The 144,179-nt window shown below is 36.9% G+C and overlaps 6 protein-coding genes, 1 long non-coding RNA gene and 1 pseudogene across 12 annotated transcripts; 3 read left to right on the top strand and 5 right to left on the bottom strand.

The window, feature by feature from the left end:
- Nucleotides 1–20,356: 20,356 nt before the first annotated feature.
- Nucleotides 20,357–42,967, bottom strand: trpv4 (transient receptor potential cation channel, subfamily V, member 4). 3 transcript variants are annotated; one of them, XM_084413608.1, is made up of 17 exons: nt 42,777–42,967; nt 38,787–38,892; nt 36,651–37,090; nt 35,210–35,385; nt 32,940–33,092; nt 31,065–31,205; nt 27,131–27,429; nt 26,852–27,031; nt 26,470–26,628; nt 25,360–25,452; nt 25,049–25,122; nt 24,387–24,552; nt 23,188–23,254; nt 22,792–23,096; nt 22,171–22,298; nt 21,961–22,073; nt 20,357–21,764 (listed from the first exon to the last, which is right to left on the bottom strand). In XM_084413608.1, exons 2-17 carry the CDS (start codon nt 38,793–38,795, stop codon nt 21,652–21,654), a joined length of 2,616 nt encoding a protein of 871 aa, XP_084269734.1. In that variant the 5' UTR covers nt 38,796–38,892; nt 42,777–42,967; the 3' UTR covers nt 20,357–21,651. The 3 variants fall into 3 exon arrangements, with proteins under 3 accessions (XP_084269734.1, XP_084269735.1, XP_084269736.1); XM_084413609.1 differs by lacking the exon at nt 42,777–42,967 and having other exon boundaries at nt 38,787–38,905; XM_084413610.1 differs by lacking the exons at nt 24,387–24,552; nt 25,049–25,122; nt 25,360–25,452 and having other exon boundaries at nt 20,364–21,764; nt 42,777–42,916.
- Nucleotides 42,968–49,328: 6,361 nt separating this feature from the next.
- Nucleotides 49,329–55,833, bottom strand: gltpa (glycolipid transfer protein a). Its single transcript, XM_084413614.1, has 5 exons — nt 55,545–55,833; nt 51,961–52,019; nt 51,733–51,866; nt 50,825–50,975; nt 49,329–50,640 (listed from the first exon to the last, which is right to left on the bottom strand). Exons 1-5 carry the CDS (start codon nt 55,645–55,647, stop codon nt 50,458–50,460), a joined length of 630 nt encoding a protein of 209 aa, XP_084269740.1. The 5' UTR covers nt 55,648–55,833; the 3' UTR covers nt 49,329–50,457.
- Nucleotides 55,834–57,922: 2,089 nt separating this feature from the next.
- Nucleotides 57,923–67,897, top strand: tchp (trichoplein, keratin filament binding). Its single transcript, XM_084413613.1, has 12 exons — nt 57,923–58,352; nt 60,123–60,333; nt 60,425–60,481; nt 61,355–61,423; nt 61,593–61,766; nt 62,860–62,972; nt 65,466–65,532; nt 65,633–65,805; nt 65,898–65,979; nt 67,049–67,234; nt 67,311–67,454; nt 67,543–67,897. The coding sequence occupies exons 1-12, from the start codon at nt 58,162–58,164 to the stop codon at nt 67,573–67,575; spliced, it is 1,500 nt and encodes a 499-aa protein (XP_084269739.1). The 5' UTR covers nt 57,923–58,161; the 3' UTR covers nt 67,576–67,897.
- Nucleotides 67,898–69,358: 1,461 nt separating this feature from the next.
- Nucleotides 69,359–93,193, bottom strand: git2a (G protein-coupled receptor kinase interacting ArfGAP 2a). 2 transcript variants are annotated; one of them, XM_084413615.1, is made up of 20 exons: nt 92,793–93,193; nt 89,394–89,527; nt 87,700–87,812; nt 86,833–86,938; nt 86,553–86,639; nt 86,337–86,467; nt 85,303–85,397; nt 84,990–85,035; nt 84,566–84,617; nt 83,709–83,781; nt 83,509–83,606; nt 81,969–82,080; nt 81,737–81,879; nt 81,140–81,289; nt 78,787–79,059; nt 73,830–73,912; nt 73,417–73,608; nt 71,903–72,058; nt 71,051–71,114; nt 69,359–69,716 (listed from the first exon to the last, which is right to left on the bottom strand). In XM_084413615.1, exons 1-20 carry the CDS (start codon nt 92,872–92,874, stop codon nt 69,504–69,506), a joined length of 2,403 nt encoding a protein of 800 aa, XP_084269741.1. In that variant the 5' UTR covers nt 92,875–93,193; the 3' UTR covers nt 69,359–69,503. The 2 variants fall into 2 exon arrangements, with proteins under 2 accessions (XP_084269741.1, XP_084269742.1); XM_084413616.1 differs by lacking the exon at nt 71,903–72,058.
- A 368-nt stretch (nt 93,194–93,561) lies between these two features.
- Nucleotides 93,562–107,783, top strand: ankrd13a (ankyrin repeat domain 13A). Of its 2 annotated transcripts, none has more exons than XM_084413038.1 (15): nt 93,562–94,287; nt 95,595–95,730; nt 96,069–96,193; nt 99,014–99,059; nt 99,174–99,317; nt 99,526–99,715; nt 100,318–100,384; nt 100,576–100,657; nt 101,316–101,377; nt 102,113–102,243; nt 103,113–103,270; nt 103,673–103,813; nt 104,291–104,478; nt 104,565–104,626; nt 105,845–107,783. In XM_084413038.1, exons 1-15 carry the CDS (start codon nt 94,180–94,182, stop codon nt 106,044–106,046), a joined length of 1,842 nt encoding a protein of 613 aa, XP_084269164.1. In that variant the 5' UTR covers nt 93,562–94,179; the 3' UTR covers nt 106,047–107,783. The 2 variants fall into 2 exon arrangements, with proteins under 2 accessions (XP_084269164.1, XP_084269165.1); XM_084413039.1 differs by having other exon boundaries at nt 93,908–94,287; nt 104,303–104,478.
- Nucleotides 107,784–112,753: 4,970 nt separating this feature from the next.
- On the top strand, nt 112,754–116,865 carry LOC311293765 (calcium-responsive transcription factor-like; annotated as a pseudogene). The gene is made up of 8 exons (XR_014630290.1): nt 112,754–112,831; nt 113,072–113,244; nt 114,755–115,153; nt 115,220–115,376; nt 115,482–115,545; nt 115,730–115,842; nt 116,473–116,626; nt 116,828–116,865. The product of XR_014630290.1 is annotated as a calcium-responsive transcription factor-like (transcript).
- A 6,675-nt stretch (nt 116,866–123,540) lies between these two features.
- On the bottom strand, nt 123,541–124,521 carry LOC311294484. The gene is made up of 2 exons (XR_014628062.1): nt 124,338–124,521; nt 123,541–124,106 (listed from the first exon to the last, which is right to left on the bottom strand). It is a non-coding gene; the product is annotated as an uncharacterized lncRNA (long non-coding RNA).
- Nucleotides 124,522–126,865: 2,344 nt separating this feature from the next.
- Nucleotides 126,866–137,944, bottom strand: slc6a4b (solute carrier family 6 member 4b). Its single transcript, XM_084413568.1, has 13 exons — nt 137,537–137,944; nt 136,294–136,428; nt 135,914–136,133; nt 134,562–134,700; nt 134,348–134,482; nt 133,499–133,602; nt 132,047–132,174; nt 131,793–131,905; nt 130,783–130,914; nt 130,402–130,501; nt 129,692–129,792; nt 127,960–128,127; nt 126,866–127,841 (listed from the first exon to the last, which is right to left on the bottom strand). Exons 1-13 carry the CDS (start codon nt 137,754–137,756, stop codon nt 127,761–127,763), a joined length of 1,776 nt encoding a protein of 591 aa, XP_084269694.1. The 5' UTR covers nt 137,757–137,944; the 3' UTR covers nt 126,866–127,760.
- Nucleotides 137,945–144,179: the final 6,235 nt, after the last annotated feature.

The raw sequence follows: 144,179 nt of genomic DNA, 5'->3' as shown, positions 1-144,179 counted from the left end.
GTCCCCTGACAATATTTTTTTTTAGCTTTGGGGCGACCCGAGTTCAAGTCCCGGGTCTTCGAACTTTCTTGATACTATACTTTCCTATCATAATAAAAGGCAAAAAATATATTCTTTAAACTGTTGCAAGTTAAGCTCCATCCACACACAAAATAGAATCAGCATTTTTTAAGTCATTACATCAACACCTCTCATAATGGGAGTGGGGGAACGGATTCCGACAGCTGTTTTTTTGCCGTCGGATTCCGTTCCCCCTATGTTTCTTACACAATAAGGTTCTTATATTTATTAAATTGTACCATTTAGCTAGCCTCAATAGCCTAGTGGTCAGTCCCCTGACAATATTTTTTTTTAGCTTTGGGGCGACCCGAGTTCAAGTCCCGGGTCATCGAACTTTCTTGATACTATACTTTCCTATCATAATAAAAGGCAAAAAATATATTCTTTAAACTGTTGCAAGTTAAGCTCCATCCACACACAAAATAGAATCAGCATTTTTTAAGTCATTACATCAACACCTCTCATAATGGGAGTGGGGGAACGGATTCCGACAGCTGTTATTTTGCCGTCGGATTCCGTTCCCCCTATGTTTCTTACACAATAAGGTTCTAATATTTATTAAATTGTAACATTTAGCTAGCCTCAATAGCCTAGTGGTCAGTCCCCTGACAATATTTTTTTTTAGCTTTGGGGCGACCCGAGTTCAAGTCCCGGGTCATCGAACTTTCTTGATACTATACTTTCCTATCATAATAAAAGGCAAAAAATATATTCTTTAAACTGTTGCAAGTTAAGCTCCATCCACACACAAAATAGAATCAGCATTTTTTAAGTCATTCCATCAACACCTCTCATAATGGGAGTGGGGGAACGGATTCCGACAGCTGTTTTTTTGCCGTCGGATTCCGTTCCCCCTATGTTTCTTACACAATAAGGTTCTAATATTTATTAAATTGTAACATTTAGCTAGCCTCAATAGCCTAGTGGTCAGTCCCCTGATAATATTTTTTTTTAGCTTTGGGGCGACCCGAGTTCAAGTCCCGGGTCATCGAACTTTCTTGATACTATACTTTCCTATCATAATAAAAGGCAAAAAATATATTCTTTAAACTGTTGCAAGTTAAGCTCCATCCACACACAAAATAGAATCAGCATTTTTTAAGTCATTCTATCAACACCTCTCATAATGGGAGTGGGGGAACGGATTCCGACAGCTGTTTTTTTGCCGTCGGATTCCGTTCCCCCTATGTTTCTTACACAATAAGGTTCTAATATTTATTAAATTGTAACATTTAGCTAGCCTCAATAGCCTAGTGGTCAGTCCCCTGACAATATTTTTTTTTAGCTTTGGGGCGACCCGAGTTCAAGTCCCGGGTCATCGAACTTTCTTGATACTATACTTTCCTATCATAATAAAAGGCAAAAAATATATTCTTTAAACTGTTGCAAGTTAAGCTCCATCCACACACAAAATAGAATCAGCATTTTTTAAGTCATTACATCAACACCTCTCATAATGGGAGTGGGGGAACGGATTCCGACAGCTGTTTTTTTGCCGTCGGATTCCGTTCCCCCTATGTTTCTTACACAATAAGGTTCTAATATTTATTAAATTGTAGCATTTAGCTAGCCTCAATAGCCTAGTGGTCAGTCCCCTGACAATATTTTTTTTTAGCTTTGGGGCGACCCGAGTTCAAGTCCCGGGTCTTCGAACTTTCTTGATACTATACTTTCCTATCATAATAAAAGGCAAAAAATATATTCTTTAAACTGTTGCAAGTTAAGCTCCATCCACACACAAAATAGAATCAGCATTTTTTAAGTCATTACATCAACACCTCTCATAATGGGAGTGGGGGAACGGATTCCGACAGCTGTTTTTTTGCCGTCGGATTCCGTTCCCCCTATGTTTCTTACACAATAGGGTTCTTATATTTATTAAATTGTACCATTTAGCTAGCCTCAATAGCCTAGTGGTCAGTCCCCTGACAATATTTTTTTTTAGCTTTGGGGCGACCCGAGTTCAAGTCCCGGGTCATCGAACTTTCTTGATACTATACTTTCCTATCATAATAAAAGGCAAAAAATATATTCTTTAAACTGTTGCAAGTTAAGCTCCATCCACACACAAAATAGAATCAGCATTTTTTAAGTCATTCCATCAACACCTCTCATAATGGGAGTGGGGGAACGGATTCCGACAGCTGTTTTTTTGCCGTCGGATTCCGTTCCCCCTATGTTTCTTACACAATAAGGTTCTTATATTTATTAAATTGTACCATTAAGCTAGCCTCAATAGCCTAGTGGTCAGTCCCCTGCCAATATTTTTTTTTAGCTTTGGGGCGACCCGAGTTCAAGTCCCGGGTCATCATCGAACTTTCTTGATACTATACTTTCCTATCATAATAAAAGGCAAAAAATATATTCTTTAAACTGTTGCAAGTTAAGCTCCATTCACACACAAAATAGAATCAGCATTTTTTAAGTCATTACATCAACACCTCTCATAATGGGAGTGGGGGAACGGATTCCGACAGCTGTTATTTTGCCGTCGGATTCCGTTCCCCCTATGTTTCTTACACAATAAGGTTCTAATATTTATTAAATTGTAACATTTAGCTAGCCTCAATAGCCTAGTGGTCAGTCCCCTGACAATATTTTTTTTTAGCTTTGGGGCGACCCGAGTTCAAGTCCCGGGTCATCGAACTTTCTTGATACTATACTTTCCTATCATAATAAAAGGCAAAAAATATATTCTTTAAACTGTTGCAAGTTAAGCTCCATCCACACATAAAATAGAATCAGCATTTTTTAAGTCATTCCATCAACACCTCTCATAATGGGAGTGGGGGAACGGATTCCGACAGCTGTTTTTTTGCCGTCGGATTCCGTTCCCCCTATGTTTCTTACACAATAGGGTTCTTATATTTATTAAATTGTACCATTTAGCTAGCCTCAATAGCCTAGTGGTCAGTCCCCTGATAATATTTTTTTTTAGCTTTGGGGCGACCCGAGTTCAAGTCCCGGGTCATCGAACTTTCTTGATACTATACTTTCCTATCATAATAAAAGGCAAAAAATATATTCTTTAAACTGTTGCAAGTTAAGCTCCATCCACACACAAAATAGAATCAGCATTTTTTAAGTCATTCCATCAACACCTCTCATAATGGGAGTGGGGGAACGGATTCCGACAGCTGTTTTTTTGCCGTCGGATTCCGTTCCCCCTATGTTTCTTACACAATAAGGTTCTTATATTTATTAAATTGTACCATTAAGCTAGCCTCAATAGCCTAGTGGTCAGTCCCCTGCCAATATTTTTTTTTAGCTTTGGGGCGACCCGAGTTCAAGTCCCGGGTCATCATCGAACTTTCTTGATACTATACTTTCCTATCATAATAAAAGGCAAAAAATATATTCTTTAAACTGTTGCAAGTTAAGCTCCATTCACACACAAAATAGAATCAGCATTTTTTAAGTCATTACATCAACACCTCTCATAATGGGAGTGGGGGAACGGATTCCGACAGCTGTTATTTTGCCGTCGGATTCCGTTCCCCCTATGTTTCTTACACAATAAGGTTCTAATATTTATTAAATTGTAACATTTAGCTAGCCTCAATAGCCTAGTGGTCAGTCCCCTGACAATATTTTTTTTTAGCTTTGGGGCGACCCGAGTTCAAGTCCCGGGTCATCGAACTTTCTTGATACTATACTTTCCTATCATAATAAAAGGCAAAAAATATATTCTTTAAACTGTTGCAAGTTAAGCTCCATCCACACATAAAATAGAATCAGCATTTTTTAAGTCATTCCATCAACACCTCTCATAATGGGAGTGGGGGAACGGATTCCGACAGCTGTTTTTTTGCCGTCGGATTCCGTTCCCCCTATGTTTCTTACACAATAAGGTTCTTATATTTATTAAATTGTACAATTTAGCTAGCCTCAATAGCCTAGTGGTCAGTCCCCTGAAAATATTTTTTTTTAGCTTTGGGGCGACCCGAGTTCAAGTCCCGGGTCATCGAACTTTCTTGATACTATACTTTCCTATCATAATAAAAGGCAAAAAATATATTCTTTAAACTGTTGCAAGTTAAGCTCCATTCACACACAAAATAGAATCAGCATTTTTTAAGTCATTCCATCAACACCTCTCATAATGGGAGTGGGGGAACGGATTCCGACAGCTGTTTTTTTGCCGTCGGATTCCGTTCCCCCTATGTTTCTTACACAATAAGGTTCTAATATTTATTAAATTATAGCATTTAGCTAGCCTCAATAGCCTAGTGGTCAGTCCCCTGACAATATTTTTTTTTAGCTTTGGGGCGACCACAGTTCAAGTCCTGGGTCATCGAACTTTCTTGATACTTTCCTATCATAATAAAAGGCAAAAAATATATTCTTTAAACTGTTGCAAGTTAAGCTCCATCCACACACAAAATAGAATCAGCATTTTTTAAGTCATTCCATCAACACCTCTCATAATGGGAGTGGGGGAACGGATTCCGACAGCTGTTTTTTTGCCGTCGGATTCCGTTCCCCCTATGTTTCTTACACAATAAGGTTCTTATATTTATTAAATTGTACCATTTAGCTAGCCTCAATAGCCTAGTGGTCAGTCCCCTGACAATATTTTTTTTTAGCTTTGGGGCGACCCGAGTTCAAGTCCCGGGTCATCGAACTTTCTTGATACTATACTTTCCTATCATAATAAAAGGCAAAAAATATATTCTTTAAACTGTTGCAAGTTAAGCTCCATCCACACACAAAATAGAATCAGCATTTTTTAAGCCATTACATCAACACCTCTCATAATGGCAGTGGGGGAACGGATTCTGACAACTGTTTTTCTTTTTGCCATCGGATTCTGTTCCCCCCATATTTCTGACACACTGAGGTTCTTATATTTATCAAATTGATGCTGTTTAAGCTCCATACACTCACAAAAATAGAATCAGCATTTTTTAAGCCATTACATCAATACCTCTCATAATGGGAGTGGGGGAACGGATTCCGACAGCTGGTTTTTTGCCGTCGGATTCCGTTCCCCCTATGTTTCTTACACAATAAGGTTCTAATATTTATTAAATTGTAACATTTAGCTAGCCTCAATAGCCTAGTGGTCAGTCCCCTGACAATATTTTTTTTTAGCTTTGGGGCGACCACAGTTCAAGTCCCGGGTCATCGAACTTTCTTGATACTTTCCTATCATAATAAAAGGCAAAAAAAATATTCTTTAAACTGTTGCAAGTTAAGCTCCATCCACACACAAAATAGAATCAGCATTTTTTAAGTCATTACATCAACACCTCTCATAATGGGAGTGGGGGAACGGATTCCGACAGCTGTTTTTTGCCGTCGGATTCCGTTCCCCCTATGTTTCTTACACAATAAGGTTCTTATATTTATTAAATTGTACCATTTAGCTAGCCTCAATAGCCTAGTGGTCAGTCCCCTGACAATATTTTTTTTTAGCTTTGGGGCGACCCGAGTTCAAGTCCCGGGTCATCGAACTTTCTTGATACTATACTTTCCTATCATAATAAAAGGCAAAAAATATATTCTTTAAACTGTTGCAAGTTAAGCTCCATCCACACACAAAATAGAATCAGCATTTTTTAAGTCATTCCATCAACACCTCTCATAATGGGAGTGGGGGAACGGATTCCGACAGCTGTTTTTTTGCCGTCGGATTCCGTTCCCCCTATGTTTCTTACACAATAAGGTTCTAATATTTATTAAATTATAACATTTAGCTAGCCTCAATAGCCTAGTGGTCAGTCCCCTGACAATATTTTTTTTTAGCTTTGGGGCGACCACAGTTCAAGTCCCGGGTCATCGAACTTTCTTGATACTTTCCTATCATAATAAAAGGCAAAAAATATATTCTTTAAACTGTTGCAAGTTAAGCTCCATCCACACACAAAATAGAATCAGCATTTTTTAAGTCATTACATCAACACCTCTCATAATGGGAGTGGGGGAACGGATTCCGACAGCTGTTTTTTGCCGTCGGATTCCGTTCCCCCTATGTTTCTTACACAATAAGGTTCTTATATTTATTAAATTGTACCATTTAGCTAGCCTCAATAGCCTAGTGGTCAGTCCCCTGACAATATTTTTTTTTAGCTTTGGGGCGACCCGAGTTCAAGTCCCGGGTCATCGAACTTTCTTGATACTATACTTTCCTATCATAATAAAAGGCAAAAAATATATTCTTTAAACTGTTGCAAGTTAAGCTCCATCCACACACAAAATAGAATCAGCATTTTTTAAGTCATTCTATCAACACCTCTCATAATGGGAGTGGGGGAACGGATTCCGACAGCTGTTTTTTTGCCGTCGGATTCCGTTCCCCCTATATTTCTTACACAATAAGGTTCTAATATTTATTAAATTGTAACATTTAGCTAGCCTCAATAGCCTAGTGGTCAGTCCCCTGACAATATTTTTTTTTAGCTTTGGGGCGACCACAGTTCAAGTCCCGGGTCATCGAACTTTCTTGATACTTTCCTATCATAATAAAAGGCAAAAAAAATATTCTTTAAACTGTTGCAAGTTAAGCTCCATCCACACACAAAATAGAATCAGCATTTTTTAAGTCATTACATCAACACCTCTCATAATGGGAGTGGGGGAACGGATTCCGACAGCTGTTTTTTGCCGTCGGATTCCGTTCCCCCTATGTTTCTTACACAATAAGGTTCTTATATTTATTAAATTGTACCATTTAGCTAGCCTCAATAGCCTAGTGGTCAGTCCCCTGACAATATTTTTTTTTAGCTTTGGGGCGACCCGAGTTCAAGTCCCGGGTCATCGAACTTTCTTGATACTATACTTTCCTATCATAATAAAAGGCAAAAAATATATTCTTTAAACTGTTGCAAGTTAAGCTCCATCCACACACAAAATAGAATCAGCATTTTTTAAGTCATTCTATCAACACCTCTCATAATGGGAGTGGGGGAACGGATTCCGACAGCTGTTTTTTTGCCGTCGGATTCCGTTCCCCCTATGTTTCTTACACAATAAGGTTCTAATATTTATTAAATTGTAACATTTAGCTAGCCTCAATAGCCTAGTGGTCAGTCCCCTGACAATATTTTTTTTTAGCTTTGGGGCGACCCGAGTTCAAGTCCCGGGTCATCGAACTTTCTTGATACTATACTTTCCTATCATAATAAAAGGCAAAAAATATATTCTTTAAACTGTTGCAAGTTAAGCTCCATCCACACACAAAATAGAATCAGCATTTTTTAAGTCATTACATCAACACCTCTCATAATGGGAGTGGGGGAACGGATTCCGACAGCTGTTTTTTTGCCGTCGGATTCCGTTCCCCCTATGTTTCTTACACAATAAGGTTCTTATATTTATTAAATTGTACCATTAAGCTAGCCTCAATAGCCTAGTGGTCAGTCCCCTGCCAATATTTTTTTTTAGCTTTGGGGCGACCCGAGTTCAAGTCCCGGGTCATCATCGAACTTTCTTGATACTATACTTTCCTATCATAATAAAAGGCAAAAAATATATTCTTTAAACTGTTGCAAGTTAAGCTCCATTCACACACAAAATAGAATCAGCATTTTTTAAGTCATTACATCAACACCTCTCATAATGGGAGTGGGGGAACGGATTCCGACAGCTGTTATTTTGCCGTCGGATTCCGTTCCCCCTATGTTTCTTACACAATAAGGTTCTAATATTTATTAAATTGTAACATTTAGCTAGCCTCAATAGCCTAGTGGTCAGTCCCCTGACAATATTTTTTTTTAGCTTTGGGGCGACCCGAGTTCAAGTCCCGGGTCATCGAACTTTCTTGATACTATACTTTCCTATCATAATAAAAGGCAAAAAATATATTCTTTAAACTGTTGCAAGTTAAGCTCCATCCACACATAAAATAGAATCAGCATTTTTTAAGTCATTCCATCAACACCTCTCATAATGGGAGTGGGGGAACGGATTCCGACAGCTGTTTTTTTGCCGTCGGATTCCGTTCCCCCTATGTTTCTTACACAATAAGGTTCTTATATTTATTAAATTGTACAATTTAGCTAGCCTCAATAGCCTAGTGGTCAGTCCCCTGAAAATATTTTTTTTTAGCTTTGGGGCGACCCGAGTTCAAGTCCCGGGTCATCGAACTTTCTTGATACTATACTTTCCTATCATAATAAAAGGCAAAAAATATATTCTTTAAACTGTTGCAAGTTAAGCTCCATTCACACACAAAATAGAATCAGCATTTTTTAAGTCATTCCATCAACACCTCTCATAATGGGAGTGGGGGAACGGATTCCGACAGCTGTTTTTTTGCCGTCGGATTCCGTTCCCCCTATGTTTCTTACACAATAAGGTTCTAATATTTATTAAATTATAGCATTTAGCTAGCCTCAATAGCCTAGTGGTCAGTCCCCTGACAATATTTTTTTTTAGCTTTGGGGCGACCACAGTTCAAGTCCTGGGTCATCGAACTTTCTTGATACTTTCCTATCATAATAAAAGGCAAAAAATATATTCTTTAAACTGTTGCAAGTTAAGCTCCATCCACACACAAAATAGAATCAGCATTTTTTAAGTCATTCCATCAACACCTCTCATAATGGGAGTGGGGGAACGGATTCCGACAGCTGTTTTTTTGCCGTCGGATTCCGTTCCCCCTATGTTTCTTACACAATAAGGTTCTTATATTTATTAAATTGTACCATTTAGCTAGCCTCAATAGCCTAGTGGTCAGTCCCCTGACAATATTTTTTTTTAGCTTTGGGGCGACCCGAGTTCAAGTCCCGGGTCATCGAACTTTCTTGATACTATACTTTCCTATCATAATAAAAGGCAAAAAATATATTCTTTAAACTGTTGCAAGTTAAGCTCCATCCACACACAAAATAGAATCAGCATTTTTTAAGTCATTCCATCAACACCTCTCATAATGGGAGTGGGGGAACGGATTCCGACAGCTGTTTTTTTGCCGTCGGATTCCGTTCCCCCTATGTTTCTTACACAATAAGGTTCTAATATTTATTAAATTGTAACATTTAGCTAGCCTCAATAGCCTAGTGGTCAGTCCCCTGATAATATTTTTTTTTAGCTTTGGGGCGACCCGAGTTCAAGTCCCGGGTCATCGAACTTTCTTGATACTATACTTTCCTATCATAATAAAAGGCAAAAAATATATTCTTTAAACTGTTGCAAGTTAAGCTCCATCCACACACAAAATAGAATCAGCATTTTTTAAGCCATTACATCAACACCTCTCATAATGGCAGTGGGGGAACGGATTCTGACAACTGTTTTTCTTTTTGCCATCGGATTCTGTTCCCCCCATATTTCTGACACACTGAGGTTCTTATATTTATCAAATTGATGCTGTTTAAGCTCCATACACTCACAAAAATAGAATCAGCATTTTTTAAGCCATTACATCAATACCTCTCATAATGGGAGTGGGGGAACGGATTCCGACAGCTGGTTTTTTGCCGTCGGATTCCGTTCCCCCTATGTTTCTTACACAATAAGGTTCTAATATTTATTCAATTGTAGCGTTTAGCTAGCCTTAATAGCCTAGTGGTCAGTCCCCAGACAATATTTTTTTTTAGCTTTGGGGCGACCCGAGTTCAAGTCCCGGGTCATCGAACTTTCTTGATACTATACTTTCCTATCATAATAAAAGGCAAAAAATATATTCTTTAAACTGTTGCAAGTTAAGCTCCATCCACACACAAAATAGAATCAGCATTTTTTAAGTCTTTACATCAACACCTCTCATAATGGGAGTGGGGGAACGGATTCTGACAACTGTTTTTCTTTTTGCCGTCGGATTCTGTTCCCCCCATATTTCTGACATATTGAGGTTCTTATATTTATCAAATTGATGCTGTTTAAGCTCCATACACTCACAAAAATAGAATCAGCATTTTTTAAGTCATTACATCAACACCTCTTATAATGGGAGTGGGGGAACGGATTCCGACAGCTGTTTTTTTGCCGTCGGATTCCGTTCCCCCTATGTTTCTTACACAGTAAGGTTCTAATATTTATTAAATTGTAGTGTTTAGCTAGCCTCAATAGCCTAGTGGTCAGTCCCCTGACAATATTTTTTTTTAGCTTTGGGGCGACCCGAGTTCAAGTCCAGGGTCATCGAACTTTCTTGATACTATACTTTCCTATCATAATAAAAGGCAAAAAATATATTCTTTAAACTGTTGCAAGTTAAGCTCCATCCACACACAAAATAGAATCAGCATTTTTTATGCCATTACATCAACACCTCTCATAATGGGAGTGGGGGAACGGATTCTGACAACTGTTTTTCTTTTTGCCGTCGGATTCTGTTCCCCCCATATTTCTGACACACTGAGGTTCTTATATTTATCAAATTGATGCTGTTTAAGCTCCATACACTCACAAAAATAGAATCAGCATTTTTTAAGCCATTACATCAACACCTCTCATAATGGGAGTGGGGGAACGGATTTCGACAGCTGAACTATTTGCCGTCGGATTCTGTTCCCCCTATGTTTCTTACACAATAAGGTTCTAATATTTATCAAATTGAAGGAAGTTACTAGTCTCAATTGCCTAGTTGTCAGTACCCTGACAATATTTTTTTTAGCTTTGGGCAACCCGAGTTCAAGTCCAGGGTCGTCGAACTTTCTTGATACTATACTTTCCTATCATAATAAAAGGCAAAAAATATATTCTTTAAACTGTTGCAAGTTAAGCTCCATCCACACACAAAATAGAATCAGCATTTTTTAAGCCATTACATCAACACCTCTCATAATGGCAGTGGGGGAACGGAATCTGACAACTGTTTTTCTTTTTGCCGTCGGATTCTGTTCCCCCCATATTTCTGACACACTGAGGTTCTTATATTTATCAAATTGATGCTGTTTAAGCTCCATACACTCACAAAAATAGAATCAGCATTTTTTAAGCCATTACATCAACACCTCTTATAATGGGAGTGGGGGAACAGATTTCGACAGCTGAACTATTTGCCGTCGGATTCTGTTCCCCCTATGTTTCTTACACAATAAGGTTCTAATATTTATCAAATTGAAGGAAGTTACTAGTCTCAATAGCCTAGTTGTCAGTACCCTGACAATATTTTTTTTTAGCTTTGGGCAACCCGAGTTCAAGTCCAGGGTCGTCGAACTTTCTTGATACTATACTTTCCTATCATAATAAAAGGCAAAAAATATGTTCTTTAAACTGATGCAAGTTAAGCTCCATCCACACACAAAATAGAATCAGCATTTTTTAAGTCATTCCATCAACACCTCTCATAATGGGAGTGGGGGAACGGATTCCGACAGCTGTTTTTTTGCCGTCGGATTCCGTTCCCCCTGTGTTTCTTACACAATAAGGTTCTTATATTTATTAAATTGTACCATTTAGCTAGCCTCAATAGCCTAGTGGTCAGTCCCCTGAAAATATTTTTTTTTAGCTTTGGGGCGACCCGAGTTCAAGTCCCGGGTCATCGAACTTTCTTGATACTATACTTTCCTATCATGATAAAAGGCAAAAAATATATTCTTTAAACTGTTGCAAGTTAAGCTCCATTCACACACAAAATAGAATCAGCATTTTTTAAGTCATTCCATCAACACCTCTCATAATGGGAGTGGGGGAACGGATTCCGACAGCTGTTTTTTTGCCGTCGGATTCCGTTCCCCCTATGTTTCTTACACAATAAGGTTCTAATATTTATTAAATTATAACATTTAGCTAGCCTCAATAGCCTAGTGGTCAGTCCCCTGACAATATTTTTTTTTAGCTTTGGGGCGACCCGAGTTCAAGTCCCGGGTCATCATCGAACTTTCTTGATACTTTCCTATCATAATAAAAGGCAAAAAATATATTCTTTAAACTGTTGCAAGTTAAGCTCCATCCACACACAAAATAGAATCAGCATTTTTTAAGTCATTACATCAACACCTCTCATAATGGGAGTGGGGGAACGGATTCCGACAGCTGTTATTTTGCCGTCGGATTCCGTTCCCCCTATGTTTCTTACACAATAAGGTTCTAATATTTATTAAATTGTAACATTTAGCTAGCCTCAATAGCCTAGTGGTCAGTCCCCTGACAATATTTTTTTTTAGCTTTGGGGCGACCCGAGTTCAAGTCCCGGGTCATCGAACTTTCTTGATACTATACTTTCCTATCATAATAAAAGGCAAAAAATATATTCTTTAAACTGTTGCAAGTTAAGCTCCATCCACACACAAAATAGAATCAGCATTTTTTAAGTCATTCCATCAACACCTCTCATAATGGGAGTGGGGGAACGGATTCCGACAGCTGTTTTTTTGCCGTCGGATTCCGTTCCCCCTATGTTTCTTACACAATAAGGTTCTAATATTTATTAAATTGTAACATTTAGCTAGCCTCAATAGCCTAGTGGTCAGTCCCCTGATAATATTTTTTTTTAGCTTTGGGGCGACCCGAGTTCAAGTCCCGGGTCATCGAACTTTCTTGATACTATACTTTCCTATCATAATAAAAGGCAAAAAATATATTCTTTAAACTGTTGCAAGTTAAGCTCCATCCACACACAAAATAGAATCAGCATTTTTTAAGTCATTCTATCAACACCTCTCATAATGGGAGTGGGGGAACGGATTCCGACAGCTGTTTTTTTGCCGTCGGATTCCGTTCCCCCTATGTTTCTTACACAATAAGGTTCTAATATTTATTAAATTGTAGCATTTAGCTAGCCTCAATAGCCTAGTGGTCAGTCCCCTGACAATATTTTTTTTTAGCTTTGGGGCGACCCGAGTTCAAGTCCCGGGTCTTCGAACTTTCTTGATACTATACTTTCCTATCATAATAAAAGGCAAAAAATATATTCTTTAAACTGTTGCAAGTTAAGCTCCATCCACACACAAAATAGAATCAGCATTTTTTAAGTCATTACATCAACACCTCTCATAATGGGAGTGGGGGAACGGATTCCGACAGCTGTTTTTTTGCCGTCGGATTCCGTTCCCCCTATGTTTCTTACACAATAGGGTTCTTATATTTATTAAATTGTACCATTTAGCTAGCCTCAATAGCCTAGTGGTCAGTCCCCTGACAATATTTTTTTTTAGCTTTGGGGCGACCCGAGTTCAAGTCCCGGGTCATCGAACTTTCTTGATACTATACTTTCCTATCATAATAAAAGGCAAAAAATATATTCTTTAAACTGTTGCAAGTTAAGCTCCATCCACACACAAAATAGAATCAGCATTTTTTAAGTCATTCCATCAACACCTCTCATAATGGGAGTGGGGGAACGGATTCCGACAGCTGTTTTTTTGCCGTCGGATTCCGTTCCCCCTATGTTTCTTACACAATAAGGTTCTTATATTTATTAAATTGTACCATTAAGCTAGCCTCAATAGCCTAGTGGTCAGTCCCCTGCCAATATTTTTTTTTAGCTTTGGGGCGACCCGAGTTCAAGTCCCGGGTCATCATCGAACTTTCTTGATACTATACTTTCCTATCATAATAAAAGGCAAAAAATATATTCTTTAAACTGTTGCAAGTTAAGCTCCATTCACACACAAAATAGAATCAGCATTTTTTAAGTCATTACATCAACACCTCTCATAATGGGAGTGGGGGAACGGATTCCGACAGCTGTTATTTTGCCGTCGGATTCCGTTCCCCCTATGTTTCTTACACAATAAGGTTCTAATATTTATTAAATTGTAACATTTAGCTAGCCTCAATAGCCTAGTGGTCAGTCCCCTGACAATATTTTTTTTTAGCTTTGGGGCGACCCGAGTTCAAGTCCCGGGTCATCGAACTTTCTTGATACTATACTTTCCTATCATAATAAAAGGCAAAAAATATATTCTTTAAACTGTTGCAAGTTAAGCTCCATCCACACATAAAATAGAATCAGCATTTTTTAAGTCATTCCATCAACACCTCTCATAATGGGAGTGGGGGAACGGATTCCGACAGCTGTTTTTTTGCCGTCGGATTCCGTTCCCCCTATGTTTCTTACACAATAAGGTTCTTATATTTATTAAATTGTACAATTTAGCTAGCCTCAATAGCCTAGTGGTCAGTCCCCTGAAAATATTTTTTTTTAGCTTTGGGGCGACCCGAGTTCAAGTCCCGGGTCATCGAACTTTCTTGATACTATACTTTCCTATCATAATAAAAGGCAAAAAATATATTCTTTAAACTGTTGCAAGTTAAGCTCCATTCACACACAAAATAGAATCAGCATTTTTTAAGTCATTCCATCAACACCTCTCATAATGGGAGTGGGGGAACGGATTCCGACAGCTGTTTTTTTGCCGTCGGATTCCGTTCCCCCTATGTTTCTTACACAATAAGGTTCTAATATTTATTAAATTATAGCATTTAGCTAGCCTCAATAGCCTAGTGGTCAGTCCCCTGACAATATTTTTTTTTAGCTTTGGGGCGACCACAGTTCAAGTCCTGGGTCATCGAACTTTCTTGATACTTTCCTATCATAATAAAAGGCAAAAAATATATTCTTTAAACTGTTGCAAGTTAAGCTCCATCCACACACAAAATAGAATCAGCATTTTTTAAGTCATTCCATCAACACCTCTCATAATGGGAGTGGGGGAACGGATTCCGACAGCTGTTTTTTTGCCGTCGGATTCCGTTCCCCCTATGTTTCTTACACAATAAGGTTCTTATATTTATTAAATTGTACCATTTAGCTAGCCTCAATAGCCTAGTGGTCAGTCCCCTGACAATATTTTTTTTTAGCTTTGGGGCGACCCGAGTTCAAGTCCCGGGTCATCGAACTTTCTTGATACTATACTTTCCTATCATAATAAAAGGCAAAAAATATATTCTTTAAACTGTTGCAAGTTAAGCTCCATCCACACACAAAATAGAATCAGCATTTTTTAAGTCATTCCATCAACACCTCTCATAATGGGAGTGGGGGAACGGATTCCGACAGCTGTTTTTTTGCCGTCGGATTCCGTTCCCCCTATGTTTCTTACACAATAAGGTTCTAATATTTATTAAATTGTAACATTTAGCTAGCCTCAATAGCCTAGTGGTCAGTCCCCTGATAATATTTTTTTTTAGCTTTGGGGCGACCCGAGTTCAAGTCCCGGGTCATCGAACTTTCTTGATACTATACTTTCCTATCATAATAAAAGGCAAAAAATATATTCTTTAAACTGTTGCAAGTTAAGCTCCATCCACACACAAAATAGAATCAGCATTTTTTAAGCCATTACATCAACACCTCTCATAATGGCAGTGGGGGAACGGATTCTGACAACTGTTTTTCTTTTTGCCATCGGATTCTGTTCCCCCCATATTTCTGACACACTGAGGTTCTTATATTTATCAAATTGATGCTGTTTAAGCTCCATACACTCACAAAAATAGAATCAGCATTTTTTAAGCCATTACATCAATACCTCTCATAATGGGAGTGGGGGAACGGATTCCGACAGCTGGTTTTTTGCCGTCGGATTCCGTTCCCCCTATGTTTCTTACACAATAAGGTTCTAATATTTATTCAATTGTAGCGTTTAGCTAGCCTTAATAGCCTAGTGGTCAGTCCCCAGACAATATTTTTTTTTAGCTTTGGGGCGACCCGAGTTCAAGTCCCGGGTCATCGAACTTTCTTGATACTATACTTTCCTATCATAATAAAAGGCAAAAAATATATTCTTTAAACTGTTGCAAGTTAAGCTCCATCCACACACAAAATAGAATCAGCATTTTTTAAGTCTTTACATCAACACCTCTCATAATGGGAGTGGGGGAACGGATTCTGACAACTGTTTTTCTTTTTGCCGTCGGATTCTGTTCCCCCCATATTTCTGACATATTGAGGTTCTTATATTTATCAAATTGATGCTGTTTAAGCTCCATACACTCACAAAAATAGAATCAGCATTTTTTAAGTCATTACATCAACACCTCTTATAATGGGAGTGGGGGAACGGATTCCGACAGCTGTTTTTTTGCCGTCGGATTCCGTTCCCCCTATGTTTCTTACACAGTAAGGTTCTAATATTTATTAAATTGTAGTGTTTAGCTAGCCTCAATAGCCTAGTGGTCAGTCCCCTGACAATATTTTTTTTTAGCTTTGGGGCGACCCGAGTTCAAGTCCAGGGTCATCGAACTTTCTTGATACTATACTTTCCTATCATAATAAAAGGCAAAAAATATATTCTTTAAACTGTTGCAAGTTAAGCTCCATCCACACACAAAATAGAATCAGCATTTTTTATGCCATTACATCAACACCTCTCATAATGGGAGTGGGGGAACGGATTCTGACAACTGTTTTTCTTTTTGCCGTCGGATTCTGTTCCCCCCATATTTCTGACACACTGAGGTTCTTATATTTATCAAATTGATGCTGTTTAAGCTCCATACACTCACAAAAATAGAATCAGCATTTTTTAAGCCATTACATCAACACCTCTCATAATGGGAGTGGGGGAACGGATTTCGACAGCTGAACTATTTGCCGTCGGATTCTGTTCCCCCTATGTTTCTTACACAATAAGGTTCTAATATTTATCAAATTGAAGGAAGTTACTAGTCTCAATTGCCTAGTTGTCAGTACCCTGACAATATTTTTTTTAGCTTTGGGCAACCCGAGTTCAAGTCCAGGGTCGTCGAACTTTCTTGATACTATACTTTCCTATCATAATAAAAGGCAAAAAATATATTCTTTAAACTGTTGCAAGTTAAGCTCCATCCACACACAAAATAGAATCAGCATTTTTTAAGCCATTACATCAACACCTCTCATAATGGCAGTGGGGGAACGGAATCTGACAACTGTTTTTCTTTTTGCCGTCGGATTCTGTTCCCCCCATATTTCTGACACACTGAGGTTCTTATATTTATCAAATTGATGCTGTTTAAGCTCCATACACTCACAAAAATAGAATCAGCATTTTTTAAGCCATTACATCAACACCTCTTATAATGGGAGTGGGGGAACAGATTTCGACAGCTGAACTATTTGCCGTCGGATTCTGTTCCCCCTATGTTTCTTACACAATAAGGTTCTAATATTTATCAAATTGAAGGAAGTTACTAGTCTCAATAGCCTAGTTGTCAGTACCCTGACAATATTTTTTTTTAGCTTTGGGCAACCCGAGTTCAAGTCCAGGGTCGTCGAACTTTCTTGATACTATACTTTCCTATCATAATAAAAGGCAAAAAATATGTTCTTTAAACTGATGCAAGTTAAGCTCCATCCACACATAAAATAGAATCAGCATTTTTTAAGTCATTACATCAACACCTCTCATAATGGGAGTGGGGGAACGGATTCCGACAGCTGTTTTTTTGCCGTCGGATTCCGTTCCCCCTATGTTTCTTACACAATAAGGTTCTAATATTTATTAAATTGTAGCATTTAGCTAGGCTCAATAGCCTAGTGGTCAGTCCCCTGACAATATTTTTTTTTAGCTTTGGGGCGACCCGAGTTCAAGTCCCGGGTCATCGAACTTTCTTGATACAATACTTTCCTATCATAATAAAAGGCAAAAAATATATTCTTTAAACTGTTGCAAGTTAAGCTCCATCCACACACAAAATAGAATCAGCATTTTTTAAGCCATTACATCAACACCTCTCATAATGGGAGTGGGGGAACGGATTCTGACAACTGTTTTTCTTTTTGCCGTCGGATTCTGTTCCCCCCATATTTCTGACACACTGAGGTTCTTATATTTATCAAATTGATGCTGTTTAAGCTCCATACACTCACAAAAATAGAATCAGCATTTTTTAAGCCATTACATCAACACCTCTCATAATGGGAGTGGGGGAACGGATTCCGACAGCTGTTTTTTTGCCGTCGGATTCCGTTCCCCCTATGTTTCTTACACAATAAGGTTCTAATATTTATTCAATTGTAGCGTTTAGCTAGCCTCAATAGCCTAGTGGTCAGTCCCCAGACAATATTTTTTTTTAGCTTTGGGGTGACCCGAGTTCAAGTCCCGGGTCATCGAACTTTCTTGATACTATACTTTCCTATCATAATAAAAGGCAAAAAATATATTCTTTAAACTGATGCAAGTTAAGCTCCATCCACACACAAAATAGAATCAGCATTTTTTAAGTCATTACATCAACACCTCTCATAATGGGAGTGGGGGAACGGATTCCGACAGCTGTTTTTTTGCCGTCGGATTCCGTTCCCCCTATGTTTCTTACACAATAAGGTTCTAATATTTATTAAATTGTAGCATTTAGCTAGCCTCAATAGCCTAGTGGTCAGTCCCCTGACAATATTTTTTTTTAGCTTTGGGGCGACCCGAGTTCAAGTCCCGGGTCATCGAACTTTCTTGATACTATACTTTCCTATCATAATAAAAGGCAAAAAATATATTCTTTAAACTGTTGCAAGTTAAGCTCCATCCACACACAGAATAGAACAAGCATATTTTAAGCCGATACATCAACATCTCTCATCATTTGGGTGGGGGAACGGATTTCGACAGCTGAACTATTTGCCGTCGGATTCTGTTCCCCCTATGTTTATTACACAATAAGGTTCTAAGATTCATCACATTGCAGCAAATTGCTTACCTCAATAGCCTAGTGGTCAAAACCCAGCAATTTTTTTTTTTTTTTTGCTTTGGGCGACCCGAGTTCAAGTCCCGGTTCGTCAAACTTTCTTGATACTATGTTCTATCATGATAAAAGGCAAAAAAAAGATATTCTTTAAACTGATGCAAGTTAAGCTCCATCCACACACAAAATAGAATCAGCATTTTTTTAAGTCATTACATCAACACCTCTCATAATGGGAGTGGGGGAACGGATTCCGACAGGTTTTTTTTTTTTTTTTGCCGTCGGATTCTGTTCCCCCCATATTTCTGACACACTGAGGTTCTAATATTTATCAAAGTGATGCTGTTTAAGCTCCATCCACACACAGAATAGAACAAGCATATTTTAAGCCGATACATCAACATCTCTCATCATTTGGGTGGGGGAACGGATTTCGACAGCTGAACTATTTGCCGTCGGATTCTGTTCCCCCTATGTTTATTACACAATAAGGTTCTAAGACTTATCACATTGCAGCAAATTACTTGCCTCAATAGCCTAGTGGTCAGAGCCCAATCATTTTCTTATTTTTTTAGCTTTGGGCGACCCGAGTTCAAGTCCTGGTTCGTCAAACTTTCTTGATACTATGTTCTATCATCATAAAAGTCAAAAAAAGATATTCTTTAAACTGATGCAAGTTAAGCTCCATCCACACACAAAATAGAATCAGCATTTTTTAAGTCATTACATCAACACCTCTCATAATGGGAGTGGGGGAACGGATTCCGACAGTTGTTTTCTTTTTTGCCGTCGGATTCTGTTCCCCCCCATATTTCTGACACACTGAGGTTCTAATATTTATCAAAGTGATGCTGTTTAAGCTCCATCCACACACAGAATAGAACAAGCATATTTTAAGCCGATACATCAACATCTCTCATCATTTGGGTGGGGGAACGGATTTCGACAGCTGAACTATTTGCCGTCGGATTCTGTTCCCCCTATGTTTATTACACAATAAGGTTCTAAGACTTATCACATTGCAGCAAATTACTTGCCTCAATAGCCTAGTGGTCAGAGCCCAATCATTTTCTTATTTTTTTAGCTTTGGGCGACCCGAGTTCAAGTCCTGGTTCGTCAAACTTTCTTGATACTATGTTCTATCATAATAAAAGTCAAAAAAAGATATTCTTTAAACTGATAAGGTTCTAAGATTCATCACATTGCAGTAAATTGCTTACCTCAATAGCCTAGTGGTCAAAACCCAGCAATTATTATTTTTTTTTTAGCTTTGGGCGACCCGAGTTCAAGTCCTGGTTCGTCAAACTTTCTTGATACTATGTTCTATCATCATAAAAGTCAAAAAAAGATATTCTTTAAACTGATGCAAGTTAAGCTCCATCCACACACAAAATAGAACAAGCATATTTTAAGCCGATACATCAACATCTCTCATCATTTGGGTGGGGGAACGGATTTCGACAGCTGAACTATTTGCTGTCGGATTCTGTTCCCCCTATGTTTATTACACAATAAGGTTCTAAGACTTATCACATTGCAGCAAACTCCTTGCCTCAATAGCCTAGTGGTCAGAGCCCAATCTTTTTTTTTTTTTTTTTTTGCTTTGGGCAAGCAGAGTTCAAGTCCCTGTTCGTCTTCTTGATACTATACTGTCCTATCATAATAAAAGGCAAAAATATATATTCTTTAAACAGAGAAAATTTTTTTATTAAGGAAACCAATTAAATGATTTAAATATACAATAAGTAGCCTAGAAATTAAAATAATATTCTAAAAGAGCAGCGTTGTCTTATTTGCAGAGAGTAAGAGTCGGCGAATCAAAATCTCTTTATTGCTGATGAACAAAATTGAAATTATTAGCACATCCAATTTAGGACATAAAATAATGTGTTTATGAACAGCAGCATCAAACATCTAACATACTCACAAGATAATACCAGCTATCAAGAATATATTAGCATGTATTTCTGTACATTCTTCTGATACCTAATCTATACTTAGTGTCTGTACAAATAAAGGATATTTAAAATGACCAGAGTGTGGAAATCAGGCCTTTAAACAAAAACAATTCCAGTTCATGGACTTCAGAAATAATGCAAAAAGACCAAAAAGCATTGAAATGGTCAGTTTCTTAAAAAAAAAATGAAAAAAAAAATGAAATGAAATATTATTTATCAATCATGTGCAATAAAATACAGCATATAGACAATGCCTTTTGTTCTCTGTAAAAAACAGTATATGCAATATATTAAAAATACATGCCAACAGAAAAATGAAGTTACCCTACAAATTTTGTCTCTTGGCATGGGTTTACCAGCGAAATAAGAAACTGAACCAGTCATTACCAGTATCACACCAATGAAGTCACACTATTGCCAGCATACTGAGGTGAAAATAGCATACTGCTGCTGTCTGGCATTGTGCACACTCCTGGTGTGGGTGCCACATCTGTTTTCTGCATGACCTTTATTACAAAACAAAGCCAAAGGCCAAAACAGAGCAGCATTTTTTGTCTTTCCATTATGGTTGGGCAATATAACAAAAGAATACCAATAAGATTTTTCATTAAAAAGACCATACTTTATCACAAGGCACATTTAACACTGTTGTAATCTTATTGATTAAAATATAACCTTTTCCATGTAATCCACACAAAACAAAAACAAAAAATATGTCAGCAAAAATCAACAGAGACATCCAAGACCCTGTGGAGTGTTTTCGTTTTTTCTGGATCAATATATAAACTTTTTGTTTGTAAAATAAAAATGATAAAATCTGTTCAGAGAATCTATTGCACACACCATGAAAAACACTATAATGTTAATAACTATATTTTCTAACATATCTCTCTAGCAACAATATGGATTGACCTACAAATCAAAAGTGTTCCTGAGTGTCTCATGGGTCCACATATACATACCATCATCATCCAAAAAAAGAGAGAGGATATTTTCATACCTCATAATATATAGAGCTGTTCTCCCAATAGTGATTAAATACTATAGAACTATTGTCAGCTATAAATAAAATACATAATTGTCTGGCCGGTAAAAAACGTTTCAATGGATTGTCGCCCTTTGAAGTCCTTAGCGTTCAGCTTTAGCTTTCAGACTTATGTCTGTGTCTGCCAGTGAGAGGCTCCATCTCTACGGTGTGATCTCTGGAGCTCCTGTTCAGGTCAACCACTCTTGGGACGACCGTGGACCAGCGATCTGTTGGTGCAGTGGAGAGAAATTGTGTTTGTTAGTTGATTCTTGAAACAATTTTCTCTGTATTTATTTTTTTTTCTCTAACAAATTGTGCCCAGAAGTCATAAAATACAATTCTAAAGAAGCATAACGTTTTGCTAAGGGTTTATGTGTTGATGTGACCGTGGATGTGAAAAATCCTGCCAGCTCATTTACCGACCTCTTCGAAGGCCCCGTCCACCCTGCGTTTGATCGTAATAGTCTTTCTGGCCCGGATCCTCATTTATAATCCCTAGATTTTGATTCCAATGGGACCACTTAACCTCGTCCACCCTATAGCATGAAAAGTGAAGGCCCATAACTCTGGTAAATGACTTGAAGTGTTATGCTGTAATTTAATGAATGAGTAGTGGATATCTTGTAGTTGTACCTGAAGCACCAGCGTTTGTCCGGCGTTCCATCCAAGCCCTTGCCGACAGTAACCATCTCTCCAACCCGGAAAGACCTCCGCAGACACACTGGGAAGGACCGCTCAATATCTAGGATAGTAGTGGCCCACTGACGCAAAGAGAAGGAAAATTACATGTTGGAGATGAAAGGCATTTATACCCACTGAATGCTGAGGTAAAAGTCCTTAGACTGAAGATAACAAAAAATGTAAGTGACTTCCTGTCTGATGGGCATCAAAATAAACCATGGCAACAACAACTTGAAGGAATAGTTCACCAAAAAACTATCATTATTTACACTATCTCCCATGTCATTCTTCTTCCAAGAAAAAAACAAAAGGAGATTTGTAATGAAAGTGTATGATGACTCGCATTGACAAAAAGGATATAAAATACAGAAGTCGTTTGGAGCTTTTATGATACTTTTATGTGCTTTGCCATTTAAAATCTCAGACATTTTGTCTTACATTTCTTGTGTTCCAAAGAGGCATTAAAATAACATGGGATTGGAATGACGTGAAGGTGAGTAATTGATTTCCATTTTGGGTCAAATGACCACAATGCAACAGCCTGCCGCATTCGACCTTTTGTGTACCTCTCACCTGCAGTTTCCAGATCTTCTTGCTCTCTTTGGACACCTGTCCCACTGTCTCCCCCATCAAAGCGATTAACATGTTGAGTAACAGGACGAAGGTGAGAATAATGTAGGTGACCAGGAGAATGAGGAAGACAACGGGATACTGTGCGCCTTTCAACATGTTGTCCAGCTCTCCAATGCCTATGGTCAGCTTAAACAGGTCCAATAGGAATTCGCTGAAGGTGTTTGTATCTCGGCATTCTGGGTATTTGGGGCAGTTATCACTGCATGTCTCCTCATCAGGGCAGATGGTCAGAAGTGAGACTAATGCTGGTGCGGAATACAAAAAGAAAATGTCAGTCACTAATTACAGCGAATATACCATAAAATACCAATAATTGAAGTGTTATTACTAGAATACCTGATGCATAGCCAATCATGAAAAGCACATAGACCAGCAGGAACCGGAACAAATCTTTGATGAGAATCTGAACAAAATATCAAAATTGAAGACATGATGAGTAAGCATAATTACACTAAAAATATGAGAGGACAGTAGACCGGCAAGCATGCTAATTATTCCAAGGGTTGTATGTGGTTCCCAGCAGTGATGTAGTCATTACTGGAAACAACAACTTATATGCTTAACTATGGAGACTTGCTGCTGAACTTAACAAGCAGGCCAATGTTGTCTAATTCAAGAGGACAGAATTTACAAATAACATCTTAGCCTAAAAAAAAGTGATTGTTGGGGGATAATATAACATTAACTATATACGTTATACATATAAAAATATATATATATATATAAAAAAATATATATATAAAAAAAAATATATATATATATATATATATCAATGTTGAAATATATATATATATATATATATATATATATAAATAAGAGAGAGAGAGAGAGAGAGAGAGAGAGAGAGAGAGAGAGAGAGAGAGAGAGAGAGAGAGAGAGAGAGAGAGAGAGAGAGAGAGAGAGAGAGAGAGAGAGATTCTTAGTAAGGTCCAATGAAAATGTCAAAATGATACCAAAATGATAAGCTTGGGGACAGATTTAGACTTCATTTCTTTAAGATTTTTTTTTCAGCAAACATGCATAAAATTGATCATTTCCTCATTTTTCATTTTCCATTTCAAATAAATGCTGTTCTTATCATCTTTCTGCTCATTAAAGTATACTGTATAATAGTTTCCTATAAAATATTAAGCAGCACAACTGTTTTCAACATTGATAATAATAATAAATGTTTCTTGAGCTCCCAATCAGAATATTAGAATGATTTCTGAAGGATCATGTGACTGAAGACTGGACAGCTTTGTTATCACAGGATTAATTACATTTTAAGGTATATTAAAATAGAATGTAATAATGTAATAATATTTCACAATGTTACTGTTTTTACTTTATGTTTGATTAAATAAATGCAGCCTTGGTGAGTACAAGAGATTTCTTTCAAAAACGTTTTTTTACTAACTTTTAACAGTAGTATATTTTAAAAAATGACATTTTTGCAACGATATTGGCTTGACAATTCACAAAGATATTTGAAGAGAAACTGATTTCACAATTTACAATCATTGAATTAAATGTATACGGTGCTTAATTCATACCTTCTGAATCATGATACTGTAAGTTCCAGTGAGTTTAAGACCTCTGGTAAAATAGAGGGTGTTCATCCAACCTAGAACTAGAGCAAACACCATCACAGACAAGTAGGCTTCAATCCCTGACAGGTACAGCGCTGCGCTCACCAGCACCAACACGGAGTAGATGAAGCTGACACAAGGAAACACAAAGGATTGGTCAGCAAGGAATGTACAGTACTTGTCATCAACATACTTCAACTAATAAGGTTACCATTTGCTTTGAGTTTACTGGCGACAAATTAGCAGCTCAAAACTGATAACTAAACATGTTGTGGCCTCTGGCTGCTTTCGTATTTTGTTACTTTGAAGGTTACAGACCGTCTTTGAATCCTTATTTGCCTCTGTTGCTGAGTTTCATTATGTAAGATTTGCTTTTCAAATGTAAAATGCCTCACTGGTTTAGCAATGCCACATATTAATTATAATTAACATAAACATATCGTTGAACTGCAGTCATCTTTGCTGAGATTGTGCTGTTTTTATGCAAGGAGATTAACTATTAAAACATGCCAAGAAAGGGGTTTTGGAATTAATTAGACAGCTCAATTAAAAAGAGGGAGAAAATCGCCTTAGGGAAAGACATTGAGAGTAAAGGAAGACACAAAGAACGGGACCGAGTGTCTTACTAGAGAAGTTGAAAGGATCCATCAATAAATAAAGAATTCACCCCCGGGCATTTCTTCAGGAAAAGGTCCTTAATCTAAATCAGGAGAGAAAACCAAGAAATGCTGCTCAAGATATTTAGTGCTAGCTAAAGAGGAAAGATACGGCAACCAAAAGAAAACAGAAAGGACGTTCAGAGTGAATTTGGGTAGCACAACACACTGTAAGAAACATACACACCGCTGTTCTTTCAGCAAGCTGAGATGGATCTTAAAAATGAAAAAAACTGTAGTACAAATAGTAGGACGTAGGTTACTGCGTATGTAAAGCTTACATTTGTTACGAAGAAAAAGACTCCAGATGCCACTGTTATGATCTCCCCTGCCAAACGCACCTTGTCTGTAGTGGTGTTGTAGGTGTAAGGGGGCTGTGGAGGAATAAGATTTAGGAATCAATTACAGACCTGTTCATTCCCAGAATGCATGTCCACCACATGGACTCTCTTTCACACAGCAGGAGGACCCATGTGGTAAAAAAGCAATTCGTCTCTATTCAAACAAAAACATGAACATCCACACGTACACTATCGTTAAAAAAAAAAAAAAAAAAATCTCTGTTTTTGAAAGAAGTCTCTTATGGTCACCAAGGCTGCATTTATTTGATCAAAAAATGGTCCTTGTTACACATTACATGCAATTACTATAGTAATTACTATAAATATAATTTCATGCAACTAACCTTAACCACACCCCAATTCTTACCCTATAATAAGTACATGTAGGTATTAATTATTTCTCAGTACTTAAATATATAATTACACTGTAACACGGACACCTTAAAATAAAGTGAAACCAATAAAAGTGTTACATAAGCCTTACCCTTCAGAAATCATTTTAATATGCTGAATTGGTACTCAAACACATTTATTATTATTATTATTATTGCGCTGCTTAATATTTTTTTGTGGAAACCATGTTTTTTCCCCAGGATTCTTTGATCGATAGAAAGTACTAAATAACAGCATTTATTTGAAATAGAATTATTTTGTAACGTTAGAAATGTCTTTACTGTCGCTTTTGATCAATTTAATGCATCCTTGCTGAATAAAAGTATACTTTTATAAAAAAGAAAATCAAACTAACACCCAACTTTTGAACAATGGTGTGCATCCTGTACAGATAATATATGGAGAAGATGGACTACTCATAGAAAAATGAATGGAAGAAAGATCAATGTAGCCACTGGACAAACTTATATGAATTTACAATCCCATTGTTTTTGTGATTTGACTGGCGAATTGGCATGTTACCAAAATGTAATCTTGGCCAACAGCTTCTCCCCATTCAAGCAAACGGAAGAACTACTAATATGACTGGAGATTGGGGGGCAAAGGCCATGACTGAGTGAACGGACTTGTCTAAAAAGGGACTTAGACTGTACTCACTTTTCCCACTGATGGGCGATAATAGGCCACAAGAGTGAAGATGATCATGGTGACAAGGTAGGAAACCACACTGATGTAGAAGGTCACAGCAGCAAACTTCTGCCACTTGGCCCTCAGCAGCTCATTTATCGGTTCCACCGCCAACATCTCATGGCGATTCTGAGGGTCCAAAGAATAAAGCATGTCAGAAAGATAAACACAGAAATAGCCACCAACATCATGAGGAGGAGGACAGTTTCTTGATGATTGTAATTTGTCTGTATTTTTATACAATTTCCATAAATGCACTTCTATACATTTATTATGACTTGCACAAGTTTATGTCTCATCATCCAACTTCCACAGTCTATCTTCCACATCTTTTGTCTACCCACATATTCACCTCAATCTTGCTGTTATAGACGAGTATCTCCAGAACAGAGACTTCCTCTCCGCAGGTATCCAAGGAAGACAGATCATACAGGTTGGAGTAAACGGGTCCATAAGCCCAGTCCTTAAATTTCCGGGAGAAATGCCGAGCCTCCTCATCTTTTATCTCTCTCCGGATGATGTGCTGGAACACCTGTGGAGAAAACACTTTTGGTTTGCTTTGCCATTTCCTACCATGCTTTCCCAATGCAAGTCCCTAAAGCTGAATTGCTGGTATAAAGCAGTCTCCTACCCCAATTTTGCCCAGCTTGGCGGCCATCATGAGAGGCGACATGCCGTCATTGTTGAGCACATTCTCCAGGTTGCAGTCTGGGTAGAGTTTGGCACAATTAATGAGCAAAAGGTCGTACATCTTTGTGACAAACCGTGTGTTGTCCCGAGTGTTGTCAGCAATATGGACCAGGGCGTGCAGAACTGTGTTTCCCCTCGAGTCCTGTCTCCGCATATCTGCCTTCTTGTGGCTATTCTCGGTCAGGTAACGCACCATGTCTGGTTGGTTGGTACAAGCTGCGAGTGAGAGAGGCAGCTCACCTGTACAATGAGAAAGAGACAACAAATACTTTCAGTTGTCAATTTTTCTATATCGTAATACATTTTTACATATACTACCTTTCAAAAATTGGGGTCAGTAAGATTATAATACTGTCTTTCAGCAAGGACACATTACATTTATCAACAGTGAAAGTAAAGACATTTATAATGTTATATTTTAAATAAATGCTGTTTTATAATCATAATTCATTTTCTTCAACAAGGACACATTAAATTGATTAAAGGACTTTTACTGTATATTTTAAATAAATTCTGTTCCTTTGAACTTTCTATTCATCAAAGAATCCTGAAAAAAGGCTTCAAGATTTCCAGAATAATATTAACAGCATAACTGCTTTCAACATTGATAATAAGAAGAAATGTTTTTTTTTGAGCACCAAATCAGCACATTAGAGTGATTTCTGAAGGATCATGTGACACTGAACATTAATTAATTCAGCTTTGCCATCACAGAATAAATTACATTTTAAAATATATTCAAATAGAAAACAGTTATCTTTAATTGTAATAATATTTCACAATATTACTTTTTTTTAAACGTTTTTTTTATTTTTAAATGCTACTGCAGGCTATAGTAGACACTTATTGAATGCATCATTTTAGTATTTTCCCTGAAAAACTAAAAAAGATCAGTTTAGACTAGAATTATGGGATATCCTGGTCGTTGACCGTTATGATCTGATAAATCTGGTTGCAAAAGGAAGTCTTGCTGGTTAAGCAAGTTAAAAGCCTGATGGGGACCAGAATACCAGCATCCCCAACACCAAAAACACTGTCGACCAAGGTCCTATGGAGCCAGGGATATTTCCCGCCTGCCCAGCTATTAGACTACAACTTCCAGATGTTCCATTTATCATTTCCCTTTATTAAACACCCCGATGAAGAAACACAATTAGCCTCTAAAGTCAATCAGCCCTTTGCAGGGCTCACATAACAAATGTGCTTTGATCTAAATGTCACCATTGGTATCCAGTGCTCAATTAGTGCTCGTCTCATGAGAACCCATCTCAAATAGGAAAACCAAACCGAGAGACTTGAGAGTGAGCTGTTGCCAGGGGTGACAGATTATTTTCATGTCACTTCTTATAGAAACGCTTCCCTCTCATTGATTTGCACGCGCTCAGAGAGCGGTTAGTGTGACTGCTAAATCACATTAGCTGTCAGTGCTCTCAGGTTGGCGCTCACGTCACCGGGAAGCTCCGCGGCGAATGACTCCCTTCGTGCTCAGATCAGGGGGGATTAAACACTGACAGCCGTGTCTAATACAAATGAAAATAATTTACAGGTGAATAAAAGAGAGATGGAGACTCCTGGCAGGGCACCAGAAAAGATAATCCTATTCTGTCATCCTTGGATTATTTTAAAATAGTTTTGCACCTTTCAATCAGCTCCAAAGCAGACGTCTTGTTTTGTGGTTTGAAAATTGCGAGATGTAAATGAGGTTCATGAAAAGGGAATTCAAGTTCTCAGCCTGATTTTATTACAAAATCCCAGTTTTGTAACCACTGACGTCCTGGGAGGATAAACTAGAATAGTTTAGATTAGAATATTTATCATGACAAAAGAAACGGCGGGACATCGGATTTTATACCTCAGGAAGTCATTACAAAGTTTACAAAGACAAGCAGAATAAGATCAGGAACATGAATTAAAGTAAATAGGGTCAATTTTGACAGACCTGTAGTAACACACTCTGGTCAACAGGAGGCAGAATGTGTTCAGGCTATTTTTTTATATAGCCTACTTCAGAACATCATCAGGCCTCCTAAATATAAGACCTTTTTACTGTATTTTCCATTGCAAACACAGAGGCTCCTTTCACTCTCTTACATCCTTAGTACATCCAGCACTTGTTTTATTTGTGACATAATGTCTTGTTGGTTTTCTTCTAAGCTCCAGAAACCGTCTTACTCACAGCAAAACATTTAAATCAAAGTTCAAATCAAATCAAAGTGTATTTATAAAGCACCTTAAAAAACACAGTGTGTACCAAAGTGCTGTACAATTTCAAACAGATTAGATAAAACACTGTAAAATACAAGGAAAGAAATAACACAATATAAAAATGACAAAATAATACTAATAATACTAATATAAACATCAAATCAAAGCCTAACGGTCCTTACAAAGTAGCAAAGGCCTCATCAAACAAATATGTCTTAAGATATAATAATGAATGCATAAACTGTGTAATACTCCTCACATTTGCCAAACACAGCACAAAAGGGAGGATTTTAGGAAAAAGGAAAGAAAATCACCTGATCTTCCTATAGGAACCACTGGGTTTATAAATGTATTGTTTATTTATCGGCAAAGTCATGAAGGCTAGGCTGCTGATGCTAACTGTCTCATAGAGAAGAATTACAGGTCAAGACCTCTAGGAAATCGCTTTAATCTCCCTTCAATTTCTTTAAAAATGTGGACATACTGTACCTTTTATTCAACAAAGCTGAATTTATTTAATCAAAAATATAGTAAAAACAGTAATATTGTGAAATATTATTACAACAATTACTATTACTATTTTAATATAAATTCTACATTTGAGTAAGTATAAGTTCTTTTGAACAGTAGTGTAACTAGTGAGCGAGTGGCTGATCAAACAGGAAATGGAGCTTCCCACACATAACGTTGGGAGTAAACGCTCCAGCATGTTGTAATGAGGTCAGTAGTTTATCACTGGACCAAATGTTTCAGAACAAAGCATTAAAAGCATGTAATATACAGTACTCTGAAAATACACTCAGATTGCAAATATATTTAACAATATTAAACTATATTCCTTACCTCTCACTTTTAAAAGTTTAGTTCACCCAAAAATGAAAATTCTGTGATTAATTACTCACCCTCGTGTTGTTCCAAACCCATAAGACTTTCGTTCATCTTCAGAATACAAATGAAGATCTTTTTGATGAAATCTGAGAGCTTCCTGTCCCTCCGTTGACATCTACGCAACTTCACTTTGACGCTTCGAGAAGTTCATAAAGAGGTCGTAAAACTAAGCCACATGAATTGAGCGGTTTAGTCCAAATTTTCTGAAGAGACACAATCGCTTTTTACGATGAACAGATTGACTTTAGGCTTTAATTCACATATAAACATTCATCAACTCACACATCAGTTGTGGTAAAAAGAAGCTCAAGCATGTTCGCTTGACGTGCGAGAACCAATGAGGTTCATTCTCGTGTGTTACCGCAGCACGTTTGAGCTTCCGCAAGAACCAATGAGGTTTGTTCTCGCACGTCAAGCAGGTTCGGTTGAGCTTCTGTTTAGGTAAAAGCCTAAATTAAATCTGTTCATCATATAAAGCGATTGTGTCTCTTCAGAAAATTTGGACTAAACCGCTCGATTCATATTAGTTTTATGATCTCTTTATTAACTTTTTGAAGCATCAAATTGGTAGATGCGCAGCTGTAGATGTCAACGGAGGGACAGAAAGCTCTCAGATTTCATCAAAAAGATCTTCATTTGTGTTCTGAAGATGAACAAAAGTCTTACAGGTTTGGAACGACATGAGGGTGAGTAATTAATAACAGAATTTTCATCTTTTTGGGTGAACTAACCCTTAAAGACGGTTTAAAGCTACAGAACAAAACCAGAATCAACAAACTCACCAAAGTAGAAGTATCCACCCTCCTCTCTGGGCTGGAAGAATCGGCCCCTGGCCTGGGCATGAACATCAGCCCCCTTCTCCACCAGAAGCTCCACATACTGTTTGCATCGTCGCTCTATGGCGATATGCAGCGCCATCTGACCTACAGACACGCCACATTTTTATTGTAAATAATCAGAAGTTCATCATATGATAATGAATTGGCCATAAATTCAAAACCAAAGCACTCTGTGACATTATAGGAAAACTGATATCTATGATACATCTTATCAGACAGAGCACCGGGAAGCAGCATGATATTATTAGATACTGTCAACTTATTTTACACAAGAGGAAGTACTGTAATATGAAAATAAGATAATACAGCCTGTTATGTGCAGAGCCTGTAGTTTTGCATTGAGTGTTTGTGTGAGAGCTCTAAATAACATGAGAAAAACTGTTTCCAATGGAGACTAGAGTTAACTATATTTATTTTTCATAGTCCTCAGATTTAATCAACTAATAAAGATTTCCTGACTTAAAGTCTAAGTTTAAGGAAGTATTTTATCATACACTTGGCTAAACTAAGAAAGGAATAACCTTAAATAACTTGATTTTAGTAGTGCATCTCTATGGGTTTTGGCAGTGGGTCTACAAAAGAAAATCTGTTGACATACAGAATTAGGCTATCTGACACTGCCTCGAAGACTGGAATTAACTCTGGCAAACAAACTGACCCAATGTGTGAGTGATTGTTTCCTGAGGAAATGAGAGGCAGACTAAACAATGTCTGCTTTAAGCACATTATTGTGTATTTTCAGAAGTGCAACTTCCCGGTATTAATAATGCCGCCATCACAAACCTGCCATTTACAGCATTTGAAGGATTACAATTAAATAAGAATGAAAATTAGGTTTAAATAGAAGTCTACAGCCAGAACATATAAATAAAAATGAAATGATTTTAATATGTACAGTATTTATAATACACTAGCATTCAAAAGGTTGAAAATGTTTTATGTTTTAAAAGAAGTCTCTTCTGCTCACAGAATACACTAAAACCAGTAATATTGTGAAATAGTATTACAAATAGTATTTTCTATTTGATATTATTTTCAAATGTAATTTATTCCTGTGATGACAAAGGTGAATTTGTAGCATCATTACATTTTCAGTGTCACATGATCCTTCAGAAATCATTCTAATATGCAAATTTGCTGCTAAAGAAAAATGTATTATTATCAATGTTGAAAACAATTGTGCACCTTTTTTGTGGAAACCATGATACATTTTTTAAGGATTCATTGATGAGCAGAAAGTTTAAATGTATAATATATAAATATTTTAAATATTATGGCCTTTTGTCGCTTTAATTGATATAGAAGGGAAAAAAATGACGTGAACTGGACGGTCACCCGCATGAACACAAGTTCAATGCATCTCAGCTGCTATACCACAGTGCTGGAAATGTAAACATTAATCTTTTTTGTATCAGAGGGAAAGGAAAGTTTATGTACTGTATCGGGTGTGGCACTGGCAAATTCAAATGCCCTAAACCTAGAGAGGTAACAGAGGAACAACGTTAAATTCAGCAGTGTTTGTGAGGACTCTTTGTACTGAACAGGGTGGAGGCTGCAGGAAACCCATCGTCAACTCTGGGGTAACTTCTCTAACATTGAGCTCAGTCAGAAGTGCATGTGAAACTCCACCGTTGTGCTCTTGTTTCATTAACCTGCTCAGGGTGGTGCTGGAAGCTGCTCAGAGTAAATGTTAGCTTATGCCACACTAAAGATTTTGGAAACTTTTAAGACAAATTATGCTTGAAACTGGTCCTAACGGCTGATTTTTATTTGAATGAGTGTTGAATCTGGTCAGTCTTTAGTGGTTGGAGGACTCACCCCTATAATACACATCTCTAAAGGGTGTGTTGATGAACTCTCGGAGGCTTCCTGTCTGTTCAGCAATGTCCAACAACACAGGGATTGTGTCATTGTGACCACTGTGCAGGTTCAGTAGTGCTTTTGGTAGACACGTCTTCCCTGTAGAAGGTTCTAGAGAAAGTAGAGGGAAGAACACCAGAGTTTTACATTTTATTTAGAAAATCTGAGTTTGCACCAAGTCTGTATGATATTCTGGCTCAGTGTCCCTAAGGTATCATCCAGAAAGTGCAAATTTTAGGACTGGTCCCTTAGAAAAGTACGTAGTAGGGGACTATTTGCACGTCAGGGTTTAATAATTAACATTAGGGGTTTGTTCTAATTGCTAATCCAAGACATGAAAGTAATGTCAATGTTTTCCTTTCTTTCATCAAGGCATCAAATTTTCCTCTAGTTTCCAAAACCTGATTTGCTTCACTCATGGGTCATTTTAAATTTAGCCAGAGTTGTCTTTTTGATCCCCTCAAACAGAATCCTTCATTCCATTTGTGACAGTTTGCTGTGATTTCTCACTACTCTCTGTTGAGTTTGCTTGCCACTTTGAGGCAGGAAGTAAACAGAGGACCCCACCTTGCAGGGTTCACCTCAGCTTATATAATAGAATTTCCTTTACTACATTAAAAAGGTCCAAGACCAAAAGCCTAACAATTGAACCATGAGGGAAAAGGGTTGCGACAACATTCGATATCTAGAGACACAACCCTGTTGATTTTTCATCAGGGCTTTGTCTTTTTAATAAAAAAGCAAGTCCTAATAATAGATTATTACTCACATAAAACAGTCAAGAACAGTGTACAAGTGTTTAATAATTTTTCAGTTTGTATTCTAGACAGCAAACCTAAACATACACCCATTGCTCTTCACTCATAAGCCCCTTTCACACAGAGATTTCGGAAAATAAACTGATAATGTGACCCGGGATGGTGTGATTTTGGTTCATTCACACTGCCAGTGTGAATCAGGATATGACATGTTTGCAGAAATTTTTTTGTCCTTCCTTTGTTCCTTGATGAACGCAAACTTTCATCTTTGTTAATGTGCAACGGGAACATTGATCTGCATTTAAAAACCCCGGTCAAATAGTCGCACGATAACTACGTCATTGCGACGACACACTTCTATGACACAACCCTTATGGCATTGGTCCTGCCTTTTGTTCACACGGGGTAAGTTCCAGGACTGATCCCAGCAATGTTACTAGGTCCTCATAATAAATATATATAATTTGCGCACACACAATAGCTTCACAAATCCAATGATGGGGGCACAGAGATTCTTTGAAGCCTTACTATCTCCCATAGGTGTATTAGATGTAATGGAGGAAGTAGAAGTAACAAGGTATGAACTACTTAATTTCATGAATTCAACAAGCCAAACTTTTGAAGGAATCAAGGAAGAACATTGAGGACTTAGGTTGACTACTTTGCAGAATAAACTTGCATTGGACCAACTGACTGCAGTGCAGGGAGGAGTCTGTACAATAGTTGGAACCAACTGCACCTACAATATCATGAGAATAATGAAGAGATTAGAAAGTAAGGAAGTAGGTGAAGAAGGCTGGTGGGAAGGGATGACCGGAATGTTTGCGAAGGTAGAACATTACGTGATCATTGTAATACTGATTGTTTTGTTTGCATTAATTTTGCTTTGCCTTTGGCCATGTGTCATGTCAGCAGTCCAACAGGCTGTGAAGACCACCGCTGGAGCAACAAGACGATACACAGCAGTAAATTAGAATGAAATGTTTGACATTAAATTTGCTTGCATTATATGTCCAGGTCCTACACCTGTAAAAAAGAACCTTAGCATTAAAATGCAAACGTGATGCAAACACCTGGTAAGTCATAAATGACTTAAAGTGGCCATTGTTAAAAGAAGTGTTTGCACTTATTGTACTCTGTGTTTTTCCATTGTGCATGAGTGCATCGCATGATATATCAAATATGGAGTCTTTTCTGTATAATTGTTTTTGTCACACTTCATCTATATCAAGGTTGTGGTTCATTTACACCTTTTCTCGTATGCACATACATAGTATATAAGCTGAAGGCTTTCAGTAAAGATTTGTCTTGAGTGAACTACACTTCTGTGTCTGCGTCATTCTTGGTCCCTGATCAGTGTCACTCTCTGTGTCTTTGATTCAATAAAGAAGATCCATAATTATTTATTTAACACAATTCTGACAATTTTCTGTGAAAGGGGCTATAGACTAATCCATTCCCAGAACGCACCTTTGAACTCCTCATCTGTCAGCCTCTTTTCACTTGACTGAAGATATTGCAGGAGACCATCCAGAGCTCTTGGATCTGCTCGAGATACAGCTTCAAACAACAGCCAGCGGTTGAAGACTTTAAAAACAGGGGGCTCTGGGGATCCCTCGTCACATGACATCTCAATCTCGGCCTTCCTGCGGGGGGAAATATGCGCTTTTAAAATTATGACTCCAGTTACACGTGCTCCAGTCAAAAGTATGTTAAGTCTCTTATTTGTATCCTAAACCGTCAATCTGACATTTATTGAATTGCAAGACATGGCTGGTCATGATGTAATATGGCTTCCTTAATGAGGGGGTGACTTGTTTTTTTAGGCAACTGACTAGTCTTCATCTGTGAAGAGAGTGTGTGATCATTTTACACATCTGTAAAAAGCATTATTACGCTTTTTTAGCAGAAACATTACTTGGTGCACTTTTAAACATGCAATGTATATTACAAATATAAAATTGCACATGGGCATTCACAAAAACTTGTAGTACCACCCTACCTGGCTTGAACTTCACACTACTTCTTAAGTCACAGTGGACTAAGAAAAAACTTCCATAAATAAGTCTCTGTACTCAGGAAAAACTGACTGCCTAACTGACCTCAACATAAACATTACTCCATAAGCATTAATGGAAACACCAACAGACATTCAGTTGTCCCACTGTGCATGATCAAGAGTGTAAAATCATGAGTAGACTGTCCAAAAGTGACACTACACAATCCGTAAACCATTCAGATCTGATCATAGTCTCACCTCAATTACAAAGCAAGAAGATGATTCCTCTATGGCTTTTCTTAATTGAAGATTTAACACATTGCAAAGAGTTGTTATTTCATATTAAGCACTACTCAATCCTCAGTCTGCACTCTGTCACCCAGTAAACAATGTGTCCAGTCTGTTTATGGCAGTGGCATTCCTGCTCACTTGCACATGTACAAGGAACATGTACAAAGAATAAACACTTTACTTCACAGTTTAGTTATTTATATAAATGTAAAATGTTATTGTATTATTATATTATATTATATATTATATAGTAATTTGGTTTTAATTTGTTTTTTAAAACACTAAACTGAACTCACCATGCATTTATTGTAAGGGAAACAGCCACTTTTAATGAGTAGAATGCAAATGATCTGAACAGACAACTGAAGTTTACACATGTGAATGACTGATTTAAAATGTAAAAAGATAAAAATCTGAAAGGGCAAGAGATTGTATATTATCCAAGAAGCATTTTCGCTGTGGTTCGGTTAGTGTATGTGCTTGGATAATAAGAGATTGATTCCAACATCTTTCTCATCTCTTTTCCCCTATCTTCCAATAATTTCCTGTACCCTTTGCATTATTGTATCAATAAAAGTGGCAAAAATAAAACAAAATTAGGTAAAAGCTACTGTCTCTCACCCCCGTGGAAGCTTCTTCCTGCGTTTTTTGTGGTTGTTGATCTCCCTACATGTGCCGTAGTCAAACAGGGAGTCCATAGGTGCTTTCTTAGGCCCCTTTTCCCCTGGATATTCAGACATGGTGGACTCAAGAAGGTCCATGGGGTTAGGAACTCCCTTTTTAAAGGCCCCTGGGAACCTAATCCGTGTGTTCTGCTTGTTGTCAGTCTGTTGTCCAGGTCGAGTTGAATCCTGGGGTGAGTCTTGGGTTGGCTGTGATCCATCATCATTGTCCAGTAGGTCTGCCAGTGAAGACATAGGGAAGTTGGGATCACCGTCCTCCAAAATGTCCTTACCCTCTGACGAGTCCTGAGCAGCAGTCCCGGACGGTGAGGAAACAGAGTTTGACTCGGTCATGGCCAGACGATAGCGCTTTAGTAGAGTGGAAGCGGAGAAACCCTGCTGTAAAGTCAGAAATGGAGTGAGTGGACTTTAAACACAAGACAAAGCAATTACTCTGGAATGTGTGCTAGTGCATGTTCTCTACATCAGAACCTCTGTAAGTTGATCATTTAAATGGAAAATAATTAAAATAGCTGTTAGGCAACTATCTCAATCAGTATGCCATAATTTAATAATTCAGCTTTGGAAACAATCTAAAATTATACTATTACTTATAGTGGTCAAAGTTCATTTCACCAACTGCAGGTCAATTAGTATAGCCTACTTGAAACTTGATCAATTGTTGTCCTGATTTAATCATATAAATTGTATTATTCAGCATGTATGGTAGGAAAAGGCATGGCTGCTTCCATTAAATGTTGGTTATAACCAGTGTTAGAGAACTCTGAACGTAAGGAGATAGGATACAGCTTAGGTCTCTCAGTTCACCTTAGGCAAATCCACTTCAGCACGAACAAAACCCAATACTGAAAACATTGCAGAAGAGATGCATTGAAGAAAGAAAGAAAAACATTCCTGGAATAAATGTCTGCACTGTACTGTGAAATCAAGGAAATATTTTATTCCTGAATGCACAAGAAATATGAACATGCATTCCAGAAATAAGGCTCCTGGAATCATTTTACCCTGTTGGTACTACCAGAACACCTTATGAGCCTTTACCTTCCTCTCTCCCTCTCTCCTAACAGTGTGGGATGTTAGCAGAGAAAGTAATTATTTAATTAGTTCAACAAGGTGTGCTTCTTTTGTTTCTGAAGAGATCTCTCCCAGGTAGGTTCACCTCTCGAGCTGAGTCATGGCTGCTCACTTTTCCACTTTGTGTGCCCTTCAAAAGGATGAGGACTCCGTCTCAGGCACAAACTGAGATGGAATAAATGACCCCATCGTTACTGTTCGTATCACTCTGTGTTCAAGTGGTGAGGAAGCCTCCGCAGCTTAAATTCAGATATGGTTTTGTTTCAGGCATGCTGTAAGTGGTAGACCAATCCCAAATGAATGGGCCATCTGACCAATCAGAGCAGAGTAGGCTTGTAGAAAGGAGGGGTTTAGAGAGACTGAATCTTCAAATGAACCTTTGAGAAATGAGTGATATGAAATGTATTATGAGAAAATTAAAGTACTTTTTGACCTTGGATGCATGTAAACCTATTGTAGGAGAGCTCCAAAACTAATTTATGAACCTTTAGAATAGCATAATAGGGGCACTTTAATATATTTTTTTTGTATATGACGCCCCTTTAAATTGGAGCGAAGAACTAGCTGGATGTATCAGCTCAAGGATGTTTTCATGACATTGATTGCAAACAGTCCAAATAGCTTTTTCTTTTTCTTCTTTCTTACGGTTTTTGTACGCAAGAGTTGGCATCTGTGTTGAGATCTCTTACCAAACTTCTGCTGTAACTTTGGGCTGTTAATCAAAAGCATTTCTTATGAAAGCCTTAAATAATTTAGCAAGAAACTTTTGCAGAGTAAAGATGGTTTAAATAAAGCTTTAAGTCAGACTTGTTTTATAAACCATTTATTTATACATTCTATTCTTTGTTTCTTTAACAATGACATATCAATCATACCATTCTTTTGAGAAGAAAAACAACATGATATACTACAGAATACCTCACTGGTACTGGAAGTGTCCAGTAGCTTCAATACTATGAATCTATAGACATAAATACATAAAAATACATATGCTACTTACTTCAGTCATTGCTTGTATACTATGTGTACTTCCCAAATGTCAATGTCCCTCGTACTCCTCGGGGGAGCTGGAAAGTGTCAGGGGGTCTGCAGGGGCCCAAACAAAACTGAAAAAAAAAAAAATGTCAGAACACGACAGTCAAACTGAAGCTCGACAAAAAACATGCTGCTGTCTACTGTCCCACATCCTTACAATATTCCCAAGGCTTCTGAAACCACTCAATCATTTACACCTGGCTCATATTTCCTGTTTATGTAAATACTCAGCTAGCACATATACACATTATGAAATCACTACTGTGGTTTTGTCCATCTTGGTTTTCTGCCCCACCCTCTTGTAGTTTTGGATTTTGCTTTAGATTTGTTGCATTTGTTCTGAAGTGCCTTTGGCCCCTGGGATTTTGATCGTCTGGTCCTATTGGTTTGAACTTACATTGTACTTTGAATTGTGTTTGTTTTTATTCTCTATCCTACTTCAGTACCTGAATCAACATACGTGATGCAATTCGATATCATATGATGAAAATTTGTATCATACTGATGCATGCCAATGCCAGCTATTATATATAGATATAGATATATTCAGAGAGATAGAGATAGAGAGAGGGATCACAAATAGAGAAAAATATTGTGGGATATTATTACAATTTAAAATAATAAAATATATTTTAAAATGTAATATATTCCTTTGGTGGCAAAAATGAATTAATATTTTAAATAAATAATATGACGTTGATTTGGTGCTCACAAAACATTTCTTATTATTATCAATATTGAAAACTATTGTGCTGAAAAGCAACAGCATTTATTTAAAATAGAATTTGCTGTAAAAGTCTTTATTGTCATGACAAATTGAATGTACCCTTGATGAATAAAAGTACTAACTTCTTTAAAAAACGAATCTGACTGACTTGCTTTTGAAGGGTAGTTAACATTTCATATTAACATTTAGGCACAAATGTGATATATTTTGGTGCCGATGCCATGTAATGTTTTGATCCAAGACACTTTCTCACAGCTGGGGGAAATGATGCCCCTATTCATCCCTTATATCCCTTCCGTACACACCTATACACACACTCCACTCCCACTCCAAAACCTTTGTCCGCATGTCACAATCTATTGTGGGATTCTCTCATTTCCCAGAACAGGCATGACTCACACTCCCTCTGTCCTATTCTCTTCCCAGTTCAAGAGGGAAGAGTCTACTATTGCATCAAATTAAGGCCGATCTCCTGAGGCAATGAACGATGACTTCATCAAAGAACCACCGTTGCTGACGTTGCATTTAATTCCAGTGCTGTTTAAAAGAACAGTTCATCCAAAAGTCGTTTTCTTAGTCATAGTTTTTCAAAACTGAGTTTCTTGCTTTCTTGGAATACAATTTAAGAAGAAATTTTTCAGAACATTCAAACTGCTCTTTCCCATTCAACTAAAGGGGCTGTCATGCACCAACATTTGTTGTGGACCATGACAAAAAGACAACCGTCGTGGTTAAACCAAGAAAAAAAAAAAACCTGGTGGTGTTGCAATACTGATAGATAAAGGTAATCACTCAAAAATATTTTTTAATTATTAAAATCAATCAATTTTTTACTCATGAAGACACACTGTTCCAGGTTTAATCGCCATGACTAAACGCCGTGACCAAGTGTGATGGCAAAGTTTAAACATGCAGAAGAATGAATAAGATTTAAGAGCTATGGCAGAGACGACGATTTTTAATTTATAATATTTTATACACAAGCCCACAGCTCATATTTTGGCAATCTGAGACAGTGTCAGCTTCCAGATTTCTGTTCAGGTTTCCAGGATTGTCTGTGAGCTCATCACCACAAGAACAACCACTGGTCCTGTTCAGGCATGTCTGAGACGCTCCACAACTGCTCTGAGAGGGCAGTCTGAGGACGTTTAAGAGTACTTACAAAAGTCTACATGTAACAATTACTTTGAGCAGTCAGAGTCACATATTTTGAGCAGTCAGAGTGTATGATGGACACTTTTTTAAGCTTAATTTTATAATTACACCCAGTGGGAGGATATCAAACATGTATAATATTTCGAGGCGATTTAAGAACACGCAAGCTGCATTCGAAAACGCAGGCAGTGACTTGTTGCCTCGCTGCCCTATCAGGCAACGACTTTGCAGGAAGCGTCTGCGCACGAAGGTTCCTCACGAAACTGATTTCGGACGGACTTCTGAGGCAGCGTAACGGTTAAACGATTTACAGCAAAATAGAGCGAGCTTTGGTGAAAACTAAGTGAATATTTAATGACTACAATAGTAACTTCTCGCTAGAAATGACATCATAAGTGAAAAACATTGATCAAAAATTTACATTTACACACAAACTGACTACCTGCTGCAACTTTCAGACGCCATCTTTATTTTTCTAGCTCAACTGTCACAGAATGGAAAGCACAGGATTGTGGGATATCAAAGGCAGCAAAGGATACATCTATGCTGCCTTCAAAAATCGATCAGATGAAGGTATCTCAGGAGAAGGAAGTGAAACTAACATTGCATTCGGACGTGCCTTGATGCCTTCCAACCTTGAAATGCGTCCTCCGAAGGCAGCATTTATCAATTTTCGGATGCAGCCATTGACTGTCTGAAACTTCCCTACTATATTGAAGACGAAAAACAGTATGTGACAAAATAAGTATGTCTAAATTCACAGTACTCATAAAAGAGTAGGCATAAAGTACCCTGATGACCTACTACTTCTGGAGACATTCTGAAGTGTGCATACAATGGACACTTTACTATCCCATGAGGCCACGGAAGAGGATTTGTGAATTGCAACACACCTTCCACTGTTAGGTCACATGACAATATGGCTAATGTAGTACGTCCAGATAACATTCATACTACACACATTCATACTATATAAAACATACTTTTTTAACGTTTGCGAAGTAATTACTTATTTAAAATAAGTACCTACTCAAGAGAGTATGCGATTTCGGACACAGCCATGGTTTTCATTTGTCATGAGTCTCTTCGCAACAAGCTGCATGTTTCTGAGTGATATTGTTGCGTTTGGAATTAATTTAAAGTCTGATAGAGTGTGATCCTCAGTCGCCAAGTGTTTTACAATCTGTTCAGATTTTAAAAGTCGTGTAGTGTAGTACACCACCGAGCTGTTCCCCAAGCTAAGTTTTCATCTGCCCCTCATGTTTGCTTAAGCGGATGATGGAAAATCTAACACAAACCCCCACAGTTACTGCCTCTGGTCTGGCAAGCGCTATCCAAATACTGTCTACAGCAGTACATCTACTCTGACCCGAGTCCAATACAGTCCATTATCACCACAAAGAGTGAAAGCAGAACAGTGGAAAGGTTTTGATAAGCTCTGATAACATGGGAGCATGATGGCCTAAGTCATTTTACTGTGTTTTGGGAATTGAAGGAAGCGCTGGTGGTGCATCAAACCACATAACTGGGAGACCTAATAAGAAATGCAACAGATGGAGAAAAAGTCAAGCCTATCAACATAACATTAGATAACAGCTGGAAATGACAGAATCCATCTCCATGGCCTCAGAGGAAGACTTCCTTTTCCGTGTCACAAGGTCTCCAAAGAGCCAAACAGCTGTGATCTAACTAGAGATGTGGTTGTGGGAAAAATTAATTTGATTCAAAGAGCATCCAGTGCTGGTTTTGCTGCTGACAGTCCAACCATAGTTGAGCGCATGAAATGACTGTAAAACTTTTAACTTATAAAAGCAAAATAATAACCTTGATCAACAGATGTGCATGTCAAACACACAGTAGCCTATGCATCTATGTGGATATAAACAACACTGTGATTTGGAAATAATCAGGCAGTGGGGAGGAAGTTCTGGACATTTTTAAGTGTTACTTTTTCATCTGAATGGTTATAAATTGCTTTAACTTGTTCTAAATTGATCTGAAATCTCTCACCCCTTCGTACAACACTTTTAGAACACTGGACCAGAAGTCATAGAAGAAGAAAAAGTTGCTCACCCGAACAGACAAAAGTAGCCTACTGCTAGACGTTTCTTCTTACACGTACAATCAATAGTTATTCCGTTTATGAGGTCAGATTCATACATTCATTCCTTAGGTGGAATCCGTATCCCTTTGTCGGAAACTTTAGAATTCCGCACAAGTGTTTCAAACGGACTGGAGAAGTAGTGTTTTGATTCCCCACCGCCCACTGAATAGAAACCTGTAATGAGCGTCAGGGGTGTGGACGAACCCTCATTCAGACGTAGAAACTGGGATCATTTTTTACTAAGTTCTGAAGCTAAAACAAAACATTAACCGTCTAACTTATGAACTCGAGCTATTTTCTCGTAGGTAGAGGAAATATTAACAGTCTAACTTCAAGAAGTTATTTCTGGCGTCTAAAACCTTAAACAGATAGCCTATATTCACAAATTTCACATTCTAACCCTCAATATTAGCAGAAAGTTTTTTTATTATTATTTTAAAGGCATGAAAGCATAGCCTACTAAATAGGTCATTCCTCTTATAACAAAAGATTAGTCTAATTTGCATATTTTGCTATTCAGAACGCGCGAATTAAGGTTGTCTAATTGTGTTTTTTATCTGTTTGTGTGCATGATTGTAAAGTGGAGGAATAATTGAAATGTTATGCTCTCATACAGTTTATTACGTTAAAACTATTTACTCCGGCAAACCCGCAAAGAACACATACTGTGAAGAATAAGGTCTTTCATAAACTGGTATGACCGGTTGGTTGGCACCTCTAAGCTTTTTGTTGACGGGCGTCTACATCTAAAATGTTGGGAACGGCGCCCTCTGGTGTTCTCCTAAAGCAACAGCGTACAGGAGACTGTAATATATATTACACTCCTAACCTAAATGGGCCATACCCCAAATGACTAAACACTAAGCTTTTTAATTTTCTTAACCACGAATTATTAGTCAGGAAATTAGCTAAATTTAAGCAAATGTACTAGGCCTACTTAAAAAGCCATGTTGTCAGAAAAACATCAAACACAGAATGAAGTTTTTGGCAGAATATGGGAAGTTATGTGTGGAGTGATGAATCACAATGAAACACGAGCTTGGTGATGCTCTCGAGCGGTGTCTTCCAAAGAAAGCATCTATTTGGTTCCAATGGGTGGAGCTACCATGAATATTCACGAGACCAAATCGTGGCTGGGGGCGACCAATACTACAGGCGAGTGGAACAGAAATTATTAGCGTGAGCGGCTCAGATCGCGTTTTGTTTTATGGATTATTTATTTCAAACAGGTAATAAAGTTGAACGAAGTTAAGCGTAAACTATAGGCTATATTTTATAAATAATTCATCGTTTTCGTAGCATGTGTTTCTCAGTACTCTGTGTTTACCTGAACTAGTACAGACCTGATCCTGTAGGAAGCATTGGAAGACCTACAATAAAGGCATATTTCTCCAAATTTCTCCCGGATTAGTTGTTGTTGACATTCTATGCAATAGAACTGTTCGTTTCTCATGAATGACTGAGATTAAGCTTTTTAATTTTGCATGTTAAAATAAATATTTACAATTATATTGTGTTTTTATTCTGTCTCCCAAAGTTGTCTGCATATTTTTAAAATAGCCTTAAATTAAATTCTGAGCTCAAGACAACAGAAGAACATGGAGTTGCATGTTGCATGCTTTGAATGTTGCTTTACACTCAACTGGAAATCTTTTTGATACCTTCATACTTTATCATTTTTTTTTATATCACAACCGTCATACTTTATCAAAGGTTATCATAAATGTTAAGCTTCAGATGCATTACCAGTTGTTGTTTTCTAGCAATGCTTTAGAACATTGGTCAAATTAAGTGAAAATAATGACTAACCATTAATCATAAAAATTAGGCCTACATCTTAGCAGTTTATTAATGTTATTATTCTTATGCAATTTTTTTTGTAAACAAGTAGGCCTAAACACAAAAACACACTGGTGAAGTAGACATGGGTCTACTAAAAATTAAGGAAAGGTATAGGCCTAGTTATAAATTCTTATTTGAAAAATAATATTATAGTAAATATTTTATTGGTCTTGCTGTAGTAATTTTGTCCTTGATCCCATGTTTTTCTATTGTCTAACATTCTCATTTTTACAGATGATGAATATGAATAATAAAATATTTAATTTTAAGACACTAATTTCGAGTTAATGAATGAATGCTTTAAAAAAAACTCAATACATTTTACACAGAAATATGTTGAGGCAGATGTTTTTGTTTTTCAAATTTAAACAGTCTAGATAGTATTTAGGATAGGTAGATCATTTTATGTATATTATATTATAAACATGGTTTCTATGCTCTTCTTTAAATGATAATACTTTTTAATTATATGTCCATGACCCACCACACCCGAGAAACTTCTTTTCTGACCTGCAATTAACTATTGTACACACCTCTGGCCAATAAATAATTGGTTCATTACATATAGTTTGTGGAGCATTCAACATCCAATTGGCTGTGGTGATGTTTTAAAATAATAACGAGTCTCAACCACAATTCATAAAAATAAACCACTTGTTGAATTTGTCATTTTGGCTGTCAATATAGATAGATAGATATAGTAAATATAAAAAAAAAATGTCCTTCTTAGAAGGGCACAGAACTTCACACTCAAAGGTGAGTTAAGTGACACTTAGTGATTTCTCTGATAGTATCTTCATGATCAAAACATATACTTTTACAGTGAGGTTTTTATTTGCCCTGGGTGCCTTATGGCCTAAAACATAAAAGTGGGCTCTTCTTTGTTTCGATTGCTGTTCAATGCACAAAGCATGCCTTCAAGGAACATCTCTAATTTTCATTTTCAACCACAACGTCCTATATAGCCTATGGGAAAATACGTACAGCTCAGTTTGAATTTAGAGCTACATTCATGGAGCAAATCCTAACCCATTGGGAGCAACACAGGACGGATCGGTTTCTAATCCAATACCAATACGTTTCGCTGCGTTCACCTTCAGCCCTTATCAGTGTGATAGTTGTTTTTTCTTCCAACAAAAATGAAGCGATTAACACCCATGGAAACATACTTTAGAAAACTATCATGATTTATTTTAATTTACTTTTTAAAATTTAAAACATATTATTATGTATTTCGGCATTACACAGCCATGCACAGAAATGAGCACTAGATGGCCCAGAGAGAGAAACATCATGTGGAGTTATTTTGTTTTGAATTAATAAATATAGTTTTGTATTAAGTAATAATGAATCAGGAGGAGTGTATCATTAACTAATAAACTTTTGTCTAATTTCGCCATTTTGAGCTGAAAATAGGTCTATATAACGTGTAATTATGTCATTGTGAGGGGACAAGAAACATTAACAAAGCCGTTTTCATAGGCACAAGATTAATAATGCATGTGTACATGTTGAGAATTAATATAATACAATTTGTTAAAAAAGTTAAGCTTTAGGAGGGGAAGCAGGGCAAGATCAGGAGACAGAGAAAAAGACAGAGTGATGGAAATGAGGAGAGAGCAGGTTTTAAATCTATTTCTTATCCTTTTTTGGCCTTCAAACGTCTTGAAATGCACATATCAGAGAAATAAAAATGTTTAACCCTATAACAACTTCAAATTTATGACCTCTTTGAGTATAAAGCCCTGTCTACGGCCATGTATTAGGCCTAGATCCAGGGGCGTATATAGCAGCCATTCTAAAAGTGGGGGGGACAAAAGCTGTAGGTGACCATAGGATGTGACCCAAAGGTGATGTTCATAACAGGTTTTTTCCTGGTTCAAAATGAGGCGGAGGTGGTAAAATCCTAATAATGAAAATGTGTATTTTTTGTAGATCATCATATACCCTAATGTGTTTCACATATTATTTTGGTGGGTGGAGCTTGTTACCTCTAGGGGGGTCCGGGGGCATGGCCCCCCGGAAGAAAATTTGTACATTTTAAAGATAAATTCATTAATCTGGTGCACTTTGAGTCACCTGAATCCACTGTTAAAAATAAATAATCCACCTGCCAACTGCCCAAAATATGATATTCTTTGATTTAGATATCTGCATCTGATCATCACATTACAATTATTAAAATTCTCAGTGTTAAGCATGATAATATGGTAACATATCACACTGAAGTAGGCTGATTTAAAATGAACATTTATTTAAAATAAAAGTTCTTTTGGCAAAATTACATTTCATACAATAAACAGAGGCTTTACTCCCTTCAAACTTAAATTGTCAGTGTTTCATTACATCACTGTTTGAAAACACTAATTTTTTGTACCTTTATAAAGGGCATTTTCCCCCTAATTTTATACAACAGACATTTTATTAAATAGGCTATATCAATAAAACCTAAATCAATGTATTTACAAAGTTTTAATATTATTTTGGTCACCCGACGTCGCAACCGAAATTTAACCAAATATCAACGTCTTACGTTGCATACCTGATGGGAATAATTTGTTATGTCTCATTTAGCAGATGCTTTTATCCAAAGCGACAAGTAGGAGAGCATTTAACACACACTCGGCACAATCCGGCGCGACGTGACGAGGTCCATACAGGTTCACACGTCTAGACGGTCTTACTGCGTTACAGTTGGTTAAATCAACAAGGAAACTTTACGCGTGATTCATGTCATCGCGACATACATACTTACAGTGCGTGTTTGAAATAAGAATGTAATGTCCTCTGCTTTTTTCTGGGGTTCATTTTACCCCAGACGGCCAAAAAGCAAATTGACTAAACAACGAACGAAAATTCGCAAGAGCAACAAGAGATTTGAAGCTCATGGCAAACACGCCCCAATAGATGATTCGCGCTGTGATTGGCTGAATGTTAGTTCACTCAAGTCTAAGTAACAAATCAGAGATCAATAATGAATGTGTACATATTGTGAATGAATTTAATAAACTTAGTTACCTAGCTTTCCTGGTAGCTTTGTCTGAGAAAATTATTCATAAATCAACCTATCAGTTGACCCTATGTTTACTTTCTTCACTGACAGACAAAAATGAAAAGCCTATATCAGTCAAAGCTCAGCTTTAGGAGGGGAAAAGCAAGAGAAAAACAAAGAGAAAAAGAGTGTGATGCTGATGAGGTGAGAAAAATAAACAGCTGCCCGCACATGGTTTTAAACTAAAGCTATTGTTAACCAATTTTTTTTGGCCTGGCTTCAAACCATCTTAAAATGCACATACGTAGATCAGAGAAATCAAAATTTTCTCGGGGGAGAAAATTTGCTCCCCCGAACCCCCCTAAATACCTCAAATTCGGGACCTCAGTGATTATAAAACCCTGCCATATGCATGTTACTGGATGAATTAATGAAACTATAATGAGCATTAGACCATAAACTAACTTTTTTTTCTTTTTTTTTATCATACCCTCATTGGGGGCTGAGCCCCCCTAAAATGAAAATCCTAGAATCGCCCCTGCTTTATCCGTGTATTTTCCAGAATCTCTGTGTGAAAGGGGTATTGTGTTGGAAGCCTTTTTAGCTGCTGGTATTGATGATGCTTCACTATGAAAAGTCATTTAATGCTTTGGAGTTCTGGAGAATATTGCAGAATTGCTTGCTTCCCACAAATGAAAAGTTGTTATCTAAAGAGGATCAGATGTTATTTTTCAACAAGACAATTAATGCTCTTGCCCAAAATATGATTTTACCAGAGGTGGACAAAGTACACAAATTCCTTACTTGAGCACAAGTACAGATACTACTGGTCAAATATTACTCCATGACAAGCAAAAGTTGTAAAGACCGATTTTTACTTAAGTAAAAGTACAGAATTACTTGTTTTTAAAAGTACTTAAGTATCAAAAGTAAAAGTCAATGCATTAATTGTTTTATTATTGTTGCATTTTTTGTATGTAATACTTACAGTACCTTATGCCTCTGAATCTATGCCTGCCTACCCTCATATCAAAATATAATTTATTTCTAACACAGTTCCAGTAGTGTGGGATTGAATGTGAGACTGAATAAGTGCACTCAATAATGTCCACCTAAATGGCTGTTCCCTCAAATAGTGCCCTATTTAAAGTTTTTTGGCTTTTAGTATGAATTTGTTAGCCTTACTGTTATAAGCTAGTGTGCTCCAAAACAATGACAACATTTGCATTTAGAAGATCAAACCAAATGTTGAAAATGAAAATAGGTTGATGTCAGAATCCAAAGTCAGACTGACGTTAATCTCCAACTTCGGACAGACGTTGTATTGTAGTTGAAAATGAAAATCGGGTTGACGTCAGAAACCAACATCAGTCAGGTTCTGACATCAACCCTACTTTCATTTCCAACCAAAATCCAACATCTGTCCAACGTCGGGTTCTTCCGTCAATCCGACGTCGGGTTCCAACCAAAATGCAACCCCTGCAACCAAAATCATCCCGACTGACATTACTACTTTCTACTCAAGGACCTTGAAAGAATTGTAGTGGAGTTAAAAGTATGATACTTGTCTTTCAAATGTAGTGGAGTTAAAGTAAAAAGATTATACTAGGATAAATAAAATAAAACAAAATATAAAGCAAGGTCCTTTTTTTAGTGCAGCCAAAAGTAAAGTACACCACAAAACAACTTATGCAAGGTCTTGGTTTTAATGAAATTTTAAAGAGACTATACATAACTATGATCAATGTAAGACACTAAGAAAATAAATTACAGTGGAAGAGTAAAACAGCACCAGAATGCATCAATCACATTGGGGTCATCATGATGTACTGCTTCAGTTTTGTCTGTCCTCTATGCCAGTGAGATGTTTATTTCAAAAATGATTTGCTTTAAATAAATGAGCTTTTATTGACGTCAAGTCAGCTGACGACAACAAGAACAGAAAAAGTCCATTGGTTAAAATAACATCAGTTTGCTTGACCAAGCCAAAGTAGAAAGAAAGTCTGTAATGTCAGAAAATAAATCACAAGGCAACTGGCATAAAAAGCAAATCATTTAAATAAATTAGCATTTACATCTAAAAAGCAACCTGATTGAATTTAATTTTTGACAGTTAGGAATGACAAGTTGAAAACTACAAACCAACAATACTTATCCATTATATTGCATAAATAAAACAGCAGACCAATTGAGACTACGAAGATCAGTCATCCATATCATAATAGAATGTCATAATAGAATTTAAGAATCTAAGAAATGAATATAGACGTTTTAAAATTTACTGAATACGTTTAACCGCTCAATAGAGTGGCTTTACAGTCACGTGTGAAGAAGTCGTTTCTTTATATTTTGTCATATTCAAGTATTTTTTTAAGCAAACAGAATCCAAGGTCAAAAAAATCTGAAGAGTCTGAAGACTCTTGTTTTGGTATAATTAAGTATATTTAAAACCCTCATTTGCCATCTATTGTTGTTTGCTTAAAGAAACCATTCCATACTTAAAGTGTATGAAGAAATAATTAGTAAAGTTATAAAACACGTTTTTTTTTAATGCTACTTTTCTAAAGAAAAGCCAAAGCATTTAAACCGTCAACATGAGCAGAACAAACAATAGCAGACATCCTCCCTTCTGAAGCCGCCAGAGTCTTCAGCAGCTTGGACCCTAATTGTCCCTCAAGAGAAAACAAAACAGTACACTGCAGAGATGCGGGATCCGGCAGGAAAGAGGAACGGTCCAATGAGGAGACGTCTAATGGGAGGCAACAGTCAACCACTGGGAGGGAGGAACTTGAGGTCTGAAGCTTGTGAATGAGAGATCACACAGTGTAGTCCAGCTCTGCATTCATCCTTGTGTACATTTCATAGATGGCATCAATAGTAACTGTGAAGTTGACTAGAAACTGCCGCACTTTGTCCAAGCATTCTTCGTCCTTGACCTCTCGCCCTTTAGAAAGAGCTTTGAGAAAATCGGATCGGTATGGAGCAGCATATAGTGCAGCCTGAAAGAATGAAGACGGGAGAACCTCAAAAGGCTTGTCTAAGCATTTACAGGCATCACAACAGAAATGTCTACACTTAACTCTTCAGAAAATGGAAAGCAATTTTTACTATAATATAAATATATTTATTTATTTACATAAATTCAACATCCAAATGTGTCCTTTGTTTATTTCATTAGCTTACTTTGAAGAGCTTCTGGACAAACCAGCCATGATACTTCTTCAGGGCCATCTCATAAGCTTTGGTGATGTTGACTTTGATGAGATTAGGGTTGTTTTCATCCTTATCCCCATCCACTAGACTCTGGAGAAGAACCTGGATAAAGCGTAGCCCCCTTTGTGGAACACAAAAGGACAAGTTTAACTAAATGTTCTGGGTGCTCTTTTTTTAACAGAATGAAACTGAATGGTGACAAACGTTGTCAAGAACCAGAAATGCCATAAATCATAAAAGTAGCTTGGAACAACATTATAGGGCGAGTAAATTATGACAATTTAAAATTTTGGATTTACTATTCCTTTAAAGTCACCGTGAAATAAAATTGACATTTTAGTCTAGGGATGGAGGGGCGTGTAACAGAATTAAATGGTGTGATGTGTGGATGCAGCAAGGTTCAGTTCTCAACCTCCGTGCTTTCACAATACCAAATCCAACTTAAGCTTCTGGGTTGAGAAAGAAGCTAATCATTAAAGTCAGGTGGAAGTAAAGAGAGAGAAACATTAGTTACTTCCTTGGAAGTTTCATTTAATCATTTAATCTTTCAACAAGATGACTTCCTCTCCCTCTTACATCTCCTCTTCTCAGATGACGTGGTTACTGGCACGAGAGCGAGACAACCTGTCACTCACATTAGATAGCAGCAATAGCAAACCACAACCTTCCAAGTCCCACCCTACATTTATTTTTCCTGTTTGAGAAGATCTATCTATAGAAAAGCCCTTTTTCTTCGTTCAACTATCGCAACTTCTGATTCATGCCAACTTTAAAAGAAGAAATAGGAAGTTTAAAAGTCCATGGAGAAATAGGAAAAATGTTTTTCAGATTCACTTCTCTAAAATAAAACGAAAGAAGCGTTTCAGGCCCAGCCTTGCCTTTTCAGCCACATGAGGGCAAGTGTTGCTCCTACTTTTGGCCACTCGGATCCATGCATCTCTTTCTCTGCTTCCAAAATGTGCTGCAGGGTTTTAAACTTGGTGGGGTTGCTGTCATACACAGCCTTGATTTTCTGTGAGAAAAAGCAGAGGGGTGAGAGGAGTTCAGGGTGTGAAAGTCATATTGTTCAGTGCTTATCAACCGTGTGAGTCACGTGATAAACTTACAGTGATATTACCCGCAATATCAGCCTTGATGGGGGAAAAAACAGCAGAGCCAAGGCAATCTAATAGAAGATAAAGAGAACAGACAGTACAAACTTTATTAACACTTAGGCAATTTTCATGTATTTGAAATGTCTCCTGAAAGGGTTGCCGTTCAACCTACATGAACTGTTATATGTATGTGAGAAAGCAACATTCTTTCACAGAGCTGTGAGATTTTTTTTTACATACTACAAGTTTTTACAGGAAAGTGGCAGATGCACAGTAAAAGTATTGCCGCTTCTGATCCCAAGAACTCAGAGTGAACTCTGACATTCCCACCTTAAAAAAAGAGCACTGAATAATTAACCGTGCTTAGAGAGCATGACAGATTTCTGAAAGCACCCATGCGGTTCATTAAAGTTTCAGTACCACCCATTATCACATCGAGACCAAATGCTTTGCGAGACTGGTATTGAAATAAATACCTGTGGAAATGGAAACACACTGAATCACTGATGTTTCCATTACTGAAACCAATGAATACTGTATATGATTAGATCAATTTTGTATTGTTTAAAATAAATGTTTGATTATGATTTCTTGGGTTGTTTGAATGCATGCACTGCTCAATTCTGCAAAACACCCTCACATTTACACCTCTTCAGCTGGGCTACACAAACCAACAAAAGTGTCATGCCTATTCAAAATCAGCAAAGTACATTTTGAATGCAACTTTAGAAAAAAAGCTGTATGCAGTAGTTAGGTCGTACAGTTACTGTATAGTTAGTTTGATAGTTAGGTGAATTGGATTAAAAGCCTGATTACTAGTCTTCAACTAGGGATGCATCGATATTAAAATGTGGCTGATACTGGATGAGCTGATAATTATTTTCATGTAATTCATGTTATGGCTGATAACCAATAAATGGGCTATATATATAGTCCATTAGTCCACTAATATCAGTGTTGTCAAACAGATTAATTGCGATTAATCGCATACAACATAAACGTTTTTGTTTACATAATGTATGTGCATATATATATCATTATATATATATCAATATATATGTGTGTGTGTGTGTGTGTGTGTATATATATATAAATGAATATACATAAACACACAAATATTATAAAAACAAAACCCTCTATGTTAGATGTGATTAATCGCAATTAATTGATTTGACAGTACTAATATATATATATATATATATATATATATATATATATATATATATATATATATTATTTACTATTTTCCCTAAACCAATTAAAATACCTAAAACCCTAAAAAATAAACTAACTAGTTTAAATGCTAAAAATACATTTAGACAGTGCAACATTACAACTTTGAAAACACTACAGCTAAAGATTACACTTAACAGTGTTATTAAATATTTGAATTTTTAAAGATTAACTTTTAGTAAGAATTAAATGACAAAGGTAAACAAAATGTAATAATAGTGGAAATGAGCATGCACAATTAAATATCTAATATCGGTCAATATATATATTACACAATATTGACCGAAAGCGATAAATGAAAAATGGCATCAAGAAAGCCAGGACTGCCACTGGTGCCCCATCACGAAAACGGATGTATGACAGGCCAACGATCGAAGCCCTATACAATCAAAATGCCAGAACTAGAAAAGCCTTAGAAAGTGATATACGGCATGTGTTCCTGAAGTGAGAGCAAGGCCATCGCTAGCGGGGTGAAAAGTGGGGACGATTCTAGGAGCCCCCGGCCTTAGGATGGCCCCGCAATTTCAACAGAGGGGGACCCACCCCATAAGCCTCTTCCTGGCCCCAGAACACGATTTCAACTGAGGATTTCACAGGGGACAAAGCCACGGCAACAACCTGCACCGGGGCCCCGGATACCCCCGCTATGGTCCTGAGTGAGAGTACCATCTGAATAGTATCTCCCAAGATAGTAGTGATATGTTCAACAGTGTAGGGATCAAATCAACATACTTAGCCCATTGGAAAGTCCGGAAACAACATCAGCATTTTGTACTGATAGCAAAAAGAGCATCTCTGGTTACAGAGAACTCAACAAACAAGCTCAAACACTGCTTACACTTCAGCTTTTTTACTGTGAATGACTGCCTTCTATTTACAGAGAAAAAACACAAACACATTCACTCACACGTCTAACAATGCCAGCCCTCCCTCCTGTTCTTTCTATGTTTGCACTCCACACAGGGCTTTTTGTGATAAAGTGTGAACTCTAAACAAGAGCTCGGAAGCTTAATTGTCTTTCTGTGGGAATTAGCGACAATCACAACAACCAGTGTCTCATTATGACATCACATGATCATAAATATGATCCCCAATCACAGCCTGCTATACAAAGTCCATCTACTGAGATTAAGTGTCTTTATCATTCTTTCATTTAGTTCACAGATCAACCTGTGGACTCCACCAGGAGTTTCTTGAAGAACAAACATAAAACATATAAAATACTTCTATTTAGTATTTTCTAATTGAATCAAAATGATCATTATCATTATTATTTGAATGAAAGAGTTTTAAATAAAATATGGCATTTAGCATAAGCAAGTTTATGCACAAAACCTTAACTTTTTTTTCTTCTTTTCTTACATGTTTAATTTTTTTTCTTCAAAATCCTAAAATAGTTTATTTTTTATTTTAAATTCGATTTTAAATTAGACTTTTGGAGTTCTTTGCTGTCACTGGAAATTTTAGTTTATTCTCTTGCCGTCATACCCAGTTCTTTTCAAAACTACATCAAGAAAATGACCCTTTTAGTGATGGCTTAAAAAAAATAGAAGAGTACATTGAGCACTGATGTGAACACTTCAGGCTTGGCGTTTCAAGTGGCAAATTCATTTCAAATGCATTTTTCATATTAATACCAAATGAGGCTTTCAACAAAGATGTTCTGCTGTTCAGTTCCACCAATGAATAGAGCAGGGCAACTCAACACCATTCTAATCAATTTTTTCAACTTCCAAAATCGAGGGCAGCAGATTAAATTATGCATGCAATAGGTTTGTTGCCTTCTATGTGAAAAGAAATTTGAGCCAAAAAAAGATTAGTCCTCAATAGCAAACAATGGCTTCTGCTTGACAGCTAGGCTTTGTCTGACTTTACTAACAACTTCTGAAGAACACATATCTTGATCAGGAGTGGAAAATCTCACCCCTGATCAAGGATCTGGTATATCCACAAAATCAGATGACATCAGACTACTGATTTTGGTAACAACACGTGTATAATTATGTAATAGAATATTTTTTAAATCTCTCATTCTGTAAAGACACTATATAGCAAAATGCAGGCATTTAATTGTTACTTTGTTTCCACTCTGAAGCGATGACTAAGAAAGGGATGAATGTCGAAACAAACATTAGGCATTTTTGTAATAGCAATTTTTTGCGTAATATATTGAAATAGCTACTTTAAAATAACTTTTTGACGAACTGAACAAGTTACATAGAAAACTGAAAACTTTCAAATATTGAAAACTAAAAATATTGTTCTAAATATAATTTTAAAATCCAACTCATCAGGCCGTTTAATGACAGGACAGAGTTCATGCTCAAATCTGAGCTCAAATGAGAGATGACGGAAGAACCTACCGAAGAAAGGAGGAAGGTGAGACACCGCCTCGAGAAACGGCCGGGTTTCCACTTGTTTGTCGGCTGGAAGTTGCCGGAACTGGTGCTCCATAAGAAGAGCCATGATTGCCTAAAGTGGGCGAAAGTGACTTTTTTTTTTGCCTACAACATAAGACGAGGACAACACAGTAGAAATGAAGGCAGAACCCGGAACTACCGCCGGACAGACAGACACAGCGTTTTACTATTCCAGTTCTTCTGCTAGAGCTGCTCTGCACAGCTGGCCGGCCCCCCTGCACCGCCCCTTTATGCAAATATATGTAGACACATCTCGGAAACGTTCAACATGTGGGCGGTGACTCTGCGAAGGAACCAATCATATCACGGGGGCGGGGGCCAAAACTGTCAAAGTGTATTCTCCACAGTGCCCACACTTTACAATGTAGTCATGCAAATTATTTTTTCTGTTACGGAACTATGTAATATTCAATGTTCACCCTTTTCCTTCTATCTGATGTTATTGTGATATATAACACTTTTTATTTTTACTCACACCAGTTAACAGATTCATCAGATAAAATATTAAAAATAATAAGAGTTGTAAAGAGAAGTAAAAAATTGAACACCAAGCTTTTTGTAAATGTTATTGCCCTTATTGAGGCTTAGCTTTAGGCAGATTCCGTTTCAGCTGGCCACTTAATACACAACTGATCAGGCATTAAATCATCTAAAAGTGTTTTTCTCCTCAAAGAAAATGAATAAGTACCTTAATTTCACTATTACCGGTACTTATTTATGGATTATTTAAAGGATATCAAATAATTAAAGAGCAGCTCAGGTTAGAATCTTTGCTGAGAGTTTAGGGGCCTCCTATAGTTAATAATTAAATTGTCCTTTATCCTGTTGCTGACATTAGAGGTTTAAGCAGGGAGTCTTTCTGGCGACAATTAGACACGATTATCTGGTCACCATTAAACATTCAATGCAATGTTTAATTCATGCAATATAGCCTACAATGACCCAGAAAGTCATGTCATTGTCTCTTTATTAATACTGGCATCAAATTTGCAGCTTTATCTCACACCTCAGCTGACTGCTCATTTTTAATCAATATTTAATCTTCTATAGAGTATTAAGACACTGCTGTCACCTTCACTGCAGGTCTTGATCACACTTGAAATATCCCTGGAGATCAAATAAAATAAGACTTCTGAATCGTATTAAAGGGCCTATATAAAGTGCAACAGTCAGGTTCCAAAAGTAAAAAAATCCATTCATTTTCTCCATAGGGAAATTGATTATTAACGATAACGTATAAATCAGTTTAAAGACAGCCTTACTGTGAGCTGCGAAGTTGTTAATCGACAGCATTTGCTGCTGTTGAAGTCGTCAGCCTGCATTATTTCAACTTAGTTTTAAAATAATCGTGTTTAACAGCAGAATTGGTGGTGAAAAACTACATTAACCGTGATGCTGTACAGAGAATCCACCAATCAGAGAGTCGAAACAAACAAAACGCACCAAAAGGTCTCTTTAGCCCCACCCACTCCCATATAGTACTGTGAATGACCTAATCGAGTCCATATACAAAGTTGATATAAACAAATATGATATATGTATATTTCGCAAATAAATTGTGTGTATATATATATATATATATATAGCCTATACAGTATATAAAATCTAGATCTGTTATATTTCTACATCCTTTTTATGCTGTTATGCCGTTAAGTACATAGTCTTGTCCCTTTGTATTTTTGTCCAATCTTTAAATACTTTTTTTGCTTCAAATCAAAGTTTGTAATGTTATGATTCACCTCGTAGCTGGATGACTTGGTTCATGGCTTATAACACGTTAACGAAGACCCTATATGGGAGAAATGAATGGAAAAAATACTTCCAGAACCAACGCCGCTGAAAAAGTGGGCGGGCACTGTTGCACTCAATAAGTATTTTAATAATTTTTTATTCTTTTTGACGCATTTTAAAATGGCCAATGGGTGATTAAATTGTAAGGATACAAACATTTAGTATCATTCAATAGCTATTTTGGATTAAACCAGCCTAGCAGAGATAAAATTGTTTATAAGATTGTAAGTGGGTTTTGGCAACTATATATAGCCTATATTAGCAATTTTACAATTATGTAAATTAATCACACTGACATTCTTTTTCTGAAAAGACCATGTAAAAAGAGTGAACATGCCTGTATTTCCTTTTAAGCTTATTTTTTCAGATTTATCAAGAAAAATATTTAATTTATACTATTTTATGAAAGAGTTACTGTTACTGTAAACTTGATATCATATTCCCATATTTATCTGCTATATATTAAAGTACTATAAAAAATCCACAACAAAATCGTTCGCTCTGTCAACCTGGTTTGTGCCTCGCTACTCGCCGTAGGTAACCAGGAAGTAGCGCAGTAACCATAGAACGCTTCCCCTCTGGTTATTTGTTTACGCGTCCGCTGCATGGTCCGCTGTCGTTAACGGCTTTCCTCTTTACTACATCTTTGTTTTCATATTATTCATTTAAATTAGGAGAGCACCAGAATGATTGTAGGTCAAGGTCTATCATAAAGGTCGGGTTATAAATAAAGCTTGAGAAGGAAACTCGGTTGAGCATCAGATGATCCATGGCTTTACCGACGCTTTCCGCGCACTGGCCGGGTCGAGTGCGGACTCTGGAGAGGCAGCTGGTGCGGCAGCGGGAGCAGGAGGCTCGCTGGAGGCAGCAGTGGGAGATGCACTCGCAGTACTTCAGAGAGCAGGAGGTCCGAAGCAGCAAACAGTCGCAATGGAGCTCACGGCAGTCCTTCCAGCGCAGGTACTGATGGTGAATTACTTTCATTATGCCTTCCTTTAGCTTGTGTGCGTAAAGAAAACACTTCAGCACACATCATGGTTCGTTCTGGGATCGGTCAGTTGTGAGTTCCTCCCCAAAGTTTTCAAAAGCATCAAGACATTAAGGCAAAGATTTACTGAACAGAGGCTTCAATAAGAACAACAAAAGCAAAGGAAACGGTTCCACTTTATATTAAGTATCTTTAACTACTATGTACTAACATTTAAATTAACATTTGATGCAGTGCACTCATTGTGTACATATGTTGTTATAATTTACTTATTATATTTAAGAAATATACATACATTTTTGTAAGTTCACTGTTGCCCCTTCCCTTACACCTTAACCCAGCCTTAAACCTACCCATACCACCAAACCTGTCCGCAACCTTACCCGTATCCCACCTCAATAGCAGCACAAGTGTTTTTCAATACATGAACACAATAAGTAATTCAGATTATACCTAACAATCTTTTTTTTTATGTAAGTACATAGTGGTACACCTAATATAAAGTGTGACTAAGAAGATGTAGCCTAATAGTCATATAAGTACCATACAATAACATTATACATAAATATGCAGTAGATAATAGAACAATGTACAAATGCAAAATACTATACAGTGCCTTTTCGTACCCCTTAATTTTGTTCACATTTTGTTATGTTTGCAGACTTATGCGAATCTGCTTTAACCCTTATGTTGTGTTCGAGTCATTTTGACCTGGAGAGGATTTTCTTTTTCCTGAATTTTTTTTGTCATCGCATTAGACTAAAACTCACACAGGGTATAACTAGTAACTACTTTGCAATTTGGTTACACTTTATTTTGATGGTCCCTTTAACGCATTTTATTGACTATAAGTAACGTTGCACCTACCTACATGTCTACTAACTCTCATAAGAGTGTTAGTAGAGTATTAGTAGGCTAATATTCTAGGGAGAAGCCTTATTCTAGGGTTAGAATGAGATGACATATGTACTTGCAAAGTTACTTCTAGTCAGTGGAATGTCTGTTGAAGGAGCATCACGATAAAGAGTTAGCAGATTATTAAGCAAACAGTCCACTAATACTCTAATGACAGGTGACATGTAGTTGTAAAGTAACTTATAGTCAACAGAATGTTCAAAAGGACCCACCAAAATAAAGTTACCCCAAAAATTTTTTGGGATAGGCTATGTTTTGTGCTTTTTTGGGGGGACTTTTTTCCCTACCTTGTTACACCAATCAAAAATGAGTGGCCAACAAAAAATAGCTTATAAATCTCTTGTCATGCTATGTTATCACCAAATATTGGATTCAATCTTTTTGATAACTTGTTTTCTTTATGTTAGGACAGGTTTTGTATTACTTTTTGGAACCGATTGATCATAGGCCTCACTGATCTGAGCTTATGCACCTCTATTTGTGGATAATTTTGTCAATATTCAATAGAAAATATATATATTTTTGCTCTTCACCCCCCGTAACACCTAATAAGTCATTCATGTAAATATATTGGTCATTCAGGAGACAATATAATTGAATGAGCATGACTTAATTGTGAAACTGCCTTTTAAAACTTTTATAATTACTTTTAATTTGTTATTTTATGATGAACATTTCTCATATTACTGTGTTTGGCTGGTTTCACTTATACAGGGAATGATGGAACAATATGAAAAATTCCATATGTATTAACTGGCTTTTGCATCCACGGTAATGATTTTTTGTTACTATAGCAAAGTTACAAACTTCTTTTCTTGGCCTATTAGTATGTCAGCATTTCAGCGGGATCGCATGAAGGAGGAGAAGCAGCGGAAGCTAGAGGAACGCAGGGAGCGTCTGAGGACGATGCTCCAGCAGGAGGGAGACCAGTTGGAGGCAGAGCTCAGAAATGTTGTGCCAGACAGAGCCACACTGACTAGACAGCTAGTGGAAAAAACAGATGGACTCCGGTCCGCCAGGGAAGAGAGGAGGAAAAATGTATGGACGCTAATTGTTTTGTCACAAAATGATGTTATGTTACACGTTTGAAAAGTGTCTGATCTGATTTGGTGATTTTTATTTTCTTCAGCTCGCACAGGAGCTGCTGAGGGAACACTGGAAGCAAAACAACTCAGATCTGCGGAAGGTCAGTCATGTGTCAGTAAGGTATATGAAGAAAGTTAGTTATGAGTATTACTATGAGGTCATTTGTAAGGAAACACTTTTTTAAAGTAAGAATTTATATACACTACTGTAAGTTTGGGGTCAGTAAAAGAAATTAAACAATTTTAATCCGCAAGGATGCATTAAATTGAAGTGACAGTAAAGACATTTATAATGCTATAGATTTATATTTCTGATAAATGCTGTTCTTTTGAACTTTATATTTATCAAAGGTTACCACAAAATATTAAGCAGCACAACTGTTTTCAACATTGATAATAATAAGAAATGCTTCTTGAGCAGCAAATCAGCATATTAAAATGATTTCTAAAGGATCATGTGACACTGAAGACTGGAGTAATGATGCTGAAAATTCAGCTTTGCCATACAGGAGTAAATTACATTTTGAAATATATTCAAATCTAAAACAGTTATTTTTAATTGTAATGATATTTCAAAGCATTACCATTTGAATGTATTTTTGATCAAATAAATGCAGCTCTGCTGAGCATTAGAGTCTTCTTTCAAAACCATTAAAAAATCTTACAGACCCCAAATTTTCGAAACGTTTTTTCCTGCTTTTAAACGCTCAAAGTACATTATCTGGCTGTTTACATACATTTTTTCTGTGGAATCAAATTTATGCCATCAGTAGAGCCGATGAACATTTCTGCCAGGAATTAAACTCATCAAGAACCAGACATGACTGTAAGTTAATAGGGCATGTGATATGTTTCTTCCATGACTGATCTGTAACTCTGAGCTCGGGATCTGGTTCCGAATCCAAACACACGCAACCACTTTTGGAGCATTATTTAATCAGTCATCTCCGTGTCTCAAATGTTTGTGCGTACAGGTGGAGTCAGGATTGCACAAAGATCACGTTGTGAGCCAGTGGCAGTTTCAACAGCAGGAGAAAAAACAGGTAAGACGTTCACAGGAAGTGTTAAATGCCAGTGCTGCCATGTCGGCTCATGCATGAGTGCTGATCAGTTGAGCATCACGTAACATTAACCATCTTGCGTATGTGTGGTTCTAAGAAAATGACTTTTTTGGTTTAACATTAAAATGTAACTCTGTTCTGTAACACTCAGGCTGATGAGAGAACTCAGGTGGAGAAACAGCGTTTTGAGAACGAGTATGAGAGAACCAGACGGGAGGCTCTGGAAAGAATGAAGGAAGAAGAGGAGAAGAGAAGACGGGAGGAAAAGAAGCGAGCTGAAGACCTCCGCAAACAGATGGAGGAGCTCAAACTACGAGACCAGGAAGTACGGAATTACTGTAGAATAGACTGATACGTGTAATGCATTGTTAAGTCACAACAACAACAACAACCATGTGACATAAAACAAAGGCCATAAAGATCAAGTAAATTCATTATATTCATTTTTTTATTATTATTTGTTTGTTTGTTTACAATAAGGTCCCATTACTAAAAGTTATTTAATACATTAACTAACATTTACTAACAATGAGCAATACATTTGTTACAGAGTTTATTAATCTTTGTTAATGTTAAAAACTGTTCATGTTATCACAAATCCATTAGAAGACAACTTTTGATTTAAAAAATGTATTGCCAAATTTGGAAATGAACATTAACTGAGATTAATAAATGCTTTAAGGCCTGTTCACACCAAGGACGATATCTATAAAGATACAAATATTGTTCTAAAAATAGTTCTAAATATAAAAGGAGTCCACACCACAACTATAACGATAACAGCTCAGAGAAATGATATCATTGGAATCACTTTTTGCATTTTTTTCCAGCTGATGATCGATACCAACATTGACAGCCAATCAGAATCCATCCTGCTTTAAAGAGCTTGAGCATTTAAATTTGGTCAGGCAGACCAAATGCTTAGAATAAACATAACAATATTGTCTGCTGGTGTTAACACTAATATAGTTATCGTGGTTGCACTTTATTTTACAGTATGTGTACTTATAGTGTTCTTACAGTGTACTTACCCAAGAAACTACTGGTAATATAAGGTAACTTACATGGGTTAAAGTTACATTTAGGGGTAGGTTCAGGGTTAGTAGTTATAACCCAGTTATTGTACATAGTATGTACATGTGAAAAGGACTGTAAAATAAAGTTACCATTATCGTTATACTTATCTTTATAGTTATCGTTCTAGCTGTAAACGGGATTTTAGAAGTATTTTTCATTGTTAGTTCATGTTAACAAATGTAGTTAATTAATGTTAAGAAATTTGACTTTTTTTCATTTTCAATAAAAAAACCATTTCCTAAATGAATAAAAGCCGATAGATGCTATGTATTTAGGGTTTAGTTAGTGGCGCTAAAGTGTATTTGAGTTTTTATACATTCCATTTCTTTTATTTGTTCCAGGCTGAGCGTCTTAAGCAGGAACAGGAAGCTCTGATGTCTCAACGCTGGGAGCTTGAGAAGCTAGATGATGAGAGGAAGAGGATGGAGGAAAGCAGGAAGAAAACTGAATTCGGGTAAAATATTTAAACATGTTGAGGGATTTCTTCTGCAACTGCTGTTATTGTAAACTAAATATAAAACTATTAAAACCATTTTTTGTTAAATGAAATGTATATGAAATTAAATAAAATGAATAAATAATTAAATATTAGATGAAAAAGATTAACCAAACAAAAATGAGTAATGTTGCTTTAACAACTAACTGAATAAGCACTAAAATTACTAACTGAAATAAAAAAAAATTATATATATATATACACTCACCTAAAGGATTATTAGGAACACCTGTTCAATTTCTCATTAATGCAATTATCTAATCAACCAATCACATGGCAGTTGCTTCAATGCATTTAGGGGTGTTGTCCTGGTCAAGACAATCTCCTGAACTCCAAACTGAATGTCAGAATGGGAAAGAAAGGTGATTTAAGCAATTTTGAGCGTGGCATTGTAGTTGGTGCCAGACGTGCCGGTCTGAGTATTTCACAATCTGCTCAGTTACTGGGATTTTCACGCACAACCATTTCTAGGGTTTACAAAGAATGGTGTGAAAAGGGAAAAACATCCAGTATGCGGCAGTCCTGTGGGCGAAAATGCCTTGTTGATGCTAGAGGTCAGAGGAGAATGGGCCGACTGATTCAAGCTGATAGAAGAGCAACTTTGACTGAAATAACCACTCGTTACAACCGAGGTATGCAGCAAAGCATTTGTGAAGCCACAACACGCACAACCTTGAGGTGGATGGGCTACAACAGCAGAAGACCCCACCGGGTACCACTCATCTCCACTACAAATAGGAAAAAGAGGCTACAATTTGCACGAGCTCACCAAAATTGGACAGTTGAAGACTGGAAAAATGTTGCCTGGTCTGATGAGTCTCGATTTCTGTTGAGACATTCAGATGGTAGAGTCAGAATTTGGCGTAAACAGAATGAGAACATGGATCCATTATGCCTTGTTACCACTGTGCAGGCTGGTGGTGGTGGTCTAATGGTGTGGGGGATGTTTTCTTGGCACACTTTAGGCCCCTTAGTGCCAATTGGGCATCGTTTAAATGCCACGGCCTACCTGAGCATTGTTTCTGACCATATCCATCCCTTTATGACCACCATGTACCCATCCTCTGATGGCTACTTCCAGCAGGATAATGCACCATGTCACAAAGCTCGAATCATTTCAAATTGGTTTCTTGAACATGACAATGAGTTCACTGTACTAAAATGGCCCCCACAGTCACCAGATCTCAACCCAATAGAGCATCTTTGGGATGTGGTGGAATGGGAGCTTCGTGACCTGGATGTGCATCCCACAAATCTCCATCAACTGCAAGATGCTATCCTATCAATATGGGCCAACATTTCTAAAGAATGCTTTCAGCACCTTGTTGAATCAATGCCACGTAGAATTAAGGCAGTTCTGAAGCCGAAAGGGGGTCAAACACAGTATTAGTATGGTGTTCCTAATAATCCTTTAGGTGAGTGTATATATAAATACAAAAATACAAAGGTAGCTTTTAGCTCAAAACTAAAATTAAAATGAAAAATGAATATATAAAAGCTAATTCAAAATATTGATAAAAACTGTAATAGAATGCAACAGTGGCAACTACCTTTTTAAGCGCCGTTGGTTCTGGAAGTATTTTTTCCAATAATTTTTCCCATTGGGATTTTAAAGTCCACCTGTAGTCATTAATTGTATTCCTGAAAACTCATCTTTTCCTTGGAAAAAAAAAATCTTCATGCTTTAATATAGCTTGAATGTAACGTCACACCCTTGCTTCATTTAATATACGTGGATCAATGAATATGCAAATTAGCCCCGCCTCCACTCACTCACACCAGCTCAGAGATTCACTCGTTGACGTGATTGGTTACAAGGTAGTTTGTGACGTCAGAAACACCAGCGATTTCAAACCTTGTTTTTGAGAAAATACTCAGCAATGGTGTTGACTTATGAATTTATACATGGTTTGTCTTAAAGCATATTAAAAACACCACATAGACATACATACAACATTAAAAGCTTGATTTACACCACAGGGGGACTTAAATCAAGCCAATCAGCTATGAGGTAAATCACAACATTACATAATTTAAAGTTAATTACAAAAACATGCATGTACATACAAACATTTAAGTATTTTGAGAGCGTAGAGGGATCGACTCGATTACGTCATATGCAGTGCTTCATAGGAGTGGGCGGAGCTAAAGAGCTATTATGGCATGTGTTGCTTTTTTCAACTCTCTCATTGGTGTAATTTTCTGTACAGCATCATGGGAAATGTAGTTTTTCACCAGGAATTCCGCTGTTAAACACGATTATTTAAAAAAATAAGCTGAAATAATGCGGGCTGATGGCTTCTGCAGAGCTTTGTAGCTCACAGTAAGCCTGCCTTTAAAGCTATATAAGTTGTTCCCTATGAATAAAATGGAGTTTTTACTTCTGGAACCCGATTGTTGCACTCTATAGTATATAGATAATACTAAATTAGTAGTTCTCTGCTTCCACAGGCATTTCCTGACTCGTCAGTATCGTGCTCAGCTGAAAAGGAGAGCACAGCAGGTGCAGGAGGAACTGGTATGTTACAGCAGAAACTGATGTTTTTACCACTTTTTGCCTCAGAACTCAACATAGTTTGTCCTGACTGGGTAACTGCAATAACTTTCCTGTCCACCAGGAGGCAGACCGCAAGATCCTGGCAGCACTGCTGGAGGGAGAGGTGGAGGACCAGAGACTGGAGAAAGCTAGGAAGGAGAGAGCTGTCGCTGACGCCGCCTGGATGAAGAGAGTCATAGAGGAGCAGCTCCAGCTGGAGAGGGAGAGGGAGGCAGAGTTTGATATTTTATATCGGTAAGCACAGTCAGGATGTTTTTTTAAGAACTTGAAGATGCGTTTGTACTTGTAAGTCAGACTCATGCTCTGTTTATGTTTGCTGCCTGCAGGGAGGAAGCTCAGCGTGTTTGGGAGAAGAGAGAGGCAGAGTGGGAGAAAGAGAGGAGAGCCAGAGAGAGACTGATGCGGGAGGTGAGACGAGGCTGACAGCCAATAGATTTGCAGTCACGTGCTCGAACGTTGGTTTTCTTTTATGAAACCCCCTTAAACAGTGCTCTTTGCTCACATACTTCATGTGAATAATTTGAATAATTTTTTTTTCTAAATGGGTCATATAATGAGGAACTAAACAGTCCTCAATCATTTTAGATGTAAAAGAAGTATAGAAATAGTAACTTTGAGAAACATCTTCTCCGGACTCATTCTGAATTTGCCAACATCATATAGATTAATGCATTAATATATGACTTTTTAAACCCTAAGTGTTGGATCTCATTTCATATGCAAAGAGGATGTTTATATAGATATCTTAAAGGAACAGCAGCAAAAAAACAGCCTATTTAATTTTAAAAGTTGGAAAGGGTGGAACATAGTCATGGAACATCAACTTTGGTGAAAAACTTAATAATAAACATATTACTTTCAAAAGTCAGTACGATTTTAATGTTTTATGATTTTAATGTCTCATGCTCACCAAGGCTGCATTCATTTGATCCAAAATATAGTAAACATTTTAATATTGTGAAATATTATTACAATTTAAAATAACTGTTTTCTATTTTAATATTTTTAGAATATTTTTTCCTGTGATGACCATTATTCCAGTCTTCAGTGTCACATGATCCTTCAGAAATCATTCTAATATACTAATATGCTGTATACTACCATTAAAAAGTTAGTATTACTAATTATTACTATTATAAGTGTACCTTAGGGGGAAAAATAAAATCATGTTTGATATTCTAATACATTTAAATGTTATGAAATGTATGATTGCCACTTTTAAGGTGAATGGTCTGTTTATTTATTTATTTAATTGAAATCACAGCTTACTTTATGGGCCACTGTCTGTTCGAACGAAGACAATAATTATTTTTGCAGTGGCACTAAAATGACTCACTTGACCTTTAAATTGTATTTTGAAGTAGAATTATACAGTTTTATAATGATAATGTAGTTCATTTTTAAGAACTGTAGTTAAATAGCTGACAGTTAGTGTGTGAGTGTTGGATGTTATATATTTTGAAATTATGTTTGGTAGGTCCTGATAGGACGTCAGCAGCAGTTGGATGAACGAATGCAGGAGAACAGGCTGGCCAGGGAGGAGTCTCTGAAGAGGAGAGAGGAGCTCATCCAACAGCTGGAGCAAGAGAGATTCACTCTACGCCAGGAGAGGGAGCAGAAGGAGGGATCCCGCACATCTCGCATGCAGGAGATCAATGCACAGGTGTGTGTATAGTAGCACTACACTTACTCTAGTATATGAGTTATAGATGTCTTCAATAGATGTGTTCGTCCAACAGGTGGCGCAGAGGCGCAAGGAACAGTGGGAGGAGCAGCAAAGACAAGAACAGGAAGAAGTACTAGAGAGGGAGGAGCTTAGGCTGCAGGAGGAGGAGCTTCGTCTTGAGACGGAGAGAATGAATAGACAGGGCTACCAGCAGAGAGTGAGTGAAGATTCAAGTATTTCACCCAGTGTTTATATGACAAGTGCTTTGAAATGTACTAACTGATTCAATTTTTTCATCATGGCAGATTCACGGCAGACCCCGGTCAGCATGGACATGAGAGCGATTTTACTGGAAGAATTTTTGTGCCACATCCCCTATCAGATGCTAGGATGCATTTTCGGGGATATCTATGTCCATGCTGATCTCGGCCACTTTGTGCATTAATGAGAGCCAGATTATTTTAATATATGGCCCATAAATTGTTCATCATTTAGATTACGGCTTCCATCAATAGTTGTTTAAGCAAGTTCTCAATTTAAAATTTCAATTGCACTAGTCCTGAGGTTTGCATGTAGGGCTGTTTTTATATGTAGATTGTTTTGTATAGATGAATTTCAATGCTGACAAGGTTTTCAATAAAGAAAATGTTATCCATTGTCTACAGATATTATGAAGACTTTTAACTGGATAGCAATGTGTGCAAGTCATTTTAAAAATATGCAAAAAGTAACACCCAGTCATCACTGCAAAAAATAGTTACGAGTAGATTGCTTCTATTATAATCAGTGTTGGGGATCAGTGTTTAAAAGAAATGTTACAATATTGCGTCAAGGAACTAATTGCATTACTTTTTATGAAAAGTAATAGACTAGGCAATCCAACCGTCTAACCGTCTCCGTTGACTTTTTTTCTGACAAGCAGATGTAATGAGACCTGTTTTCCTGTTTGTTCATGTGAGGTTCGGCATATAGCCTATAGGCGACGACTGCCCCCCTGATTCATATGGCTCACTTTCAGATATGAACAAAAACTCTGGAGCATCAATTAAAGCTCAAAATTATAAATTAAGTTTATTTAAAAAATAAAGAACTCATTTTTCTTTTTAACCACAGGCATAACAATAATATTAATTAATGAGAGGAAGACCAGTTCATCCGAATAACTACAAACACTCAAACAAGAGGACTTTAACACTGAGCTGTAAGTCACTGACTCTTGGCTCTAATGACACTGAGCAACCAGTCCACTGTACAACGGTTTGCTAAGTCTAACCTGATCAGGTTAGATCAAAATACTTAGTAGAGAGGAAATAAAAAAGAGCTGCAAAGATAAGAGCTGCCTAAACACTGAAGTGAATGTATGATATGGATAACCATCTAAAAAAACTGAAATACATCTAAAGTATCACAAAAACAGCATCAATCTGCTGGAGATTATTTTATCCTCATATACTCATCTGCTGTGAATGTATTGAAAACAATAAGTTGTAATTAAACACTGTACCGTAACCTCCAAATCGTTGATTAAACTAGGGTTAAATAACTTTTCATAATATATTTTTCTTATTAGAGTTATAGCTACCTGGCGTATATCAAAGTTTGGAGGGTGAAAAATAAAGCTAACCACAGGGCAATAGGTGGATAGAGCTTTAAAGCTGGACATTTATACTGGCATGGAAAATATGTTTTAATTATAGCCACCTGGCATATCCAAAAAGTCCATTCAATCTGATCTTTAACTTGACATCTCTACACTTTTAAGTTGATTGTATCTGTACCTAAACTTGGCCTACCTGACCACACTACCTGAATGTTTTGTACAGATAGATTACTACAATATTTATATTTTAGATATTATAAATTTCACTGAGATTATCATTGAAAAAAAAAAAAGCTTAATTTGAACACAATTCAAAAACAACAAAGACATCCACAAATTATGGACCAAATGTTTGATTATAAAAAGGTAAAAGAAACTTAAGTTTTCAGTATAGTGCAACGAGTCAGGCGTTGACTGGCTTCTCATTTCTGCTCACAACATCTAGTCAAATACAATTTCACGGTTTAACGTATGTCCATACACAACCTTTGAGAGCATTTCAGCCTTTATCTTATGGCTTCAAGCCAAAAAGACACTTTAAATTAGAAAATAAAAACATGCAAATACAGTTTAGATTACAAAACAAAACAAAATCCCATACCTAAAAATGACTAATAAAATAACACTGAGAAAACCATCAGGGTTGCATTACAAGCGGAAGCAGGATCAGTTGTTGTTCTCTTTGGTGGTTACGGTAACAAGTTGCTTAGCGGCCTTGGCGATGTCATAAGCGCACTGGATGACCTGCTGGGTGACCAACTGCATGTCCACTGCGACGCTGCTGTCCAGAGGAGACGCTTTCTTACACTCGTTCTGCAGTCGGTTTGCGCTGGACGTTAATAAGCGCAAAGAGCTCCTTGCTGTCTCAGAGCGTGGTCTCTGTGGACAAAGGCGAAAATACAGAAATAATTACGCATAAAATACATACAGACTATTTTTTTGTGGTTTAAGACTTGGCTAACTACTAAATATATGTCCAGATGTCCTCAAGAAAGCATTTGGACACTTAAGACATTTAAATGTATACAAATATTTTCATGAATAATATATAACTGGGGGAAAAAACTGCAAAATATAAAATAAAGTAATTCATTATCAAGCAAGTCTGTGGAATTTCTACTATTTTTCTAGTTTTCTATCCGACGCACACACATTAAGATTTGGGTGTGCGAGGCATTATATTTTATAGTGAATTAAATTAAAATAGACATATTATTTATATAATATTAATAATACTGGAAACACTTTACAATAAGTTTCCATTTGTTAACATTATTTTACAGCAATAGTTAACATGAACTAACAATGAAAAATTCTAGCATTTATTAATCTTAATGTTAATTTCAACATTTTCTAATATATTATTAAAATCAGATCTGTTAATATTATTTTATGAACTTGAGCTCACTGTTAATGTTAGTTAATGCATTAAATAGCAATAACGAATGGGACCTTCCTGTAAAGTGTTACCATAATATACATTTTTAAATAAATAAATAAATAACATTATCAAAAATGTGACCTACAGTAAGTGTCCAAATACTTTTTGTGGCCACTGTACATCCAAATACAAATCTAACAAACATCCTAAATGTACGATATATTAAAAGCTAGATATAAAGTACATCCTACTTTACCTGCATACATACGTACAGTATACTCACGTAAAGTAATATATACTATAGCAAGTCTCGGCTGCATGATTTTTATTTTGTCACAAAATGTAACTACAGTATATTATTGCCCAGCTCTTTATATAAAAGTTCAATATATGTATACATATATTCATAAGTATGTAAAAGTATGTCCAACTTTATTCACATACATACTGTATACTAACATAGAGCGATATTTACTATATAGCAAATCTCAACTTCTTGATTGCTTGTATTGTCACAAAATTACATTAACTCTGTTATCACCCAGCTCTAATTTACTGAATGCAACTACAAAGCATGAAGATGCTTAAATATATACAAATATTTTAGCGAATAATATATATAATTAAAATAAACATTATTTAAATAATTATTTATATATAAATATTATAAACAATGAATACTATAATCACGTTATAAACATTAGCATCATGATTTTCTGTAAAGCTCCTTTGAAGCAATATGTATTGTGAAAAGCACTGTGAAAATACATTTTACTTGACTGTCTATAGCTTTTTTTATTGCATTTATGAAGTGTGGGGAGAAACTGCACACCTTGGGGAAGAGGGCAGCCATCTCATTCACAGCCACATGTATTCTTTCTGCGCAGGGTATAAAGCTATTGGAGGAGAAAATGATAGATACTATATTAAAATCTCAAAATAAAATAAAAAGTGTCTGGAGAGTGAAAAATCAAGCTAACCACAGAGCAATTGGTGGATAAAGCTTTAAAGCTGGACATTTATACTGGCATGATAAATACAAAATATTGTGTGGTTTACAGATATATATATATATATATATTTTTTTTTGTCTTTTAATACCTTTTCTTGAAAAATATCACTGACATATTACAGTTATTTAGAGATATATTTAGAAAATATATGGAATTTATTTGGCTTTAATTTATTTATAAGTGCATTTACAAGTAAAAGTTTCTGTGCATTAATCCACCAAAAAGAAAATCATGCATTTTTTTAGTTGTGCAGCAGACAAGATGCAGACATTTTCAATGTAATGTAGTAACATTACAACATTTTTTTTTTTTTTTTTACTACTCTTTCAAAATAACTGGGTTTGGCTTTCTGCAGCAATTTGAAAAAAAAAAAAAAAAAAAAAAAATATATCACACAGCTTATTTTGCAATAAAATTCAAACCAGTGCAAACCAGAAAGATCAAAAGTTAGATGGATGTCAGTACAAAGAGAACCAAGTGCACTGACATGAGTTCCTGCAAAAAAAGGGGAAGTTTAGAAGACAATGCAAACTGATACAGGCCTTTGGCATTACCGTAGACATACTAGTAATCATGCGTATTGCATTCATGTTCAGATTAGTGGGTGAGTTCTGGAGAGAGAGATAGAGGTAGACACTGTGCCTGTGAGGCAGGGACAGAGGCCAGAGTACCAGGAGGCAGGGTTGTTGGGGTTGGCTGGGTGGGGAGCTCTGAGGCCGAGGGACTGCATGGGAGAAGGGGGCTTGTCTGCCCAAGGCACCAGTGTGCTGAAACAACCCAGACTGTGTCTAAGTCTGCGGACACTCTCCCTCTGCTCACATGGTCCACTGGTTGGGAAAGAGACAGATCGGGACCCAAACAGAGCGTGGCCCCCGATGGGACAGACCCCGAATGATGAACACAGACAAATTGAGAACAGATGGAAAATGGAAAAGGTATGAATGGAGAAAATGATTCATTGGTTGGGAAACAAGTGAATTACGAAAACAGGCACTTTCCATGAATGGGGTACAATAGCGCTTAACCTTCAGAAAGTGTTCAATGTCACCCTCTGGAGATCAAACTAAATTCATTTTCTATTAGGTTTAAATGCGGTTTGCCATTTTTACAACAGTTACTTTACTTTGATTTGTGATTTATTTTATTTTTTTCAGAAATAAATATTAAATAAAGAAATATTAAATATATACACTATCATTCAAAAGTTTGGGTACAGTAAGTTTTTTTTTTTTTTTTTTAAATAAATGAATACTTGTATTCATTAAGGACACATTAAATTGATCAAAACTGATAATAAAGATGTGTAATGTAACAAAAGATTTCTATTTCAAATAAATGCTTTTTATTCATCAAGGAACTTATAAATAATAAATGATTATAAATCTGTAAATAACTAACGATGGCAAGTTTAGACTAATTTAAACTATCACTCAGTACAGACTACCCAGTTTGAGACTAAATGCTGGATAAAGTGGCTTACATTTCCCAAAAATTAATGTATTTGTTTGATCATTTGCTCTTGCATCTCTTTCAACTTAAGGCAAATTTGTGTAAAAAACAAAACAAATTGACAATGCTATGAGTATTTATTTATCCCTCCTTCCATGATGTAGAAAATGTGTAAATATTTGTATTAAAAAAAAAATGTTTTGTTTGTTTTACTAAAATGAATAAGATATTAATTCAACACATTGTCAAAATGATGTAATTGTGGTTCGATGTTAATTGCTGGTTACCGTTGAGAAGGTAAAGGTTGGACAGGCCAAAACATTTAAATAATCCGCTTTTCATACTTGTGTATTAATTTAGGTGATATTTCATCTGAAATATCTAAAAGTTCTCACGACTAAAAACACTGATTTGTGTCTCTAATGCTTTAAAGAGAAAACTTTTTGGTCACTAATAATCTTCAAAATATATTTTTGTATGTTTCGCATAAAGAAAGTCACACAGTTTAGTGACGACGTGAGGGTGAGTAAATAATGGCACACTTTTCATTATTGGGTGAACTACCCCTTAAACTAAGTCATGGGGAAACAATTTGTACCCAAGCCCAAAAAATGTACATATCATTAATATGTGGCAGAAGTTACCAAAAGGAAGTGACCTCAGATTTTTTTTGCTGCCATATATGATGAAGGAAGAAGTCGGAGAAGAGAGATGTTGACATTGGATGTCCTCTCACCTCTCATGCTTGTTCTCCTGTGCAGCCCTCAGCAGCTCCTGGATGTTCTTGGTGATCTGCTCAGTTTTACGGATGACGTCTTCAGTGCTGGGCAGACTGGGGTCAGGCTCAGATTCGTGATCATCCAGCTCGGGTATCGACCCGCTCTCTCCCATCCAGCCACTGCTGCGCAGACGACATCTACGGCCGAAGCTGCAGGGACGGAGGAAGTCACGTACAGTAAATGGAACCAAGGAGTCAGGGATGAGTAATGCTTGATGCATGGTTACAGAATCAATAGTTTGTTTTCTCGCTTTGCTTGGCTAAAAGTCGAGGACAGGCCGTTCTTGTTTTCTGAGAAAAAATGCTTTTGTTTGCCAATAGGAGTGAGACCTGAGTTATTTCAGGTCATATGAAAGAAAGCGGACACATACCCAGAGTCGTCCAGATCAGACTCGTTGACCGTGTTATCATAGTCACCATCAGACACACTGCTCTGCTTGTCAAATTTGGAGGCCTAAAGAGACAGGAAAGGACACGGCAAGAAAAACATGTGACGTCACTAAATGCCAAAGGTGGCAAGCAATGAAACTGCAGTGATGGAATTGGCCATTTCAGCATGTTTGCTAGTTCATATGAAATAAAAATAATTCAATTCAACTATCTGCATTAATGGAATGGTCAATAGGGGTAGAAGCAAGTGTTTAGCATTAGATTCATTAGATCTTTCAAGCACTAAACTCTGACAAATATGGAGCCCCTAAAGGGACATGGTGAAGGTATTTGGCAATGCTATTGCGTTCTTTCTCAACTGTTTCGAGTTCCCCTGAAAAACTTTGCGTTCACTCGCAAAGAACACAAAAGTTTTGCGAGTGAACGCAAAGTTTCTCGGGGGAATGCAAAACATTTGAAGGAGAACGCAAAAGCATTGACTTATGTCCCATTTAGGGGCTCCGTAGGAAAGCATTACAAGGTGTGAGGTGAACGGGTTAGTAGAGTTCTTAAAGGTCCCATATTGTCAAAACTGAAATTTCCTGGCTTTTTCCAGAGATCTAGGGGATATGTAACTACCATATAAGTTTCAAAACAGTCAATCCACAGATAAATGCACACAGCCTGCATAAAGTAGCTGTGCCTTTTCACGAGCCGTTGTGACTTCCGTATAAATGTGATGTCAGTACTACCGCCTTCAGTCACCACCTCCACCAATGGTGGGTCACTCAGAAAACAACAGGCCAATCAGAAGAAAGGCTCATGAATATTAAGCAGAAAGGCCAAAATCAACCTGTTCTTGGCAGAGCTCCTGAGAAAGGGGCTGTAAAAATATATTGAGATGGTTTTTGGTACTTATACCGCAAATATATATTCTTAAGGACATCAAAACTTAAAATAAAACTTCAGAAAGGCGTACAATATGGGACCTTTAAATGTGGTTACGAGAGCAGTCTAAGATCAATAATGTTAATCAATAATGCACTTCTAGCCAAGGTCAAATCTACCACATTTAACTGAGTGCCAGTCTCCATACGTTTTGTTTAGCAAGAATGCATTAAATTGATCTTACGTGACAGACAGCAAAGACTATTACATTGTTAAAAAACATTTCCATTTCAAATAAATGCTGTTCTTTTGAAGTTTCCATTCGTCAAAGAATTGTGCATCACGGTTTCCACAAAAATATTAAGCTATTATTCAACATTGATAATATAAGAAATGTTTCTTGAGCACTAAATCAGCATATTAGAATGATTTCTGGAGGATCATGTGACTCTGAAGACTGGAGTAATGATGCTGAAAATTCAGCCTTACCATCACAGGAATAAATAGAAATTTTATATTAAATTGTAATAGTAATGAACAATAATAAAAAAAAAATGACTGTTAATATTACTGAGACTTCTTTAAAAAAAATTGTTTTAAATCTTACCGACCCCAAACATTTAAATGGTAAAGTATCTTGAATGCACTTATAAGTCCAAGTGCAGACCAGCGGATGCGAAAGCTAGCTATGAAACAACTAGTGTGTCCTCGAGGGTAAAACTCGAGTTACAATTGAATCTAGTTCATGGTCCTGATTAGAGTTTTCCTTCACAGAGCCATAAAGCATTTACAGTAAAGCTGTTTGACAGTCTCACTGGAGCATGATTTACTGTGCTCAAGGATATGAGGTAATGGGGTCAGATGCCAGCAGCACTCCGAGTTGGGACATTACTAAATTAGTGTAACAGAATATTATAACAATTCCGTATCAGGGCAACATGACGCTTGGAGAACCACCACATGATGTCTGAATAATCAAACTAATGTTCCGTTGAACAAACAATCACTTTTTTTACTCTTCTTCTCTACACACATCTCCTCGTACTGTACATAGGGGTGTAAAATGCATCAATGCATTGTGATACACTGAACTGACAATTAAAAAAAAAATCCTTACAGAAATGAATAATCAAGTATGTTTAGATTAATAATACTCAATGTACTGCATTGCAGATTTTATTCTTATACACAACATAATTGTTTCTCCAGATCCTCAATCGACTTCCAGCGAGGACAGCATTCAAATGTTAGGGTTCAGTAAGATTTTTTTTTTTTTCAGCAAAGATGCATTAAATTGTTCAAAAGTGAGAGTAAAGTCATTTATAATGCTACAAAAGATTTCTATTTTTTTAATACATGCTGTTCTTTTGAATGTTCTATTTATTTATGTTTAAATTTATTAAAAGTTTTCAGAAACATATGAAACAGCACAACTGTTTTTAACATTGATGATAAAAACAACCGTTTCTTGAGCACTAAATCAGAATATTAGAATGATTTCTGAAGGATCATGTGACACTGAAGACCAGAGTAATGATGCTGAAAATACAGCTCTCTCATCACAGGAATAAATTAAATTAATAATATTATTATTTTAAAATATATTAAAACATAAAAGTTTTTTACTGTATTACTGTTTTTACTGATTTATTTTATTTTATTTTATCAAATAAACAGTATTGGTGAGCATAAAAAAAACATTGTTAAAAAATGTTTACACGTTTTAAAAGTTAAAAGTTTTTTTGGGGTAAAATGTTTATTTTTTATTAATTTAATTCTATTGTCAGATCGATACTTTTAAAATTAAAATTGTCAGACCAAATATTTACAGCCAAATCATTGCTTTCCAAGTGCTAAACAGCCATGAACAAGACCCACAATACAGTCTCTGTGACATTAGAAACATGGATCTAAATATGGCTGTAATCTGCACACACAAAAATAAACAAGCTAATCCAGCTCATCTTCATATTGCAGCCCAGAGCATGAGCAGTATAGCATTCCAAGGCATCCTGAACAGATGCGTGAGCAGCAGTGGACAAGCCCTGAGCAGTGCACCCTGGGAATGAAGACACAAGCCATGAAATATATGTGCTATTTATGAGGACGATGAAGGCAGAAATACGTATCAGTTGAAAACAGCAGCCCCTGGAGGGTTGTTGGAGGGACCGCTCGTGCATGCTGATGCGTGGAGCACAACAGGAGTAGGAGGAAAAGGGATGGATGGGAGTAGAGGAGGCAGAAGATGAGTTTGTGAAGGATGGTGGAGAGGAGGTAAGGGGTTCTGGGAGCTTTCGGCCGGTCCCACGAGGAACGGAGCTTGTCAGGATGTACTTAACCCTTCGCGCACTCTCATACAGCAAACAGGACGGGGAGGATGAGGAGGAGGGGAGAGATGAGGAGGAGGCCACAAACACACCCTTTCCGGTCTAAAAAAGGGGTGCAAATAAGACTTAAGACAGAATGAAAGACATACCCACCCTCCCCCCCACGATAAAGAGCTTGGAATAAAGAACAAGTTGATATAGTAACTTTGACTTTTGTAAAACTGCATGATGTTGTCAATAGAAACTTTTGACAAAATACTACCGTTTAAAAGTTTGGGACTCAAAATCAAAAATACAGAAAAATGGCAATATTGTGAAATATTATTTCTTTTTTTAATATGTAATTTATTATCATCAGGAATCTTCAGTGTCACATGATCCTTGAGAAATCATTCTAATATGCCAGTTTGATGCTGAAGAAATATTTCTTATGATCAATGTTGAAAACAGTAATATATTGTGGAAACCATGATACGTTTGTTTCCAGGATTCTTAGATAAATATAACATTCAAAATAACAGTTTGTTTGAAATATAAATATCTGTAACATTAATACTGTCGTTTTTAATCAATTTAATGCACTTTTTCTAAAAGTATTAATTTCTTTCAAAGAAAAAAAAAAAAAATTGTACTTACCCCAAACTTTTGAATGGTAGTGCATACCAATACATACCTAACATTTCAAGTTGTTAGTTATATAAATGAATATTAGTTCATGTATTACGAACAAACAAATTGACAATGAACAGTATTAGATTTTGAAATGAACATTAACCTAGATTAATAAATGCTGTTAACAATTGCAGCAAACATTACCTTGTGAAAAATGATAGAACCCGGCAAAAAGTGTTAAATAACGACTGATGAATGGTTTGAACGAAGTTTGAACAGCTCTAACATTTGCATGCTTTTGAAAATAATCAGTAGCATTAATATGCAGTAAAAGCGATGGAAAACCATAGAGTTAAAACATTTTTTTTAATATAGACACTCGAAAGGTCAGTAAATAATGAAAAAGGAACAGGAACAGGAACAGGAACTTACATTGTATAAAAGACAACTGAAAATAAAATACTGGGCATTTTACATCAAGATGATATTGATGATACTGAAACTTGTGAGCCAGAGTAACTGACATGTACAAAAAAATATTTGTTTTTTAAAACAATATCAACATTTAAAAATGTTTCCACTGTGAAAAAGTAGTACCCCTAAATAATTATTTAATACTTTTTAGAAAAAAAAAAAGGTTAAAATGATGTACACTGACTTGAGTATGTCAGTCACGTTGAGATTTACACATTTAAAGCCAAATGCTACTCATTTATCTCAGAAAACTCTAATTATTAAACACTGGTACAACATCGTATTAGCCAGCGAAACAAAAATTGCTTGGTGCACCTAAACCTGTGATCTGAAATTATATGTACAGTTACATAAAGCAATGACTGTGTGACTTGTGCATTGAGTTGGCAATAAAGACATGCTTTGTGAGTCCCGAATGGCACATGAAATTAAAACAGGAAACAGAAATATGATGAAATAGCTGCTACAGTATGTGAGTCAACAGGATACAAAGTGAAGCAATACGTTGAGTGAACCAAAAATGTCCACAAATGTTTATTTTGGAAACTCTCATGAAGCGCTGAGAATTGGAAACATACCATCAGCATACTAGCATGCCACAACATTAGAGAAGGAAGGTGAAGAAGGAAAAGAAGGCGAGAGGCAGGTCTTTACTTACATAGGTTGGGAAGGGTTGCAGGGTGGGGAAGGTCTCCTCGGGGTAAGGGGTTTCTCCCTTGGGGAGAAAGGGCTTCAGACCAGAGCCGGTTTCATACATAGACATGGGGCGGCTCGCCCGTGCAGACAGCTGGCGTTTCAGGGCAGAGGAGGAGGAAGAAGAGGAGGAGGGACTGGAGGGATTGGGGTGGTCAGGGCCGCCGGGGGCCTGATAGGGTTGTTGAGCGGAGACCTGCCGCCTGAGAGAGCTGTTCTCGCTTTGCAGAGACTGCAGCTGAAGAGAAACACGAGTAAGCGAGAGAAACGCATAGAAAAGCAGAAACTGTAGCAAAGCTGAGCGTACAGGAAAAGCTGTCCATCAATAGATGAATAACAATGTTCAGTGTTGCCCGTTTCAGGCCTGCTGAATTTTTTACATTACCGACAAAAAGGATTAAACTAACCCTTTGCCTTTTCCATCTCAAAAATTAGTATAAAAAAAAAAAAAAATAATAATAAATCACATCCTTTTTTCTACAATTTAATTGGTTGAAATGGTTTTAAAAGTTGGCATTTGAAATTGCCAATATTATGAATATTAAATAGAATTATATCCAACTTTTTAGAGGATTTCTAAGCTAATGATAAACTAAAATAATTATCATATTGAAATTATAACTTATAATCTTATAAAAAACCAACAGTAGTAATTATTTGAGATAAATTATGAGGAAAATTGATTTTAAATTAAGTTAAAATCTTAGGGGAACTTTGAATGAATAAGGAGAAAAGGGATAGAAAAGCGTTAAATGGAGTTGCTCAATAAATCCAAGTTAGCATGCAGGCACGGGTATGCAATGTCTAGACATGTTCACAGAACAAGCGCGTTTAAGAATCTACAGATTCACTCTGCAGCTCAGAGAGAAGCCAAATAGCTCGAGCCAGACGCATTGGCCAGGATCAGAAAGGAAATGCAGAGCGCAACAAAAGAGCCTAAGGACTTCACTCATGATAACATGATTTGGGCCATCTCTATTTTCAGATTTCCATCCAATGCAAAGCCACACAGTTTTATCACACAAATGTCACAATGGTATAATTATTCTAATCATTACAGTTATAAAAGTATCTGAAAAACATAATACACAACTTGTGTGTGGGAAATACATAAATCACAACCGCTTTCAAATCATCATACATTTTAAGCAAGAACTCAAGACCTTTAGCAACACAACAAAACTAGTTACATGTTCTTTCACGAGAGGACAGAGTAGTTTTGGTCATAAACAGTGAAAACTTTCTGTTAGGCCTACATTTTAAGTACACTAATCACCATATTCTATTTTAATCATTGAGAAGTGTAACAGGAAACAGGCTGAAATGGTAACTTCCTTAAAGAGATAGTTCACCCAAAAATGAAAGTTATGTTATAATTTTCTCACCTTCAAGGCATTCCAAACATGTATGAACTTCTTTCCTCTGCTGAACACAGAAGAAGATATTTTGAAGAATGTGGGTAACCAAACAGTTGACGGTAGCCATTGACTTCCATAGTATTGTTTTCCATATTTTTAGGTGAACTATCCCTTTAAACGTTGGGCCGTTGACGGACTGCTCTTTTTTTATCACTGAGAAAATATCACTAAAAATACTGTTTGATTTATTCAAGACTATATTAAACACACTTCAGTGAGTGTGAGCAAATTCACTTCTCTCCTCTCTGTAACTACTTTATAATTTATTGTCTTTAGAGAATATTCCTTGAATGGGGTTAAATGTCTATGCGAAAGAGAGAAAAAAAATATAGGCTATATTTCTAACTATGTTCACATAGAAATGACAATAAAGGCTTGAAAGGCTCCAAATTAAATTCAGAATTATTATTTTATATTCAATCTATAATTGTATCTGATTTATATTCTGGAAACGCTTGTCTAACGTACACACATATAGAAACAGACAATTAAAACGAGTCATGCTGATGCAAGAGCCAACTGCTGAATCAGGTTTGCAGTTAGGGAGGTTAGCAATAGCATGCCAACTTATCTCATCTGCAATCAAATGCCAAAAAAGTCAGTATGTTTTGGGTTTATGTCATTGATAGAGCATCTTTTCGAGTGATTTAGAAAGTTAAGGTCATGCTGGTTATTTGAACACTACGGCAGATATTACAGGATTATTTTGACATCAGCATTCCAGAGGATTTTAAGAATCGTAATCGTTCAGTCAGACGGGACTTTTAGGTCACCTGCGATTTTGCCCCCTCACGTGCGAGAAGAGGTGCAGGTGGAGGGGTTAGACAGTCTTGCTTTGTTTAGGAGCAGAAACGCTGCTCAGACCAGGGCGTTCAGCGCTCACTGCTGAATCTCTGGTACCTTTTTCTGCATCAATCTCAGCTCTTCACTCAGATTACTGTTGGCTTTCATCAGTTCCTGAATTTTGGCCTCGGAAGCGGAAAGTGCGTTTTTCACCTCCAGGAACTCCTGCACTGAAATCGGTCCATCGGACAGATCAGAGTCCAGGCTCTGAGGGGAAAAAGAAGAAAGATGGAAAGATGGCCAACATGTACACGTGTACGCTGGGATGGCAAGAACGGCTCAAAACAAAATTCCTAAAGCTCCACCGGCTTACCTTAGCTCTGTCTGCTTTGCCTATTCGTAAATCAGTATCTGTTTTATCACACAAATGTCACAGTGGTCTAATTATTCTAATCATGAACATTTATAAAAGTATCTGAAAAACATAATACAAAACTTTTGTGTGTGAATTTAAACACAAATAATTCACCACTTTCAAATCATCATACATTTTAAGCAAGAACTTAAACACAACAAAACTAGTTACACATTCTTTTATGAGAGGACAAAGTAGTTTTGGATCACAAACATAAACCTTCCATTATGTTTAAAGGACACTAATCACCATTTTCTATTATAACCTGAAACTGTCACTTCTTAAAAGGGATAGTTCACCTTCGCTCTGTCTGCTTTGCCTATTCGTAAATCAGTGTCTGTGTCCTCGTCGGATGCCACGCTGTCATAGTCTGGCTGGTCGATTTCCTGACTTTCACTTCCATGACGACTACCCACACTTTTGAAGAACACGTCAACATTGTCTATGAAGAAGTAGACAACAACCATGAAACATCAACAAAATCTATAAAAGAAAATCAAAGACTGGTGTGTGTCTGAATGCAGGCTGTACCTTTAGGACTTGAGACTGAATTCCCCAGCTGGCGTCGCTTTGCATCACTTAGAATATCAATCACAAGTGTGGCAAATTCATGAGCGTTGAACCTTGCCAGCTTTTGTCTTCCCTGGAAAAGAAGTTAAATCATGATTTTATTGCATATTCACCAGCTGAACAAACAGCTGGTCTTACGGAAGCCCTGTATAATTAGAGCCCAATTAGGCGTGCTTCTTTTCAGGACACATTCTTGTATTTAAAAACAGCTCAACCAGGGGGCCAGGGCCAACTAGGGGGACTCAGGATGACACAAAAGTATTTAAATTAATAAATGATTATTAATATATGAACATAATCTAACTTTAAATCAAAATGCTTCATATTAAAATCGTATTTCTTTTCATTTTCCCCTCAAAAACTGTTTTACACTCTGCAATACAGAACATAATTTATAGAATCACAAAATGAATTGTTAATTTTAAACTAGTCACCGGAGTGAATGGGAACATGATTTATTGAAAATATATAAGTGGTTCTTAAGTCAATACTTTTTTAATGGCTTGTCAACTTTCCATTCCTCCGCTGCATGATTCTATTCAGCGCTGGATTCTAGCCACCACCGGATTGTTGTCAGCGCGAAACACATTTTTGTGCACGTGAATGCTGATTCTAGCCACCACTGCACCACAGCGCTTGGGCGCTGGTCTATGACTGGAAAAATAATAGAGTCGTTGCAAAAAGAAACGATACATAGCTTACGTGTTGCATTAAACTGGCAGATTTCAGAATGTTGTAGGCAGTTCTTTTGCAGGTTTTACATGTTTAATCTTGTCTTGCCTGGATCTTTGGTGTAAACTCGTGAACGCCCCCAAGAACACTTGAAAAATCTCGCTTCCAATGTTCAGTTGTTCTTTAAACGCCCCCGTTTATATGGACATAACACTACTCTATATGGAGCAAATGAGCTGTTCCGCTGGGTCCTAAAGTCAGTTCTCGAATTTTCTCTTCAGAATGCATTCAGATTCAGATACACACACACACACACGTAGACATTATGAAATAATTTTTTGGTAAAGTTAGTGATAATTTAGTGAGTATTTTTTATGTTTTTCTATGTATACTGAAACATTATTGATATTCCATTCATTCCTAAGAGAGTCAAATTGACCCGTGATGGAAGGATTTGTTACTTTTTTTTTTTTTTTTTTAACCACATAAACTCCTCAAATCCAGTCAATTCTTTCTCCTTCTGAAGTCTTGGACTACTCTGATTAACTTTTCGGGTCAAAATGACCAGAGGGGAAGGATGAGCACAACTTCTCATAAAATGCATCTTTGTGGTTTGGGTTGTCTAAGCAAACTGTTGGTGCATAGCAGTTTTGATGCCATTTCCTTTTTCATTAATTTTGTGGCATCTCTGTTTGCATGTTCGTCTGGCACATTTCTGTATGGTGCACTTTTAGCTGCAAACACTGCATAAAAGGTGCTATAAAAAGTTCACTTGTCAAAGTGCAATATCTTTATTTCCTGCTAAGATGACTTTCGGTGCAGTACTTGCCTGGTTTCGTGTTGAAGAGTACTCTGGGTTTACAGGAAGGAAAGGCACAACTGTTGTCTCTGTTACCAAAGTGCTGTGGTTCTGAGTGGCCAGCCAAACTACACAAATACAAAGACAGCGCGTGTCACGCTTTGCACTTGTATGATGTACATTTCATGAGCCTTTTCTTTCCATTGTTCATCACATGCTGATTATCTCACCTGCATCTGTCTCTCTTCGATCCACTTCATCGTACACATCCATTGCTAATTCCTCAAACAAATGATCGCTGAGCTGCAATTATATTAGTTACGTAAGTCATCTGTGCTTGTCATAAAAGCATGTTTAGAGACAGTTTAAATAGCAAATAAAGATGCTGTCTTATAGATCAATGACTGACAGATAGAGGGGGGGGGGACTTAACGGCCATCTGCTTCAGAAAAGCCCAATGATTTACTCTGTGCTCGATAGTGTTGGGGAAGCTACTTTAAAATGAGCTTTCCAAGTAACAAGCTACAGTAGTTAAACTACAGTTAAGCTACCACAGTCTACTAGCAAAATGTAAAGGGTGCAGCTACAAATAGTATCATTTATCTCTGCAATCACAGTAGCATTTATCTATTACAAAACAATGAGGATATGGATTTGCATTTTGCTAGTAGATTGTATTCAATTATGGTTGACATCATTTGAACAGAAACTGATACTAAATAAAACTAGTCAAAAACAAAGTGATGTATATGCTATATATATGCTATATATTCATAAAGCAGAATTTAGCTCAGTATTTTGCTATAAAACATGATTAAAAAAAGAATTTGGAGGGACTTCTGTTAATGTTTGAATAAAACAAACCATTAAATTGTTTTGTTGATTTACACTAACTGTCCAAACGTTCTGATTCACTATTGAACTACTGTAATCCTACTGAAATATGTAGTTAGATTAGCAGCATTTTACTTTTTAGTTAGTTACTCCCCAACATTAGTGCTTAGTCTTGTTCTGTTTGGAGGCTATGCTGATACATTGCTTAAAGTAAAAAAAAAAGAAAAAAAGAAAAGAAAAATAGAGGACTCACAGACTGCAGTTTTCTTTTTGCAGCTTTTGCAAACTCTGATAACTCCAGACTGCTATAAAAAGAATAGTACAAATATTAGTTTTTGTTTTTATTAAAATAGCTTTATCATCAAATCTGTTATGGTAAAAGCAAAGGTGATATTTACATAACTGCCATGTAAAATACTTACACATTTCTTTTTCATCAAAGACAGCAAAAAAAAAGAAAGAAATGGCAAGATATTAACATAAAATAGAGTCAACTTTAAAACCTTGCTCGGATCACTATCTCAGCTTTTCAGGGAAGTATTCTGGGATGCAATCAAAAGATTCAAAGCATGACCAAGCACATCCCCGAATACTCCTCTACTATAGAAGAAACGTCTATAAGGGTGGCACCAGTATCATTAACAGGGGAACATCAGAATATATCAGATTATTACTACCTGTCTGCCATCTGTGGTATAATGAAATGCTGTCCACTCTTGTGATCTGAAACACAGAATGATGACAGTAATGACTCACAGTACTCATTCACAACAAACTGACAATCCACTGACAAAGATGCACACTAAAGCATAAACACATCAAGCTCACTGTAACATCACTGTGGTATTTTATTGAGGCATCTGGCGCTTTGAATACCATAACCCGTCACCTGATCTGACTAAAGTAAAAGCGTGCTGAAAAATGGCTTTATCAGCATAAACAGCTGGATATGAAAACATCAGTTCTCATCATGATAACACACTGACTCACCAGGCTTCCGCCCACAGAGATAGAAGGCCAGCCTGTCTGTGAGCTCATACTGTACTTCCACCAGTCTGTCTGCCAGGTCCTGATGGCCAGCCTGCCTGAATACAAACAACACAATGACGTTATGACACATGGCTTTTTATTTTTGAACTTTTAGGTCCTGTGCCAAATGCTGCCCTCAGACCTTCTATGAAATCTGCACCAGTAATAGGGCGCACAGCAGGCCCTCTGAATCATAAAATAGCAAATGGGACAGCATACACACCCATGGACCAGTGCTGTTATGAATTAAATAGAAATAGAAATATAATTGATTTGCTTTATTAGTTATCAAGGGAACATTTCAAATTTTTAAGTTTTTCATCATGCTGTATATCAGCTTTATTTCAATTACCAAAAAAGCTGAAATAAAGCATGATGAAAAACTTAAAATAGAAATGTTGGTAACTAATTGTAATAATATATTTCTGTTTTAATGCATTCTCTACTGCTGTGTCAGTTTGGTTGCATTTTTAAGACCTTTGAAAGTGGATTTAAAGGGATAGTTCACCCTAAAATGAAAATTTAATGTTTTTTAACTCTCAAAGTGACGGTAACTATTGACTTGCATTATATGAATCACCAAGGATCACGGTTTCCGCTAAAAATCTTTACTGTTCTACTGAAGAAGAAAAAAAACACCTCATCACATCAAAAATGACAAAAGCACATAAGAAATTTTTTAACTATAATAGCTTTCCTGTAGCTCAAACAGTAGAACGCTGGCGCTTGCAACTCAAAGATCATGGGTTCGATTCCCAAGGAAAGCAAGAACTGATAAGAATGTAAATGTGTACCTTGAAATGCAACGTAAGTAACTTTGGATAAAAGCATCTGTAAATAATAGTGTCTAAACAATACTAAAATAACACTACCATGGACTTAACATGGATATTTGTTAGTGAAGGCAACTGATAAATAAAATATAGTGTGTAATCTATAAATGCAGAGTTATATGCCCAGTGGCGCAGGCCATCAATGCAGTAGCTATTGATTACCTTGCATAGTTGATGGGCGTTTTGCCGTTAGAGTCTGGAGCCCCAGGGTCTGCCCCATAAACACAGAGAAGCTCAGCCTGACACACTTGCCCCGCTTTAGCTGCTATGTGCAGCGGGGTGTTCCCTTTCTCCTGTTTAAACCAGAGCAGAAAAGTTAAAAATGCATTTTGTATGTAACTGAATATGATAAATTGAGGCGAGAACAGAGGTTTTTACCGGGTGGAAGTAGTTGGCTTGAGCCCCAAGTGACAGTAACCGCAAACAAGTCTCAAGATTGCCGGTTCTAACGCTGGAGTGAAGTTGCTAAAGAATCAAAAACAATGCGCATCAAGAGACAGTTCAACAAGCCTGATAAGCATGCAGACAAAAATGCACCTTAGATGTGCTAGAGGAACCATTTCAATTTACAATTCAACAATAATAATTTAAGTCAAACCTGAAAAAATGTCTCATAATGGATGCATCACATATTTGGATTTCGAAACTCTTTCCTTACCTTGCTTAGATCAGCGGCTGCTGTACTGTCGTCATCTCGACAGGGTAAGCGATGGACGTAAGCCAGCATTTGATACTTTGCTTTTATAAACTCTGTCTTGTTGGGGCTTTTTGGGTGAGAGAAACAATGGAGGTATTAGAGCCAGTCAACAGTTGGTGGAGTTGCTTTATCTCAGCAACTATCGTTTTTATATAAAACAGTTAAAACTTTTGGGGTTGGTAAGGTTTTAATGTTTTTGAAAGAAGTCTCATGCTCACCAAGGCTGCATTTATTTGATCCAAAATGATACTTAATTTTACTTTGTCTGTTTTTATTATGTTTACTGTGTGCTGCTACCTTGGCCAGGGCTCACTTGTAAATGAGATATCTATCTCAATGTGATTTTCTTCCCTGGTTAAATAAAGGTATAATAAAAAATAATAAAAAATACAGTAACATCGTAAAATATTATTAAATGTTTAAAATAACTGTTTTAATATATTTAAAAAATGATATTATTATTAATTTAATTTATTCCTTATTGATTCTTCACTGTCTTCAGTTTCACCTGTTCCTTCATAAACCATTCTAATATGCTGATTTGGTGCTCAAGAAACATTATTATCATGATTAACATTGAAAACAGCTTAATATTTTGTGCAATTTTGTCCCCAGGATTCTTTAATGAATAGAAAGTTAAATTTTTGTTTGAAATAGAAATCGTTTGTAACATTATACATGGCTTTACTGTCACTTTTAATCAATTTAATGCATCATTGTTGAATAAAAAAATGAGTATCTCACTGATCCAAAACTTTTGAATGATAGTGTATAGCAAACATACATCATTCTGCTATGTTAGAAAATGTTTCAAAACAAAATACTCACTGGATTTTATCCTGAGGATTGGCTTTGCGTTTTCCGCTCATGATGGATGACGGGTCCAGCAGAGTGTGCTCCCATATTGCATTAGCACCATTGTTGTATAATGTCTGAACCATCTGTGAATGAGAAAGAAATTGAGGGCATACATCACAAGACAAAAATCCATTATGACAACATGCTTCTTTAAATATGCTTTGTGAGTCACAGTCTCTGTTGGAAGGGCCTCCAGTGAGGGCGCACGCCAATAAACCGTTTTCTTAGAACCATTCAAAAGACTCTTTTGATGGATTAAAAAACACAGATCTGTAAATAAGAATGTGGAAAAATGTACTACACAACAAGGACACATTAAATGAAAAGAGACATTATGGGATCAAAGCAATCAGTCGAAGAGAACAGGAACTTGAGAGAGAAGATGCTGCAGGCCGTACAAAAAGAGCACATTAATGAGTCTGTGACTGTTCCTCGTGTTCAAATTAAAAGAAGACAGGGTCGTTTTAGAACAACAGACTAAAACAATGGCTATTGTTATCTCTTTCTATGGAATTTACATTGAAAAAATGAAAAAATGATTTGAATTCGGTTACTACTATTTGCATTAGCATTACAAATATTAGTTTTTTTTTTTTTCTTGTCAATGTCTTGCTTTGTGATAACGAAAAATGTCGAATCATTGCACAAACTGTATTTTTGAAAATTATATTATAGCTGACTAACGAGTCACTGGATATGGTTTTTCTGAGGTAAATGTGACGTTACATGACATTGTTTACAAGCTTGTTTTACTGAAGTCTTTCCATGGTTGAAACACTGATTGAGCGATTCCTTGTCACATGATACGGATTTCGATAAGTTGTATCTTTTAACACACTTTCAGATGCTCATTCATGTTTATTTCGCGTTGTAACTGGTATTATTAAGGCGGAAGAGAAGATCATGTGTGTTCCGCGCTGATGCTTCTCTTCAGCTGAGCTGCGTCAGAGCGATCTCACGCCACAGCGCCAAAACGGTATTTATGTTTTTGAATTTCGTAAGAAAATGGACGTAATTTGAAATTTGAGACTTTGTTTCATATCAATAGTAACAAAGCACAAATATTATTGCTATTTATTGAATGGGATGCGCGCTACAATGTTCCATTCATTCATCAACTGTAAACAGGATGACTAATTGATTCTTGGGATTTAAGAATCGATATCGGTTCGTAAAAATGAGAATCGATTAAAATCGAGAAATCAATATTTTTTACCCAGCCCTACAAAATAATACCTCTCTGTATCCTTAATTTTGACCGTATGGAGCCTTTCAGCAGCAACCAAGTATTCAACCATTTATAGGACAAGTTGATATATAAAATATATTTGATCAATCAGCATTTATTTTTTATTTTAAGATAATCTGTATTAGCCGATTAACCAAAGTTAGTGCTCACTAGAATCTATCAACAATCTTGTGAGTGGATTATTCACATTTCCATCTTTCAAATATTTTACCATAAACTCAGAAATATATATATCAACATCGGCTATTAAACAAAAACCCATCTCAGTCAACCACAAGGCTACTTTTAAATATGCCTCAGACTAAAGATGATTACAATAATGTCAAAAAGTCTCAGATGAAGCAGGCTGATCAGTTAAAAACAAGAAGTATCAAAAGGAACCCTACAGGGTGGCTATTTGTCTGAGTGGGCTCACCTGTAGCTGGGTGGGCGGCCAGGAGGTGTTTGACAAATGCCGCACTTGCGAGTTGTGGCGGCCCAGGCTGCGGTGAACGCCGCAGCACTCGTCACATATCAGAACTCCTCTGTTCACAGACGCCCAGCGAGGATCTAAGGGACCCCAAGAAAATCAACAGATTCACAGGAAGTAAACAACAGCGTGTCTCAGAGTCAGCAGTGTGTTGATCATTGATCAATACACAAAAACACTAATGGAGCTTTTTGGTTGGTGCGTGAGAATGGAAACAGAAACACAACACTTTTAAAAGTATGAGAGATGCTTCTTAGTAGACTGCACTTAAGAAAATGAACTTAATATGCACAAAGGAATCGTATCATCACAAATGAGAATTAAGAAAGCAAACTTTTTGATTTCATTTTGACTTTAAAATGTATAATTTACACTACAAACAAACATTTTACTTTAAAAATGCATTTGATGTATACACAGCATGTGTATTAATTTGCTTATGTTCCACTATAAAAGTCTGATAAACCATTACTAGTAGCACAGATGTCTAAAATGTAGCTTTGATATGCATGTGATGTAATATATGACGACACCTAAATGTGGTGCTCAGTTCTTCCTTATAAGGCCACAGTAGCAAAGGGTAAATGTCATCCTTTCATGTATGGCAGTAAACGCGCTAACTTCCTCTTACATACACATGCCTCAAACCACAACAAATGCTGAGCAGCTGAGCTTTACTTCCAGGGTATGAGCAGGTGAACTGGGAAACACTGTGGCTTCTCAAAAGCGCCGTCTACTGCAGCGTGATTCTAAACTGGTTTCACTTCAGATTCAGACACTGAGCATAAAGTAGCAACCGAAAACACAAACAAATTTGTTTATCCTACAAAATAAAAGTAAACAGAGATGTCTCAAAATCACACAGTATTAAAAAAAATATCATATGAGCTACATAAATACAACACTTTATACATAAAATATAGGATTTTTTGTAGTATTTGTAAATGCATAACCAACAGCAGAAGAGTGATTTAGCAACAGAAGATATGGAAAGTATTATACCTCCCTTTAAACCATTTTTGGGTCACGACCCACCAGCTGAGACCTAGATCACAACACTAGACAAACTCAACGACCAAGACTGAGACAGAATCAACACTTGTCACTCAACACTTGTCACATACCAAGGCAGTTTTTAATAGAATGTCATACATAGTCTCCCTCCTTCACTGAGTCATGATGCCAAATAAGTGAAAGTGGGGTCAATCACACTGGACCCATGACTAATGTGTCTGAGCAGTCCCTCCACCCCCCTCAACTTTTCCCAATGACAGATTCAGGCCAACTTGTGATTTCACTTCCTTCAGAAACAACGATTTGAGTCAACGCTTGAGAGTGTCAGAATTCCCCAAGAACAGAGTTTTGAGGATTTTATTTTCAGCCTGATAACAGGCAAACATTTCTTTTCATTTCTGCAAATATTAATAAAATATATCTTTTTTTTCATTCTTATACGAAAGATTAAAATTTGAACGGATATATAAATCACCAGCCATTTTTTTTTTTTTTTTAATCATTTTAGACTAAAACAAATATACGTTACAAACTTTTGCAGTTTTTGTACTTTATTAAAATGAAGGTACTACAAAGGTATAAAACTAGGTAACTTTTGTAACACCTGCTATATGAACACAAAAGGCTAAATGGTCTTAAATAACAGTTACACTAGAACGTTGTGGTCAAAAACGACAGGCACAAGAAAATGAATGGGAAATACGAAATGTGAAAATACAGAGCAATTTTTTAAGCCTGATAATACACTTATAAGGAACTAGGGAATAAACATTCCTGTATTATTTTCAATTATTTGTATTATTTTATATAGAAATAAATGGTGCATCAATCATTTAGAGGTGAATATAGTCTAGTACCATGAAATACCCTAAAAATACAAAATGTTAAGGAATAAATATTATTGAAACAAAATATAGTACATTCATTTGAATAATAATAAATAAAAAAATACGCTTATTGTCTTAGGTCTATTTTGACTGCAGAGGATTACAAGTGTTAGGGCCTAAATCTGGACTAAAACGCATGCTTTTACTTCGTCAAGGGAGCAGGTCATTAAAGTCTCTGACATTTATGAAGTTAGTGACCAATTTGGGTTTCACAGCCATGGGATATATGATACCCCAATTGCATCAGTCTAATAGAAACGAGTTATCTAAATTAAAAACCGGTCCACTGATAAGCAGAGAGCAAAAGTCACTTCCCTTCATGCACAGGAAATATCAAACAACAGCTGCAAAGAGGCCAAGGGCCAGAATCAAGCATCATTCCTCTCTCACCCTCTTTCTCCCTCCCTCTCCGAGCCAAGGGCTGATCTCTTCCCCATCAAGTGCTGCAGCGGCTAAAATAAAACCCAGTGCTGAATGACTAAAAATATGCACCCTAACAACAACTGCCCAATGATCCCTCCTGACATGTTGGGGCAGCCCAGGCCAGCTGGTGTCTGAGGCGTAACGAATCAATATGGGGAATGAGGAGAAAACAGAACCAAACAAATCACAGGACAGAAAGTTCATATTTTATAGTTTTAACACTAAAATGGGTCTATCCTAAATACAATACACTACCCAATGAAACTCTTCTCTACACATTTATCAAATAAAATGTTGTTCATGTCATTTATAGTCTTAGGAGGTCAGATCTCTCATGAATTGTAGCTATTCGTGGTCAATGCATTTATCACAAAGACAAATTATTACACATGAACACGGTGTAGTTACGACAACAATGCTACGTGACATTTTATTTATTTTTTCTATCTCTCAAAAGTCAGGGCACAGCATGTGTTTGGTTAGGGTCAGTTGTTAGTAATGAATAAGGCCACATCGAGCAAACTTGGATGTTGTAGATGTTTTCACTTGGAATTCCCCTTGAGGGTCAAGTATGTTTACCCATTTCTCCACAGACAGTGAAGCGAAGTGAAGTAAAATACAATGATTGATCACAAGCCTTCACAGCATCATAGGATGCAGAAGAAAAACCCGCAAAATTTAGTCAACACTGCATGCGGTGTCTCGGTCACAAAACCCACCAGCTGGAAAAGAGCAGAATCTTTGGGCACGAGCAAATGAAGCCTACAATGCTGTCTAGGTAGACACCTCACTAGGTTTTGAGCCACGGCCAATGGCAATACATCATCATGCTCCAAAAAGCACACATTTACCATCCGTTCATATCAAAATCTGGCTGTATAGAAGGTTGATTTATGATCTAAATCATATATTTGTATAGCTAAATGTTATCATTCGGTCACTTAATTCGGAAATATCACCTGGTTGTCCAGTGCAAGTTGAGTCTTTTATTAAAAATTCTATAGTAGCAGAATATACTCACCCGAACTGCTGCAGTCCGCACAAACTTCGCTATTTCGCAGCCGTTTCGACATCCTTGTCTCCAGTAACGCGGGTATTACCATCTATTATCGACTTAGAATCGTCTACGGATAAATTTAAAGCATGCACCGCTTTGACATAATGACGGGATCCGTTTAAAAGTATTGTATCACTGAAAGAGGATCTCATACCCGAAGAAGAGGACGCGCATACGGAGGAGATAGATGTGTGCGAATCGGTGCGAACGCTGTATGTGAAATAATGTCGTACTGTCTAGCTTGAAATTAGGACAGACGAGTCAGGCAGTGGAGCCTCTGTCATGATACATTAAAAACTACACTACGGAAATGCTTGCCAGTAACCCATCAGATCGCAGTAGAGTGCCATCTGCCCTTCCAGACCACACATTAGAGTTTATAGTGACGATAAATCAGCTTTCTAGCGCTGCCTGGCCTGACACACAGTGGACAGACGCGTCACTGCAACGCGTGAGATATTTTATTCATTTATCCATTTATTTACAGGCCGTGAGACGATTATATTGAATAAGTAAGTCTGAAAATAAATAAATCCTCTTTATGTTTGGAATATATCTACAAACACAAATGAGCCAAACAGTGTCGGAAAATGAAATGCAAGGCATCTAGGACGCGATCTTCATAACATACTGCGTTCGTTCCCGCGCATGCGCAGGAGCGGTTCCAGTCGCGAGCCGCTCCTGATGAGCTAAAGATCATTTAAAACTCAGAGGCGGCGTCGCGCTTACCCTCACAGGCGACCGAATTTCAGGCAGTGCCAGTGAGATTAATTATTACGATTATTTACTGATGTTTCTTTTGAAAACATTTTGTTTTACCTTAGTTAATCGAACTAAGATTACGCAAAATTCACTCGCTGATTTAACAGAATTTAGCCATATTTTATAACACGACCACCCCTCCTTCATATGGAATGGTTTAGTCTGGCGTTGGGCTTGTCAATTTTATTTAGAAAAAATAATAATTTATCCTTTACGATTTTGTGAGAGAGTATATATAGCTAATTAGGCTCTTATAGACCGTTTTATGTTGAGAACATTATTTATAAATACAACTAAATGCAAAAAGGTTTGGGGGAACAGTTTTTCAAATGACTGGATACACCCCTACCCAAATAGTTTCAACCTGCCACTTCCTTGTTTTTCAAAAGTTTATTTTGAAAAAAGTTGGTTGCGTTTTCGGCGTCTCCTTTGCTTAGGCGTCTTTATCTGTTTAATAGCCAGAGTCTCTGTCTATTTATCATAAATGGATTAAACGCATGAAGAGATTTGATGGTTCATGACAGTAGCTAGCTCGAAGGCTGGCTCTTGATTTCGGAGGCTGAGACACGGAGAGTTTGTTCGAGCCAGAATGTTATCCGCCACCGCTGCCAGCGTCGAGGATTTCAGCCTCAGGTTTCCACTGCATATCCTGGTGTGGGAGAATGATTACAGGAAGCTGGAAAAAGAGCTACAGACGGTATGTGTGAGATATCCGTAAATGCTGCTGATGTCTGTACACTCTATGAAGCTAATGGTCAAATGAATCAATGATTTGACCGCTGAGAGATTTCTTCCTCCTGTGGATGTCATGACATACTTGTCATGTATTTAATAATCGAATGAAATTGGACTTGGTGCATTATTGGATCTTACTGCAAAATGCTTCATCAGCTTGCAATCCACTTGTTAGCCACAGCCCTGCTGTTTTGCATTGCACTGGTGAGCTCATCTTAACAGTAGAGATTCATTTTACTGCACCATGCTATAGTTGTGCTTTTTAAATTGAGTTCCGTGGAAAACTTTAGAGAAATTCAATGTGAAAATAAGATTAAACATTTAATAATAAATAATAACTCTTAACAGTACTGCAGTTGGTAGAAAAAAACGTAAACAAAACTAAATAATATTTTACACATATTTAAAACATACATTTTTCACAGTATAAATGGGGTCTTTATACATTTAAATACATAGATGCCTTTTAAATTTTAGGTTGGGTGGTCCCTCACGTGAGAATGATCATATTTGTGGGGAAAATAATTATTTGATCCCCTGCTGATTTTGTGCATTTGCCCACTTACAAAGAAATGAAGGGTCTATCATTTTTATTGTAGGTTTATTTTAACAGATAGAGACAGAATATCAACCAAAAAATCCAGAAAAACACATTATATAAAGGTTGTAATTAAATTGATTAGCATTTTATTGAGTGAAATAAGTATTTTGTCCCCTACCAACCAGCAAGAATTCTGTTATGTGCCCATGTGGAACACAGATTAGCCCTATCACAGTGTCACTTTAAGAAAGTACCCCTAATGTCCTAATGTCAGGATCAGGACCAGTCCACAGAATCTGTATCTTCAATTCCAACCTCTCCTCCACCACCAAGGCAAGACCAAAGAGCTGTCAAACATCAGGGACCAGATTGTAGACCTTTATATAATGTGTTTTTTATAGATTTTTTGTTTGATATTCTGTCTCTATCCGTTAAAATGAACTTACCATAAAAATTATAGACCCTTCATTTCTTTCTTAAAAATCAGCAGGGGATCAAATAATTATTTTCCCCACTGTATGTGGCATCTAAAAGATTAAAAACCCCATGCTGTAGATGACAGATAAATCCGACATCACAACATCGTTTCACAGGAAGTGGGTCTAATATTCTGGTTAATTACAGTTGCATTCTCCCTACCCACAAGCCATGCAGCAATGCTTATGATTTTTGCCCTTTTTCAGTTTCCTCCATAAGATATGAACCGTCTGTGTTTACACTCCTTTCAGAGTTACATTGAAGAGGTGGATCCCCGGGGCCGGACCCCTCTGCACCTGGCCGTCTCACTTGGGCACTTGGAGTCCGTGAGAGTGCTGCTCAGACACGGCGCGGATGTTTCCAAAGAAAACGCCAAACATTGGACAGGTGGGTTTGAAGACATAGCAGTCTTCAAAGAAAAACAGCATTGGCTCTCACCAGAATGCCATTAGAACTATTACCACCACCACTTCCTCGGCTTGTGTCATCAGTGGTTTTTCCAGCCAGTGAAAGTGTTTAGCACCTCTGTTTCAGCTTTTCCGAGATGCAGCAAGCATTAGATATACTCTAATAATCACCTCCTTACTGGTCATTAGTCATTTTTGTCATATGTGATTTATAGTGCACTGTGTATAGTAGTGCTAGACTAGTATGTTTACCTTTCCATTACAAGTCTATATCCTTGGGTAAGCATAAATAGGTCATATATCTTGTTTTCTGTACAGTGCTGCAGGAAGCGGTTAGCACAGGAGATCCTGAGATGGTGCAGCTGGTGCTCCAGCGGCGAGATTATGTGAAAGCCTCCACTGCGCTAGGTGGCGTTCCAGAGCTACTGTGCAAGATCCGAGAGGTGCGTCTGTCATTTGATCCTGTTTATTATTTTTGTGAATTTAATGAATTAGAAAGCGATGCATAAGGATGTAGTGTAACGCCGAATTTAAATTTTTTTTCCGAAGTGTTAACAACTTAGTGTTAACGGTCATGGTGCAAAGGACCCTAGGTTGATTTTACTCCGAACCATCATGCAGGGCTCGAGACTAACGGCGTCCTATCGTCCTGGGGACGACAGAAAATGTGTTTAGGACGAACAGAAATATTCTCCAGGACGCAAGACATTTTTGTATGTGTTCTCATTTATTACTATTAGGGTAATCTTGCTTAGAAAATGTCAAAACTAACCGACCAAGCGCTGACTACAACGGAGCGCGTCTTCTCATGCTGTTACTATAGTTACTATCACTGGCCGGCTACTCACCCGGAGACTTGTTTCGCGGTACATCTATCACATGGCTTATTTTCACAGACGAAAATGAGACGATAACTAAATAAAAACTAGTTTTGAATGACAAAAACCATGACGAAAATCTATTGACATTTTCGTCAACGAATAAAAACTAGACAAAAATGTTCGATAGTGACGATTTGGGAAGCGATCCAGTCAGAACTGATGTCCTGCGTTTGTGGTAGATTTTGTACTGCATTTGTACTGTAACGTGCTGATCTACCCAGCGGCACACGGGTTGACATGCGCTGCATGTCTCATAAAACGTTAAAAACGCCTGGGAGAATGAGTAGAGCAGACATATAGATCTGAATAAGAGTGACGATGCCCAAAAAGAGCTCTATTCGGTACGGTTTTCTGTGCGCAAACACCCGACCGAAGCGTGCCGCCATGCACATAGACACCTATACAGCGCGTGAGTACTGAATTGAGCTCTCTTTCGTGTCTGAATGGACAAATACACACAACATTATGTCGAAATGTCCGTTTTGGAGAGTATTCACGTAAACTATGTTGGTTATGTCTTAAACAGTTTTGAGTGTATCGGATGTGTATCGGATGTGCATCAGCGCACGTCACTGGACATGATCCGATGTCTTAAAGTGACAGTGGGTAATAAACCTAATGCGGTCTGTGTATTGATCAAGCAACAAAAGAAAAAGAGAAAAGCATTCACTGCTCGTTAATAGCTTTAATAATAATTCATTATATTTAATTCATACAAATAAATATGTCTGCTGCTTGAAAGAATAAAGAATGATGATATTTTTGAGATATGTTGTCACCAGTATTTATTTGTTATTTTTTAATCCAACCAACTCCAAAACGTTTTGAGCTGTATGTATTTTTATCTTAAGTTTCGTATATGTAAAGAAAAAAAAAAAAAATTCTGCATGAATACAAAAAAGCATACACTCCTGTTATTTTTTATTAAATCAGTTTTTTACCTGTTTACAGATAATTACTTTGAATGGAGCTAAATAAATATAATACTATATATCATAAACATTTTAATGGTGTTTTTGTTATGTGACTAACAACTATAGATGATAATAACAAAGTACAGAAACAACATGTTTATTTTGGGACGGTTGACATTCACTTTAGGACGGTTCAAATAGTTTTTCAGGACGGTTCCAGGACGGAGGTGAAAAAAGTTAGTCTGGAGCCCTGCCATCCCTTTAATATAAGCGGTCAAGTTTTATCAATTGAATGCAATTTCCTAAAACAAATCTTTGGCTCGAGGTCATGGTGCAAAGGACCCTAGGTTGATTTTACTCCGAACCATCCCTTTAATATAAGCGGTCAAGTTTTATCAATTGAATGCAATTTCCTAAAACAAATCTTACTGACTCTGACCCCAAGTTTTTGAATGGTAGTGTGTAAATGATATTATGCTTTTGCCTTTGATTTAGCTACATGGCCATTACAAAACCCTTTCTGTGTGTTAACATCAAAGGCATATTGTTTTATTCTTTCAGCAATCAGACTTTTTTCATTTGGCACAGGCAAGCTCAAATATTGTAGCTTTTGCTTTCACTTTTCACTGTGCACTGCATATGCTTTCTTGCTACCGAACAACCTCATAAAATTCCCCTTCTGTGGTGCTATTTGCAACACTTTTTATATGGCAGTGACACATGACGCTTGTGTTAAAGCCAGCCGCGGCTCGTCTGTAAGGACATAGAAACTGACTCAATAATAAATTGTAAATGTGTTTAGCATTCTGCATTATCTGCAACAAATATTTTTGGGATTTTCTGGACTATTTTTCGTCATAAAGTGAGCAGGATGTATTAAATTTGAACGTATAGCTTCAGCAGTAACGTATTATGATACTAAGCTGGGCAGAGAGTGCCTGACCTCTGCACAGCTCTACAGCGCCCCACAATTCTCCAATGTTCGTCCTATGTGGAGTAGCATGTCAAATTAATGAAAGTATAAATCCTTTAGTTTAAACATGCTCATATAAATAGCCTTTATATAGTTCTGCTGTGTTTGTTTAAGGTTTGTTCTGAGAATAGACATGACTTTGTTTTCCTCACCGGAATTCCTTCACTTGAAATATTCTAAAACAACATTCCGAGGCAATAAATAATACGTTAAGTCAATACTAAGATAGCATTCTATACGTGTGTCATGTGTACTTAAAGCTTGTCAATCAACATTAGAACTCCACCATAAAGGCTGAATAACGCCTCTGCCAAGAGTGTTATGCATGTGTTCAGCAATGAGAATATAAATCTTACAAAATGTCTATCATAAACTAGAGCTAAGACCCAGAATCCTCCCTACCTAAATTTAGTCCTAAATTTAGTAAATTTAAAAAAGCCCTGATGCAAGTCATGTGAAAGGGCCTGAAGTGTAATGAACCTCTTTTTATCCCAGTCTCCAGATTTCTACATGGAGATGAAGTGGGAGTTTACTAGCTGGAGTAAGTGCTCTTTTCTATTTTTTTATTTTTTTATTTTTCTCCTCTCATGAATCCTTATGACTTTTTTTCTAGGACGTTGAATGATCCTCATCTTGTGCTTCTTTCTCACTCCAGTTCCTCTGGTATCCCGCGTGTGTCCCAGCGACGTGTGCAGAATCTGGAAGAGTGGGGCCTGTCTGAGAGTGGACACCACCCTGCTGGGCTTTGACAACATGACCTGGATCAGAGGAAGAAGAAGCTATATCTTCAGAGAAGAGAGTTAGTTATTCTCTCTGACTGTCTAGTCTAGTTCACCCATCTGTAGTTTACACATTCATTTGGTGGTGGGGCTCTAGCAAATGTGCTGTGAATTCTTCTGAAGCCTACACGAAGTTCACATTTGTATGTTCACCAGTGCACTTTGCATGAGGATGAATAATATGCCTGATGTTTATTTGTGATTGATCAGTAACGTGTGTTCTCACAGACAACTGCACTGAGCTGATGGAAGTTAATCACGAGGACGAGGTGGTGGACACCGAGCGCTTTGATCTCTCCCGCGAGATCGAGGATGTCACTCTGGACTCCATGCAGCCCGCTGAACAGGAAGTTGCCAAGAGGCTGACAACACCTATTGTTAACACATATCTGGACACAAGGGACATTGCATTTGAGAGGTATGGCCACGTATATACTATTTACTGTTCAAAAGATTAGGGTTAGTTAGACTTTTTAATGTTTTTGAAAGAAGTCTCTTCTGCTCACCAAGGCTGCATTTATTTGAAAACAGTAAAAAACTTAATATTATTACATTGTAAAATAACTGCTCTCTATTTTTTATGTAGCTGTTTTCTACTTTCCTGTGACGGCAAAGCTGAATACTCAAGTCTTTAGTGTCACATGATCCTTCAGAAATCAATCTAATATGCTGATTTAGTGCTCAGGAAACATTTCTTATTAATATCAATGTTGAAAACAGTCGTGCTGCTTAATATTTTTGTGGAACCCCTGGTTCATGTTTTTCAAGATTATTTGATGAATCAGATGTTCAGAAGAACATATTTGAAATATAATTTTCTTTTAACATTGTTAGTGTCTTTCATTCAGTAAAAATCTTACCGACCCCAAACTTTTGAACAATAGTGTATATGAAAATATATGGATTGAATATTTTTGAACATTGAATCAAACTGACTTAATTGAAATCGAACTCTTAACACCATTTTTGTTGCTGAAGTTTAAATCAGAGATGCTATTAAAACATTCATTCTGTGCTCAGGTCTAAATCCGGTATCTGGGGTTGGAGGTCAGACAGAACAGAAGTAGTAAATGGATTTGAAGCCAAGGTGAGCCATCATCCAGCTGTTTTTGAACTATAATACCATTAAGAATCATTGGAAGGAGAAAATTTACTCCTTTTAGAATTACAGATACTCCAAAGTGTTAATCTTCAGAAACATCAGACTCTCTTTTTAGAGTAGTGAGTTTAAGAATAAGGCAGTCTTTGTCCTGTGGGTGATGATGCTGCTTTTGGCAGGTTTTTTCAGTGAACAATGTGAACGTTGTGATTCGCACCAGGACGGAGCACCTCACAGACGAGGAGAAGGCCAGGATAAAAAGTAATTAACCCACTTTAAGATTTACACTATTTATATCATACCCCTTTTCCACCAAAATGGTGTTGATGCTCGACCGGGAAACTGCTAATCTCTCTCAAAACCGACCTATGTTTCCACTTACTTGAGGGATGAACTGTGACTTAATTGATGTTATTACAGTACATAACCAGCACACAAACAATCTAGCACACCACAGTCTTTGTTTAACCAGTGTAACGTAAAGTATTTTGATTCAGCGTGTTTATGCAATCACAAGCTGCTTTTGATGGAATGGGCTGAAGTTTTAACAATCAATTTACACATATTGAATAGATAGACAGAGAAAATTAAGTGGAGCAGCTGTGCGGAGTGACAAACATATTAACAAAATGTCTGTCATTTGAACATGCGACTATGACCGCATTTGTGTTTCCGCTGTAAACAGATTTGAGGAGCAGTCTAATGTGATGTAGTCCCCTGGCCTCTGACATTATCAGTTTCAGGTTGTAGGGATCAGTTTGAAGCCCGTAATTGCTTTTCCGCCAATGAAAGCACATGGAATTGTTCCACATTGGGATCCAGCACCCTGTCGGTGGTAAAGAGTCAATAGGCTGTTCCCTGCAGTTCTCTGTTATGTTAACTGATTAATATCAATTTCTGATGCTTTTGATCTCTACAGGTGAAAGGAATGTTCTGGAATCTTTGCTCGGCACCGTAGAACAACAGATCGGTGCTCAAGGGGTAAGACGAGCACACGAAACAGACATTTTGAATTTATTTTCTTCTTAACTGTTTGGACAAAAAAATGTATGTCTGTCATTAAATTGGATGCAAAATATCAAACCAAGCGTCATTTTCTCAGAAATAACTTAATTCTAAGACATTTTTAGAAATGAGTTTTAACCAACAGGTCTCAAGGTGATTTTTAGTGGGTCTATGAATCCTTTCTTCTCTAGTTCATCACATTAACTATGAACATGTTACAAATACTTTGTGTATATTTTGAATAGTAGGCTATCTATTGATTTGTAATGTGAAACCTAACAAACTTCCTTTTGTGGATTGTTATGCTTAATGTGTGCTTGTGCCATCTTTCTTTTAAAAAATATATCTTGGTTTGATGCTTTATCTAATTCAGTGACATTCATATTTCCATGTGGCTTAAAGTCAACATGAAACAGAAGGTCCGATAGTCTTTTCTTCCCTTTTGTGATGTATGTCCGAGTAAACAACATGGTTACGACGAAATGTAGAGCGAGACTTGATTTTGTCAATCGGAAATTGATTGGATGGTTGTGGTTTGCTATTGCTAAGATCTCATGTGAGTGACAGGTTGAAAACATTGATAATAAATACTGCAATATTGTCAGTTTTGATTTCATGGTGACTTTAAGTGTCTCCCAGTGTTTTTTGCGACCACTGTATTTTACAAAGCTGGAAGGATTCTGTATTTTATGTTTCCATGTATGATTACAGGACATGACTATGGAGTTTGCCACTGCCACAAACCCCACAGCTATTACTCCAGAGGAGTACTTTAACCCCAACTTCGACCTGCAGGGTAGAGATATTGGTCGACCCTTTGAGCTCACCATCAGAACACAGAAGTAAGACAGGACATTCACTCAACCTCAAAAAAAAAAAAAAATTCAAATAAATAAAATGTGTGTGTATGTAAATGTATATACATACATATACACTGCCCAGCCAAATATAAGGTTGCGGTTTGGAGTTAAATAGGCAAATGCTTAAGAGTCAATGATTGGATTGTTATTTCAGTGATTATTATGATTCTAGCATATTTTATGTTTGGCAACAGTTCTTCTGACCCTAATTGATGGAGCGTGTAGCTTTTCATTTCTTAAACAAGACATTTTCACACATGAATTGGCACCAATCCAGACCTTAATTTCATTGAAAGTCTTTGGGATGTTCTGGAGGAGTCTTTACAGAGTGCTGGACTCTTGCATTGTCAATACAAGATCTTGACCAAAATTCGATGTACCTCTTTAAGAAATGAAAAGCTACTGTTGCCAAACATAAAACATGCTAGAATCATAATAATCACTGAAATAACGATCCAGGTGCATCTATTTTTGGTCAAGATCTTGTAATGACAATGCAAGAGTCCAGCACTCTGTACACTCCATCAAACTGGGTTAGAAGAACTGTTACCAAACATATAACATGCTGGAAACATGGTAATCACTGCAATTGTGATCCAGTTATTGACTCTTAAGCAAATTTATTTATTTAGCACGTATGCTGACACACAAAATAAATAAATTATATATGCACACTCTGCTGTATAATTTATTTTAGAAAAAGTCTGTAATGCTCACCAAGGCTGCATTTATTTGATGAAAAAGTTACATTGTGAAATTACAATCTTGCTGACCTCAATCTTTTGAGTTTGTGTGTGTGTGTGTGTTGAAGAATTGAAGCAATGGTTTGAGCTTTTGTAACCCCTTCTCAGGTTTAAAGGCACCCTGTGGATGAGCGAGGAGCATCCTCTGTCTCTGGTGGAGCAGGTGACTCCCATCATTGACCTGATGGCTCGCACCAGCACTCACTTTGCCCGACTCAAGGACTTCATCAACCTCAGGTTTCCCCCTGGCTTTCCTGTGAAGATCGGTGAGTGGAAGAATGAAAAAGAGGAACAAAGCCCTACTCCTCAGTTTTGAAATTAAACCCTGTCCAGCATAAAATTTGCATTTGTAATGTTATGCTTCAGCTTGAATATTAACTTACCTAACCTGCAACAAAACTGCAAGTACACTTAAAAAAAGTCAACTAAACGTTTGCAAATTATGTATGGAAGATGGTTTAGTATTAACTAATCTAACTGTTTTTCAAGACTGCTTTAACGGTTCAAGCCTGAACATAGGTGTTGTCTTTAAAGAAAACTTTGTAAAACATTTCTGCCTAAATTTTGGTAGTCAGACAGAGAATACAGATATCAATTCTGTATATTGCTTGTGTGAATGGCTTCAATATAACTAGATCATGGGTTCTATTTCTGTTGTGTTCCTACAGAAATCCCACTGTTCCATGTGTTGAATGCCCGCATCACATTTGGAAACGTCAACAAGTGCAGTACAGATGAGCCTCTGGACACCAACCAATCAGCTTCTACACCCACACCTACAGAAGAGAAGTGTGACAACCAGGCTTCAGGTTTGGAAATAGATAGATTTATTCCTCGTCTGTTTGAATAACTTTTAAAGGGATAGTTCAACCAAACATTCTGTCATCATTTACTCACCCTCAAGTTGTTCCAAACCTATATGAATTTATTTCTTCTGCTGAACACAAAAGAAGATATTTTAAAGAATATGTTTAACCTAACAGTTGATGGGCCCCATTGACTATGAAAAAATGACTATGGAAGTCAATGGGGTACATCAACTGTTTGGTCACTGACATTCTTATCATCTTTTGTGTTCAACAAAAGAACGCAATTCATTCGGGTTTGGAAGAACTTGAGGGTGAGTAAATGATGATGGAATTAAAAAATTTGGGGTGAACTATCCCTTAACTGTACCAATCACAAACCATCTCAAGCACTTCACCTTATATTAAGAATGAGTTATCTGGATTGATCCAGCAGGGAAATGTTCTAACATGTTGTATTTTTCACTAAATGTTGTTTAGTTGCTCTTGCAGAACCTGCTCAATTCGAGGTGTGTCCGTCTGTGTTCATGGCACCTTCACACTATCACCACCGAGGAGGCTACCGCCACACCAACACACGCCATTACAACCCAGTGCACCATGATGAAGAGCTGCTCCAGTACGCCATTCACCAGAGCCTGCTTGAGTCCAGTGCACTTAATTCACAGGTCTGGAAGCTTCCTGTGACTGTATTTTGTGCAATTCTTGATGTTGTCTGTCTCTAATATGCAGTCTGGTGGGTCTTTTTTTGTAGGAAACTTTGAGTGATTCTGATGGACAGGCGACACAATCCATGATGAACCGATTGAGTGATGGGTAATTTCTACATTATATGTCCCAGTCTTTTGTTCTGGGGCAAATACAGTTACACATTCTGGGGTGCATTTCCCAAAAGCATCGTTAGTCAACTATGGTCGTTACCAGCATAGTTCAGCGAGTCCGTGTTTCTCGAAACCATAGTTCCAACGAACATTCGCAAACAGCATTGCAAAGTTGTGTGGCTGGAACGACAGCTCTCGACCTGAGGTTAGAAGCATAGTTTCTTGTTTGCATGACATGTGGACTCAATAAATACTTATCTTGAGCAAAATAAGCAAGCTAACATTCAGTACAATCTATTATTCTTTTATTTAGAATACATACAAATGTAATTTAGCCTACGTCTTTTAGTTTGTCAAGAGATTTAAAGCACCGTTTTTGAAGAGTGCGTATGCGCACTAGTACTTAAGAACGAGCCTATGATTGAATCTGGAAATAAAGCAAAATAACTGAGAAATATGAGAAATAGTCCTCAGGTGTCATGTCTGTAATTTATAGCAAAATATCTAGCATTAATTCGATTAAAAGTAATTCAACTCCAACACCTGCGTGACATCATAAACCAACGTGGTTGAACGACCAATTTTCTACAATACGGTTTCAGGAAACAGTCTTGAGTCGTGACTACCTAGTTGATTTCTTCAACGATGCTTTGTACTATGCCAGTCAAGCAGCGAGTTACGTCGTTGTACGGGAAACGCACCCCTGATCAAGAGTTTTGAGGTTGGTGGTTTTTTTTAAGAAATACGTAAATCAATACTTTTATGATGTTACAAATATTTTCTATCTAAAAAAAAATAATTCTGACATCCTGAAACATGTCACACTTTCCACAAAAACATTAAGCGGCACAACTGTTTTCAACATTGATAATAAGTAATGTTTCTTGAGCACCAAATCATCATATTAGAATGCTTTCTAAATGATCATGTGACTCTGAAGACTGGAGTAATGATGCTGAAAACTCAGCTTTGCCATCACAGGAATAAATTGCATTTTAAAATATATTAAAGTAGAAAACAGTTATTTTAAATTGTAATAATATTTCACAATATAGCTGTTTAACTGTAAAGAATCTCTTTGACCCCCAGCCTTTTGATCGGTAGTCTAGTTAGCAGAAGAAAAGTATAGGTAGGGTGATTTTTCTAAATGCTCTGTTCATTCCTGTGTACATTTTCTTAATTTGTGTTGTTATGTTCTGTTACATAACCACAGGTCTGAGTCTGAGGGAGTTTTAGTAGACCTCAGTGACACCACAACCTCCAGCTCCGTCTCCGTCTCCACCTCCAGCCCCGACACTGACCTGCGATTGGCCATGGAGCTTTCGGCCCGGGCACAGGAGGAGGAAGAAAGGAGAAGGAAAGAAGAAGAAGAGGAATTAGAGAGGATTTTACAACTCTCCTTAATGGAAAAGTGACGGAGTAAGATGAGGGAAGGAAAGACAAAGGGAGTTCCTGTTATTGCCATAACCATTAAAACCTTTTTATTTATACCTTTCTTCAGATTCACGCAGCTCTCTGTTGCCACTGACAAACGACTACACTTAGTTATTCAGTTCGGAGCCGACATCTGTAAGGTTCTGCTTCCTTATCCAAAAAATAAGCAATTTGTCTTCATGCTTTCCGCTTTCTTTCCCTCGTTTAAAGAGGTGATCACGCATGTATTTTATAAGAAAATCAGTGCTGCTTTTTTAATATTATGTGGTAGAAAGGTTGTGATGTCCTTGACAGTCCAAACATGAACCTATGTGAGTTTGTACATCTTGACAGTAATGACTAGATACATTTTGTGTTTGTTTTGATAGAAAGGAAGGTTTTTTTGCATTAACATTAGCTTTAGGTTTATATTAATACTATATCTCAGGGTTAAACTGATCACCAGTCATTGGTTCCTTTAAAACCATTTTAGACACAGCCAAGGAAAGTGAAAGAAATGAATGTTTTACACAAAGCAGTAGGACAGTACCATTCTTAACCTCCCCCCCCCCTGTGTGCTTTTGTCATTAGACCACTTCTGACTGAAGCATCTGTACTGTAAAGGCAATAAATCCACACCACTGTGCCTCGCTGGAGTAAGAGGCACTCATACAGACCGGAATATTCCCGAAAGGGGCTGTCCGATGTAAGCCAATACGCCTCAAGCTTTTAGTCTGCCTAATTTGTAAAACGATACAATAAAACCGCTTGGATCGCCAAAAGTATGTTGTAATGCAAAGCATGGATGTGGCAGTCCTGGGTCACTTTTTCTGGCACCAACCAAACCTCATGCTACACTAAAGGACTAGGGGAATGTGTGACGAGAAAACCAGCTGATTTTGTTTTCGGAAGGTGACGTGGAAATGTGTGCGGTCGGACAGCATTGTTAGCTGACTGAGGTTCTGAGAAATGTGATGATTGATAAACGCGGAAGAACCTGCCCTGCTCTGTTTGGGAATCTTTAGGGGATCTCATGCTGTTCCTTCCTCTTGTAGCTGACAGTGCTATTTATTTTGTTGCAATTTTTTTTTTTTTTTTTTTGATGTCTTTATTCTTTTGTTGACTCCTTCCTGTAAGTGTTTTTAAAGCCTTGTGAGGCTCAAAGGACATTGACTTACAGCTTGCAGTATCTCTCTCACTACTTTTTGTATGAACCAGTGTGCTTGAACTGATTTTAACTATATCTGTCACCTCATAATTTTTTTTACATTTATATTGCTTTATTCTTCCTGTAGCAAACAACGATCTGAGGCCACAATCTCTCATTTATAATAGGGGTGTTGTAATAACAAGACATTGATTTTTAGTTTCCTGATTATATTCTTATTCTGAATTAATAACAGCCTAAAATAAATCAAATGTTCTGGCAACGATTATCCACACATCGTTATTCCTCGACAGAATATATTTTTCACTCTTTATTTAAAACCTAATTTAACTTTTGGTATTTGGGTATAAGTCTTATCTAACTAATTGCCAAAATGTTCAATGGTCTTTACCGGATCAGGGTTAGTGTTGGTTTGATTCTCGGTTAATTGTCATTGCTGCAAAATGCAAGTTTAAAGTATCCTGTTTGAGCATGTTGAAGAAATCCTGAAGGCATTTGTAAACTGTGATGTATGTTTGACACACACAAAAAAAATTGTTTTTACTTTAATAAAAGCACTTTATTGACTTTATGGCGCTTCATTAACTATGACAGCTGCATAGACATGGAAAATCAAATAATAAAGGCATAAAAGCTATTAAGTTGATCAGATCCATTTTAAGTGTTTTTTTACTTACTAATTTTTTACCAAGTAATTTTTACTTTGGTTATTAGTGAAAAATGTTTGAAACTTTGAACGTATAGTTTTGATCGCAACGTATATTAATGAAATGGTTCTTTTTTATACTTTATATTTAGTTATTGACACGTTTGTCTTAAGATTCATGCTGCTCTGTTTTTTAATACGATCATTTCAAATCTATCAGTTTATTGAACTTTTACTTCAGGAAAATCTATCTCCTGTGCCTCATGAATTTTATTAAACAAACCAACAGATGGCGCTGTTCTGATGTGTAACAAACTGTCCTTTTATTTTATTTTTTGTCTTGAAAAATGTATCCAACACGAATATTCTTAGGGAAAGTTAATGGTATTTCTGGTTCTGTTTTCCTTCCCACATTCAACCAATTAGATATGTGACAATTACAGTAACATTATTCTAAAAAGAGCATTTGAGATCTTACTTGTCGCACAATGAGGTTTGATAGTTTATTAGCCTCATACACGAGGGTAGGGGAGAGCGGGGCACAACCTAACCCCGCGTTAGTTGTAACACACGTTTTAAATATTTTCACATATGGTAGCATGACGAATCTTTGTGTATTTAGTAGTTGCCATATCAACATTATACAGAGAATTCAGAAATCTATTTTAATCTCCAATATACAGTTGATATGGTTATTCAATGCTTCGCTAACTAGCAGAAGACAGTATGGGTGTAAATCCCAGTTGTGCAGGTGAGGCATGTTGTAACACTGCGTTACAATGTGTCCCTATTAGAACTATGCTATTCTATTCTATACTTTTATTAATTCTATTGAGAAAACATAAATAAAAGGTGAATAAAGACTGAGAGAGTCAATGTTCAGAAATTATTAATTATTATTATGTTTTGAACTATGTTGTATACAGAGATGGGCATAAATACATGGAAATGTACTTAAAATACAAATACAAAATACTGTGTGAAAAAACAATGTATTTAAATACAAATACAGTATTTTGTATTTTGAGAATACACAAAATACATGTGAAATTGTCCATCCAGTGCAGGTATAGGTCACAGTGAATGAAGAAACTACATAGGCCTACTGGTTTTTCATTCCTAACCACATCTCTGCCCTTTCTTTCTTTCTTTCTTTCTTTTTGGCAATTACAAATACATTTATGCAAAATAGCAGCCATTTATATAATTATTTCTGGTTACAATGTAGTCTATTACTTGTGGTGAACACTATTAAAAAAGTCATACTGTATGTAAAACTGTGGGAACCTTTTCTGCTATCTAGCAAAGAATATGGATGACCAAAATCAATATCATAACAATATCATGGTTTCACAATTCTCAATATCAGTTTTGATTCCACAGCATAAACTGAATTTCAAACTCTTTTGAGTTTTTTTTTTAATGCTTTTTAAGTAATTTTATGTAAAGTTTATTTGTTTCTATAAGTTTATTAAAATTAGAAAGTGTATCTAAAATTTTAAATTAGAATTAATTTAGATTCATTTGACACTATTTACCCCTTTTTGATTATTATTTTTTATTATGTACAATAAAACTAAAAGCTGAAGATGTTTGTGGAGTATCATTCATCAGTGCTTCTTTTTCCACTCCAACGTTCCAATAATTCCTGCCCACTAAAAGCTGCACGGATATTTGCTCACCCCACAAATAGGCCCATATGCAAACGATTTAGAAAATATACCAATATACTTTTATTCTCCTATAGTGTCAATTGCCAAATTGAACTACATATAAAATATGAGAATACACCTGTTCAAATCTCTCATCTTGTTAAAAAGACAAACAGTAGAGGGCGCTGCTCACTCAATGCCAGTGGCTCTCTCGACTTCTACAACTACTTCCTTCTATGATTGATTTCACCAAGTGCAACATGTTCCTGGATCAACATCTTTGTTGATCCTGGAACAACATTCCCATCAACCAATCACGTTTGAGGGACAAGTTTATTTTATGTGAAGTGTAAGCTTACAACCAGGGTTAGGTGCTTCTACATGTTATTCACCTAACGTTATCAATTCCCTCTGATTTTAGGGATAATTATGGGCAGGGTTAGGTTTAGGGGTATGCATAGGGCCAGGACTACATTTTCAGACAGAAATTAAAGGGTAACTAAACCCTAAACCAACTTTTTTTAGATAATGATCTGTAAGAATGGGGCTTTATTAGTGCTTTTCATTGATTCAAGTAATTTTTTTGACATTTGTGTTTAAAGTATTTTAATTTGACTAAATATGGTGTAAAAACGTCTGAGTGCTGCCCTCTTCAGGTTGAACAGTGGTTACTGCAGTTGAATTTTCCTATTGGAAGTTGTGGTACACTCTGATGTCAGAGTGTACCAGCTAACCCACGCCCCTGCCTGCAGAGAGATACGTCTCAGATGCACGCCCCCTCTCCACTGGGCTCTGCCTACTTTTCCAGCATTTTTCAAATATTGCCAGTGGGTGGAGTCAGGCTCTGACCAGGGGTTTAGTTACCCTTTAAGAAAAATCCAGTTTGAGCAGGCGCAATTCAAAAGTCCTGATATAAGTCATATGACATCTGAAATGATGAGAGCAATCCAGCAGATTTCCACATTAGATTGTTCACCTATTAGAGAAAACTGCACATAACTGAAATAGCTGTAAGCGCTGGTGTGGTGAGGGTTACTGCATGAACCCAAAAGAGGGAATCACAGCACATCTTTGAGTGTGTCCTCCTCAGCCAAGCCAAGCAGCTTTAACAGGGTGAAATAGGAGAAAAGCCAGGGACGGGAAATATCCTGCGTCTGCTCCAGCCCTTCTGCCTCCACAAAAAGACCCCTGTGAAACTTTAACTGCTGCTCCAGTGCTGCCCTCTGCCTGTCGTAGAGAGAAATACACTTTACTTCACATAAAGCTCCTGCAGTTTGAAAAATAGCAATATTATACTGCAATATTATATGGAAAAATGTAAGGAGATTTTTAACCAATGCAATGAATGCTGACCATTTTACCAGGCACACTATGCAGTTTCCGTTTTTCTCAAACAGCGACCCCTAGAGTCGTACAGAGCCGTCTCTGCACTCTTCCGACCGCGCTTTCTTCATCGACTCTGCCATGATTCACGTATGAAATGCGTCCCAGTGTCTTCCATAGAGGCTGCTTCATATGTTGTTGATGTATGTAACGTCATGCCGTAAAGCAAGTCATGATTCTCGCAAGATTTGTTGGGAGCCACCTCTCAAACTTGCATCGCTGGTTTTGTCAGCGGCGTTCCCCCTTCTGCTTTGCTATCGGGATAATTCGCCCTACTACGAGTTTGTTTACCATCAAAATGCTTTTGAAGCTGTTATATTCAGGTACAAATATTGCCTAGTGTGCCTTTAATGCATGCTAATAGCCAATCTGTATAAAAAATCTGGGGAAAAAACCCATTATGATCATTCATGTGAGAACGCTACATAATGTAAAAATGAATCAAATGTCAATAATGAGTGAGTAGGCCTACATCATAAAGCCATTTTCCAAACCGTGTTTTACCTTACCCTAAACCACAATGGTGAGCATATAATAGTTATTTATATTTTAGAGCTTTCCCAGGAGACTGCATACTTTCATCATTCATCCCTAGGCCTATACGCCATAGCCGTAAATAAAGGAAAGAAGGTCTGGGGGGTGGTATTTCAGAAAGCAAGTTTATCTTACCGTCAAACAAACCCTGATGGCCTGCATTCTCGGAAGATTAAACCAAACCTTGCTTAATCGAGGCATGCTGGTTTAAAAAAAAGTGTGTGGGAATAAGTTTAGTCAACTCCGAGTATGTTCACGGTGAACACAAATATTTTCAACAGAGCGACGATTCAACTTGAAATCACATTCTCTATCTTCTCTACCGGACGAAGACGAGGTTGAGTAGACTCGTTTTCAATTCTAGTTGCTTCCTAGGAATCTGACAACAGCGAGGATGATCTGATCTCACCATCATCGAGTCTGTCTGTGATTACATGAAGAAACAGAAAAAACGGAGACAAACTAAATCCAGAAGAACTGCGGGAACGTCTCCAAGATGCTTGAAGAAACCTTCCTGCAAAGCTACGTAGTACTGTGAAAAGTACTGGCACTTGTGTTAAAATGCTGTAAAGTGAGAATGCTTTCAAAAACAAAATCACAAATTGAATTTATGATTTAACTTCTATTAAATAATTCAAATTATTAACATGCCTAGGACTTTGCACAGTACTGTATAATAGAGTAGTTAACATCTAATAATGAAGAAATGAAATAGAACGAATAAAATAAACAGAAAATGAAAAGAATAATGAAGAAAATTGGTTGCTGTCCGGTTCTGCCATTTCTTTCTGGAATCTTTGTGGAGAAAAGACAGCAGCCAATCATCGCATCCACAAAAGACAATGATGGCACCCATAGTTTATCTGCACTAGCGGCTCAGAATGTCGCTGGTATTAAAATTCAGAAAAAAAGGTCAGTAAATCTTGTTTGCACATCATTATATCTGTCACATTCTGTATCTAATCTGAAAGATGAACTTTCAATACTATTGTGTTTGCTGCTTTTTATTACTTTTTTATATATATATATAAACTATATAAAATAATATATATAAATCTTTCTTCTTTTTTTTTTTTTTACAGCTGATTTGTTTTAAATGTTGAAAAACACTTATTTGAACATAGATTTTACAAGTCTTATGCAAATATGGAGCTAAATGGAGCTGGAAAATATGTACTGGATTAGTGGGTTGACAAACAAACTACCCAATTAAACTCCTGTTCTGGCTCAATTTATCCCTTGGCTTGAACAACAAGAAAACTGCTTCAGGCCATGCCCTATTCCTGGAGTTTAAGTGTACCTTAAATTATTGACAGTTTTATTGAAATGTCTTCTCATTTTGTATTTGAGCCCCCAGTGAAGCCATTACCACCAGGGGCACCAAACTGGGATCTAAGACTGTGGGTGTGAGGTTTGTCCAGTAGAAAATGGATACATTTATTTATTTATTTATTTTGACAAAACTTTCACTTATAAAAATGTAAAAAAGTAGTGTAATATGCATGGAAATAGCCTAAATGCATTGTACTTGTTCTATTGTGCGTAGAGCCCTCTGTCAAACAGATCCATTTACAGCAACACAATCTGATGATGTCAAGCTAATGTGGCTTGGTGAATCTTTTTTCTGTGTGATTGTTTCACGAGGAACAGAAGATCGGAGAATCGTACCGTGGTTACTGTAACACAGAGGCAGAGCTTGAGGCCGTTCTGCTTCTACACAAGCAGCAGACTCACGCCCTCACCGGCTAAACCTGCCACCAGACTCATGTGGAAATCACAGTATGTGCCCTACGATGGCATTCCCTTTGTTAATGCAGGTAATATGGCCCTTTTTGCTTGTGGGATCTGTGGTACGACTTTATGTGAGATACCCTTATTTAAGTCTTAAAGCTGTTTAGTCATGTAGTCTATATGTTATTTTAATGAGTTTTGACTATAATTCAAAATTGGAATTGTAATCGATGTCTGTAAATTTGGGGACATCTGAATGCTAGTGGTATATTGGCTCACAAAATTAGCAAATTAAACTTTAGCAGATACGATTTGTTTGAAAGAAAGAAATACTTTTATTCATATTTAGCAACTGCGAGTTTATATCACACAGTTCTGAGAAAAAAAGTCAGAACTGCGAGATGTAAACTCGCAATTGCATGAAAAAACTCAGAATTATGAGATAATTACCCTAGTCACAATTACCCTTTTTTATATTTTATTCTATGGCGTAAACAAGCTTCCATACTAATTTGTCCAGATTTTTGTTCAATCAAATTGTTTCTAGAATGAGAATGCTTGCAATAGCAAGTTGCATGTCGAGGCGGGACATGTCTTGTTCTTAAGCCTTGACTGAATGCTGTTGTTGCAAATAATGTAATGGTTTTACAATATGCACACAAAGGGCCCTATTTTAACGATCTGAAACGCAAGTATCAAGCGCGAAACGCAAGTAACTTTGTGGGCAGGTCTTGGGCGCTGTTGCTATTATACCGGCGGGATAAATGACTCTAGCGCCCGACGCAAATCTAAAATGGGTTGGTCTGAAGTAGCTTCATTATTCATAGGTGTGGTTTGGGCGTAACGTGAAATAAACCAATCAGAGCGACATCTCACATTCCCTTTAAGAGCAGGCACGCTTGTTCCATGGCGGTTTGCTATTATAAAGGCGGATTTGCCAGGCGCACGCCAGGAGCGGTTCACATCCGAGGAGACCAACGTTCTCGTCAGGGCCGTAAAAGACAGAGAAGTGACATTGTATGGGGATAGGAGAAACCCACCCAAATTAGTTTCGGATAAACAGACGTATAAAAATTTGGGTAAATGTGTAAGCTAGATTTATGCCTTTTTTTTCACATCTTCATGGACACAACAATGATTTCCCTCGTGTGTTAATATTTTTCCTTGTAATAATGTATGGTTTTCTAAAAATGATAACTGCTGCGTCTGTGTGTAGATGAGATAAGCAAAGTGTATGCGCGTTGTGCACAGGCTACATTGATTATGGCCAAGCATGCGCCCTTAAAATAGCATATGAATAACATGCGCAACCACTTTAGACTAGGTTTTTCCTGGTCAGTGGCGGAATTGTTTTCTAAACCTGCAAAATAGCATGAGGGAACGTTTGCGCCGGAACAAGCCTCCTCTTTGCGCTGAACCGCCCCCGGGAGCGCAAATGCATTTCCTAGTTTACCGACGTGCGTCTGTGGAGGGAAAAGTCCGCTGTGCGCGGGTGCAAAATAGGAATGATACATGCGTCGGTGTACAAAGTCAATTGCGCTGGGTGCAAGATAGGGCCCAAAGTCATTTTATCTTGATCTTTAATATGGTTTTAAGGGAGCAGAGCCATTGTGATGGAATGCCTGTTTGGTCCACGGAGGAAGGGCGTTCAACCTAAAAAAGGGTCAGAGCAAGAAACGAATCAAAACATACTCTACAAAGCCAAGACAGGTATTACACCCAGCTCCCTACAGAGAAAGCCCACCTGTACCATGACGTGGACACTGCAAACCTGCCTCCACTTCCAGAGCTGATCTGCTTTGCAGAGGAAGAACAAAATGAAGATGAAGAGGAAGAGACAGAGACAGAGGAGCGTTACAGTGAAGCCATGCAGGATGTCACGATGGAGGATGGGGCGTCCCTACCCTCTCGACTACACCCGCTCGTGGCGGAGAAGATCTGTGAGTTGGTAGCACAAGGTCATAACCAAGTTTACACTGTCCGCAAGCAGCTCAGGTATGACTCAGATGGTCTCAAAACTATCTAAAAATATTTACCGTTGCTTTGTGAACGCCCTGGCAGGAGGTTTGTGGAACATGAGATGTCCAAGTCAGAGGAAGTGCCTGAGAGAGACAGTCTGTGTTACTTTCCCACTGTCAATGACATCAAGAACCAAATCCATGAGGCTCAGAAAGCTCTTCAGCTGACGGCGGGACCACTGGCTACCTCAGATACAGAGGTGTGAACAGAAAACAGGTTTGTAAAGCATTAGATTGGTGAGCACAAATATGCCAACCATTTTCTGTAGTAAGCATTTATTTTTATGTTTTTGTTGTTGTTGCAGTGGAAAGCAGAGGCTAATAACCTGCTTCCAGAGACTTTGACCCTGACTCCTGCTACTGTGGATGGTAAAATACTGTTGAAATATTGTTTGAAATCCGACATACATTATTAAAACAATAATCTTGGAATCATTCAATTTAGAGAGTAGAGGAAAGGTCCTGCCTCAAAAAGAAAGCACATACCTGTAGTCCAAGTATAAGCATTGTTTACCCTGCCACAGAATCTAGTGTACTGCTGTTATATTGACAGTGTCCTCTCAGAAGGAAGGACTCTTGGAAGAGAGTGACACTCTTTCTCCAGAGGCTGTGCAGCTCTTCAGCTCTCTCACCTCACTGCAGCCCAAGATCTTTGCACATCTCCAGGTGACCCTGTCCTGAAATGATAATTTTTTTATATGGATCTATTCATTTATTAAATTAATGCATTCATTTTTTAAGTTTTTAATGTCTGAATAAATGTAAAAGGTTTCAGGGTGATCAACTGTTCTGATAGTATAATTGAAGAAACAAAAAACCCATTAAAATTAAATGCTTGAAAACCTGATTATGTAATAATTTTGTATACATTTTTGTTTTGAACTTTTTGTTAATGTTCCCATGAAATTTCATGGCTTTCAAAACCTCTAGTTTTAAACATTTTAAAAACTTTTGTTGGTTAATGCGAACGTTAAGGGAACATTCAATTTTATAATTTTGCAAACATTATGTGAAGGTTACTTTTGAATGTTCTCTGAACATTCTGAAACAAGTTGTAACATTTAAAAAAAATGTTACATAAACATCCAACTAAAATATTTCAGAAAAAACTCATTGTTTTGGTGCTAAAGTTTTGAGAACATTATTTAAAAACATCTAACTTTGAACAAATGTTCTATTAACGTTAATGGAAGAATGTTTGTTCATAAAAACTTGCCTGGCTTCATTTGTGAGAATGTTCCCTGTTGCCTGGGACAAAGCTGGTTGGCAAACTTATGCTCTCCTCTTGTCTGACAGGCCATCCAGATACAGCCTGCCTTGTGTCCAGTTGAAGACACTGCCCAACCTACACCCCCACCACCACCAGAAGCCCCAGAGCTGTCCAGCACTGCACCTCCACAGCCTGTTCTGCTGAGTCTGTCCCAGTTCCTCCAGTCAAGTGGCAGTGCTGGTGAGTGTGACCTCGGTGACTAATGCCGGAGCTGAAGGTGGCATCACACAGATATTGTTGGAGGACGGACAGTCCAGATTGTGGACCCTGCAAGCATAGGTAAGTACATGGCACCACAGAAATAAAAAAAAATTATCTAAATTTAACCAATTAGAATCATGAAAATAACATATAAACCTGTTGTTTGTTCTTATTGTTCAGCTTTGACTCCCTCAGTAGACGACACTTCAGTTAAATAGGAGAGTGGGAAATCTATGGATGTGTCAGCAGTCAGAAATACAACAACGAGAAAAGAAAAGAAATGTCCATTTCTGTGACAACAGCGATTGACGATTGAGCTCTTTGACCAGTGGAGGACTGATTCATTGTTTCAAGTACAGTATTATGATAAAATGAACTCATGCAATATTGATTTGTATTATTATTTGTTTCCATTTCCCATTATTGCTATTTTAATTTATTACAGTGGTGACTGGAGAGAAAAAAACAATTTCCCAAAAGTATGAATGAGATCAAAATTAAATATTTAAAGCTAAATGTTTTCTGTTGCATTCTATTCACACAAAAAACTTTTGCTAAGAATATCTTATGAGTATTTCTGCAGGTATTTCTACCCTTTGAATAGAAGCCTAATGGATCCTTGCGGTGGACTTTTTAAAGTCCCCCTGTGGTGAAATTCAAGTTTTTAATGTTGTTTATATGTCTATGTGGTGCTTTTAATATGCTTTAAGACAAACCATGAGCAAATTCATAAGTCAGCAACACTACTGAGTATTTTCTCCTTAAAACTGCAGTGAACCAAAGACGCGGTTTGAAATCGCTGGTGTTTATGATGTCACAAACTACCTTGTAACCAATCAGGTCAACATGTGATTGTCAACAAGTGGATCTCTGAGCTGGTTAATTTGCATATTCATAGAACCGGTATACTGAATGAGGCAAGGGTGTAGAGTTACATTCAAGCTATTTTACTGCATGACAAAAAAAAATTTCAAGTTCAGATTACTGTGATAGTGTTTACCTGTGAATAGTAATTATTGTATTTTAATCATTTTTTCTGCTTGCCTGTATTTACATGATCGTGTGCCTGAATTTAGAAGAGAATTTATTTATTATTTACCATACATATAAAACAATGTAAGAAATGATAATATTAGCATTCCTCTGATTTAATTGGCCGAATGCTTTTACAAAAATGAAAGAATACAGCCTTTGCTAATATTAAACTGTTTTACCTTGTTCTGTTCGATCGGTTGCGTCCATTGATCCATTGATGACTTCCACAAATAATCTGTTTTACCTTGTTCTGTTCGATCAGTTGCATCCATTGATCCATTGATGACTTCCACAAATAATCTGTTTTACCTTGTTCTGTTCGATCGGTTGCGTCCATTGATCCATTGATGACTTCCACAAATAATCTGTTTTACCTTGTTCTGTTCGATCAGTTGCATCCATTGATGACTTCCACAAATAATCTGTTTTTCTTGAATCATGAATTTTCTTCCATTTAGGTACCGCTGATGTTGTTGTCGTTGTAACAAGACCGTGATCTTCTGCCAGGAACATCAGGTCAATCTTCTGCTGTCCAGAATCAGGTGGTTTGTCTTCGTCTGGCATCTCAGCTGAGACCTGTCCACTATGGGTGACCCTAGCAGTAGTTGTGAAGTACCAGTGGCGTAGCTCTCAGCATCACTGATGCACACAAGCCCTCACAGCACGTCAAGCTGCAAACCGTGTGAGGGACCCTAACCTTACCTAACCTGCAGTAGCTGCTTAAAAGCAACCGCATATCAACCAACTAGGCTACTCTAAACATCCTGACAACCACATAGCCAACGCTTGAAAAACCACTCAGAAGAGTCCAGCAACCGCAAAGCAACACGCTAACAACCGCGCAATAAACCTTGGCAAACGCCTGTCAACACACAGGAAACCATCCAAAACATCCCAACAACCGTGTAGCAAACCGCTAAAAACCACTTAGAACAACCTATGAACAGCATATCAATGCTTTGACAATCACCAAAAACATCCTGACAACCTCACAACAATGTGCAAAACACCTCTAGAAAATAAAACTTAACGTTTCTCATAAAACTCTAAACTTACTCTACAAAATAAAACTTACTCATAAAACTATAAACTTACTCTAACTATATACAGTATTTACATACAGGTCCCGCTGTGTGAGGCTCCGGGCTCCATGTGACACTGTGATGACTCAGTGTCTGGGCTTCTTTCTTCGGGGTTCCTCAGGCAGGGGCTCCTCACTGATGTCCACGTGGATTCGAGGAGCGAAGCCTCTGCTGGTTGTGGAGAAGCTCTCAGTGATCCGGACACGTCCATCAGGATGCTCCGTCTCCACCAGTGAAGGGCGGTTGAGAGCCTCCCACAGTCGCTGCTTGACCTTCAGTCCTAGTTTAAGGCTGTAGGGACGCTGCTGACCACTGGGCGTCTTCAGCATGGGGTCCACCACAGAGCGGTAGATGTCCTGGTAGGCCTCTACGCTGTAGCCGTGGATGGAGATGGGCTCATCCTGCTGACGCACGTCCACTGAAGAGACTGAGACCGCTGGACGGATGTCAGGAAGGACAGCAGCGTTCTTTAAGTAGCGTTCTTCCAAACCTGTGGGTCTTCGAGCTTTGCCAGAGATGCAGCTGTAAGTGTGATCAGACCTGACCAAAGTTACAGCTGCCAGCTGTGGAAGCTCACTGGGGTCCGGTCTGGAAGAGACGTCCTCCACCAGTCCCCTCAGGCGTGTGGGAAGAGCCCTGGTTCTTCGTGACCGACGCTGCTCCATGATAATGAATCAAGAAGAACTACAAAGACTGGACAAATCACTAAGACTTACCAAACTGTAGAGTTGTGAAGAGCTTGCAGCAAGTGTGATCAGGCTTCAAGGCTTCAGAAACAGTTGTGTTGATTTCAAAAATCAACACAATCTACTGGACTGACATAGATGTTTAGGATCATTTAAATGTAAACAACACTTGATATCAGCAGTAAGTCAATTAGAGCAGCATGAGCCCTATGTTACATGTATTATATGCAATACAAAATACTGTGTGAAAAAATGTATTTAAATACAAATACAAAATACTGTGTGAAATTTTTTATACAAAATACTGTGTGAATTTTTTTTTTTTAAATACAAATACAGTATTTTGTATTTTGAAAATACACAAAATACATGTGAAATTGGCCATCCAGTGCAGGTATAGGTCACAGTGAATGAAGAAACTATAGGCCTACTGACTTTTCATTCCTAACCACATCTCTGCCCTTTCTTTCTTTCTTTCTTTCTTTCTTTCTTTCTTTCTTTCTTTCTTTCTTTTCATTCCTAACCACATCTCTGCCCTTTCTTTCTTTCTTTCTTTCTTTCTTTCTTTCTTTCTTTCTTTCTTTCTTTTCATTCCTAACCACATCTCTGCCCTTTTTTTCTTTCTTTCTTTCTTTCTTTCTTTCTTTCTTTCTTTCTTTCTTTCTTTCTTTCTTTCTTTCTTTCTTTCTTTCTTTCTTTCTTTCTTTCTTTTCATTCCTAACCACATCTCTGCCCTTTCTTTCTTTCTTTCTTTCTTTCTTTCTTTCTTTCTTTCTTTCTTTCTTTCTTTCTTTCTTTCTTTCTTTCTTTCTTTCTTTTCATTCCTAACCACATCTCTGCCCTTTCTTTCTTTCTTTCTCTCTTTCTTTCTGGCAATTACAAATACATTTATGCAAAATAGCAGCCATTTATATACTTATTTCTGGTTACAATGTAGTCTATTACTTGTGGTGAACACTATTAAAAAAGTCATACTGTATGTAAAACTGTGGGAACCTTTTCTGCTATCTAGCAAAGAATATGGATGGGCGATATGACCAAAATCACAGTAACAATATCATGGTTTCACAATTCTCAATATCCGGTTTGATTCCATAAACTGAATTTCAAACTCTTTCGAGTTTTTTAAATATTTTTTTTATAGGTAGTCCAATGCTTTTTAAGTAATTTTATGTTTATTTTATGTAAAGTTTATTTGTTTCCATAAGTTTATTAAAATTAGAAAGTGTATCTAAAATTTAAAATAATAATTAATTTAGATTCATTTGACAATATTTACCCCTTTTTGATTATTATTTTTTTATTATGTACAATAAAACTAAAAGCTGAAGATTTTTGTGGAGTATCATTCATCAGTGCTTCTTTTTCCACTCCAACGTTCCAATAATTCCTGCCCACTAAAAGCTGCACGGATATTTGCTCACCCCACAAATAGGCCCATATGCAAACGATTTAGAAAAAGTTCCATCAATTCAAACTTTATATCATCGCTATGATATGTAGTGTCATATCACCCAGCCCTAACACGCAGTAAGGCTTTAAACACATTTGACAAGCTAGTTGATAAAAATCAACTATTCTTTCTTTTATTCTTTCATGTTAACTGAAGTGAATAATGCACTATTTTAACTTTAATCAACAAGTAGAATCGATCATGACATTCTCACCTTAAAAAGAAAAAAAGAAAAGATAAAATCGCTGATCCAATGTTGAGCTAGTGAATGTCTGAACTAGTTGATGCACAAAATCAGTACCCTGATAAAGAGGTTGACTGGCAAAAAGTGTTTTATGTATTTTGAAAATACAAAAATACTCATCTTAAATGTATTTAAATATATTACAAATTACATTAGATTTTTTCCAAAGGCTTTAAAATACAAAATAGTATTTTGTATTTCAAAAATACGTATTTTAAAAATACATGTATCTGAAATACTGCCCATCCCTGGTTGTATAGCTGTGTTTTCCGGTATGTTCGTTTTCAAACTCAAAAATGATTTCATTTTTAATTATTAAAAAATGCTACTATTTTATATGAAAAAGTGAATAATTGTATTTTATTGAGAAAATATTTTAGTTTGTCTTGTATAAATATTTTTTTATTATCAGATAGCATTTTAAGCTGTCATATGGTCATGTTACAATGTGCCCCTCACATGTTACAGTGTACCCCACCTATGTGGCATGTTGTCACATTTCACTTCCATTCTTTCGGGTAATGTCAAGAAAAAATTATACACTGTATTAAAAAAACAAAACCACATAATTGTAGACGTGTGAAATGAATGTGGGAAAAAAATAAGTAGATTTACACAAACTGAGAAAGTCAAAAAGCGTTAGGTTGTGCCCCGCTCTCCCCTACATCACTCTGAAATTGTGTAATATGACATTTTCTGAATAGGTCTCTGCGTTAGATGTGAACGGTTGTCTTGGCACCTCATCTCAACAGAGCTTCGAGTGCCATGTGTTGGCAGAGGAAAGCTGTATGTCAGCAGTGGTTTGAGGCAGTGTGCAGTCTCTGGGAATGAAATCATGATTTCATTGAGATCACATGTGAAAGTGAAGGAAACCGTTTTAAAGAAGCTGCCTTGGAGGAATTTTATGGAGTGTCAAATGCATCCAACTTTACATTAAGGCTGATTACTGATAGATGATAGGGTTTTACATAATGATATATAAACGTTTTTTGTACAGTTATGGACACAGCAAATATTTTCTTAAAGGACTGTCATCATTTACTCACCCTCAAGTTGTTCCAAACCTGTATGAATTTCTTTCTTAATACTAAGGGGACACTTAATATTCAACAATATTACTGATCTGCCTGCATTGACACCATCATATGAGAACTGAACTGAGCTGGACGATGACGTCACTGTTTTCTCCAGAGCGGCTGTATAGATAAATGAAATGAACCATCACTGAACTTACTTAAGCTGGACTATGACACTATTTTCTTCTAGATCTGCTGTACAGCCGAAACAAACTTTGTTGCATTATTTTCATCGCTGTAAAGCTGCTTTGAAACAATCTGTATTAAAAAGCACTATATAAATAATGCAAGAATTGATGGGCCCCATTGACTTCCACATAAAAAATTTTTTTCATATGGTAGTCATTGGGGCCTTGGCCTGTTTGGTTGCCCATATTCTTCTAAATAGATTATTTTGTGTTCAGCAGAAGAAAGAAACTCATACAGGTTTGGGACAACTTGAGGGTGAGTAAATGATGACAGAATTTACATTTTTGGGTGAACTATCCCTTTAAATATGTAAAGTGGGATTGATTTAGTACAAAGTGAATGTAGACCAGCAGCTTGATTGGCATTCATGTAATTTTATATAAATTATAGGCTAATTGTCCTCCAGTGTAGGTGCAAGTTGATCGACTTGTTTACTTCCCAAACCTATTGTAACAATTTCAGTCTAACTGCCAAAATAATTTTTTATGCATCAAGTCAGAATTCATATCAGTCCTGTTTACTATATAGATAAATCTTGTGCAACATGATGCAAAAGAAGGATCCTGAATGCTACAGCTTGTATTCATTTTTGACTTTAAAAGCCTTTAATTATTTTCACAGGAAATTGTTTTCTTCACTCATTTGGATTGTTTGACTTAATCATCTCAAGTGTCTTGTGCTATGTTGGCAAATTACCCGAAGCAACTTTCTTCGTGACTTCAGCTCAGCAGGTGCTTGTGGACCACCTGCTAAAAATGTGATGAAAAACCATTATGCAAATATATACATAAGAATCCTTAACCTGTGTGAGGGAGAGATAACCTGCTCAGCAGATGATCTTGATGCATGCGACGGGATTAGGAGGATGAGCTCTCTATTCCCTAATAATAAGAAGAAATTCACACAGTGGCTGGTGGGATTGAGGAGACAACACTTAAGCAGACAAGATAGAGAGAGAAATATTGATGTTTAGAGCAAATGTGATGTAAATATGCTAATTATTCAGTATCATGGTATTACGATCTGATACCAAAAACAACCATAATACTTTTAAATGCTAATTAACTTTACAGAAGTGTAGTTAAACATAATTTAAACTATAACGTTTTAACAAGTTGATTAGGCATTGTTGCGTTCTTTATTTTGAACACATTCATACAGATTCAGGTTTTGAAATGTATTTCAGAAGGCCTATTCAAGAGGTCTGACATGCCAAAGCTGTCAAATGAACATCTTACAATAAATACACCAAAATAAATATTAAATAAAAAAATAAATACGTATAAATCCAGACAGTAAACAATTCAGCAGCTTACAAACTGTGCACATTGAGGAAAACATATCATATGTGGTTGTCAATTTCAACAACTTACGTTTTTTCTTATACAACCCACATGGAGATTTAACCTCGATTACACTGACATAAAGTTTTTAGGGAAGACGGTAAAGGTTTCATCCAAATTAATTTGGTCATACTAAGTTCGTTCGTGCTGACGTTGCGGTGTTCTTGGCCAATGGCGAAGAATTGGCTAATTAATATTCAGAAGCAAGCCTTCGCCATAGTAGTGTTCAGTTCATGGCGTCTTTCTCTTTCATCCTTAGGGATTGTCACCTGCGTCGCAGAGGTTTGTAGACACAAACTGCCATTCCAATCATGATCACCAACAGTGTGGACAGAACGCTTAAAAGAAGAACTGCAGGAGAAGATAAAATAAACAAACAAATCTGCTGATATCTAGTACAAATCCACATGATTTTAAGCTTTTAACCGAGAGTCCAATTTAGCAATGTACAAACGTCAGCATTTTAAAACTGAATCAGTGATAAACTGTGATGTCATGATGTATAATGACACTGACAGGTTCACTCATTGTGAATGTGAAAGGCCTGACACAGGTTCAGTAGCGTGTGTATTCATGTCTTACCCAAATTTTGCCTCAGCAGGACTTCGTAAGGTCTGTCATTTACTTTAGACTCTCCCAGTTGAGCATTTCCAGATTGGAAAAACGTTACGCAGCAAGCGATGAGAGAGACCAGGCGTGCTGACATTATCGCGAAACAGTGTGAAGGATGCAACCGAACCCAATCCACTCAGCTCGACGCTGCTGTAAGGTCCTAACGCCGTCGGGTTTAAAGTTTAAACCAACATCAACATCCCAGTGGAGGCCCTTTGGTTTCAACTGATATTATGCATTTAAAAAACTTGTCCATAATATATGTTTTTGAGGCAGACTTTTTACATTTTTACTATAAATCCGAATGATGATGCTCAGGAGAATAATTGTTGCACCCAATGCAGGTCCCTCTGCTGTTTAGTCAGTATTTTTATATAATTGCAAGATATTTGACCTTTCCTTGTTGCAGCATGCTGGTGCTACTATGTCTGTCATATTACTCTGCATTCTATTTTCATACAGCATATTTTCGTAGAGTGTGGCCTTGGAGGACATAAGTATTCATTTTTATTTTGTCTTGTTGGTAGATTCATAGTTTTCTATGTTGTAATTTAGTTGTTTTTTATACTAATAAGTTAGAACTTTTACACTAATCTGCAAGTTAGATAATAATTTCATCTAAAATCTATATTTCATGTTCATGTGTCCAGGTCATTATCACAAAATGAATCCCTTAACCAAGTCCAAATTATTATTTTTTTATTTATTTTTGCTGTAAGTGTGCAAAGATTGTTTTGCATGAGGCATTGTATACATGGTTATTTTTTACCATAGAAATAGTTTACTTTATGTTAAATATGTATATTTGTTAAATAATAAAATTAATTCTGAATGATAGACCCATGGTGAAATGCTCCATGCTTTAGAACAGAGATTCCCCAATTGTTTTTGTCAGCAAAAAACCTTTTGACCTAAATTATTTATTTTGAAGTACCCCTTTAGATATTTAAGTAAATATTGAAATCATTTAATAACGTATTTGCATTTTCACGGTTAGATGATGTCGGTTAATAATCACAAACATGCTGGGGAAAAAACAAAACAAATATTTCCATTACATACTGTGCACACACTCACTGGCCACTTTATTAGTTACACCTTGCTTGTACTAGATTGGACCTTTTGCCTTCAGAACTGCCTTAATTCTTCATGGCATAGATTCAACAAGGTGCTGCAAACATTCCTCAGAGATTTTGGTCCATATTGACATGATAGCATATCGCAGTTGCTGTAGATTTGTCGGCTGCACATCCATGATGCAGATCTCCCATTCCACCACATCCCAAACTCTGTTGACTGCGGAAGTCATTTGAGTAATAGTCAACTCATTGTCATGTTCAAGAAACCATGATTTTCACTTTGTAACATGGCATATTATCCTGCTGGAAGTAGCCATCAGAATGGTCAGCAACATGGTCAGCAACAATACTCAGGTATGCTGTATTGTTTAAATGATGCTCAACTGGTACTAAGGTCCCAAAGTGTGCCAAAAAAATACTCCCCACACCATTACACCACCAGCAGCACCCTGGCAGGATGGATCCACCAGGCACCAACAAGATCTTTTCTCCCACAGAACTGCCCTCACTGGATATTTTCTCTTTTTTGGGCCATTCTCAGTGAACACTAGAGAGGGTTGCGTGTGAAAATCCCAGTACATCAGCAGTTTCTGAAATACTCAGACCAGCCCGTTTGGTTAAGTGATTTAAGTCACTTAAATCAGCTTTCTTCCCCATTCTGATTCTCAGTTTAAACTTCAGCACATGCCTTGATCATGTCTACATGCCTAAATGCATTGGCTGATTGGATATTTGCAAAGAGCCGTATGTCAAAGAGCAGTTGAACAGGCGTACCTAATAAAGTGGCCGGTGAGTGTAGGCCTATATACATTTTTATTTTGAATTTTTTACCTTTTCAACAACTGTTCATGAACTTTAGTTTGATAAATCCTGCTTTAGATTTCACCTCAACTTCACCTCATGAAACACTGTTATTGCAGGTCACATACAGTTTGTCACTCACTAGCCTTTTCCATGCAACTCTTGGTCTTTCATTTGGGTAATTAACAGAAGAGCACAGAGCCTGCAGGCCTTTTGTTAGGTTCCTCTGTAGTTGAATCTGAGGTCCACCTCTACTCCAGTCGCCTGCACTGAAGCCTTTGATCCATTCTGCGGCCTCTGCTAGAAGTGGCTGAATGTGGAATAGCATTATCTTTTCTCTATTCTCTCACCCCATACCTGAAACTGGCACAACTGAGCCGCGTTTCCCAGAGCTGCGATTGGTGGCGATTGAAGATCTAGTCTTTAATAAAACATCTCATTTAAATGCCTGACACAATGCTGTTCTCTTACCCCTTGTGTGTTTGCAGATGCTGGATACTGCAGCTCAATGCAAATCAACATGTTAATTAAGGCGCAACAGTGCAAGGCTGTTCACACTAAGAGAACGAAGGCGGGAATCACATACAAATCCATAGCACTGGATGGATAGATACGAATATTCAGTACAGCTTTATTAATTTTCCAGACATATAAGCAAAACTCTCTGCCACAACCTACAGTGCAGACATAGTATATGAACCACGTTTTCAACTATCCATAATAAGACATTCATAGCAATTTAGTATTTGGTCACATCCAGAGTTCAGTAACATCCTCAGTTCTTTATTTGGAAAAAAACGTGGGAAGAAAATGAACACGTTACACATAGCTAGGATTTGGGCTCAAGTTCTGTTAGATAATGAAAATTTCAAACAGTCATGTAGTCTTAGTTCCAAATGAGGAACAGAAGAAACCCTTATTTTTGTCATTTTTCCTTTTCTTGGTGAGGCACAATATCAATACAGGTTTAACAAAGTTTTGACATAAAGTAGCTACAATATTTAGGCAGAGTTAAGGCAGAAAACACCATAATGATTAAATCTTGACAACAGTTATTTCTGAAAAAAAAAAAAAAAAAAATGAGAGAGAAATGTGTATGAAGTTCTCTGTTCTCATTTTCTCATTGGCTGAATTTCTCACAATGAGGTAATCTCACTTGCATGTATCTCAGAAAACGTACGTGTATGACTTACAATGTAAAAAAAAAAAAAAAACTGAACTCTTCATTAGGTAATCCTTAAATTAAAAACAAAACATCAACCTTTATAAATTGCACAGCATGTTAAAATGAGGGACTATAACTTAAATTGAACGTCGGTTTTCATTTTCCGTATTAAATCGAATTGTACATCACTTTCAAATAGATCATCTTTGATGGTAATTTCAAATGGACAAATCCCTGAAACTATGCAAAAGTTGCTCTTTACCCTTATAATAAATTCTTAGTTTGCTGTGGACACGTCACCCAATATATGTGGCCTTTTAATGCGAGTTGTGTTTTTCTCTCAGTGGTCTAACGTACCGGACTCAACCCCATACTGTCAGCGTGGATATCTGGCAGGGTTCTCTCCGGTCGCAGACATACAGCAAGGCGCTAAAATGGGATTGAGAACAACACGTGAACAACTTTGACCCATTTTATCAATTAAATAGACGACTCCTGAGATCTATAAGAAGTTTTTCAAGTGGAGTGGGTGTAATGCATGTCTCACCTGTTTAAGAGAGCCCGGGGTCCACACGAGCTTGTACACCATGTATATGGGGATCCATATGAAGGAGGAAGCTCCGATGACAAAACCAACCGTGATGCTCCAGTCTGGGAACTTGTAGTCGAATAGCGTGAGGGGTTGAGGGTTCAGCAGTGAGCTGATAATAATGTACTGAAGAAATGAACAGGAAAAAGTCACCATGAAATCAAAATGGACTATTCTTATTTTTATGGAATATTGCAGTATTTGTTATAAATTATTTATCCATGCACATCACTATGTTTTTGCCCTCATAATCTTTCATTAAAATAATTTCCCCTTCCTCTTGCGGCGACATCTCTTCTCTGACGATGTGTTTACTGGCATGAGGGCGGGACAACCTGTCACTCACATGACATCACATCAATACCAAACCACAACGATCCAATCAATTCCTGACGGAAAAAACCAAGTCCCGACATTTCCAAGTCCCTCGGATATACAGTCAAACCAAAAATTATTCAGAAACCATATATCATTTGTTATATTTTTTACTAGTGGGTGCAGGACACTATAGTTCATTTATGTAAGTGAGGATATAGCTAAATAAAGTAAACTGTGACATATTATACCCAAAAAATCTTCATACAGTGGACTAGCAGTAAAATGTATAAAACTTTGGGACCAAAAATGATTCAGACACTTTGATCTGACCAAGTTTTGCATAAGTGTTTTTTTCTTTCATTGTTAATGCGACCTTTTTACACCACAGACTGAACTAAATTAAACATTGCATGGTAATTGGTTGACCTAAATTGGTATTATCTAATTGTGTACTTTAATTTAACAGCTGACGGCTATTCAACCCAATTAATTTGTGAGACAGCCAAAACCAGTGAAATACCAACTGATTTGATAACTCTGAGTTCTTGTCATATTGTATTACCATTTTCTAAACTATAGCGAATAAACAGTGATAATGTGAGAAATGTTGAAGGTGTCTGAATACATTTTGGTTTGACTGTAGGTCACAATAGAAAAGAAAAGACTATCTCTGCTTCTATTTCACGCTGACTTTAAAGTATTTTAAAGTGTTTCTTCGAAATATGTCATATATTATTTCAAGAGTCTTTAACAATGAATTCAGTTTAGAATACTCTATAGGTCACTGCAGTCTCTGTGTGAGTTCAGGTGGATTGATATGTTTGAGAAGGCTCTAATCTGATTATTTTATTTTCAAAAGGTCCATATTATCCTGTAGGCCGTACACATTCCTATGTGGTCTGTGGAGACTAGAAAATTGTACAGTGGTGGCCTTTGTGTCTTGAAGGAACAGAGACAAATGTCTTCTCTCCAGCATTTCAAATAATGTCTCAGAAGATGAGACAGGCAGCCGTTTATCATGTTTTTTTTTAAAGAATGAAAAAAGCAGAACAGGAAAACTGTGATTGTGGAAATGTCAGCCGTGTGTGCCAGCTCAGGCCTGTTGGGATTAGCTATAATGCATGCAGAAGTATCTAAAGAATACTAGGCTATAAGAGTGCATGCAGTTTGACATTTGCAGACTGGGAATTGTGAGCGTGTGGACAGGTGAGAGAATGAGATTATAAAGGTAATAAGGGTGGAAAGGAGGTTGTGGGTGCTTAAATAGTTTTGAGCGCATGAAAGATGACTTTAACATTTCACCGGTCGTCGCACTCTAAACAGCGGTGACACTTTGCACATGATAAATCAGAACATCTTTGTTTAAACTTACTGCAAGAAATGCTGGGCTGATGGCAACCCAACATACTTTCCAGAACAATCCTGGAGTATATCCCAACATTGACTTGATATCATTGCTGAATCTGTTAATACCTGGAGAAAATTAAATAAATGAGTTTGTTTATTTTATATATTGAACATTTTGTTCATGCACACTTTGACATGATGTTTATATACCCAGCTAACATGAAACATTCTCAGAACTTTCCTAACATTCTGGCAAGGTTCTTTCAAAGTTATGAACAAACGTAATGTTAATAGAACGTTCGTTCAGAGTTATCTGGTCTTTAATAATGTTCTTAAAACTTTAGCACAAAAACATTATCTATATATCATTCATGGAAAGTTTCTCTGAAATATTTTGGTGTGATGTTCAAACATTTTTTTCAGACTATTTTTACAGAATGTTCCCATAATGTTTCCAAAATAGATTGTTGCCTTAACATTCGCATAACCAAGAAAAAACATTTTTATAACATTTAAAAAAACTGGATGTTTTGAACGTCCAGAGAACTTTTAGAACTTTCTCAGAACATATTTTTTGTTAGCTAGGGTATATTATTACAGTTTTAAAATGTCATTTGTTTGAAAGCAGCTTAATGTAATATTTTTTAGGAAACTAACATACTTTTCTTTGATGAATAGAAAATTCAAAAGAACAGCATTTAGTTAAAAGAGAGTTTTTAAAATAATAAGTCTTACCATAAAACCAGGATACTGCTGTGGCCTCCAGAAAAACTACAGCTATAATTGAAGAACCAACTCCAAATTCTTCCAGTAACTTTACCACATATGCACCACCCTTGCAAGAAAAAAAAAGTTACATTATAAATGAATAAATGAAGTGCTGAATCAAACTCAGCACACCCCAATTAGAAATCACAAGGAGCGATTTTTAAGTATATTTTTTTGGTGAAAACATATAGATGTTTATTATATCTGATCTGTCCTGCAAGATATGTAATCAAATTCTATATTCTATACTCTATTATTATCATTTTGTGTTAAGATGCTGAAATATTCTTATTGTATTGGTAAACTGAATGTAGGCAAACTGAAATCCATAGGTTCATTGAAACTCACTTTAGTAAGGGTGCTGAGAGAGCCCAGAAAGCAAACAACCACCAGTCCAAGAACAAACAGCTCTCTCCGATTGGACAGGACATCTGGGTACTCATCCATTACAGCTGTGATTATGGCCTCTAGCCCACCAAACTGAGGTAGAATACACATATAGACAGAAGAAGAAAAAACAAGAACACAACCATATATTTACATTTATGTTTACAGCTTACAAGGCAGAATTTTTATTCTACTTCTTCACAATGTTCAGTTCAGCTGGAATTGTTGTACATCATTCAAACAGTTTTGAAGATCATTTCAGACTTTGATGTGCCATTTACTATTGTTTTATACAAACTATACAAATTGAAAGTCTCACACTGGCTTACATCAGCAATGATGTCACTAGTTGTGTCCCAATTCAGAGGCTGCAGCCTTCGAAGGTCGGACCAGGTGTTGTGAAATGGGACGGTCTAGCCAATGGAGGACTGTTCTTGTAGTCAACTGTGACAGCTGCCGTTGATGAGGAACAGTAACGTTTGTACTGGACTGGACAGGGTTCACAAACTGTCTAAATATGTACACCATGGTCCATTTCTGTATATAATAAATAGTATAAACTATATATAATCGCATATTAGTAAGATAAAAGTCAACATTTGAACCGCTTTTTATTTATTTTTACATTTGTATCATTCGATATTTGAGTAAGTGGAAACCCACTACTTATATTTAAAAGTGTAATTCGGGAATTTCTCTAAAAAAAAATCTTGTCATCACTGGCGCACAATGAATTATGGTGTAGGCAAGGCTGCGAAGGATCCATCTGTTGTATCCTTCATTTCATGGGAAACGATGGCCGCATTTGGAGGGCGCGTGTTAAGCCTTCGAATTGGGACAGCCTTCGTCGCGCCGCGGTGACGCAATCGGCCTTCGAAGGATGCAGCCTCTGAATATGGACAATTATATACTTCTGCTGACTGCACATGCATATTTTGTGCACATTTACAGGTATAGGTGTATATACATACAGTGCTGTCTAATCCAAGAGTAATCATCATCACAAAGAAGATGATGGCAAAGAAAGTCGACCCAACCATGTTTGCAATGGCTTCTGGATATGTAATGAAGAGGAGACTCGGTCCTAGAGGAGGTGGAGAAAGTCGAAAGATAGACTTGAAGTAAAAGCAGAAAAGCTTTGTTTGTAGGGCTGAAAGCCACTTACAAATTTGAAAGCCACAATAATTGAACTACACTATTATGATAAGCAAAAGGAGAAGCTCACCTTTGTCCCTGGCTACGTCCTCAACGTTTACATTTCTCTGTTCAGCCATATATCCCAGGACAGTGAAAATAACAAATCCTGACACAAAACTTGTCAGGCAGTTCACCAGACTGGTTACAATAGCATCTCTGTACAAAACACATACAAAAAATAACTTACAAACTAGATTTTTACATTTTCTTGCTTGACTGTGCAAAACTCGTCATGGGTGGTTTCTATGGGGTTGCTATGCAGTTGCTCTGGGTGGTTGCTTATTGGCCCAAGTCTACGTGATATTCTTGTCCTTATATGACTTGGTCCCTTTAGATTGCCCACCTGCCTCCTCACAGTCTTACAGTAGTACACAATTCAATTTCCCCTGACTCAACTATGCTGCCCATTCATCTCTTCAAACTGGCCTTAATTCTCAGGTCTAATCTTGTTTTTATATCATTTAGCCATGAGGCAAGGTATTTGTTTCAGTTCATCATGTGATTCATCAGAGCCCAGTTCATTTTGATGGCATTTCTCCTCAGTTAGTGGACACAGAGCCAAATGCAAATGAATGGTTAAGCTATAGATAGAATCAGAATTAAGAATGAGCGGGAATCACATTGGCCAGAATTGGCAGGTCTGTTTTCTTACTAATACACAACAGTGTATCACTGAACCAAATGTTTTGGGTCAGTAAGATTTTTTTGTTACACTTTATTTTAAGGTGTCTGTGTTACAGTGTAATTATGCATTTAAGTACTGTGTAATAATATTTAACTACATGTACTTACTATAGGGTTAGGATTGGGGTTTGGTTTAGGGTTAGTTGCATGAAATTATGCATAATCTATAGTTATTACTACAGTAACTACATGTAACATGTGTAACAAGGACAGGCTACCAATATTTTTAAAGAAATTAATACTTTTATTCAGCAATGATGCATCAAATTAATGCTTTCTATTCATCAAATAACTTTGAAAAAAAGTATCACTGTTTCCCCAAAATATTAAGCTGCACAACTGTTTTCAACATTGATAATAAGAAGAAATGCATCAAATCAGCATATTAGAATGATTTCTGAAGGACCATGTGATGCTGAAATTGTAGCTTTTCCATCACAGAAGTAAATTACATTTTAAAATATATTAAAATAGAAACAAAAGTGCATTTAAAATGTAATAATCACTTATGTAAACAGTATTTTTGATCAAATAAACACAGTCTTGGTGAGCATTAGCATCATTCTTTCAGAAACATAAAAGAAATCTCACCAACCCCACACTTTTGAACGATAGTGTGTGTTTTAAGAATTACAAAGAATTAATTCACGATTCATGTATTAACTCAAACAAAGAGTAGATATTATTCTTAATATCTTGAAAACAAACATTAAGGACTCGTTGCAAATGCTGATGAATAGAAGAGGTTGAAAATTCCAGTAGATCAACGTAATGAGAATGAAGGTTTTGTCTGTACCTGTAGCAGTTATTGTTGAAGGGATTGTAGCTGGACAGGGCAAGCAGCACGCCAAAACCAGGACCAAGAGAGAAGAAGATCTGCGCAGCTGCATCCACCCATACCTACAAAACATCAGACACTGTAAATGAGGTGTGGGTATCGTAGAAACAAAAACAAGAAAATGGCTCAATAAATTGATCACAGTATGTGAGTAAAAATTTGAATCATCTTATACTAATAATTTAGAAAATTCTCTATTTAGGATGCAATTTAGGACATTGACATAACAGTATATAGGGAATAGGCGGTGCTTGCTCACATCTGAAGATTTGTGTGAAGAGAAATGTGTGTGTGTGCATGAACGTGTCTCAATGAGTATGAGAGCCTTTCATGATGGAAAAAAATTCTAAACCAATTACGCATCTCATTAGCCCCTAGTGCTTTATTTTTGCTTCTCATCACGGTTCTCTGCAGCGCTGCATCACCTTGCAAAGAGTACTGGGCTTATACATCACAGGGATTGAAATATGGAGATGCAGTTTACATTTTGCCTCCATTGACACTTTATGTATATATAAAATATTCATTTATCTATCATTTATTTTATTTATTGACTTTATGAAATTTATGAAGAAATATGCCCTTTATGAAGTCAGCTCAGCTACTAGTGATTCATGAGTTTCATGACCAAATGCCTGAGGTCCTTTTTTATTACTGCATTAAACAAAAACATGCATTTTGCCTTCAAAAGATTATAGCAGCAGATTTAAAAGGGAACATATAAGTGAAGGATGTCTAGAAACAACGAAAACGGATATAACAATAAATCAGTGTTAGACACAAAGGGAAAAGAGAGAAAGCACTCACGCTGGTCTCCTGCAGTTTCTCCCATTTGGGATTGAGGTAGAACACCACTCCTTTCCACGCTCCGGGCAAAGTGGCACCACGGATCATAAGAATCAACAGCACTACATACGGGAGGGTGGCAGTCACCCATACTACCTGTGAGAGACATGGATGAGAGGATGTGGAACGTGCAATAAAACACGACTCATTTCGTTTTTAAGGACTCCGGAAGGACCTTTCCTGAAGTCTTGACTCCTTTCCACAGGCTGAAGTAGACAATGGTGAAGATGAGGAAGAGGCAGAGCATGAGCTGCCAGCGAATGTATCCCACATTCCCAATCCCAGATGATTCATGAACTGCCAGGACATTCCTCCTGTTTTAAGATGGATTTACAAAGGTGCAGTCTGAAAATATTCATTATTATGCTCTCAGTGACCTGGACCACAAAGCAGACGCATACAATACTTCAGTGTACACAAGTTTGCTAAAATATACACTGCATTATAAAAAAGGTTCTGAAATATAAGAAAGAAATGTTGGCACAATATAAAATATGAAAGCAGGTCTCCACAAATAGAATAGTTTATCAATTATTTTGCAGGTTTGTTTTTTTTTGTTTTAGTTCATTATGCTAAATCAACCTTTATACACACAAAAAATATGTTTGCAGAGCAGCGGACATGTTAAACCAAATGAGGAAAAGATGAAAACATTTTTGAAAAATGAGATTCACTCTGGTGACAGTGCTGGGTAGTAACTGATAATATGTAATCTGGATTACGTAATCAGATTCCAAAAAATCATATAATTGTAATTACATTTTTATTGATTACATGATTACTTAATATTCCCAAAATGGCAGTAAATCATTCATAATGTATTGATTCTCACTCATTCTTATTTTTTGAGGATGTTGCTTATTCAGGGAGTCCACACAGCATAACAAATTATTTAATATTTTTGTGTTATATTTTGATTGCTTTTATTTTTAAAGTTTACATTTTTATGATTTAATTAATGATTACCTTTTCATCAACTTACAACCCCCCTGCAGTTCTTTCATAAGCCCTAGTTTGGGAAACCATGACATAATGTAATGTTTAATGCACTTTCGTTGATGACAATGTTCAATATACTTTTTTGTTCTCTTTGTATTTTATATCACTATAGTACAAGATTATCCAATCAAAATCTATGTAATAAACAAGTTAAGGCCAAAAGTAATCTAAAAGTAATCAAAAGATTATATTACCTAAAATGTGTAATGTAGTAGATTACATTACTAACTTCAATTTTCATCATGTAATTTGTATTCAGTAATGGGCTTTGATTTGTAAGTAATATACTCAGCACTGTGTGTGTGTGTGTATATATATATATATATAATATATATGCTGTTCCACCTTTTCCACTATGATTTGTATGTAGTCGTCCACATTTGCAACATGTTCATCTATAATGCTGTTTTCCCTCCTGTCATTTCTTTTTGCTACATCTATCCCTCATTTTCTTTCCCTCTCCTGCTTCTGTTTTTCTTTCTCTGTCATTTTTGCTCCCTTTCAGTGCAGACACTTACGTGCACTTACGTGTAAAACTCCTCGGCAGGTGAGCGTGAGTAGTTTGTCCAGGTCACATTGTCTTTTCCAAAGTAGTTCGTGCAGTTTTCTGTGTTCCATTCATTATCACAGCTGGTCCAGGGCAGAGTGCTGCTGAAGGAGGAGTAGAAGTAGAACAGAGCCCAGGCGATGATGGTGTTATAGTAGAAGGACACATACAGTGCAATGATGCAGATGGCGAAACCAATACCTGACAAGGAAGGGGAAATGATCTCAGTGTTTTGTTAATGAAATCTCTCATATACTCGTTTTTTGCCTCTTTCCATTCGCCATTTACTTTCATATCCATCCAGACTTGGAAAAATTTGCAATATCGTATATGAGACAGAATTAGATTATATTTATCTTACCTTTAAAAATAGGGCAAATATGTTTCCATATGGATATGGCACCTGTTCTGTGGAACTGTCCCAGAGCTAACTCCATGTAGAAAAGTGGCACCCCACCGAATATAGCCATCAGGACATAAGGAATGAGAAATGCACCTGAAGAACAGAATTAGAACAGGTCTTTTTTCCTTCACAACAATAAGTGAGATCAACAAGAGGGAATTTGCAGACTTTAAATAAGCGTATTAAAAACAAGTATACTTAAAACATTCCTTTAACTAAATGTTGTTCTGTATGTCGATAAAGCCTGGTCTATTTCATATTCATATAATAGGCTACTTTTAAAAAGAAAAATGGGTAGAGGAAATATATGTTTATACCGGTACATTTGTGGTCTGACACTTATTGATCTCAGTTTCTGCACAGATTAAATCATGAATAACTTTTGCATGATTGATGACTGCAGCTGGCAGTATCTCCTTCACAGGTGTACTGAGGTAGAAGTTTAAATAAACAGAATTATAATAAGCACTGCTTCATATATTGAGAATAGAAACTAAAAAAATATCTTTATTGAATCTGGTTAGTCTGTATCGAATAGAATGCACTGTATGAATGGATATCTGGTAGAAACAGGGTTTGGAAACCATGTGTGAAAGTGAATAAAAAACAACAACATTTTAACCCCCAGATTTTAGTAACTTTCTACTTTAAGTTTGTTACATAGTTTTTTTATAAATAAAGGCTATTATATCAAATATTATATCTTATCTTGTTTTCAGATAGCTTATAAAAAATATTGGGTTTGTTTTCCCCTACACTGTAAAATAAATGTCATGATGATGATGGATGGAAACAACACTTTTAACTAATTTCTACTCGATTTTCAAAGTGGATGAGAGGTTGTGGCTGCAGGTTGTGGCGTTGACATCACTTTGATTTTGCTTACATTTTAGACACCCAACTTTTAAATTTTTGTAGGCTGAAAATGTTTAGTGTAAGAAATGTTCAGAAAACAGTTTCTGTTGCTTATTTGGAAGCTAAGAGGTTTTGTAAAATGCTTAAAATGAACACAAAAAAATATATTTCAGCACCGTGGACAGTTCACTCGCCCAATAAGACTGACACCTGCACTTAATCAATATTTTACTTGTCATAAGACACAATTTAATATTTTTGTGACTGATTAGTAGCCTACAGCATAATGTAACTGACATTTAATTAAAGTATAAATACAAACTTTTCATAAAAGTAAAAACCTTACCTCCGCCGTTTTGATAGCAGATATATGGAAATCTCCAAACATTTCCGAGGTCTACCGCAAACCCAATTACCGATAAAAGAAAATCCATTTTTTTGCTCCATTTATCGCGGGATTCTGTCTGAATGATAACGGGCACCGGGTTGCTGTTGTACCCGGCGTTGTTTGGAGGACCCGGGGCGCAGAGGTTCCCGTGAGCGACCACTTGCTCTTGGTGCGGCATCTTCGGTGGTCCGGTGGCTTGGCAAACTGCAGAAGTACTAATAGACTAAGTAAGAAATGGCTTTTGCGAGTTTTTCCAAAGGTAAAAAGTAGTAAGAATAGGTTTTTTTTTTTTTTTTTTTATGCTCGACGTGCGGTCAAAAGAGTGTGTGTGGGGGACCGCAGCATGCTGCTGTGGTTGATTTCCCTGCTGGTGGGAGTAAGAGCTTCAGGATTAACCAAGAGTCCCCCACCTGAGCGCGAGAGCTGTGATCGAATGAGATTACACACGGGAGCTGCGCGCGACACCATCACTCACCCCTGACATCCCGCGCGCACAGCACTGATATCATTCAAGTGGACTTTTCCAAGAGCGCGCTTGAGTCCTCAACAAATATTGCTCTATTTGTCAACGTAATAATGACAATATTATGAAGAAGATGAAATAAAAGTATGGCCACTGTGTAATTTTAATGGAAATATTATTGTTTCAGAAATACCATTTATGGTTTATAAATTAGCCTAATTAATTTAGCCTAATACTTTCTTAATGACCCCTGCTGGAATTAAAGCTGATAGGTCTCTAACAAACCAGGTTCTGTTCATACTTAAGATTATAATGATGATCATAGTAGATGTGCTCAACCAGATAGATTTTTACCATCAAAACCAGTTAATGATTACAATATTAGTCAGAAACCAGCTAGCATGCACTGTAAATAGCCTGCATTTAAACACATTAACATTTTTTTGTCTTAAAAATTTCTTAGGCATAATTCACGATGGTGTCAAAGTTTTAAACTTTAGTGATAAGTTTGAATTGAATTACTGATGAGGAAAACTATATTAACTTATCAAGTAGAACTGACAGAAATGATTAGAAAGTTAAACAAAGTGGGAAAGAATTTATTTAAGAAAACATTTTTACTGAACCTGTGTCATGATTTGGTTACAGAATCAAACAGTCACAAAATAAAATGACTTGCGGCATATAGATGACAATAAACAAAAGGGCTAGGAACAAATAAAATTAAAAAAGCCTTATTAAAGAACCCATAGTATAATCAATAATACACATTTGTGTATAGGAATTAGACATGAATATTTGGGAAATAAGTCTCCTTTACATAGCAGAGAATTTTTTTCCAGTTTAAAGTAAAAAAATATATATTTTTAATCTAACAAGTGATAGGCTACTTGGAAGATTGTTACTTTAATCAAAATCAGGTGCCTGACAAGCAAAGTAAAAACATATATGATATTCTAATTTCAGGGTGTTTTTTAGTGTTAAAAACTGGAGATTGTTTTTGTTTACTCAAGTTGTTCATTGTCTTCACCTATCTTGTATACCTTGCATTAGGCCACTGTATTGGATGAAGAATGGATTGTGATGCTTCAGACCCATGTTATTTTGACAGCAGAGCAGTGTGAATAACATTTTGAGTTTCTCTGGCTTCCTGAGCAGACAGATGTAATATTATTTACAGGAGATCCAGGAGAGTGTATCTGCTCTGTGGTCTAACTGTCCTCGTTAGGTAAACCTAATAAAAAGAGTTTGAAATCAAATCCACAGCTTTTAGCACGGGCTAATCGAAAAAATCCTAACTAAATATAGAGACCGCAGTAATCGTGTAGGCCAGTGGCCAGAGAGTGCAGCAAATAAAGTTAGACTCTCAAAATTGAAGCCTCCATGAGGCTTGGATCAAGTGAAAAAGATAACTGAAGTCCACATTCATAAGACAGGTGCGACTGCATATGCACATTTATTGCTATTCATTCTGATTTCCATACATTAAGGTAATATATAACATATATATTGCAAATATACTGCAGTTAATTACAGCTTCATAAGTTGTAACAGCAGAAAATAATTAATACCTACTTTAAATGTAGTGATGCATTATTGTAGGTACACGTTGATTTCTGGGATATAAGTGGTTCGGCATTCCCCTTGGTTCGCAGCCGTAACGCAGCCATCCTGCAAATATGGGGGAATCACATGATTTAAAAAATGTACACTTGCAGGAGAAATAATCATGTCTGTATAGGTTTTTAATCTTGCGTATCAGTTTGTAGTGAAAATGACCTCAGACGACTTCAGTATTAATATACAGTAGTCAACATTTGAAGTGGATCAGAAAAGTTAATCAAAGTTGTCCTAAGACTAGAACGGGTATTGTTCAAAATTCATGTATAACTAAGGCTTTGATCCACTTCAAATGTCGACTACTGTAATATCACTGTAATACTGCAGCTGTGTTCATCTTGCTGCTAGTCCGATTGTTTTGTACATTGTAACCGACTATTTTTTATTCGAGGAAGTTTCAAATGTTGAGTAGCCGTGTGATAAGAGGGATGCAATACAATCACCCAGTCATTTTTATATTTATATAATTTAAATTTACATTAAGACACCATTTCCACCTATGAAAGCAAACTCACAATTAACTACAGCTTTTAGTTATTACAGGAACTAGTTTGAAACCATTTCCTGTAATCTTTGACGATTAAATATCTTCTCCCACCTGAGAGGTTATTTAACTGTAACTTGAACTTGTCATTGGAAAAAAAGACCCTATTTGTCTGCAGTTCTGTAACAAAATCCGACAATGACATTATTTTCATCCTTGCTTTGCTATTTAAAGCCTTATATGTCATTGCCCGGTACTGATGCCCCTCCTTAAACCAAGACCACTCCTTTTTATATATTATTTACACGAGGCACATATCTGCAACCTATGCATGCAAGATTTTTCAACCAATTGAGTTTATTCATTGGCCATGTAGGTCTTGGCCTAGTTGTGTAATGCATAAACATGACTTATAAACCAAGCATGGATCATTTGAGTTCTTATTGGGTCGTATTCAAAATGAAACAATATAAGCTGCATTCTACATGAGTAATGGATTGCGTGATTGAAGCTGCTTTGGGTAAAAAGTATCTGCTAAAAGGCAGCTAACTGCATTAGGCCAATGTAATAGGAAGTTATTTTGGCACTGTACAGGGGCTTTTACAGTGCAAACTACATCTCCCATAGCTAAAATAAACCAGAACCTTTAGGGTGGCTTGCCAGTTTGCTAAGATTTATTCGTAGTCAATATATAAGTACTTACTCCAGAGTCATTCAAATGAAGTCATGTTTAATATATGAATTGATCTCTTGCTGTTGTGTTAGAGGAACATCAAAGCAATGATTTAAAGTATTATGGATCATCAGAACCTGAACTGACCCTGATACTTCTTACAGTCAAGGTTGATTCTTGCCAAGCATAAGCTGATATATTCACAATATATTCACACATGCTTTGATGTCAAATGTGACATAACACTCAACCTTTCATATGTTTCAGGGATAGTTTAGATGTTTCTCCTGTGATTACTAAGGGTAAAATGTAAGAACGGGGAGCTGAGATCAGGTTAAAAGGGCAGCTCAGTCCCGGAGCGTAACAGACCCCCTACGACGAAGCCTAGGCAAGTTCGCTGGGTGCTGCTGTCAGGGGGAGTTTATGTGTGCGGTTAAAAGAACATCAGGCTGACAGGGACTCCCTCAACATGCCTTGCTGCCCATCAGTGAATGTCTACTTGGATCACTCAGGGCCGTAAGCAGAGTGCTGCTGAACGGCAGACTGACAGCTGCTTTATCGTGTCAACACAAGGATGAGGTCCAGAACCAGCTGTTGCTTGTTGTTGCGGCATGTTATTCATTAGTTCGTGTCTTTTGCACTAGTCTACCTGCATGATGATAAGCATCATAGACTTCTTTCTTACTTTTGATACTATGGAAATCACTGGCATTACTGAAAATTGTTCTTTTGTGGCATTGCTGCAAAACAAAAACAAACCAAATTATTTTTTTTAGCAACTTTAGTGTGCATGTCCCAAGCGTTTTGTTTGTTTGTGTGTGTGTGTGTGTGTGTGTGGGGGGGGGGGGGGGGGTATATTTTCTTATATATATATTATGTATATACAGTATATCTTCTAAATATAAGAATACATTTTTAATTGAATTGTTTTTAAAAACTTAATTGTTATTAGTTTTTTTTTAAAACAATATGTTATCTCTGTTATCTCATTTAAAAACAATATGTTATCTCTGTTATCTCATTTAGATGGCTAGGTAAATGCATGTGTAAGTAAATAAATCCATTTTATTAGCCTTTACTTTTTATTTCATTCGCGCTCTTCGCCGCTTTACACCTCTGTATGTGTATATTGTATAATGAATACTGTATGTATATATTGTGTATTAAATGTAATGTTATATCAAGACTATGATTTTTCTAACACATGATTTCCTAATACAATTATTAATTTATTAATTAACCCATAAGTATGACATTAACAACCATAAGTACTCAAATGACCTTTTGTAATTCCTGCACCTCAACGCAGTATAAAAATGCAATATATCATGGATTTCTTGGGAATTTTTTTTAGTAATTATAATTTTCCTGATAAACAAACAAGTTTTGATGCTTTTATTCTCCCAATAATCTCTGCTCAAAGCAAATGAGGATTCACCTGATGAGGTAACAAGGCTTTCTCTCAGTCATTAAATAAGCAAGCGATCGTGAGATGCTAACCCAGACAGCAACACATGTGTGCATGTGGTACATGTGGATTCCACGCGTACCAGATGTGGGCCGGATCTGGGCCGACGCTGTGTTGCTGTCTGGGAAGTCATGCCGTAGGCCTCGTGAAGTCATTCAGGCAGGATCTTGTCATTAGCTTTACTGCTCTCATAAAAAAAAAGCATCATCATACTGAAGTACTCTCCTCCCGCTGCTTTAAGCCCTTCGTGAGAGAGCAATCCATTCTTGGCACACTTACACACAGAGAAGCTGCTGATAACTCAATACATTCAAAAGAGCACAAGCCTTTCACCTTCTCATCAAGCTTTTCATCTGCATTCTGTGCACTGCCCCACGGGGGATTGTTCACAGCCACCTCTGACATAATGTGACCCATTATCTTCAGAAAATAAGCCTGACTCCATATTGTGACATAACTGCAATTGAAGTGAATGTATCAGGAACTCAAATATAAGATTTCTTTTTTTTTTTACTTCAACAACATTGAAAAAGATGGTTCTTTAAAGGTTCCCTTTAGTTCTATTTAGAACAATATCACACTAAATAACCCTTTTATGATAGAATGGTTTGTGTTAGGGTTTAGGGTTCTTAATTCCCGCCCTTTTGTTGTTTAAATCTGTAAGTGTCAAAAAAAATTCAAAGCCACTTCTTTATTGATTTTCTGGAGCTCAACCACCCATCCACACAGACGGTCAACATACTTTTAACATGTGCTAGATATCCTTCTTAAATTGTTTATAAATTTCAACTTTGGAATTGTAACATGGTTTCCTAATCACACTGTCCTTTTATCTTTTTAGTTTTTAAACAGAACATGTAATTGTGACCAGCTCTGGTCAGTTGAGGATAGTTCTCCGTTTAGCAAGTAAAAGAAAAATTACATTTCCGATCCATTTTGTTATAGTTTTCAATTATTACTTGGGTTTATGCATAAACACGTCCAGTCACAAAAACATTAAAGCTATCCCATGACATTACTTTTTCCTTGTTACATTTTGAAGAGCTCACATACTGTCCATTCACAATGGCTACCTTCATAAACAAGTGGAACAGACAAAATGTAACTGTAAACTTGTCTATTTCTAGCCAGACAGATCCTGTCACACTTCACAACCTCATCGTCTACAGAGAGAAACTGCCACTCAAATACATCACAATACACTCATAATAATGGACGTACAGTATAGACATAGAGGATCGTGAAGATATTTCACAGGAACTTGGCCTTCATTACATCTGTTTAGTGTTTCTATTTTGTGTTTTATTTCACGTTTAATGCCAAATATATATATATGTGTGTGTGTGTGTGTGTGTGTGTGTGTGTGTGTGTGTGTGTGTGTGTGTTTAAAAAAGGTTCTTCATAACACCATTAAGGTTCTGTCTAGCACTTTGGCTCTTTATGGAAACTTATAATTTAGTATTCTATTCAGCATCCTTGTTGGATTTGGTTCTTCTGTTGTTACAAGCTTACCTGTTCAGAACCATTATTCTTTACGTCAGCATAAAGTGGAAGTTGTGATAGCCTTTTCTTCCTATTGTGTGAAGTATGTCTAAGTGAAACGGCTTCTCAAACAAGAAAAAAATGTAGGGCGGGATTTGATTTCCATCAGGAACTGATTGGATCGTTGTGGTTTGCTATTGCTGTGATGTCATGTGAGTGACAGATTGTCCCGCCCTCACACCAGTAAACACATCATCAGAGAAGTTATTTAGATAAAAAAGATTATGAGGGCACATATATATTTTTTAAATTATGTGCATGTATAAATAATTTATAATACTGCAATATTCCATTAAAAAAAACAATTGTCAACACATGTAAACTTATTTTTATGAAATTGATATTAATTAA

The sequence above is a fragment of the Rutilus rutilus genome, assembly GCF_951802725.1.
Source record: "Rutilus rutilus genome assembly, chromosome: 7".
Lineage (NCBI taxonomy): Eukaryota > Metazoa > Chordata > Actinopteri > Cypriniformes > Leuciscidae > Rutilus > Rutilus rutilus.
This window is presented reverse-complemented; position numbering and strand designations above follow the sequence as displayed.

Excerpts from the sequence above, each read along its gene's own strand:
- trpv4 (XM_084413608.1), bottom strand. Across the intron at positions 35,386-36,650 it reads AGGAAGAAGCTTCCACGGGG|GAAGGCCGAGATTGAGATGT; the intron begins GTGAGAGACAGT and ends TTCCCCCCGCAG. Across the intron at positions 26,629-26,851 it reads TCTATAACAGCAAGATTGAG|AATCGCCATGAGATGTTGGC; the intron begins GTGAATATGTGG and ends TTGGACCCTCAG.
- ankrd13a (XM_084413038.1), top strand. The coding sequence starts at position 94,180 with ATGTTATCCGCCACCGCTGCCAGCGTCGAGGATTTCAGCCTCAGGTTT. Across the intron at positions 94,288-95,594 it reads TGGAAAAAGAGCTACAGACG|AGTTACATTGAAGAGGTGGA; the intron begins GTATGTGTGAGA and ends CACTCCTTTCAG. Across the intron at positions 103,271-103,672 it reads TGGCTTTCCTGTGAAGATCG|AAATCCCACTGTTCCATGTG; the intron begins GTGAGTGGAAGA and ends GTGTTCCTACAG.
- git2a (XM_084413615.1), bottom strand. The coding sequence starts at position 92,874 with ATGGTAATACCCGCGTTACTGGAGACAAGGATGTCGAAACGGCTGCGA. Across the intron at positions 86,939-87,699 it reads AATCCTCAGGATAAAATCCA|CCCCAACAAGACAGAGTTTA; the intron begins GTGAGTATTTTG and ends TCACCCAAAAAG. Across the intron at positions 73,913-78,786 it reads TGCAACCCTTCCCAACCTAT|GCCTCCAAATTTGACAAGCA; the intron begins GTAAGTAAAGAC and ends CTGTCTCTTTAG.
- tchp (XM_084413613.1), top strand. The coding sequence starts at position 58,162 with ATGGCTTTACCGACGCTTTCCGCGCACTGGCCGGGTCGAGTGCGGACT. Across the intron at positions 61,767-62,859 it reads TCAAACTACGAGACCAGGAA|GCTGAGCGTCTTAAGCAGGA; the intron begins GTACGGAATTAC and ends TATTTGTTCCAG. Across the intron at positions 62,973-65,465 it reads AGGAAGAAAACTGAATTCGG|GCATTTCCTGACTCGTCAGT; the intron begins GTAAAATATTTA and ends CTGCTTCCACAG.
- gltpa (XM_084413614.1), bottom strand. The coding sequence starts at position 55,647 with ATGGCTCTTCTTATGGAGCACCAGTTCCGGCAACTTCCAGCCGACAAA. Across the intron at positions 52,020-55,544 it reads TCACCTTCCTCCTTTCTTCG|ATTGCCTTGGCTCTGCTGTT; the intron begins GTAGGTTCTTCC and ends ATCTTCTATTAG. Across the intron at positions 51,867-51,960 it reads ATATTGCGGGTAATATCACT|AAAATCAAGGCTGTGTATGA; the intron begins GTAAGTTTATCA and ends TTTTTCTCACAG.
- slc6a4b (XM_084413568.1), bottom strand. The coding sequence starts at position 137,756 with ATGCCGCACCAAGAGCAAGTGGTCGCTCACGGGAACCTCTGCGCCCCG. Across the intron at positions 132,175-133,498 it reads TTCAACAATAACTGCTACAG|AGATGCTATTGTAACCAGTC; the intron begins GTACAGACAAAA and ends TGTTTTGTACAG. Across the intron at positions 130,915-131,792 it reads CTCTTGGATTAGACAGCACT|TTTGGTGGGCTAGAGGCCAT; the intron begins GTATGTATATAC and ends ATTCTACCTCAG.